The 144,179-nt window shown below is 41.4% G+C and overlaps 2 protein-coding genes across 3 annotated transcripts; one reads left to right on the forward strand and one right to left on the reverse strand.

The window, feature by feature from the left end:
- Nucleotides 1-5,685: 5,685 nt before the first annotated feature.
- Nucleotides 5,686-22,597, reverse strand: MTERF3 (mitochondrial transcription termination factor 3; the record flags this gene model as incomplete). Of its 2 annotated transcripts, XM_080909496.1 has the most annotated exons (10): nucleotides 22,364-22,597; nucleotides 22,019-22,132; nucleotides 21,340-21,463; nucleotides 19,505-19,879; nucleotides 17,799-17,951; nucleotides 15,081-15,270; nucleotides 11,311-11,458; nucleotides 10,901-10,972; nucleotides 9,385-9,546; nucleotides 5,686-5,880 (listed from the first exon to the last, which is right to left on the reverse strand). In XM_080909496.1, exons 4-10 carry the CDS (start codon nucleotides 19,821-19,823, stop codon nucleotides 5,686-5,688), a joined length of 1,239 nt encoding a protein of 412 aa, XP_080765622.1. In that variant the 5' UTR covers nucleotides 19,824-19,879; nucleotides 21,340-21,463; nucleotides 22,019-22,132; nucleotides 22,364-22,597. The 2 variants fall into 2 exon arrangements, with proteins under 2 accessions (XP_080765622.1, XP_080765623.1); XM_080909497.1 differs by lacking the exon at nucleotides 22,019-22,132.
- A 332-nt stretch (nucleotides 22,598-22,929) lies between these two features.
- Nucleotides 22,930-90,288, forward strand: PTDSS1 (phosphatidylserine synthase 1). Its single transcript, XM_080909363.1, has 13 exons — nucleotides 22,930-23,213; nucleotides 32,560-32,651; nucleotides 40,471-40,515; nucleotides 43,120-43,244; nucleotides 49,391-49,549; nucleotides 52,586-52,737; nucleotides 61,533-61,674; nucleotides 63,791-63,903; nucleotides 67,334-67,399; nucleotides 81,962-82,061; nucleotides 86,919-86,987; nucleotides 87,666-87,732; nucleotides 89,269-90,288. The coding sequence occupies exons 1-13, from the start codon at nucleotides 23,035-23,037 to the stop codon at nucleotides 89,376-89,378; spliced, it is 1,419 nt and encodes a 472-aa protein (XP_080765489.1). The 5' UTR covers nucleotides 22,930-23,034; the 3' UTR covers nucleotides 89,379-90,288.
- The last annotated feature ends 53,891 nt before the right edge of the window (nucleotides 90,289-144,179 follow it).

The raw sequence follows: 144,179 nt of genomic DNA on the forward strand, positions 1-144,179 counted from the left end.
GTAAAGACATAGGAGCCATGTCACTTACCCTGGTTAACAAATAAATGGTAGTTATGGGAAATGTACCAGCTCATGCTATAAAACTTGCTGGTGCTAAGTCCAAGGTTTCTTAAGATCTTCCTGATTACCAGGAGCCAACTGTGGACAACTTCAAATACTCATGCTCAGGAGAAATAACACTATGCCTAAACCCAAATGGCTTGTTTTGAGTAGAGTGGTAGACAATTGAATGAAGTGATACTTTAAATAAAACCGTCTTGTGACAAAACTATTTTCAAAGACCAGTGAATGAAAATGAGAAAATCTTCCACTATTGCCAAAGCTTCATAAGAATGACACATTGTTAGTCTGTGGTAAAGTTGCTTCTTTTTTCCCAAGCTTGTTGTATTTTATTTCTTTCTAAGAAAGATATGATTAAATCAAACAGAACCTAAGTTACTGGAAATTTGTAAGAAAGCCCTACTAGAGTGTATCTCTACTAATATACACCAAGAAGTAATTTCTGTGTTTGGAGAAATGGCTCTATGGTTTAAAGCATTGGTTTCTCTTCTAGAGGTCTTGAGGTCTTACCACCCACGAGGCAGCTCACAAGTGTTCATGATTGTAGTTCCATTGGATCCAGTGTCCTCTTCTGGTGTGCATGCATGCAGACAAATCACTCATACATATAATATACATAAATCATTTAAAAGAAATAAGTTTCAGTGAAATGACCACCTTGTGCCGTTAACTTACAGTAATACAAAACTTAAATGAGCAAGGAAGATAGCTTAGCTTAAGGGTTTGTAGCACAAGCATGAGGAACTAAATTCAAATCCCCAGAACCCATATAAAAAGCTACCCATGATTCAAGTTGATAACCCTTGATAGCTCTGGAAAACAGAAAAAAGGTCCTTGGGGCCTGCTGGCCAGATAGTTTTGTGGGATTGGTAAGTTCCAGGTACAATGAGAGACCCTGTCTTAAATAATTAGGTGGACATAAAAGTTTTCTGATTTAAACACTGGCATTCACACACACACACACACACACACACACACACACACACACACACACACACTACCGTATTCTACTACACATATTTACTAGTCATGTTCATTGCCTATTTGCTTAGTCATTGTCTGCGTATTTGCTCATTGTCTAATCACACGCTAGGGAATGGAGACAATGTCATTGTCCTTCAACTGATCGTGAAAACCTATATAATCACAAGGAAATTATATTCAGTGGTAAAGCACAATGAAATCATAAAACTTGCTGGTCTGATGGTTTGTATATGTTAGGCCCAGGGACTGGCCCTATGAGGTGTGGCAGTGTTGGAGTAGGTGTGTCACAGTGGGTGTGAGCCTTAGACTCATCCTAGCTGCCTGGAAGTCAGCATTCTGCTAGCAGCCTTCAGATGATGTAGAACTCTCAGGTCCTCCTGCACCATGCCTGCCTGGATGCTGCCATGTTCCTGCCTTGATGATAACAGACTGAACCTCTGAATCTGTAAGACAGCCCCAATTAAATGTTGTCTTTATAAAAGTTGTCTTGGCCATGGTGTCTGTTCACAGCAGTAAAACCCTAAGACAGCAAGTAAGTAGACAGAACTGGAATATGAGGTACTAATTGAGTTGAGGAACTGGAAAACATATACTAATTAAGGTGACTCTGACCCAGAAGACAGATTTTTTTCTGTTACTTGTGGATCCTAACTTTGAATTTTTAAATTTGAATGTATATCCTGGAGTAAAAGCAGAAGCCAGGAAAACAGAGATTTTGGAGGAAAGCAGACAGAAAGGAGCTCTCCCCAGGGGTAGTAGGACAGAGGTACATGGAATGGGAAGTGAGGAGCTTTAACTAGGCAGGGAAGAGGAAGAGCTGGGGTGGTGGAAAGATATCACTTAAGGTTGTTTGAAAAAGCCACAGGGAAACATGTAAAAAGCTTTCTTTAAAATACACATATATGCTATATACTCACTATATATAATGTATAACACACACACATACACACACACACACACACACACACACACACACACACACACACACACATACACACACACTCACATATGGGCTTATGCTACCTGGGGTGGTAATGCTTTCACAAAAAATATTTAGTACCAGCCATGGAAAACCTCTCTTCAAGTTCAGGAGAGTTCAAGAGACTTCTGTCAAAAGGCTATTGCTGTTGTCCAGGGTTGCCTCTCAGAACTTGAAAAAATTAATTGCCAAAGACACCACATACTCTTTGAATACAGATCTTCCAGACATGGAGTTGACACTCATCTGGAAGCTTCCTCCCTAAGGATTAGTTCTTAGCATAATGGAAGATGCTATGAGACCTGTCAAGGGAGAGAAGCAATCAGTAGTCCTAGCCAGCTATAAAACCTATGAACCACAAAATGATGAGCCTAGCAAGATATCCACAGCTGTGCAATAGTAAGGGTATCATGGGGAGTAACCAAGTTTTCTAATTGGACTTACTTATCTAACAGACCTCCTCAGTAAGAGTTCATACCTGCTACTATAAACTGGTCAACTACCTGTAGGTAGTTCTAGGTCTGAGAACCTAGAGATACTGTCATTTTCCAAAACCAATATACTTTCTAACTGCATTTTAAATATTTATCCAGAATCTACTACCGCTGTTTTACTAGACCAGCAATAATTACATAACTACATTCTAAATTTTATCCCTATACCTACAGATAAAGTGTAGCTACTACCTCTCATTGAAGAAACCTCTCTTTACAGTAAATGGAGACCATCACAGAAAACCACAACTTTATACAATATAGGTCAATGGGTTGTAAGGCTTTCAGCTCTAATGGATACAACTAACTACCTCAGAGCTCCTGCATATATGGCTCAGAGAACTCAGAGGAAGATGGGGCACAAATATTTAGGAGCAACACCAAGAAGCTGCTGTGAAAGTCTCTTCAAAATGGCCGCATAAACAAGACAACATTAATAGCAACATTAATGGGCCGTGCCAATGTGGAGGAGGGAATTTTTTGAAGGGTTCTATAACCTAGAGAAAAAAACTATAGGCAGCTAATGACTGCTGGTAGAATTTGCTTCTCCCTGGGATGAGCTGCCATATTGGATGGTGTGGTGGTTTAAAAATGGCCTGGCCTGCACCAGCTCATCTATGTGACTACTTGGTCACCGGGTAGTGTCAGTATGTGAGAAAGAATAAGTAGCATGGACTTGTTGGAGGTAGTATGTCATTTGGGGTGGGCTTTGAGACATCAAAAGCCCATGTCAGGGCCAGTCTCTTCCTCTTTGCCTAAGAGTCAGGATGTAGAACTCTCAGCTACGGATATAGCACTATATCTGTAGGCATGCAGCCATGTTCCCTACCGTGATGATATGGACTAACCTCTGAAATTGGAAACAAACCCCCAACCAAATGCTTTGTTTTATAAGAGGTACCTTTGCTGGGTACAGCATACCATGACAGGGACTGCCAGCAGTTGCCGTGATGGAGACGTCTCAGAAGCCTGCAGAGGCTCCTTGTGAAAAAGGGTGTCTAGGACCCTGAGAAGCAGGAGACTCATCCCTCCAGGGGACCTGCCATTTGAAATAAGGGACTGCCTGCAGCAGGCCAGGATGGAGACATCTCAGTAGCCCATGGCTGCTCTTCGTAAAAAAACAGTTGTTCCCATTTCTCCTGACCTTAGCCCCGAACAAAGTCTGTATAGCTTTCATCTGTGTGACTGCTTTCCAGTTGGCCTTGGTGTGCATAATTATTCTACTATATCTGCCTTTCCTACTTCTTTCTCCTTCTGCTCTGGTGAATTCTGTGAAATTAGATGTTCCTTGATGTAATGATTCTTTAACAATTGGAAATTGAGGCACAGGGGCTCAGCACAGCAGTCCTAATGACCAGGTGCATGCTGTGTGTTCTCATCTTGGAAACAATGTAATAATTGCACAATGGTAGTTGCAGATTAATGTAGACTTGCAAAGAAAGTTTGAAGAGGCTATTAGAAAATTAATTAGTGCCAACATTGGGATCCCAAGAAAGGAAAACGTTATTGAATAGTTTGGCCCCCCATAGAATTTCATGTTTGAACACTTGGCCCATAGGAAGTGGCACTATAAGGAAGTGTGGCCTTATTGGAGGAGGTATAGCCTTGTTAGAAAAAGTGTGTCACTGTGGAGGTGGGGCTTTGAGGTAATACATATGCTCAGTCTCTGCTCTGTATGAAATGCAAGTTTCTTCCTGCTGCATTTGGATCAAGATATAGACCTCTTAGCTACTCCAGCACCAGATTTGCCTATATGGTGCCATACTTCATACAGTGATGGACTAAATCTTTGAAAAAAAAAAAAAGTCAAAATACTGGGATTCTTCGTCGAAGAGTCATTGTGTGCAATGTACAGGAACAGAAAGCTAGAGGAACTACTGAGTTAAGGGTGAACTTGATTCTCTGGCCACTGTCTGTCAGATTTGCCCATGTCATTCATCATTAGAGCTTCACAGAAAAAAAAAATGCAAGTAACTGACCTTGCTCAGAGCTCTGAAGTATAGTGAGTTAAAGTTTAAATAATGATATATTTGTAATTATTATTATTATTTTGGCCACAGGCTGGGAAATAGGGGAAACTTGAAACTGGGCAACAAGTGTAATTCTTAATTCTTTGTGGAATATGGTTGTTCTTTTAAGTTTGATTTGGCAATGATTATGTAGTGTCTTTTGTTTTTCCGACTTGCTTTTGAAGTATCAATAAATGACTAGGGTAAGAGAAAGGCCAGTGAATGACTGAGCGAGTGAGCGGGCGAGCGAGCGATTGAATTCGAGAGCATGTGTACATGTGTGGGGGGGGGGGAAGGAGGGAGGGAGGGAGATCGAAAGAGAGGGAGAATTTGAAAGCCTTGAAAACTTACCTGTCAGCTTGCACCCCAAAGGAAGTCTATGTTTATTTAGTATGTATCTTCCAGATATCCTGCTTCCAGTTGAGAATTCTGATCCTGTGTCGAGGTTGGACCCCAACAATAAGTGGCCCCTAGGTCATGGGACTCAGAATTGAAAAGAAGTCACACCCAAAGGAAATCTATACAGCTGTTGTCCAGGACTAAGGTTAGGAGAAATAGGAACAACTGTGTTTTACAAAGAGCTGCTGTGAGCTATTGTCTCCATCTCTGCCTACATTTTAGATGGCAGGTCCCCTGGAGGGATGCATCTCCTGCTTTTTAGGGTCCCAGACATCATTCTTTTTTTACAAGGAGCTGCTGCAGGCTTCTGAGATATCTCCATCCCAGCCTACTTCAGGCAGTCCCTGTCATGGTATGCTGTCTCCAGCAACCTTGGTCATGGTGTTTCTTCACAGCAACTGAAAAATGACTAAGACAGTTGGCTAATGCAGAATGGTGAGCCCTGGAACCAAATACACAGAGCGACAAAAAGAATCGGAAGACCGTATTTATATATTTGTGTGTGCACATTTATAAATGTATTTATGCACTTAACTACTGTAATAAAAAGAAGCTATCATCTTTAGGGAGGAAAGGGGGAAAATGATATCATTTTTTCTATTACAACAAATGCCAAAGCCAAACCAAAAAGTTACCCTAAAAAGGAAATTATGAGAAAAAAATGATAGTAATATTGAAAGCAGAGGCATTTATTTTAAAAATACATTTATTTCATGTACATATTTACTTTACAAGAATATATTTAAATATTTATAAAAAATTAAAGAGTTTTTAAGAATTTCTCAAAATCGTTTACTGAAGCTTTGGCGATCTCTTTACAAAATACTTCATCAGGAAGAGATACGAACTTGTCCAAAGAGACATAGTTATCTTTTGCTGGATCATACTGTGCTTTTCCCAAGTAGGCAAGAAACAAGTGTCTTTCTTTAATTTTAAATATTCTTGTATTAAACACCTGGAAAAAAAAGGAATTTACAATAAGAAGCCAAAATACTAACCAACTTACTTGGTTAACTATTTTAATAAGTTAGTGACAATGACTATATGTTTGATTTCCAGCACACACATTTCTAAATAAGAAATGATGAGTCAGACATGGTGCTGCCCACCTGCAATCATAGAGCTTGATGAACACAAAGTAGGACTATTAAGTTTAAAGTCAGCCTGGGCTACATTTTAAGTTCCAATGACCTGAGCTATTGGGCAGAAATTGTGGGCTATAGGGCAGTAGCCCATCTTTTAAAACATAAAGGTAAATTCCTATTTAAAAGGGACTAAAAACTAATGCAGAATAATTATAGGCGGCCTTCATGGAGGGTAGTCAACATGATGACTTCTGAGATACAGGAGCATGTTAGAAGAGCAAGGCTTTGGGGTCACCCAAGAAGTAACCTCATCTTGCTGGGGACAGCATACCATGACAGGGACTGCCAGCAGCAGCTCCATGTGAAAAAGGATGACATCTGGGACCCTGAGAAGCAGGAGACTCATCCCTCCAGGGGACCTGCCATTTGAAATAAGGGACTGCCTGCAGCAGGCCAGGATGGAGACATCTCAGTAGCCCATGGCGGCTCTTCGTAAAAAACAGTTGTTCCCATTTGTCCTGACTTTAACCCTGAACAATGTCTGTATAGCTTTCATTTGTGTGTGACTGCTTTCCAGTTGGCCTTGGTGTGCATGATTATTCTACTATATCTGCCTTTCCTACTTCTTTCTCCTTCTGCTCTGGTGAATTCTGTGAAATTAGATGTTCCTTGATGTAATGATTCTTTAACAATTGGAAATTGAGGCACAGGGGCTCAGCACAGCGTAGGTCTAATGACCAGGTGCATGCTGTGTGTTCTCAACTTGGAAACAATGTAATAATTGCACAATGGTAGTTGCAGATTAATGTAGACTTGCAAAGAAAGTTTGGAAAAGTTATTTGATAGTGGCTCCTGTATAAGAAAGTATAGAATACAGTGAATTATATATTAGTAAAACTAGGTAAAAAGACTGGGATTCTTAGAAGAGTTATTGTGTGCAATGTACAGGAACAGAAAGCTAGAGGAACTACTGAGTTAAGGGTGAACTTGATTCTTTATGGCCACTGCCTGACAGATTTGCCCATGTCACTTATCATTAGAGCTTCACAGGAAAATGCAAGTAGCTAACTTTGGAGCGCTGAGCTCTGAAGTATAATAAATCAAAAGTTAAAATTTAAATGATAACTTTGCAATTATTATTATTTTGGCTACAGGCCTGGGAATAGGGAAAAGCTTGAAACTTTAGAGGAACAACTGTAATTCTTAATTCTTTGTGGGATGTGGTTATTCTTTTGAATTTAATTTGGTAATGATTATACAATGTCTTTTTTTTTTCTACTTGCTTTTGGGGTATCAATAAAAGACTGGGGCAAGAAAAAGGCTAGAGAGCATGCGTGAGCATGTGAGAACATGTGTGAGCATGTGAGGACATGTGTGAGCATGTGTGAGCATGTGAAGAGCAAGTGGAGAGTGAGATGTGCATAAGGTGTGTGTTTGTATTTGTGTGTGTGTGTGTGTGTGTGTGTGTGTATGGGGGGGAACTTTAAGCCTTGAAAAATTGCCTGTCAGCTTGTATCTGAAAAGTAGTTTGCGTTTATTTATTATGCGCCTTCCAGATATCCCTGCTTCCAGTTGAGAACTCCGATCCTATGTGGAGACTGGAAACCGACAGAATCTGAAACTTGAGAATGAGAACCAGACATTTTATTTAACAAGCTATTTAGAGTTTAGATTATCTGTCAGGTTTGAGAACCTACATTAGAGACTAAGATGTTTCTGCAAAAAGGATTTTATCATCTGTGAAGTATTAAAGTGTCTCTGTTTTGATTTTTAAGTTCTGGTACCCATTGAAAATCAAAATAAAATAAGGCTGACTCCTCTGGGGGTGAATAGGAAAAGCATGCTTTTTAATGTTAAAACCCCCAAGGACTAAGGAGAGCACAGTCATTTGACAGAGGAATCGTGAGCTGGCTAGGTGCCTAGAGCCTGCTGTTGTACAGATGAAGGGACAAGAGGGGAAGGGCCCACACTGGAATGACAGGCTGCACATGGGGATCTAGGGCTGCTGAAGAGGTGGACCAGAGCACTTCTCTTGGCTATATTTCAGACACTGTGAAGCACTCCAAAGGGCAAATACTTCTAGGCCTCTTTCCCAGTGTCCAAAAGAGGATATAAAGTGCTAACTGTACGCGTGGAAAGACATCAATAAAAACAAGTGGGGAAAGCTAACAGCCTTGAGAACAGTGAGCAAAGCAAACAATGCTGCTAACTTGCTGGTGCCTCTGAGACAAAACATCCCTCTGTGTCCCTGCACTGATTGTCATGAGGCCCACAGAAAACAGAACATGAGATGGAATAACATGGAGAAGGACCTGTATGGACTGGCACAAGCCAATTAGTGCTGATCTTCCAGACAAGATGCTGGCCTAGAACCCTTCTTGGGACCTTATGGAAAAAAGTGTCAGCATAAGAAAAAAAATATACTTGACTGCAGAGAAACTGAGAGGAAGACTTTCAGAAATTAACAACTATCAAGACAGGCAGACTCCAATCCTCATGACATGCCCACAGCCTCGCACAATCTTAAAACTAACTGAAGGTTTTGGTGAGATGATTCCTGGGCCAGTGGCAGACAGGAATCCCATTTTGTCCCTTTGTTTTCTTCATTTGTCAAATAGGGATAATTGTTGGAAGGAAAACTATAATGAGTCCATATTTGCAAAGAACTAAGCAATCAACAGTTGTTCATTTTTCTATGATTTTTCCCTCTTCTGCACTGAATTAATTGCCCCAGATTCTACTACCATGTAAACTTATTTTCAACCTTTCTCTCTCACACTAGATTATAAGGCTCATGTGACTGAGTTCTGTAACCTTAGTGCTCATACACGTTTTAGCCCAAGGCAGAAGATCCATTCCTAGTGTGAATGACTGGACCCCACCGAACAGGACGAAGTCAGATCTCATGTAACTCAATCTCAATTATTCAACAACCTACGAGACAACAATCTCTTAATGCTCCTTCATGGAAGATTATTTAGACTTATTCCATAAGGTTACACAATTCTCAGCTTGCTATACTCTCTCTAATGTGGCTGCAGCAACCTGTAATAAGGGCCACTCAGAATATGTTGGGCAAATAAACATTACTCCATGGGAAGGAAGTAGACTGAATGCAATGTAATTCTGAGAGTGTGCTAAGGTCAAGGTATCTTTTCACATCTCTATACCATGGACAAAGGAAACAGTATTTTCTAATTTAATGGAGAAAAACCCAAGAGACTATGTTTGTAGGCAAAAGCTATAGGGGCAAATTCACTTAAGTCTCTTCAGGAGACTTGCAGCTGTCAACTTTCTACACATAGAAGCATCACATCCGGCAGCCTAAGTCCAAGACAAGGGCAGCTTCTGAGACAGCTCGGAGATAATGTTACCTGTGGAAACTTGACAATGATGTGGTGGGGAATATTCATCACATTGTGTACATAATCAAAAGTCTCCGTAAGTTTTCTTTTGTTTGCAGTTAGCATCTTAGGGATTTTGGTGACCATATGTTGAATTTCATTATGTTTAAAACCAAGTTCAAGGTGATAAACCTACAAAAAAGAAAATTTCCTGAGAGTCGTGAGTAGAAATGGCCTTTTGGTACTATGCTGGTACCATCCTTCCAAATTTTAAAGTAATGAACTTTTAAAATGTGGGCACATTTATACCAGTATCCCTGAAAGGATTGTGGCTCACACTGGTTCGAATCACCCAAATTTCATACTCCTTAACCCACGGAAGGGTGTCTCTGCATTGATTGTCATGAGGTCCAAAACAACAAACCAAACAAACACCCTGAGATGGAATAACTTATGGAGAATGGAGGCCTGTATGGACTGGCACAACCAATCAGTGCTGGACTTCCAGACAAGATGCTGGACTAGAAGCTCCCATTGGACCTTAGGGAGAAGGGTCAGAATAAGGAATTCCATTTTGTCCATCTGCACGGCAGTATACAGAGACTCTGTGCCATCTTGAGAGATAATATATTGTTTGATTCTGAGCTCCAGTGGAGGCCTGTGGGCTTGAATCCAGTCTACAGTACCCTCAGGAGAAAGGGAGACAGAAGGTGCATAGTGCAGGTGGCAGGACATCTACGCTGTGAAACACACAAGGGAAAGTAACCCTGCCCTTGGCTGCCAGGAACAGGCTGGCTCTGGAGACCCATCTCCCAATCACGGCTGGAGAGCCTGGAACTGAAGGTCCAGTGGTTCGCATCTCTCCAGCCAGCAGATTAAAGCTTAGGGGAGCTTGAGCGTTATGACAACTGCCTGAACAGATCCCAGCGGTGTGACTGTGTCCCACAATTCCAGTGATTATCAGCTTGGGAGTCTCGGTCAGTTATGCAGCTGCATAGTTGTAGTTAAGTGAGGGCAGTCACTGTGGAGTCTGCAAACAAGCCAAGTCAGAACCACTATAGGAAAGTCAAAAATGTTTTCACAGAACGGGAACATGGCCAAGAAGCAGACATTGCCTATTATACCAGGTGACAAAAAAAGCAGTTTCCAGGTCCCATTTATTCCTTACTTAATGTCTGCAGGTGCCCGATTTAGGTACACTAGGTAGCATGTGCAAAAAAAAAAAAAAAAAAAAAACACTGGCTGAAATAAAATGTCATTTGTGACTTTTAGAAATAACTTCTGCTAAAAATTTTTGTGTTTTATGAAGTATCTACAAAGACTCTAAAAAACATTTCTCTAGCTTTTAAGAGCATGTGACAACTTGAGCAAGAAACTTTGCTTCCTTAAGACACAGGTTTCTTTCACAGAAACACAAAACACATTTCTGCTAAAATTTTTGGATTTTGCATGATGACAACAGCAGTATTTATTCGTCAAAAAACAAACAAACAAAAAAACAAAACAAAACTTAATCAAGTATAGTAATAGCTTCAAGATATGTTACCTTCATGTTTTCCTTCACAGGCTCCAGACTTCCTGTTAGTAGCCTTGGAAGACGAACAACCAGATCTCTAGTCTATAGTTAAAACATAATTACCATCACTATACCAACATATTTAACCAGTTAGGAAAACTAAGGCATTATAAGGAATGCTAAGCCAAACTTCAAAATATGACCCCCAGTCAAATAAATGACAGGAATCTTCAAAATAAACATCGACACCATGGTTTGATAAAAAACCCGACACAGAAACAAAACTTTAGGAAGCAATTCGATAGAGCCTCCTCAGGCTAAGTCACCTTTGTACACAAGTATCATGAGTAATACGATCTGTGTCGGCCAGGGCTTGGAAACATGACATTTAAAGATACCTAACAGAAGAAAGGCATTTCCTTACACTTGCTTTTTCTTACCTTCTTCACATTTAGTTCAAGTTCCTTCTGAAGAAACCCCAGCCTGTTATCCAGTCTTTCCACAGAGAAGCTCAACAGAAACGGTGCCTTCCTGACCATCTGTGTGATATCTGTCTTACTGAATTTCTTTGACTGTAGATAAGCTACTCTAGAGAAATGATAAAATACATGCATATGCATTATAAACATTTCCTAGAGAAATAAAGCAGGATATATATATATGTGTGTGTGTACAAATATGTATTAATGTTACTCCAGAAAGTGGGAGTACTGTATTTACATAATTTCCAGCCCCACTCTTCTCATTTCCACGCCCATCTATTGTCAATTATATTTACATGTGTATCCATGAACACACACACACACACACACACACACACACACACACACACACACACATGTGAACTTCTGAGTCTACTCAGTGCTAAAGTAGTGTTTTTTAACATAAGTATCCTATAATTCCCTCACAAGGTCAATAAGAATACTCTATAATAGCTCAAATATAGGCACTTTTGCAGGAGAAACACCAAACAAAATTTGATCAGTGTTCATTTACTTTAAATCAGAAAATGATTCTAATATACCTCTGGGTGTATCTTTAAATTAAAATATAGTATAGTGTATGATGGAAGGGGCATGAACATGTCTTGGTGCACATGTGGGAGTCAGAGGGCAGTATCAGGAGGAGGTTCCAGCCTTCCACCTTGTTTTGAGACAAGGTCTCTCTGTTCACAGCCACAAAAGCCAGGTTAGCTGTGGTCTCAGCTCCAGGAGATTCTAGTCTCTGCCTCCCATACTGCCAACGTGTGCCATGGCATTAGGCTTTATATGGCTTCTAAGGATCCATACTCTGGTTCTTACACTTGGATGGCAAGCACTTTATCCAATGAGTCATCTGTTTCCAGACAGAATTTGTGGTTTTGAGACAGGGTCTTATGACCTAGCCCAGGCTGGCCTTGATCTTTTCATGTTCTGAGCTTAGTTTCCCAAGTGCTGGGATTACAAGTCTGCACCACCATGTCTATAACTAATACGCAGTTTATTCATTTTGGAAATTCTACAAAGAACTCATTAAATTATTTTCATTGAAAATAAAATAATTCTGGATTATGGATATTGTAGAAAATGAGACTGCTATATCTAGCCAAGTCAAAATCCAAGTTTAACTACATATTGTATCTTGTTTACCATATATTCTTGTGAGTCTATACATGAAGTTTCTACAAAGACTCTAATACACATTTCTCTGGCTACTAAAAGTATGTGACAACTTGAATAAGAAACTTTGCCTCCTTAATACAGATTTCTTTCACAGAATTAATTATAGAAAGATACTACATTATATTAGTAAGTACAGTAAGTAGTCAGGACTTTGGAGTTTGGCAGACTTGGTTAGAGTCATAGTTTTGCCATTTATGCTATACTGTGTGTCTAACCTTGGGTAAATTACCCAAACTTTCTACGCTTTATGTAATAATTATGACAAAACCTCTCAATTGATCCCTACTGTCTGATATTCATGCTTTCCTGGAAGAATGTGGAGCAATGTGGCCCACTGGCCTTTGAATGGTAAAGGAATCTGTACCTGAAGCCAGGATACTGGGTGTGAAGTTTTTAGAATCACTCCTTTCTGTGTCATGATCATTTCTATCACAGGAGTCTGAGTCCAGTGCCTTAACTATGTAAGATGTTCAATGTAAGAAATACGGATTTTTTGAACCATTTTCCCCCCCTACTTCACAGCATTAATTATTAGCTCAAAAAACTGCCTAGGCCTCTGTAGCTCTCAATACCAGTGTAGAGGACAATCTAGAGGAGTGATTTTCAACATATGGGTACAACCCTTGGCAGAGGACTATATGACCCTTTCACAGCAGGGGTCACATGTCAAATAACCTGTGTATTAAATATTTACATTACAATTCATAACAGTAGCAAAGTTATAGTTATGAAGTAGCAACAAAATTACTTTATGATTGGGTATCACGGCAACACAAGGAACTGTATTAAAGAGTCACAGCTTTAGGAATGTTGAAAACCACTGTAGAGGGATTGTGACTGGGCATCAGGAGAGGAATACTGCTGTTATCTTGGCAGGACAAGAGGCAAAGTAGCCCAGGTGAAGATTGAGATAATGTCTGATATGAGAGATGTTAAAGATAGAACTGAGAGGTATTGGTGTTTCACTGGAGGTGGATGCCAATAGTCATGAGTGGTAATTGTGATTGGGGGGTAACAAGGTAAACTGAGTAGTAGTGGAAACTCAATGTGCCTGAGGTGGTGAAGTTTTCATTAACATGACAACAGGGCCAGGTCTTGTTCTGGGTTAATATCATCTTACAGTGTCTTTAGACTGTTAACTGTTGACTGAGATGAAAAGATTATTTACCAGTCAAAGAAAGTGTGTGATACCTAATCATGGTTGTCAATTTGAGTCAACTAAACCAAGTTTCTGGGTGCTCACTTGTATGGAGATTTTCTTAATCAGATTATTTGAGGGAGAAAGACCCACCTTAAATCTAGGCCACACTTCCTAGTAGCAGCCTACATAAAGACCTAGAAGGAAACTTTTGGTTTTGATGTCCATTACCTTTACTCTAGATGACAAGAAGTACATTTATCCTGTTGCTTTGGCATTCTTTCCATGGTATCAGTGCCAAATTCTTTAGGAGTCTAACATATACTTAAGACCACCAACTCTCCAGGATTCTGCAAGATTCCAGCAACAGGCTAAGACTGCTGAGACGTCCAGCCTCATGGATCAAACAACTAAAGCATTTTTGGCTTTTTGGTCACATTACAGTCATTGTTGGACTATCTATATCACAGCCTATAATCCATTCTAATACATATATATTAAAAGGCTACCAGTTTTCTTCTTGAGAGAATCATGATTACTACAAAGGGAATTTCAATTTATCAGATAACATAATTAAAGTATGTTATTATCATTATTAAACAATTTGCTCAAAGAATGCTAAATATTTGCCATCAAAAATTAGAAATACTGGGCATGGTGACACACACCTCTAATTCCAGCACTTAGAAGGCCAAAGCAGGAGGGTTGTAAATTCAAGGCTAGTCAGGATAATATAGTTCGACCCTGTTTCCAAGCAGAAAAAAGGAAAGAAAAAACAGTAATGACCATGCTTTCATAATCTGCCCAACTTGTAAGTGTACGCTTAATTATTTGTTAATAGAAACAGTGAGAAAAAAAATTTATGGTTTCTGAAGAAAAATGTTTCAATAAAACTCATCAGTAAGTTGAAAAGTGAAAATAATTTATGGTTGACAAAACAACTATTTTAAATACTCTTTATATCAGAAATTCATAACTAAATAGACCATTGATACTCACTGTTTTAGTTAGGGTTTTACTGCCGTGAACAGATACCATGACCAAGGCAACTCTTATAAGCACAACATTTAATTAGGGCTGGTTTACAGGTTCAGAGGTTCAGTCCATTATTATCAAGGAAGGAACATGGCAACATCCAGGGAGGCAGAGTGAAGGAGGAGCTAAGAGTTAAAACAGAATGCTGGCTTCCAGGCAGCTAGGATGAGTGTATAAAAGCCCACACCCACAGTGACACACCTACTCCAATAGGGCCACACCTTCTAATAGTGCCACTCCCTGGGCTAAGCATATGCAAATCATCATACTCACCCAGTATATCCTTGAATAGCAGACTAGAAAGTTTCCCACACATATATAAATAATTCTTCCATAAATACTTCCTAGGTTATGTGGGAAACATTTCAAACTTTACCTGGTCTTAAGATTTTCAAGGTCTTCAGAGAAAATAGCATAATTTTTTGTCAGAAATGGTCCCAGTTGGTTATCTTCTAAACCCAAATCTTTAAGAAACAGCAGTATTTGCTTAATGTCTTTTTCAAAATCCAGCCTTAGAAGGAGGTTGGCTACATCTGGATGCTTTTCTATCTTAGACAAATCCACGCCTATAACAAATGAAACAAATTTGTTTGAAAATAATTTCTTATTCAGTCATTAGTTTCATATAGAAAAAATTACTGATGAATAATCTTTTAAAGACAGAACTAATGTAGACAAATGGAAGTTTAAAGTACTTTTAAATGAACTGGTTACAGAAATGAATTAAAATTAATTATAGCATCTATATGTTAAGGTTAGTGTAGAGGGGAAGACAAAAACATGTGCTTAAATTTTCCCCAAAGACAAAGTCACTAAATCATGTCGATAGCTACTCAGAAGGCTGAGTCAGGAGGACTATAAGGTTTGGGGCCTGCCTGAGTTATATGGTGAGTTCATGGTCAATGGTGAAATTTGAAGAAAGTGTTTTAAAATACAAAGATAAAAGAAAACAAAAAAGGTAGAGAGGTAGTTCATTGGTAGTGTTTGTTAGTATACATAACCCCACAAGTTCAATACACAGTCCCACAAAACCCACTTTTTAAAATTCTTTCTAGAGGCACCTTAATAGATGTCTCATAAAAGTAATGAAATAATAACTGTATCCACAATCAAAAAATCATATCCATTCACCAATTTTAGAAACAAATATAATTAAAAATCTAAATTTTTGACACTATGAGTATGTGTACACTCACGCACATCACACTACCAGATGGAATAGAGACAAGAAAGTAAACTCAGAATGAACTAAAACAATTTACCACACACTAGTGATGATATTTTAATTCAATAATTTAACAGTAGTTAATCTGATCTGCTCCTGGCAGGTCATATGCACTCACTGCACCTGCCTACGAGCTACCTGGATTCTCAAATGAAACACACACACAGCTAGCACACATTTCCCTCTGTAATCCTGGCTTAACATGTTCTAATTCTTTATTTTATCTTTGTTGCCCTGACTCCTTGGTGGCCCCCTAGTTTTAGCTGCCCAAGATGCTTCTGGGCAGCCCTTCCGGGGACCATATTCCTTCTTGCCTACATTTCAGATGATTTTCTTTCTGCAGCTTTAAATCTATCTGTCTCCCACTGAATCATGGTGAGTGTCCTCTCTAGTTCCTAGCATGAACAAATCCAAAGGTACTGTCTCAGTCTAACTGCCCAGCCACTGGTGGTCTTTAGTGATCAATCAAAATCAAATTTGGTACAAGGATGTTTAGAGTTTGAACATGCAGATAATTGATTTTTGGGGCTGGATTAATTCAAAGCATTAGAACCAATGCCAAACATCTCACCTTTTCTGTCCAATAAAAAATGGTTCTTCTCTCAGACATAAATTGAGTATAACCATAACAATTATGTAAATTACAAAGTATGATGTACAATTAACATCCAGTTTATCATATTTGTCAATTAGATACTCTACTACCTTTCCTAACCAAAGAGCTTCTAATTCTATACCTGTATTATGTTTTGATTTTAGCCTATATCACCATCTGAAACGCATCCTTTCAGCAGTTCAATTATATGTAATTCTTTTCTTTTTTTCTGATTAAAAAACCAAACATAACAAAACCAGCTTTCCAAGATATGGGGAATGAGAAATGTAAAATTGGTTTTATCAGTTAGGCCCACAGATAAGAACTCAAATGGACACCACCAGAATGTGAAACACTCAAAGTTTTAGAATTTGATTTTTTTTTTTTAGGTTTTGGATGATCAACTGGTAAAGTCTATGAAAATAGTTCAAAAAACACAAGAAAGTGTCAAATCTCAAACACTTCTACCTCCAGGTATTTTGAGGAAGAAATATTTCTGATGGTTTGAATGAAAATGGCTCCCACAGAACCACAGAAAGTGGTACTATTAGGAGGTGTGGCCTTGCTGGAGGAGTCACACTGGAGGTTGGCTTTGAGGTTTTAAATGCTCAAGCCAGGCCTAATGTGACTTTCTCATCCTCCTGCCTGCAGTTCCAGATGTAGCACCATGTCCCCCTGCATGCATGCCATGCCCCATCTAAACCTCCAAACTGTAAGACAGTCCTAACTAAAGTGCTTCCACGATCATAGTGTCACAGCAATAGAAACCCTAACTATGAAAATACTCAATACCCATTAAGCAACAATAATAACCTCACAGGCTCAGAAATTGGAGTCCTTAGAGATTAAGATGTCGAAGCTGAGGATACCAGCTAAAAATGGGGAACTATGTATGGCTGTATGTGGGAAACTTGGATTCTTCAATCTCTTACCCATATAATTCCTGTCCACCCCCTAAGATCATTCCCAAGAAAATCAAGTAAAACTGCCAACCCAGACTCAAAAAAGACACAGGTTAAACAAAGCGCTAGATTACAGACAGGACCAAATGGAAGTGTGCAATAAAAGGCTCTGGCTGCCTTTCATTACCTAGACTCAAGGATATCTGCTAGCCAGCATACAGCAGTCATGATACAGATTGAGAGAATAATCCAGATGAGGGCGGTGGGCTCCGGGAAGCAGGTCAGGGGATAGAACATGGCAAACCAAGAACACCACGGGTCAACAGACTAACTCATCGTGTGAGAGGGTTGACAGCTGGGTTAGAAACTTACCAAGTTGCACTAGCTTCTGCAGAGTCTTGGAATGGTCTATGTAATCTGCAAGTGTGAAGGAGGAAAGGGGCAGCAGAGAGGATGCAGGAATCTGAATAGCCTCCTCCTCTGAAACTGGCTGTAACGGAGACAATGGAGGCGAGTCATCCAGTTCTTTGCAGAAGTCATGAAGAAAGAGAGAACTGAGTCAGCAGTGTCATGGACATGCAGAAAATCATTTCCACAAAGGGGCTGCATAAATGACTCAGCAGTCAAGTACTGCCCTTGCAGTTCAGATCACAACACCTACAACAGGCAGTTCATATCCTTTAACTCCAAGTCCAGGGCCTCCAATACCAGCCTGTAGGCTTCATAGGCACCTGCATTCACCTGCACACACCCATACACATATATATAATAAAGATAAATCTTAAAGAAGGAAACAGCCCAAAATCTATTTTCATAAATATTCTATCATCCCTACTTTGTGTCTTTCATTGCTTAAATACTGAAATTATTCCAGGAGTAGGTGTTTATGAAGTCTAAGCCTAGCATGATATAGCACACACCCGTAATCCCAGCATTCCACTGTGCAGGCTGAGACAAGAGGAGTACAGCAAGTATGAAGCCAGCATGGCCTAACAGTGGTGACCTCACACCACAGAGGTCCACAAATAACCCAAGATCTAAATGTTCTAGAGAGAATAACTACTGTTCCTCTAAGATAAGAAGCTTGTTGGGGAGGTTCAAGGTATTCAATCTATTTTTGAAACAATGAACAAAACCCAGGTAATCCTTCGCCTGAATGCTGGGATTACAAGTTTCAATCACCTTGTCTGGGTAAGGCACAAAACTATTTCTCTTTATTTTTCATCCACAGGTAAGAATGTTAAAGATCTACTGATCTTCAACCACACTGTGAGACACAGGGTTCACCATGGTTCGTAAACGTGGCTGAAAAAATGATTTTAAAAATACACATTTTTAAAATGACCCCAAATACACATTTTAAAGTTATGATATTCTGAATTTATTCATTCTGATCCAATGCCATTACCTCCAGATTACTCTTTTTAAGAGAATGTCTATGTTCCTATCACTTGCAATCCTTTGCTAGTCTGCCCCAATATGGAGTTCTCTGTTGTTGTTTTAATATAATTTTGTATGGAAGACATTTGAAATTGTCACTTTAAGGAACCCAGGCTACTGTATTAATTTTACTCTATTAATTATCCTTTTCCATTCATAGTCAGTTTCTCTTCCCTGCCTCCCCTATAGCAGAATTCCTATAGCAGTAGGCATGGAAAGTGGGTTGACTTTAAAGCAATTCAAGGGAAATCTGAGGTGTAACATACCTGTTCCCACTTAATCACTCTTACACAGTTAAGCATGTATGTCAAAACTGTATACGCCAAAGATGAATATAACAATTAAACCCTGATAATTCTACTTCCTGCCAAAAGGACACTTTTCAAAGGAAGCTACAAGACAGAACATTTAGAAAACAAACATCTTACACACTCAGCTATAAAATATTCTGACACAAATTAATTAGCCTAGGAATTTATTTAAGATAACAATTTAATAGAACTAAATGAATGGAACCAACACTGTTCCTCCTCATGCCTGGTACAAAACAGGATGCAAAATGGGGGAGTCTTGTGTAAACATGCAGCATGGTCAAAACTATCTGTGTAAAGGGGGCTTTTCTCTGTGCCCAGAATTACCTTCCAGAGGCAGCTCAGATTCAAGACTAGGCATCTTCTCTTGCTCACTCACTGAAGGAAGCAGAGTGCTCTCGGCAGAACTCTCTTTCCTACTTGGGTTGGCAGACTGGAAACCATTCCAGGAGAACAAAGTCCTGTGAGTCTTACTTCCCCACCGGTGAAGGCAAGTGTCGGAGGACATCAGAGCCCGAGCTGAGAAACCAGTTAACAGTGTTTTGCCCATTCTTGCAGAGTGCTTTGTGACTTGTGTGGCTTTAATGAAGCTGCTCAGTTTAACTGAGTTGAACCATCTGGGTAACTGTTGGGCTAACAGGGCCATTTTTTTTTTCCTTTCCTTTTCTTTTTTTTTCTTTTTTTTTTTTTGGAGATTTTAGTCTACAAAGGAAAAACACAACCATAAAAGGAAGGAAAGATTAATTTACTCACATCTTTAAAAACAGTTTTCAAACAGAAAAACCAAAAATAGGTAATAAATTACTTCCAAAAAATAAAGGACATAAGTAAATATGTCTGGGGTAGTCAAATATTTCCTATACATCAAAAGCCAGAAAAACAGGTGGTCTCAGCTATCAACCAAAACAGGAAGTTCCAAACTGGAAAAGTAAAGACATGCCTTACAATTTAAAAACAAAGAATCATATTAAACAACAACAACAACAACAACAACAAAAAACCAACAAAAAAATACCCAATCATTTGTAAATGCTCAAATTACAACAGAACCAGATCAGCTGTTAGTCCATTAAAAAAAAAAAAAAAAAAAAAAAAAAAAACCAACAAAACTGTGGTTTGAAGTGTGTTTAGGAAATATGTTGCAGAATTCTGTAATACTGAGTTATTAAAATGTATTTTATACATATAAATTAGTAAATAAAAAGACACCCACTGTCTTAAATGAGTTATACTGCTAAATAGAACAGTGAAACTGTTGACTGAGTCTGAGACCCAGTTCTTCAAAAGAGACTTGAACAAAACTGGTTTGGTAAAATCCTGCTTGGGGAAAATAAAAAAAGCTTTCAAACAGAAAGGGTCAAAACAGGGAGCATCTGGGCATGGGAGTGAATGTCTCCTGTAATTCTACTCTTGGGACACAGATGAAGCAATGTATTTAGACTGTCTAAAAGAAAAGAAAAAGAACAAAACCCAAACAAGTAACCAACTCCAAAACCAAGACAGCAGAAAGAAATGAGTGATTAAAATAATCCACATAAAAGAGCATGGAGGGCTGGAGGGCTGGAGAAATGGTTCAGTGGTTAGAGCACTGACTGCTCTTCCAGAGATCCTTAGTTCAAATCCCAGCATCGACGTGGTGGCTCACAACCATCTGTAATGGGATCTGATGCCCTCTTCTGGTGTGTCTGCAGACAGCTACAGTGTACTTATATATAATAAATAAAAAAAAGGGAATCTTAAAAAAAATAAAAAGGAGTGTCATGACTGTAATCCCAGAACTAAGTAGCCTGATGCAGGGCTGCTCAAAGTTCAAGGCTTGCAGGAGAGCTCCAAGTGTGAGACAGGCTCAAATAAAGAAACGACTAAGAGAATGCTCAGGAAATGTTATAAATTATTGACTAAACAGACAAAAAAAAAATAACTGTTAATTAACTCTTACTTATGCCCCTGCGTTTTGTTTCTCTAGCCAATGTATTCAGCTAGTTTTATGCCTTGAATAGGAACAAATACTTAATCTGGAATTTTATAGTTTTTGAATGCTTATTAAGAATATTACAAAGGCAAATCTTTCCTCCTAAAGTAACAAAGGAAGGGCCATGTTGTCAATAACATGTGAAATAGGCAACTTTTGCTAAATTTTAGTTGGAAAGGGGGTTCCAAACCTGTCAGTTTTCCCCCCAAACTTCCTCTGGTTTCCAAAATAGCTGCATTAAAGTGGTATCAAGTTATGCCGCCTAGACAAGACCAAACGTCTAAAGAATCTTCAGCACAGCCAGGCAGTTCAACCTACAAGTGGCAAAGACAGTTATGAACACTGTGGTTCAACACAAAAAGTAAGCTTTCTTAAAACACATACCCCCATGGAGGTCATAGCGTGACTCTCAAGACTGAACATGCCATTGTAGCCCATGATGATGGAGGCTCAAACACCATTCTCCACATAATGATTTTATTCTATGCTGTGCTAGAACACACACACACACACACACACACACACACACACACACACAGACGTACAGTCTAGCCTGGGGTTCAATCTCAGCACCAAAGTATTTTTTATAATGTTGGGGATTACAATGAAACGGTTTGTTTAAGAGCTCTAGGGTGCTTACAACTCCCAATTTCATTCTGGAGTCTGTCCAGAATTAAAATCGATACCCTTTCCATGCTTAGTAGACTCTGTTAAATTCCACTTGCATTCAAAGATCTGAGTGCAAAAGACTAATGTTTACCCTCCGCTTTTACTTGCCAGTGAATCCCTTCAGAACTTCACCGTCTTAGCAATGCCAGTGACCTTAGACGGTGCAGAACAGCTCAGCTCCGCCCCCTCTCCAGACCCACCTTCCCAGGGTCTTTTCCAGGGCTCCAGTTTGTTGAGTCCAGAACAAATACAGGCACACGGGACTCAGAAATGAGTGAAGATGTGCATTCGTGTATAACGCCTTGCGGGATGTACTTTAAGAGGACAAAAGAAAAAGATCCTTAAGAATCTTTCAAGTTCATAGTAGGGTACTCTAGTTCTCGGCTGTACCGGACATTTTGTTAGGAACGGGAACAACAGCCGAAACAGGCTTTTCCAGGTTCAAGATCTTTACAACTAATCCTGAGCTCCGGGGATCAAAGGCGCACTTCGTAATAAAGGGCCTCTCAGCAGCGCAGCAGCCGTCCCTAGACCCCTGAACCCACCGGCTTTATCCGAGCAGGACTTCCGCAGGAAGCCGGGGCATCCTCCAGGCCCGGCGGCGCTCCACCACAAGGTTCAGGGACGCACCGCTCGAACCCGAACCTCCTCTCCGGGTCACCGATACGGGACGCTGCTGGGTACAGGTAGGCCGGACCCTAACCCAGCCGGGCGGCGGCTTCGCGCTCCTGCTTCACAACCCACGCCGGGGTACAGCGCACCATCGCCCCGCAAGCTACCATTCGCCACGCTCGGCCGGCGCCGCCGCCCACGTGGGCTGCGCTCGGATGGGCGAGACCATCCGCCGCGGCGCGGAGGGGACGCCACCGGGCGGGGAGGGCGCACACAGAGCCCGCCGGGATCTTGCAGGCCCTGAGGCTGGTCGCCGCCGGCTTGGATCCGTGTGACCTCGGTTAAGTGGGGAGGGTGAGAACTCCGCGATGTCGCCCTGCTAGGGCGGGCCGCCTGAGGCTGCTCTCTCCCCCTTCCCGGGGCCGCGGTGGTTGCGCCGCGACCCCGCCCTCGCGCGCGGGTCCTTCCCTGTGCTAGCACCTTCTCAGGGTGCAAGACCCGGCCCCAGCGCCAGGCAGCTTCGTCGCTGCGGTCCGTCAGTGCCGGGGTCCCAGCCTTCTTGGGCCGGGGCCTCGGGCGCCGCGGCACGACGGGGAGAAGAACTATGGCGTCCTGCGTGGGGAGCAGGACTCTGAGCAAGGATGATGTGAACTACAGGATGCATTTCCGCATGATCAACGAGCAGCAAGTGGAGGACATCACCATAGACTTCTTCTACCGGCCACACACCATCACCCTGCTCAGCTTCACCATCATCAGCCTCATGTACTTCGCCTTCACCAGGTGAGTCTGGCCTAGGGTCGCGCGGAGCACCGAAGGGCCAGAGGGGACAGGAGGGGAGGGGAGGGTGGCCCGGTGTGGCTGGTAATGAGGAAGTGAGTAGCTGTTACACGCGTGCAAGCCCACGGACACAAGGGCCACGCAGCTTCCCCGCCTACCGCGTGGCTTACAGTCCACCTGCCACCCCTCATGTCCAAATCCCATCTTTCTAATTCACTAGGTCGTGCCACACCAGGAGCTCATGCAGGTCACCTAGCTGGGTCACCCACACCCCTGGCTCTGCATCGTTCCCTGTCACTACTAGGAGGCTCTGCTCCATAACCACTTCATCTGTGGTCGGTTCCTCGCAAAATCATTTCATAATTGAATCTCCTTCAACTCACACCACACACATAAAACACACACCATACATAGGCCTGGTATATAGGAAAATCATCTGGTATTCAGTATCACCAGACACACATACACACACACACACACACACACACACCAATGCACATGTGAGGTGCTTCACATGTTTTTTCAATGCAGTACCTTTTACATACATTTTCCACAGTCATCTAGCATAACTCGTCCCCCAGTCTCAAACACCACCTCTGCCACAGCACCAGCAGTGGCTGTTGACACACATCCCAGTAGACACCTCCCATCAAGCACAGGCCAATGCCCATCAGCTCCAAAGCACCCTACTCTATAGGCTGAGCACACATCACAAGGGGCACACCCTACCCTCTCATGCATCTCTAATGCACTGGCTGAAAGAAGATAGTGTCTAGTAATTGTGTGCTCTCTAGAGACTAGAGAATGCTAGCCATATTAAACAAAACACACAAAACGCATGAAACATAACCTAAAACATACACACATGACTTCTGAGAGCTGTGTATATTTGTACCTTACAAAGGTACTGTATCTGTGACCCTTTGACCTCAGCTAAGGAGCCAATGGCCCCTACAGCATACACAGCCCTATTTCCATTTATAATTTATAGCATCTGAATTACATTTTCTAAAGAGAGGGGAGTCATATTGTACCCACCACACCATTGTGGCCTCCAAGAAAGACAGTTGGTTTCAAAACTGGCTGTGATTTTAGGGAAGTTATTTAACTTCGTTCTCAGTGTGAGGGTCCATGCCTGCAGAATGAATAAAAAGTTTGTATTCACTTCAGGATTAGGAATGAGCCTGTGCACTGTTGAGTAGGATGCATGGCTTATGCTGCCTTCAGTGTCTACCCCTTGTGTTGGTGATAGGATTAGACTGGATAGCCCAAACTGCCCTTGAGCCCTCTCCCCCGCCTTAGCTCAATGTTGTGAGTATAATCGTGGACCACCACACACAGTTTTTCCTGGTATTTACATCCAATAATCAAAGTCACTTCAAACATAAAAACAGTAGGTAGCAGTTGTTCTCACTTTGGGGTGCCACTACCATTACCATAAAGTATGCTATTATCTTGCAGACCAGACCTTTCCTATCGCATCCAGCCAGTCAGATTTCTAGCTTTGGAGAGAACTCACTCTAGAGCCTCATTACGGTTACCATCCATTACTCATCTTGCCAACAGATTTGACCATATAGAAATTGTATAGCCACCTAATTTGTGTACAGTCTGCTCTTCTGTGCACAAAGTGAAAATATCCATATTATCGCCTCGTAGGATTGTCACGAGAATTGATTTTGGGATAGTTGTATCTTGGCTAATCTCATGGCACTGGACTAAGAGGTTAAGAAGCATCCTTTCATTGTCTGATAATCCTTCCTAAACTATATCTGTGGCTGAGAAGATAGAGTATGTTCTGGAATTGAGAAAGAAGGTAGAGGTATTAGAAAACAAGCCTTGTGCAACAGACCTGCTTGTTTCACATTAACTTCAATTTAACTTCATTTAATAGGTGTGATGTGACAAGAGTGGTGAGGGGGTTCTTTTAAAATGACAAAAACCCTATACTATTATATATCATTTAGTTTATATATTTTTGTATTGCACTATTTTCTTTTAGATGACGAAAAGCAGAATTCATAATTTGTTTGTAACAGTGTGTCTTTAAAATTATTGTAGGCCCTTTTCAAAATATAGTTAACTGTCTTTCTCTTTTCTAATGCAGAAAGTAATGTTCTGGAATTCCCTGTTTGGGTCATATTCTGTCTAGTTGATGCATTGTGGCAGGGAAGTATAAAAAATGAGTACAGATATAGCAGCTTTTGAAAAGTAATTTTTTAATAAACATCACCTGAACTTTGAGCTATGGACCGTTCTAAAAGTTATAACAATTTTATTTTTTATGCTAATTTCATAAAAAATTACATACTAAAGAATTAGTTGCACATTTACTTTACATAAAATCAGATGCATAATTAATAGAATTAAGAATTACTAGTATCTGTATTTTCTGATAGTTTATGATCCATGTAAGTGGAATATTATAATAATAGCTCATTTTTTCCTCCATGTAGACTGAAAGTAATGGTTTCTTAAATAAAAATGTTTCACACACACTGTGCTGTTTTTGTAATGACTGTCTATATTACCTTATATAAACTTAAGTTTGTTAGACAATATTCAGTGCAATGCCTTCAATCAAACTTTTAAAATAAGGCTTAATTTTTCCTCCCCAAAGATTACTTATCTAAGAGAATAGAATACTTTGAGGGTGTTGTATTACCAGAATGTAAGAACAGTGCTGGATGAGATCATGCACTATGAATACCCCGCAAGAGTTTAGATTGAGAAGGATTTGATACCTCAAACAAAAGTCTGAAGTAAGGTTGGATTTCTCCAGGAGTTCTGTTAGATAGTTCTTCAGTTTGAGTATCACTCAAGGGTACTTACTGAAGGGAGGTTCAAGACAAGATGTTGCTATTGGAAGATGGCAGAACCATTCAGAGATAGTACCTATTGAGAAGTTCTTATGATCACTGAGTGCATGCTATATCACCCCTGAATCTTACTAGGAGGGTCTTATAATGAAGGAAACTTGTTTTCTCTTTCCCTGTTTTAAATGCAGTCATTTAACATATCGAGTTTCAAGCCAGCCAAGTAAGACTGTCTCAAAAACAAAACAAAATGAACCCAAGATTTCAATCACACATGCTCCTGCCATTGTTATCCATGACTGGAAGGGTTGCAGTGAATTGTCAGCCCCATGTGCTAACAGAAACTGTTCCCTGTGTCGGTGAGATTGTCTTAGTGCAAATGGCTGAACCTATATGATTATTAATTCATTTGCCCCTGTTTTCTCCAGATATGGAACTAAGAGGATAGACAAGGGGCAGGGTGGACAGATGTTTGCTTTGTTTTTGAGTAGTGATTTTTACTTAATTTCCTTTACCAGCTTTGGAAATTCCAGTTTTTCATTTTTCCTTGTGCCTTATTTCTGACCCTCTCTATGGTTCTCTGGGGGTTTCTGCCAGCTTTTCTAATTTTTCCTTTACTAGCATATAAAGGTCCAATAGAAAATGCCTCCCTACACTACTAATGAGGCTGTCTTGGTCCTGCTTTCTTATAGAGATGTTTTATTCTCTCTGTAATTGAAACCTTGATGTCTCTGGCATCAGCAATATTAATTAATGGTTTGTAGTAATGGCTCAAGAAACATACAGCCAACACTAGACCAACCCTAGACACAGAATGCTGTTAGGCTGCATTGTGTTAGGTTGCATTTGAAGAACGGTTAACACTGGTCCTCACCATTTTTGTTTCCCAGTTACTTGAATCATTTTAAAATTAGGATTAAATAAGCATCTTTTAAATATTTTTCTTAAATATATGTTTTCCCTCCTAATATGATTATAAACCTATTAGATGGTAGAGCTGTATGTTTCTTTGAGGTCATCTGTAATGAATAGACACTTGGATGACTCAGATATTTCTATTTCAATGGTACCTTACCCTGATAGATTATATATTCAGGCCTCTCTGTAAATGGTGCTAATTCACACTGGTCCTTTCAAATACTTGTTTATTGTTCCAGACATAGCACAGTCTATCTTAGGATATAATCCTCATAGCTCTCCATTTGTGTACAGGAGTTAGCTGTTTTTGGATTTCAGCTAGTCTAGAAACCAGGACTGGTCCAGCTCACTTGGTCTGCTTCCTTGGTCCTGGCTTTGTGCTCAGTACTGCTCAACAGCTAAGCTGTGCCTATTCCATTCAGTCTAACTCTTCGACATCCTTGAGCTCACCTGGGTTATCTTTATAGGTTTAAGAAAGAGAGAAGAGGGCTTTGCCTCCTCAAGCTCATGTGTTAGTGCCTGAGACCTCAACCAGCATTCTGAAGTTCCCCACCGTAGCACTAATTAGATGAAGAGAAATGAGAACAAGACTGCCCAGGCATGTGAACTAATGAAGGCGGACCCTTTTGTGCCAGGCACTCCTCTAAGTAGTCACTAAGTCATGTCATCCTCATAAGGATCCCATGAAGTAGAGCTGTGACTTGTCTTTATTAACTGAGGAGAAAACAGTCACAGAAAAGCTAAATGATCTGCCTAAGGTCACACAGCTGGCATATTTCATCTAGAGACTGTGTCCCTCAACACAGCACCATGCAGCTCCTACACAGGGCAGAGCTTGTACCTAGGACCAGGACTCATCAATAAGATGTATCTATGATCACCTTCCACTTTAAAGTGTTATGAACACTGAGTAGGTGGTTTATGCACAGAGCAGGTAGGTTGCTCAGTGAGGGACAGAACACAGTTGATGACTATAGATTGAGTCTAGTTCACTAAGAATGGCCCTTTTTGCAAAGTTCTTTGTTAAGAATAACTGGAAACTGTCAATACATCTTAATCCAAGGCTAAATTTCTCCATGACTTGGAATTTAGTGAAGACAGACTCTTGAAGTGTGGCCTTGTGTGCTCAGGTTGCCCTGAGGCTGGCTGGGCAGCCCTGCTGTGTGTTTTGGTTCCCTTTATAAACTCCTGGAAGCTGCCGTAGGTGTAGGAGACACATCTCGCTGTTCCAGAAAGGCACGCCAGAGTACGAAGGTGGGGCTGTGGTCTGGCAGGGCTCAAATGACTAATTTCACCTGTCCTCTCATCTTTCACCTGAGCTTGATCTGCTTTGATATTCCTGTTCAGGATTTTTCCAGTTTATTAAAGTCCTCATTGTCTTCTTACAGCTTTGTTTCCTAAGTAGGCAAATACAAAGCTGCCATTTTAGTGTCATCTCACAACCTTTTCCCATTAAGAGAGCACATGTGGTTCTGCTCAGTAATGTTTCCCAAAAGTTAGAGGTTATAGGTTTGTTTTTATTAATTGTTGTTGCTGTTGTTGTTGTTATTACTATTATTGCTCTTTTTAAAAAGACAGTGCCTTCCTTTGTAGCCTAGGCTAGCCTGAAACTGCCATGTTTCCCAAGCTGGTCTCCTGCATTAGTTTCTTAAGTGCTCAGATCACCGGCATGTTTTACTACATCCGGCTTTAATTTTATATCCTTAGTATTGATCCCAAGTGTGTGTGTCTGTGTGTGTGTGTGTGTGTGTGTGTGTGTGTGTGTCTGTGTGTGTGTGTGTGTTTTGGGAGGAGGGATGCACATATGCTGAGGTGAGTATGTGGGGGTCAGAATACATCTTTGGGAAGTCAGTTCTGCCCTTCTGTGAGTTGTGGGGATTGAATTCAGGGTTGCAGTGCTACACAGAAACTGTTATCCACTGAGCCATCCCATTTTCCAGTAACTTGAAATGAGATTGATTTGATGATTTACGCAGACATTTATTCACATTGTTTGAAGTTGAAGTTATACCAAAGGTTTGTTTAGAGAAAAGTCTCTCCCAGTACCTCTCTTCCTGACCCTAACTGAATAAAGTTTTTTTTCTCTGTTTCTTGGGTGCAGACACATTTTAGGTGGCTGTAGATACAAATTATAGCTTAGATTCCTGAATATTAATCCTTATTTGTACAAATAATTGCTTATCATACTCACCATTCTACTGTTCCTTTACTTCATGATGTTTCTTTACTTCAGGAACAGTTAACTTATAGAAACTTTCATTCCTTTTTATGGCTGCCTAGTTTTCTGCTGTGAGACTAGACTAATTTAATCAGGTTTCTTTGGTTAATGTCAAATTGTATCCAGTCTTTTGGGAATATATATATATATATATATATATATATATATATATATATATATATATATATAAAATTTTGCAGTGAACAGCCTTGTATACATGCCTCTTAACAAGAGAATGTTTGAAGCAGAGGTTCTCAGAGTAGAATGACTGAACTACAGGTTAACATGGTTGTAAATTCATATGACTAACTAATGCTTAGGGTGCCTGCTTACCTGTTTCTTCATAGTCTCTTCCGCTTAGTGAGATAAAAGTGGTCTCTTATTGTTTCCTTTGCTTAAGACACTCAGTACTTCATATAAGCCACAGGTCCTTTCCTCAAATGTGGATCTTCTTGGATCTCATTACTCCTTCAGTTTCCTTCACTTTATTTCTGCGCTGATTTATTATTTGTGGTTTCTGTATGTTGTACTATACCTCAGGACAATGTTCTCATTCTGAGGTGGTTGACTTACTTTTAATTAATCAGATTTTCTGGCATAAATCACCACCCCCTCCTGAGTTCCTAATCATATACACTATTTTGAGACAAAGTGTGGATTATATGATTTCCCCCTTTCTCCACACAACAGTGATTGATTTAACCCTTGATTTAAACTTGTAGCATGTATATAAATGTAGCTGTCAAACTCTTACCTTCCAACCCTTTGCCTCTGTCATAGTTCATACTGACCTCCCAGAAGCTGGCCATAGTGGAGCATCATCTTTGGGATCTAACAGCCCTGATTCCAGTACCAACTCTGTAGCTTCTTAACCTGTACACTGTAGACAATGTACCTTTTTTGGCTGTTGTTGTCATTTTGAAATCCTGGTTGATAATATCTTTTTTTTTTTTTTTTTTTTTTTGCATTTGGCTGTGAAAATTAGTGATAAATGCTAATGTCAGTCAAGTGCCTGATGCACAAAGAGGAGGTGTTTGTGTCACCAGCTCACAGCAAGGGCACTGGGATGTTGGTTTGAAGGAAGATGTTATTCTTCAGTGAGACCTAGTGGCCTGTCAAAGGAATATGGAGCCTCCTTTAGCTTCAGCCAAAGGGACCAGGCTAGGATTTTTAGGACAATGTAGTAGACAGTAAATCATAGGGGTGTCTATTGAAATAAAATTACATTGTTCTGGCCTATGAGATTCGTTGGCTTCTGAGGTTTGGCTTTGGAGTGAGCCCTATAATTGGGTACATGGATGGTCTAGGAAATGCTGTGTGATCTCATTTCAGAACTGTGCTCAGCCCTGTCCTAACTCTAGAAGCTGATTAATTGGTGGCAGAAACCTAGCTGCCAGCTTCTGTTTCGAACTCAGTACCTTCGGACAGTCCTGACCAAGGCATTTCTTTGTATCTATTATTCCATGTCTCTTCATGTTGTGATGACCCACACTTAGTTTGTAGGATACCTTTTTTTGCCTTTTGTGTTTGTGTGTGTGAGAGGGCAATGTAATGTGTGGGCTTGCGTGGAGACTAGAGAACAAGTTTTGTTCTCTTCCGTCTTTCTATGGGTTCTGGGGAATCAAAGGCTTACATAGCAAGAGCCTTAATCCACACAGCTTCTGTTTTTTTTTGTTTTTTTTTTTTTTTTTGTTGTTGTTGTTGTTGTGGTTTGGGGTTTTTTGTTTGGTTTGGTTTGGGTTGTGTTGGGATGTTCAAAACAAGGTTTCTCTGCATAGCCCTGGCTGTCTTAGAACTTGCTCTATAGACCAGGCTAGCCTCAAACTCAAGAAGCCTTTGCTTCCCAAGTGCTGGGATTAGCCTCCACTGCCCACCATCAATTCAGCTTCTTTTTGCTTGCTTCTTGTCTCCTTCCATTCTGTTTCATGTCATACTTTCTGCCTACTCATTTTACATTGTAAACACTGCAGTACTGAACTTTCTTCTCCCAAGCTTCTCAGAAATTACCAGTAATTCAGGAAATCCTCTTCTTGTCTTAACATTTCCATTTCCCACGTTGCATTTGCTTTTCGTGAGTTCCACATACATTACCACTTAGAGTTTATCAGTCTATCAGTCTGTCTGTCTCACTTCTTCAACATAAATGGTCTAACATGGTGTCTCCGCAGTAGCTCAGTATTATCACCAGTAGTTAGTCCACAGTCTGTTAAATGTGTAGCATGTGTCAGGTTCCAAGAACAGAAGGGAATAAGTCCCTGTTTCAGAAGTGATTGTAGCAAGGAGGACAGGGAACACTTACCAACCCCAAATGGGACCAGTCCCATCACTGGGGTGGTGGATCAAGAAACAAGTGATGTTACAAAGCCAGACATGAGAAGAAGGTGATCATTTTCGTCTTTTATCATTCTGCTTCTGCTCTGATTTTAAATCTTGTGATTTTTTTTCTCTCTCAATTTTCTTTGCTTACTGCTGCTGCTTTCTTGGTTTCCACCATTTTCAAACCTTTTCCTTCATCCCGTAGGTCCGTTTTCAAGAATAGTTGATATAATCTTGTCACATTGCTGCGTTCCTGGTGATTTTTTTATCCCATTCTGAGTTTTGAAAATGTCCCTTGCCATTTTCTATATCACATAAGGGTGCCTTTTGTACTTTTTAAGATCAAGACATTTCTCCAAAACAAAACATTACGTTTTCGACATCTTGGGTTTTAGTGTTTGAAGAATAGTGGGTTTCAAATGAATGTTTGAATAGAATTTATGCTGGTGTTTAAGATGACCAGCTTTCAGAAATTTGGTGACAGAGGTGTGAGAGTGTTGGTTTTAGGATGTGACACTAAACAGTGAACTGTGTGTGTGTGTGTGTGTGTGTGTGTGTGTGTGTGTGTGTGTGTGTGTGTGTATGTTAGGGACTTTGCTCAGAAAAAGAAAGAAAACCTGCAATCTCTGGTGTTTGACGGTGGAAAGCATACTAGGTTTTGGTTTCCTGTTTAAATCTGAAGGTGGATTTTCTCCTTTTTTTTACCTCAACTTTTTTTATTGGATATTCTCAACATTTACATTTCAGATGTTATCCCTTCCCCACAGTCTCGTTCCCCTCCCCCTCCCATTGCCTCCATGAAGGTGCTCCCTCTCTTACCTCAGTACCTTGGCGTTCCCCTACCCTGGGAAAAAGAGCCTTCACTGGACTAAAGGCCTCTCTTTCCATTGATGTCAGAAAATGCTATCCTCTGCTGCATATGCACCTGGGGCCATGGGTCTCTCCATGCAAACTCATTGGTTGGTGTTTTAGTCCCTGGGAGCTGTGGTGGTTTGGTTAGTTGAGCATTTTATTCTTTCCATGGGGTTGCAAACACTCAGCTCTGAAGGTGAAATCTCAATGTTGTTCTTTCCATTTTCAGGGATGACTCTGTTCCTGAAGACAACATCTGGAGAGGCATCCTTTCTGTTATTTTCTTCTTTCTCATCATCAGCGTGTTAGCATTCCCTAACGGTGAGTCATGTCTTCAGTTAATGAAGTTCCCTGCACATCATGCCCTTCTGTGTTTTGGAGATGCAAATCATTTAGAAGATGGGTTTTGCATAACTATCATGAGTTCAGACTCAGCTAGGCTGCCTGTTTCTGCCTTCTCCCAGCTCTGTGGCCCCCTTAAGTGTGTTTCAGTTTTTCTCCTGTTTTATGGGAATAACAGGAAGATGTTCTAAGAGCTAACTAAATTAATAATGCTAAATTCTTGTGTTGGCTTGTTTTTAATGGCGATAACGAAATACCCAGGACTACACATCTCATAAAGCATGGAGGTTTTGAAACTCAGAGCTTTCAAGCTGAAAGTTATTCTACATGTTACTGTTCTTTTTATTTGCTTGTTAATCTGTTTTGTGGGGACAAGATCTCCCCATGTATTCCAACTTGCCCTAAAACACAGGGAGGCCTTGACTTATTGATTCTCCTTCCTGGGTCTCCTGAGTGCTGGGATCTCAAGCAATTACAGGCATCCACGGCCAAACCCAGCTCTGATGTTTTGTTCTGCCATGTTTTTATTGTTACCAGCTAAGGTGCACAATACTCAGTATATTGTTTTGGGTTTTGTTTTTGTTTTTGTTTTTTTTGTTTTTTTTTTTTTTTTTTTTTTTTTTGGTTTTGTTTTGCCAAAGACAGAACTAGCTCCAATAAGTAATGAGTATTTATTACTTAAACAATTTCACATCTGTTATCACAGTTACCTTTGCTGATTGTGCATTTGAATTAGGCAGGAATCTGATGATTTCTATAAACCCCTTTTGCCAGCATTAGATAAACAAGGAAGTAAAACATCTCGTGCATGCTTCTAATTGACTCATACCTTCCCTCTGAAGTTCTCCTTAGAAGTTGCTCTCCTTTGTTCTTAATCTAATCCCTTTCCATCATTCTTTCTAGAATGTTCTGTAGTAGTTCTCTGTATCCATTTCTAAATGCTTATAGCTGCCTTGTATTTTTCTCACACCTCTGGGATTTTTTGCAGTCTGCCTTATGGGTTATGCTCCGTGGATCTACTCAGACTCAAAATAGCATTCTTCAAGATGTGTTCAGCATGTAGGCTCCCATGCTTCAGGAGACTGCTATGTATGGTTTATGAAGCTCATTCTAAATGGTAGTGAATGCTGCTGGATATGGTCCATGGCAAAGGCCCGTTTCCCAAGCTGGTGACAATGGAATTTTGTTTTGTAATTTTGTTTCTTCTGTGTAGCACTGTGTTTATGAAAATATGGTGGTTTTTACTGGTAGCCTGGAAAGTCAGGACAGTGGACACCCAGCTCTGTTACTTCAAAAAGGAATTCTAAGCTCCCTGTTATTTGGGAGCTGGCCCTTAACTTCCCTAACATTTTGGCCGTTGTTTTCATTTGTGTGGTGTGGTTGCATGGGTGTGCGTGTGGAATGGAGACCAGAGGTTGACACTAGGTGTTTTCTTGGGTCACTATCCATCTTACATATTGAAGCAGAGTCTATCATTTGAACCCCGAGCTTGCCAGTTCTTCCAAGAATGCTCTGACTCCACCACTTATGCTATGACGACAGGTGGACCATCATGCCCGCCAGGTAGCTATGTGGGTCCTGGGATTTTGAACTTTGGTCCTCAAATTTTGGGGGCAGTTGCTTTACCTTCTAAGTCATCTCTCAAACTCTCACCTCAGCTTTTAAATTTGCTGTTAAATGTAAATCTTTTCTTTTAGTAATATTTTTTAAAGATTTATTTATTTTATGTATGTGAGTACACTGTTGCTGTCTTCAGACATTGCAGAAGAAGACATCAGCTCCCATTACAGATGGTTGTGAGCCACCATGTGGTTGCTGGGGATTGTACTCAGGACCTCTGGAAGAGCAGTCAGTGCTCTAACCGCTGAGCCATTTATCCAGCCCTTTAATGGAAATCTTGCACTGTATGAAAACCAATAAACTGTATGCAGATATAATATTTTTTCTCAATTATTGATGTTTAATTACTAAGATTGGAGGGCAAGGTGTTCATTATTGACCTTGCTATAAAATTTGCTAACAACCCCTCAGTGTTAAATATCTTTTTTGGCTTTACCAATTTTTGTTTTCCTTTGTATCTATATCATTCAGGGTCTTCAGATTTTAAGCTTAGAAGGAGACTTTGGGCATTATTCAGCCCAGTGTTTCCTTCAAGGGTGCCATGTTGGAATGATGTCAAAGTCTGTGTTTTGCCATTTTCTACTTCAGAGGTGGCATAAAAATACAGCTTAGTTCTTAGTGGTCATGTTTTCATGACTTGAAGGTGTGTCTGTCTATTCATTCATTCATTTTCTGGTTGAGTCCAGAGCTTTCTCAAAATTTGAAGTGAGTCTTACTAGCCTTTTAATCACGCCCCCTCTCATCATGGGACCATGATTTTCTTTGGGTTTGGGAAGGTAAACCCTTGCCTATTACCTTATCCTTAGCCAAGCCATGTAGTCCAGATGAAGAGAGAAGGACCCATGTAGAGCCCACTCAGTTCATAGACAAGAAACCTGTGAGTACCAGTCATCATCTGAGGTCATCAGCCTGCCCCAGTCTGCCAAGCTTTCAGGCGTGGGTCTGCGTCTTGCCTTTCTCTAGCCATCTCTCATACTGGATCCACTATATAGGGCTTTCACCTGGCTGTATGATAATGCTTCTCCATCCTTCCGCTTGTTTTTCTTTCTCTTCCTATAGTGTGCACTTGCTTGGCCTGTGCATAGAATGCTTTGGCTTTGCTAAAGGCAGGTCAAGGATAGGCAGGATGCTGTTCTGCTACCCCCAAATAGTATATGATTAGAAGAAGCTAGAATATTGATCTGAGCCTTCTTGTGAAGAGATAAAAACAGGAGCTACAGACATCTTTATAGTAACTCCAACTCCAGATAAGTAACCTAGCCCCATGAGAGCCAGAGTTTCATAAAACCCGTGAGAATTAACATTAACCTAATTAACTACAGAGCTGCATGAATTATCCAAACACCTCTTAAGAGCCACTCTTCCCAGCACCAGCACAGCAGCAGTCAGCTAAGGAAGCAATTAGATTGCAACAGGCATTTCCAGAGCTTTCAGGGACCAACCATATTAGGAAAGCAGGCAGCAAGCCTCTCTCGAAATCGTACTTGCCCAGCAAACATGTTTACATAATCTGTTTTTCAAAGACCACTTGCTCACACTTTACGTGGGTCATAAAACTCATTTTTCCCTGTGGAAGAATGCTTCAGAAGTAGGTTCAGGGGGGTCCCAGTGGAGGTTGTGGAGGGCTTGCATTTGCAGTTTTCCTTCAGTTCCAAGCTACTGGCTTTGCTGGAGTAGAGTATACATGACATGACTCTTGTTCTGGTGTAGTCACCTTATTCTCTGTTCTCCCCACCTTTGGCACACACTTCCAAACAAAGTCATGGAAACAAATATGAGAATGGAAGTTCCAAGCTCGTGTTTTCATTCAAAGACATTTGGGGACAAGCCTTCATTGGGTGTGTGCCCTGGAACTAGTAAAGACTGCCCCCAAATGCTTGTGTATAAGTCTGTTTGTTTATGACCATGTGACTCATCTTGCATGAGTGAATCCAGATGTGACACCAGGGTGTAGAGTTGGTCTACTCTATAGACAGGGCTCTGCAATTATTTTGGGGGAGTCTGTATAACGTGAGTACTAGAAAACTGTTCAGAATAGGTTGAAGAATGAGGAAATTGTTTACTCTCTTCTGTCATGGAGTTCAGAGAGAGCATGGCTCCTGAGCTCCAATAATACAACAAGCAACATGCAGCTATGGAGACCCACATTCATTCTTCATCCCATCTCCTGTTGTCATGAACAATTCACTCTGCCCAGACAGTCTGAGGCGTGCACCCAGGCTCAGCATTGTCCAGCAGCCAGTGAGCTTCAGTGATTTTCTGTTTTACTAGGAGTAAAACAACCTGTTTCTGATTTTTAAAAATCTCTCACTGTGTGTGTGTGTGTGTGTGTGTGTGTGTAAGAGAGAGAGGGAGGGAGGGAGAGGGAGAGAGAGAGGATGTATGTATATATTTATGTATGTATGTATGTATGTATGTATGTATGTATGTATGTGTACTGGCTGGTTTTGTGTCAACTTGACACAGTTGGAGTTATCACAGAGAAGGAGCCTCAGTTGAGGAAATGCCTCCATGAGATAAAGCTGTAAGGCATCTTAATTAGTGATCAAGGGGGGAAGGGCCCAGCCCATTGTGGGTGGAGCCATCCCTGGCCCAGCCCATTGTGGGTGGAGCCATCCCTGGCCCAGCCCATGGTGGGTGGAGCCATCCCTGGGCTGGTAGACCTGGGTTCTTTTTTTTTTTTTTTTGTGAGGAAATAATCAGTTTTTAATAAAAAAGTTTGCATACTTTACATTACATTTCACCCATGAAAGACAAAACTTTATTCTCTTACAGTGTGCCACAATGTACATTTGACTTCAGATTAATCATTAATCCTGTATCACATTAAATATTTCTGTAAATAGTAATCAAGTAATCAAATATACATATTTATATTTACTATGATCCTTCAAATGTTAATCACTTAGAGAAACAAATTTACTAGAAAACAATCCCAGTTTCAATGATTAAAACTCTAAATTTGTGATTTCAGTTAGTCTGAGTCTCAGTATAAGGAATTATCATTATTGAAGTTTAAGGTCAAAGCCTCTCAACTTCAGGAGGGATATAAGCATGGTAATTAAAGCCTATATACTCAAGCTAATAAATGTTTCTACAAAGATATATTCTACCTAATATTTTCTGTATAAATGTACTTTTTCTAATTAATAAATAGTCTTACTCCAAGAATACACATACATATACTACATTGTAGTCATTATAATTCATTATAGAAATGCTTGAAAAGCAAATGCATTTATAAGAAAGCAGGCTGAGCAAGCCAGGGGAAGCAAGCCAGTAAGTGACATCCCTCCATGGCCTCTGCATCATCTCCTGCCTCCTGACCTGCTTGAGCTCCAGTCCTGACTTCCTTTGGTGATGGACAGCGATGTGGAAGTGTAAGCTGAATAAACCCTTTCCTCCCCAACTTGATTCTTGGTCGTGATGTTTTGTGCAAGAATAGAAACCCTGATTAAGACAGTATGTGTGTGTTGATATGAGTGTGTGTAGGCACACGTGTGTCATAAGTGTTGGTCTCTCTGTTGTTTGCCACTATATATGCCAGGGCATGTGGATTGTGAGCTTCTGGGGATTCTTTTGTCTTTTTCTCCCATCTCACAATTGCTGGCCGGGGATTATAAGTGTGAGCTGTTGGAGTGAGCTTTCTGGGATTTGAACTCAGGTCCTCATACTTGCATAGCAAATGGTTGCTGACTAAGCTTCCTGCCTTTGACTTTTGAGACAGATCGTCTTAGTTTGGGTTTCTATTGCTGTGAGAAGACATCATGACCAAGGTAACTCTTAAAAAGGAAAACATGGTGCTGGGGAAGGAACTGAGAGTTCTATATCTTGATCTGAACGTAGCAGAAAGAGACTGCCCCACTAGGTCTAGCTTGAGCATATGAGACTTCAAAGTCCACCCCTGCAACCACACCTTCTTCTAACGAGGCCATATGTTTCAATAGTGCCACTCCCTATAGGCCAAATATTAGAACATATAGTCTATGGTGGCCATTCCTGTTGCGTAAATATTAAATGGTGGCTTATTTTTTTATTAGTCACCATGGTATCATTCCATGGATGCAGATCTAGTGTGGAGTAGAGCAATAAGGACTCTGTCACTTGGTGTGCAAGCCACCTTCTCCACGTGGTTTCCCTTCCCTGGCAGTTTGCTCCACCCACCCTGTTGCTTCTGTCCCAGGTGGATATGACCACCCCTGCATGTTCCTTTTCTCCACCGCCTGGCACAAACATGACTTCAAAGCCATTATCAAGCAGGTTTATATATTAAATTCTCAATCCACAAACCCTCTACACAGTAAACTTACATCCAGTGGACAAAGATAAAAACTGCTCTTCTATATGAAATTAAAGACCTATAGAAGCCCTTAAAAATATTTATACCTGTTGCCAATTAAGACCACCTGGATCCAGATCCTCCTCCTCCAGCTTCATCTTTATTCCTCCTTAAATCCTCCTTTCTCTCCTCTTTCGTTTTCCTAGCCTTTTCCCCGCCTACCTCTTCACTGTCCAATCATGTATCACCTAATTATCAACCCACACATTCCTATTCAAACCACTACATAGGATCTAGTTTTGTAGCCTGGGCTTGCCTTGAGTTCCTAGTCCTCATGCTCAAGCCTCATATGCTCCTAGACTACAGGCTTATGCTGTGACACAAAGCTTGAAGAATTCTTTAGTGTACTTGTTCTCAAGTCTCTTTGGCTAGAATTGGGCCATATATTACTTCTGTCCAGTCCTGAGGACAGGACTTTATAATACCCAGTCAAGTGGACATATAGATGTCCAGTAGGTATGTAGTGACTGAAAAGTTGCAGAGGAACTAGGGTTACCTCTGGTGGTTTAGACTGTACCCAAGTTAAACAAGAGAGAGGTGGACACTCAGCAGACCCTCTTTTCCTGCCAGTGAATGTATGGCAGGATTAGGTTCTATAATAGGGCTTTCTTTTGACCACCAGCTCCCAAGTAATGACATGAAGACTTGATTTTATTTATGAATGATTAGGCATTATAGCTAAGCTTGTTTCCAGCTACTTCATAATTCAATTAACCCAATAGTACTAAATACTATAATAGTAGCTTCTGCCACGTGGGTTGTTACCCCCTTCTCAGTTTCATATGTCCACATCTGGGTGGTGAATCTCTCACACCTCTCTCTCTGAGAGCACCTCTCTCTGCCTGGAAGCCCCGTCTTCCTTCCTTGCCTTTGGTATTGGCCATCAGGTTTTTATTAAAACCATTCAGAAGGTGAGAGAAGGTATGCTTAGAACATATAATGCAGCCATATAAATAACAATGCCAAGGTCAGGTCTGCACTCAACATTCTGTTGTCAGAGAAATCAGCATTTGAATAATCTTCACACAGTTCACTATAATGTTATCCTAATAGGGTTTCTAGACCTTTCCCTAATTCTGTAGGGAAGCATCATTCTATAAAGATGTGCAGTAGAAGAGCCTTTGGGAGACCATGGAAAGAAAGGGTATAATGTCTACTTCACATTGCCTTCCATTTCCCTCTTTACTACTCTCCATTCTTCTTTGGATCTTTTAACAAGAAGGGAACCTGCCAGTGAGCTCTTCCAACTTCTGTGGGCCCTGGGTATATTCTATAATAAAGACCTTCCCTCAGACTTTGTTACCTCTCATGACTGCATCTCAGTGACTCTAGGCCTGACTGAGAAGCTTCACTTAACTATACTATATTAGCAGTTTGTAGGCAAATTATTTCACCGTTCTGGGCCAGTTTCTTCATCTGTGCTTCCTGAACATGCTCATAGAACTCGCCTGCCATGACTGTTTTGAGCGCTGGAAATAAAACCAAACGAACCAGGTTCTACACTGAACCCTACTGGAACTGTCACACCATGACCCTCAGTTCCCAAGTGAAGGAGCCTCTGAGTACTATTGTCCCTACTGACTGGAGTGGGAGACGAGCAGGTAACAGCTCTGCATCCTTCCCTGTTCATTCAGCATCTCCTGAGGTCAAGTTCAGCAGCCACTAAAAGCAAAGTCCAGGGTATAACAGCAAGAAAGCCCTATCTGGCATCTCACTCTTAGCATGTGGGGTTCATAGTTCTTCACCAAGGTTAAGAAGGATGTTTCAAAAGTTATGGGGAAAGAAAAGAGAAAACAAGACCAGTCCAGTTTATTCTAACTTCATATCTTCTCTTTGCAGGTCCATTCACTCGACCTCATCCCGCCTTATGGAGAATGGTTTTTGGTGAGTCCCATTAGTAGATAAAATGATTTTCTACTTAAAAACAAAACAAAACAAAACAAAAACCTTTTCTCTGTGTGTCACAATAGTGGCTTTACACCATACCTTAAAAAACAAACAAGCAAACAAACCACTTTCAGTGCATCTGAAACAAAAAATAAATGGTTGGTGAAGGCTTAAACTCTAATGTACAGGATCCTTTTCTGTTTCATGTGCTGGCTTCTTGTTTTGTTTCTTACTATGAACAGAGCTCGGTTTCAGCATGTTCCCCTTATTTTCTGTCTTGTTTCCCTTTCTTAGAGCTCAGCTCAAGTGCATGATGACAGCACATTTGTCTTGTTAGCATCTGTGGAAGCCCAGCACTGCAGTTTCTAGGGACTTGGAAAAGAGTGATCTCTTCTGACAGACAGCCTCATTTGGTCTGAAGTTTGTCATTAAGCATATAAATATTGGATCTAGTTTTTTTTTGATTCTGTCATCCAGAAACTCAAATTGCCTGAATGGGTGTAAAATGCATTTTTAATACTCAGAGTGTTGACTTTATTCTGCCTAAGTAAGACAAAATAAATTATTGAAGGCTAGGAGAGTATAACCATACTTGGAATTTTTAAGAGGATATCTTGCTTTTAAGTTGCCTGTCTTACTACCTCCTTCATTGTTTTAAAGGTAACTCTTCAGATTTGTTCATTTGTTTTGTTGTCTTTGAGACAGATATGTGTATCCCTGGCGATCCTGGACCTCACCATGTAGATCAAGCTGGCTTTAACCCTATAGAGATCTCCCTGAGTTCTGGGATTAAAGTTGTGTGCCACCACACCCAGCAGCAACTGTTGATCTTTTTACACCTACTCAGACATTTCCATCAGCATCTGTTTACTAATCTCTGACAGGTTTGAAGAGCTGAAGTTATCTGGGGATGTGTGACAAATAAGACTGTCCCTGTGACTCCCTCCTCTACCCAAGGGACCAGAGGGCAGCCATAATAAGCAAACTACTAAAGAATTTAATAGTAAAAAATTACAAGCTGTTACTAAGCATTGGCTAATTAAAACTGGGTGAGGTGACAGCCACTTGGCTGCTTCCACTGGAGTAGTGAGGAGAGACCTGAGGGAGCGGCACCCAGTGGAAAGTCTGTGCACAGTCAGGGGCAGGTCCTCCAGCTAAAGAGAATGGCTGCTAAGTGGCCTGTCTTGTAGCTGGAAAGTACTTGGCACATCATAGGCCCCAGTGGGTGGGGGAAGAGCAGTGAGCAAAAGACCAGAGAGCCAGCCTGTATGGAAGGATTCAGACTTGTGAGCAGGGTAAGGAGTGTGGGTGCAAAGGGCATCGAGAGCCTTCCTAGAAGGATGGCAGGATTGTATTTTCTATTTGAACAATGGTGCTGCAGAAGTAGCCCTGTTGCTTGCTTGAGAAGCATAAGGAACTGTGTTCAGTTCCCAGCACTCCAAGCACTCACACACACACACACACACACACACACACACAAGCACGATTTTTGCTGTAGTATTTCATAGTGCTTGAAGCCCAACCTGGAACTCTAGCCTAAATATTTTTATGTCATAGATCATTTCTATGATAAAAAGAATTATGTCACAAAGATTGTAATTTTAAAAGGCTATAGTAGGGGGGTCATTAAAGATGAAAATTTGTAAAACTGGAGCATAAATGCACAACCAAGATAGTTCTTATTTGTCAGAAAATGTATGTTCCTTGGCTCTGAGATGTGTGGCTCTGTTGGCCCAGCTCTGCAGGGGACCCCAGTGCAGTACTCTCCTTGGTGAGTCAGGGGGGCCTAGGAAGGCCTGGGGCTGAAGCTTTTTCTATGGATTCATTCCAGCCTTGAGCTCATTCTCTTCTCTAGGGAACCTATTTGGAGATCAAAGCCGAGCCACGTTTGTGATTCAAGGCAATCAGTATGACAGTTCCTGGATGCCCTGTATCTCTGATCTAATTCCAGCCAGCTTAAGAGAATAAATTACATCCCCACTCTGGGGTTGGGGTGGGGAATCGAATCTTTGGAACTTGATTTTTTTGCTTTTGAATGTATTAGTGGCTTTACTGTTTTAAGTGACATGACATTAGTGGTTTAGGATAGCAATTATGGTAGATGTGACAAGGGCTAAATTGAAGGATAAGTCTCACATGGAGTATGAAAGTATGACCCACCTGTCCTCTGCTCATCCAGCTTTGTAAAACATTGTTTCACTCACCAGACTTCCCCAATAACTTTGGGAGAAGACCAGAAAGCCTTACCCCCTAATCCTGTCTCTTCAGCATCCCTTAGTCCATTCCCTCTCTCCACCAGCACCCCAGCCTCATGGTGAGTTAACTCTCTCTTCAGAGACATATTTACATGGCCTTTCCCTACTTCATGTTCTGTCGAGTTTACTCTACACATTCTCTGGCTGCTGGTCCTTCAAGGCTTAGCATAAGTATCATTTTCTCAACCTGAATTAAGACAGTGTGTCAGATCCTCTCAACAGAAACATACCTGGCTGTGATAGGTTTTTGAAAAGGCCACATTGTGATATTCTTGTATCCTGTAACTCCAAGCCATTGACTGTAAAGTGTGTCTCTCCTAACCTTGACCTTGCTTGTTTTTGTCAGGCCTCAGCGTGCTGTACTTCCTCTTCTTGGTGTTCCTCCTTTTCCTGAACTTCGAGCAGGTTAAATCCCTGATGTATTGGCTTGATCCCAATCTTCGATATGCCACAAGAGAAGCGGACATCATGGTATGTACTTGTTAGTGGTCCTGTTGTTAACTTGATAGGGTCCTGGGCGTAGGAAGCGCCGGGTCCACATCTTAAATTGTTTGTGCATCCCACAAGGCCTACACAGTGCCTGCCACACATTGGTCTCTTCAGCTGCTGCTGTTAACCAGTCATGTTCAGCACCTCCTAGATGTGACTGTAGCCAGGTTTTACAGTCCTCTATCTGCTGGTTACAAAGGGCCTAACTATAATGACTTAACCTGTTTCATTTGTATTTAGAACACACCTACACATGAACCGGGTTCAACTTTACCTAAAACAACTTTTATTTTGACTTTCCTTTATTGATAAGACTATTTGGAGAAGAAACATTTTTTTTTTCTTTACATTCACAGTGGTAATTTCTGTGATGATGTATGTATCTTGGGTTTTGCACATACTAATCAGTTTTCCAGCTCTCCTGACAGGAGCAACACTGCCTGCATACACTGTTAGAGCCCAGAGCCAAGAAGTCATTGCTCAGGACTGACTGTATTTCACATGTGAGTCTCCTGAGTTTGAATGGCAGACCTCACACAGGGGTATTCCACTATCTTCATAACTTCAGCCTACAGGACTCAGGGAAGCTTTTTACACCATTTGTTTTAAAGGAAGTGATATGGGATGCAGATGAATACCCAGAGAATAAGTACTTAGCTCGAGGGCTGGTAGGGTTACCTCTTAGAGGTAAGAGGCAGAGGTCCTCTTAGAGGTAAGGTGTCCCACAGTCCCAACATTCAGTTGTGTCACTCTCCTCCAAGCTCTCCAAGCCCTATAGCTAAGGGGCTTTCATGGAGGTTTTGTCACAGAATGTAGGGTGGAACTGGAATGTTCCTACTTTGTCTTTTAGTGCTCAGCTCCCACTCGGGAGCCACAACTTATTGTTTCTTTAAAGTAAGAGATGCCAACCACAAGGCATTTCCAAGGCATTAGGAACTCTCTCTGAAACAGGTCAAAGACCATTAGTACGAAAGATGCACTCAGTACCCTTTCTCCTCAGGAAACTGCAAGGGAGCTAGGAACTAAAACCAAAGTCAATAGCACTTGTTTTTTACGTGACATTCGTGTCTACTGTTTTGAAGGCCAACTATCTATATTGCAGGTTGAAGGAAAAGCTTGTAGTGTTTTGAAGAAAGAATAAGCATTTGGGGCACAGACATTTATTTGTTCTGGCAATTAAGAAATAACAAAGGGACTAAGAAGTAATCAGCATCACAGAATGGCTAGGCCCTTCTTGAGATGATACTTCTAAATGTTTATCTTAGCTTTCCTGGGATACATAATAAAAGCTAACAATAATAAAAGCTACCAAGGGGTTATTTAGAACCTAATTAGGATTTCTCACTCTTAAGGAAAAGAACAACAAAGGGTAACTTAGTTGTTTATGATGATAATGAAGATGATGATGCTCATGTCACCATTAAGGTTAACAAAACAGCTAGGGGAGTCAGGTGTGTTAGCACACACCTTAATCACTCAGGATGCAGAGGCAGGCAGATCTCTATGTAGTCCAACCTGGACTATGGAATAAGTTCTAGGACAGCCAAGACTATGTAATGAGCCCTTTCTCAAAAAGCTAAAACATCTGAGATAATCAATGAAAAAGGGGGGGGGGGTTGTTTGTTTATTTGTTTTTTGTTTTGTTTTGTTTTGCTTTTGCTGTTTCAGAGGTTTCAGTCTGGTTAAGGCAAACCACCATGGCAGGAAAATAGCTTAACTCATTGTAACCATCAAACAATGAGGGACTGACATTCCACAGCCTCCTTGAGTACATGTCCCCGATGGCCTAAGGCCTCTTAAGAGTTTCTACCACCTCCAGAAGCACCTGGTTCTCTTGGTTAGGAACTAAGCCTTTAATGTAAGAACCTTTGGAGAAATATTCTAAATCCTTACTACAGCAAAATGTGCAAGTGATGATTGTAGTTTAGTCTGCTATACACTATACCATTGTAATCCTCTGTCTCTGTGTTTGTCTCTTGCTCTCTCTCTCTCTCACCCACACACACACACACACACACACACACACATACACACACACAAACACACACACATATACACACACAAACACACACACATATACATACACACACAAACACACACACATATACACACACACACACACACACACACACACATACATGCCACCTATTCATACCATTTTGTAGGGAAGGAATGAGAAACTTAAATGATGTTTGTTTTACTCAAAGAAAAAGCTCCTATCTCTGCTTCAGAACCTACACTTTTCACTTGACTATGCTTCAAGTTTAGCATTATCACCGTAAAGGCACTCCTGCTCGTAGCAGTTTTAGAAAATAAAGGTATTTCCTAAAACATTGGAGAAAGTTATTGTAGATGAAACATTTTCCAAAGCAGCTCTTTTGGGGCTTGAGCAAGAGTAAGCTGACTTGCAGGAGGTTGTGCTGTTAATGTTTCTGTCACAGGCCTTAGGAACTGTAAAGAGCAAGTTGAATCCAAAAGTGTTCTGCACTTAGCTTCTTTAGAAATTTGATATCATGGTGAAATATCAGTGTCGCAATCACAGCTCCATAATAATTGCAAGTCTCTTTTACAACCTAATTTCTAGTACTGGCTAATTCTTCCTAAGCCGGGCAAGGTGTGCAGCTGTTTGCAGATTCCAGGGATCTGGGTTTGTTAGCAGCCTCCTCTTTTTCACCCCCTGTCATGTTTACTTCCTCCAGCCAGCCTTTCATGGTGCTGAGGTCCCATTGATGGCCATAGAGAGACACCTTCCTCTTTATATGGACCCTTTCATTGTTTGGTATAGAGAGATGTTATTCCTATTTGTGAAATTTTTAGAAAAAGTTCATTTATAAAACTAGTTCTAGTGATAGGTATATAAACCCACCATTCAGAAGGTTGAGACAGGATCATAAGCTCAAGGCCAACGTGGGCAGCTTAGTAAGACTCCCTTTTCTAAAAGTAAAAAGAGGACTGAGTGTGGCCCAGCAGAGAATGCTCACTCAGTATCCCTCAGGCCCAGTACTGGGGGAAAGTTGTTCTTGCAGGGAAATGGAGTCTGTGAGTCACACTGGTCCTGCAGCTACTGCTCTTGCCATTCCTTCGTTGTGCCATTTCTGATCTTGATATCCTCTATGTGCTGGAATTCAGACTTACATTTTCATTTAGGATTTCTTCTATAAATTGGTGCTAGGGATGGAGTTATTAATCTTAACAGAGGCAATTTATTTTTGTTTATTTATTCATGTTTTCTTCTTTTGAGACAGGTTCTTACATAGCCTCTGCTGGCCTCCAACTCACTGTGTAACTAAGGATGGCCTTGAAGTGGTCATCTTGCCTCTGCCTCCCAAGTACCATGATGTACCATAGGCTTGTATCACTAGCTAGGCTCTACCTTGAGTCAATTTCTTATTTAAATAGTGGATAGTTTGCTGCTTTCTAATGTGATTGATTCTAGGCTGCAGGTGGAGCTCAGTGCTAGTGATGGTATGAGACCCTGGGATCAATCCCTAAAACCAAAATGAGATTTACAAAATATATATTAAAAAATGTGTCCTGAATATCAAACAAGTTTGGACAGCCAACCTCTTTTTAGAATTATTTTGCAATCATTTTAAAGTTAGTCTGTCTGAAGTATGGCGGTCTTGGTATGATTAGTTTCTGTGCTGGTGAGAGCTGGGAACAGGTGGTTAGCCTCCCCATCTTTTGGAGGCTAGAGTAACAAGTAGCTAAAGTTGAAGAAAAACTTATTGGCTGTTGCACCATAATACAATTTTAGCAAAGTTTCAAGTTTTAAGCACATATGAGAGTACAGACACTCAGATCTCCTTAGACCCATCACCTAGATTCAACAAGTATTGATTTGTGCTTGATGTTACCATTGTCCACCCTCATTCTGTTTTAAATCTGTTCTCAGATAGTAATCCAAGATGTATAAACTATTTTTGTTTCTTTCCCCACAAACACCTCACAACTCTGAGGAGTTGGTGTTCACATAATGCGTGTTTTATACCTCACTTATTCACGACATGGTACCAGTGAGGCTCTCATGTTCCTCTTTGATGTAGTCTAGTTTCCCAGTGAATGCTTTCTTATCTCTTAAAGTGTATTTGTGTATCTTGTTTTGTTTCTTGAATCTGGATTGCCTTTTGTTGTCATTTGTCCTTCTGCCCGCCCCCATCCCAAGATTTCCTGCACATTAGAAGCAGGAATAAAGGCTTGTTCTCGTTTGCTTTTTGTTCTGTGACAAATACCACAACCAAAAGTAGCTTGGGAAGGAAACAGTTTAATTGGCTTACATGTCCCAGCCCCAGTTGACCATTGAAGGAAATTAGGGCAGAAACTCAAGCAGCAGCAGATGTTGCTTACTGACTTACTTGCTCCCTTCCCTTACTCAACTTGCTTCTTAAATAGCCTAGAACCTGTCCAGGAGTAGCGTTGCTCACAGTGGACTAGGCCTCCTAATCAAGAACATATCCCACTGACCAATCTGATAAAGATATTCCTTATTTGAAGTCTCCTCACAGGTGACTCATTCTAGTTTGTGTCAAGCTGACCAAAAAACTAACCAACACAATACTGGTTTGAGAGTTGTGCTCAAACTTCCTGCTCCATTCATATTGTAGAGCTGCGTCACAGTTGGTGCCATCTCTGATGTCATCCTTTGTATTAACTAACTTCAGATCAACAATATTAGGAAGAGATAACTGCCCTGTTACCAAACATGGGCAGACTATTTTCTTGTCATTTTCTCCCAACCACACAGAGCATTTGTACTGTATTAGGTAGGACAAGTAACCTAGGAATGATAGTATGTAGGAGGATGTATGTACATTGTATACAAAACTGTTTTACATCTGGGATGTGAGCATCTGGAGTTTGGTATCCTTCAGGCATCTTGGAAGAGGGAGGAGGCAGCCAAACTGCTATGCCTATCTTGCAGCAAGGACCACCGAGGCCTCTGGTAGTGATTAATTGGGGGCTTCAAGAGATTAATTGGTGAATGCACTCTTTAAAATTCTAATGCTGGGTTATTCAGATTGGCTCTTTGTGGTTTTTAAAGCATCTTTGTTAAATGAAAGCATCCATACATTTACAAATCCAGAAGAACCACTTCTAGCCTGTGATTATGCTAAATGGCCACCAAAACCAGATACTCCCAACCTAGATCCTTATCTAGCCCTAAGCAGCCTATTTTAAAGTAATCATAGGGTGAGAGGTTAAAGAATTCTGGGCTGGTGTTACCTTGTCACTTTCCTTAAATTAACAGACAAGCAGTGTCAGCCCCAGAGTGTGTCTGTCAGCCCAGAAGAACATGCTGCAGGATCTGGGAACTTGCCTGGAGGATTCCCGAGGCGAATGAAGAGAGATTGTTAGGACTCCACACTCATGAGTGCCCTGTTCAACTTAGCCAAAGCTTTAACAGCAAGAGTCTCAGAGTAACTTGTTAATTTCCAAGTGTGTTAGTATGAGGAGAGTTTCTAATTGGTAGTTTCTAAATGACAGTTACAACACTGGGATAAAATGATTAATAAAGTAATTAGACAAAGTTTCATCATATCTTTAAAAAGTGACACCACATGTACCAGGCCACAGAGATGCATTAGAAACATAAAGAATCCAGTGAACTTGGAACTCTAAAAACACTTTCTAATACTTTTGGGCTGAAGAAGAAGTTATGGGTTGAAGAAGAACGCATGGCAGAATATTTGTAAATTCCTGATGACAGTGAAAATGTTGAGAAGATACAGGAGGCTAGTGACCTCTGAGGAAGATAAAAAACCTGAACTGATTTAAATAGAAGAGCTCCCAACCCAAAACTGTATTAATTATTAGATAAACTCGAAACTGAACCTTTCCAGGCATTTAAGAATGTTGGCTCTGGGTGTGGGACATGAAGGCCCTGTTGATCCATAGTTATGGGCTCTTCTGGGCAACCAGTATCCAGTGGGAACTGACAGGTCAGGCACTGGCAAGGAGATCACCAGGCTATGTAGTCACAGTGATGTTATGTGTAACGGGAGCTATGATTTCTTAGATGGTAGTCTAATTCTAATTTCAGCTTTAAATATATTATATATTCCTAAGTAATTTTGTTCCTGTTTGTTATGCAAGCAGTTGACATGTTTGAACTTCTTTATGTTAACCAGGAGTATGCTGTGAACTGTCACGTGATCACCTGGGAGAGAATCGTTAGTCACTTTGATATATTTGCATTTGGGCATTTCTGGGGCTGGGCCATGAAGGCCCTGTTGATCCGTAGTTACGGGCTCTGCTGGACAATCAGTATCACCTGGGAGTTGACCGAGGTAAGACATGGACAAGGGAATCACCAGGACTCCAAGATCACGGTGACAGTGTGTAAGGAGGCTATGACTCCTTAGATGGGTCATTCTCTAGCCCCTGGGGAACTGTATTGAATTTATACAATCCCGTGACAATACTCTGTACTTACATGTAAAAAGCAGAGATAAAATGTTTCTGTGTCCTTAAGAACTCATGTTCCTTTATGGTAAGTCTTAAAGAAAAACAAATGAAGTAAACGAATGAATTTGGATTCCAAAGTAAGACAAATCATTGAAAAGAGGAAATCTGTGTAGAAGCAAGTGATTCACTTGGCCCACACGCCAGCTTTCTCTTTAGACCCGTGGGACTGGGTTACAAGAACATCCACAGGTGTTTTCTCTCTGAGGGGGATTTCCCTATAGAGCCCTATGACCTGTTCCCAAAAGGTATTATCCATTAATTATGAGAGGTACACCCCAAGGAAGCTATCAACAAACTGAAAATTGGAGAACTACTTCCAATTAGTTCAGCATTTATTAATCATTCCCAGGACACAGAATTTGACTCAGTGCCAGCTATTGCTGACCTGAATGTACAAAAGCATCCCGATTAGGTGAGCTTCTGTCAGTGTGTTCCTAGCTTGGGAGGCCAGAGTCTGCAATCACGCTATGGGCAGGGTTGCTTCCTTCTCACAGTGCTGTGGACACCCAACCCAGGTCTCCCACTTAAAAGCCTTTGACAACTTGATAGTCTTTTGCATTCCTTGACTTAAAGATGCATCACCCTGATCTCTAACTTTATCATCAGGTGGCCTTCTCCCTGTGTGTATGAGTTTCCATGGACATCTTTTTATAAAGACATGAACCATAAGTGGGTCAGTCCTTACTTGGTTTCAGTGTGATCTCTGCTTAAGTTGCTACTTCTGCAATGACTACAGTTCCAAGTAAGTTTGCCCTCTAAGGAACTGGAGGCCAAGGCATGGGAATTCTTAGAGGATGAGGCTCAGCTCACACATAGCTTAGTCCCTTATATCCATTAAGAATTCTCCCAATCATCTCTGTCTATTCCCATTGTACAGAGGAAGGAAACTGAGTTCAGGCTGACATTGTAGAAGAGTCACACCTCCATCCCAGATATAAAGCCCACCTTCCTGCCATTATATCTTGTTCTACCTGGGTAAGCATCTTCCTTGCCCAGTTCCTTGTAAAGCAACTAGACTTTCTCACACTCCTTTGCTTTTTCTCACCTGGCAGGGTTATCTTCTGACCCTCTTTGCTGCTCCCCAGGATCCTCTCGTCTCTAAGTCTTGGAGTACAGTCACTGAAGTCTTCATTCCTCTGTTCTCACTCATGTCTAATCTGTGCTTCATCTGAAGTGTTTTTCTTCCCGCTGTTGTGAAAATGACCCTTTCCATTACCCCATCATATCAAGACCTCTTCCTACAGAGTCTTTAGTGGTCCATTGCTCTTTAGAGTCACCTATGAATCCCAAGAGGAACTGACTACTGCATCCCATTCTGGCCTCCCTGAGCCCATCTCAAGCTTATGGTCCATTTGTCTTCATTTTGTGTTTTTGAACCACCTGTATCAGAGCCTGGACCCAGCCCTTCCCTCTTTCTTATTCCTCATCTTCTAGACTGTTCTCTCCCTGTCTATACTCTTTTCCTACCTCTCCACTATCCATATTCCATGTTCAAACTCAGAAAGAGCTCCTCCTTTCTGTCTTAAGAGCATGTTTGCATGTCCCAGATCCAAGTACTGTCCCACATCACAAGTGTCCCACGATTCTATTATGAGTGAGTGAATGAAGGTGTTCTGGCTCTCAGACTTTATCTCTTGGGATTCTGTCTTGTCCCAGAATTTGTAACCTTCCAGGAAGCACCTAGGCTGAAGGGCATCTTTCATACCCGCTCCTGCCCATATTTTGTTTCTGTAGCTTCTTTTCGTCCTGTTCTTATGACTGGTGTTCCAGCTCTGTCTGGCAGCTTACAACTTGGAAAAGCTCCTCAGTAGTAATTCCAGCCCCAACATAGCAGCCACAGACTGAGCATTCAGTAGCTGTCCTGTGGCCTCTTAGTTTTAGGCACATTGAGAAGAAATGTTTGACTGACAGAATATGTCTTACTACTAGTGTTGACTTGGTCTCTTTGCAGTTTCACCTTAGGCTGAATCTTCTTTCAGCTGGGTATGTGTTTCAGACATAGCTGACACACCCTTTGTTTTGTACAAAACAGTTTCCAAGAGACCTTGTCTCACTCTTGATATTGCCACAGCCCTCTCTGGAATGGTCTCTTTTTCCATCTCTTGAATTCAGTAATGTCTGTTCACATTTCCACTCCAACATGGTTTCCCTCCAGACACCAGTTCCAGTTGTACTGAATCAGAGTGAGCCATCCTCGTCCCCACAGCCTATTGATGTCACTGCTGCAGAACTTGCCCCCGGCTGGTCTCTCTTTAGGTTCAGCCTCTCAGTACTTAGCCCAGTCTTCCTGTTGACTGGCCACCATACATACCATGGTGCCTATTGAAAGATGGCATCGCTGAGCACCAGTAGTGGGAGATGTCCTATTGAGCCTCTAGTTTCCTTCACTGCCATCAACAGCCAACCTTTCTGGTTCTTTTACAGTTACTCATGTTTGGCCACCATACTAGATTGTTCCCAAATACTCTTAAATTCTCAGGCTTCTCATTTGAGGATTTTGCTACACTTGGTTGTCAGCTTTGAAACTTTCTCTTTATTCTCCATGAAGATACTTCTGTGTGCCATTAGCCAGTGTGACTCCTGCAGCTGCCACTGTTCCTTAAAATCCTTTTTTTTTTCTTGTTTTGTTCTTAATAGAGAATTATTTTGGTAAATGTTGTTTGAAAGAAAATAAAAAACTCTTCAATATAAAAAGCAAGAGCCCAATTCAGACGTTGTTATTGTTGTTTTTGAATACATTGGGGAAGAAGAAAACTTATTTTCTGAAACATATTATTAAAAATAACAGGTTGAAATGTATTTCTGTGGTGTGCCCCATTGACACTGTTTGCCCAACTGTCATCTCTTGTGTTCCTCAGCTTTTCTTCATGCATCTTCTGCCCAACTTTGCTGAGTGCTGGTGGGACCAGGTCATCCTGGACATCCTGTTGTGCAATGGTGGTGGAATCTGGCTGGGCATGGTCGTTTGCCGGTTTTTGGAGATGAGGACTTACCACTGGGCAAGCTTCAAGTGAGTCCTCTTCTTTGGAACCTTGGAACTGTGGTGGTCTGGTTTGGTTTGTGCTTTACTATGGATGAGATTTAGTCCAGTCTCATAATAACGGATGAGTACACTCTGGCAAGCGAATCACTTATAATTGAAGCAATTATAAATCTGGTTTCAAACATCCATCTAGAAAATGCTGCTGAGATAGTTATTAACACATCATCTCAGCACTAGGAAGGCTGAGGCAGGAGGATTGTGCAAGTTCAAGGCCAGTCTGTGCTATGAAATGCTATTTATGGCAGCTTGGCATTATTTAGTGAGACTCTGTCTTAAAACACACACACACACACACACACACACACACACACACACATCAAATAACAAAAAAAAAGATGTAGAAAATGCTAAATCATACACCCTCCAGTCTTCTTCACCCTGTTTATTTAAAGGCTCTAAGCATGCTCTTGGTTCAAAATAATTTGCACAGCTATTTCTTTTAATTCACTCACTTCCTTAGCCTGAGTCAAAACTCCCCTCTCCAGATTAAGTGGTCTGCCCCTGGAGATAGCTTCTCTAACTTTTATCAGACCATTGTTTGAATGAGCTCTTGAGAACATTAGGTTCATCACATCACATTCTGTATTAGTTAGAGTTCTGTTGCTAAGAAGAAACACTAGGACCCCTGCAACTCTTATAGGAAGAAAACATTTACTTGGGGCTACCTTACTGGTTCAGAGGTTTAGTCCGTTGTCAGCTTGGCAGCACACAGGGCTGCATGGTGCTAGAGAAGAGCTGATAGAGATTTCTACATCTGGATCTACAGGCAGCAGGAAGAGAGTGATAGTGGGCTTTGCCTTATGCTCCTAAAACCTTAAAGCCCACCCCAATTACAAATTCCTCCAAAAATCTCACATCTACTACAACAAGGCTCCTAAGAGTGCTACTCCCCATGAGCCTATGGGGCCGTTTTCATTCAAACCACCATACACCTCTGTTTTGGCTTCTCCAGTCTTCAGTATAAAGTGTCTATGGCCTGGGAGGGAAGAACCTTTGCCAAGTCAGGCCAGGCACCCAGAGTCCCATGGCTGTCCATGCGCTCCTCTGTACCAGGGACTTAGTCTGCATTTTGGAAACTTGGCTGTTCTACTTTACTCTGCTGATTATGATTACTTGTCAATATCAGGAAGTTTATTCTGACTCTGTAAGACACACACTCGGTCAGTGGTACTTTAAGATTGCCCCCAAGTGAGACACCTAAAAGCAGATTGATGCAAAAGCAAGAGGTTTATTTTCCGGGAAATCGGAGTTGACCCTCAACCAGTCCCTTGAGGCAAGTGACTAGAAGGCAATCCCTAATGGCTTTTATAAGCAGTTTTTATACTTTTAAGGGACACAGGTTACATCAGCAAAGCTACAGTTCAAATTTATTGGCTAAGCATATTGACCTTTAAATCTGTTGGCTAGCAAGCATGCACAAATCATGACACACATTTGAACTCTACCTGGAGCTTTCCAGAGGGTCAGGTGACCATCAGTCAGTACATTCTGCAATTTTTTTTACTCAAGAATATCCCTGTGGGTGGAGAATGGAACTTGACCCAAGTTAGGAAGCTGGAACCTGGCCTAGCCTTGACCTGAGGTGGTGGGTGTAAGGCTGGTGAAAGCCCCTAGGATCCCCTTTTTCTTATACAAGCTCCAGTCTTGGAGCTATGCTCAAGGGTTTCTAGTGATTAACTCATATTCTTCAGGTCTTGTCCTCAGGGTCTCATATTGTTGGCACTGGACCATCAGCTGCACTGCACCTATTCTCTCTTATATGAAGGCTATAAGCTTGTTCAATAGGCAGGGTCCAAAGGTCAACAATAGCAGGAGAACAGTTAGGAGTCCTAACAAGGTAGATATGAGGGTGGTTCACCAAGGGAAGGAGTAAAACCAAGACTCGAACCAGCCCTGACTCTGTTCTCTTTCTCTCTCCTATTTGGCTAGCCTATCTCTCACCTAGGCCATCATCATACCCCAGTTGTACAACCTGAGTCCCCAAGCTTTTCCCTTTAGCCATCCCATTGTTTCTTTGCCTTTCTGAGTGAAGCTGATTATTATTGGGTTATAGGTGGCGTTTGCTCAGGGGGTGTCCCGATACCCTCAGTTCCCTGGGTAGCCCCCCCCCCATCAAGTCCCAAGAGGAGGAGGGGTTCCAGTGTAGTTTCACATCCCCAGGTTCAGAGGTTTAGTCCATTGTCAGCATGGCAGACAGGGTTGTGTGGTGCTAGAGAAGAGCTGATAGAGAATTCTACATCTGGATCTACAGGCTTTCTGGACCCCCACATCAGTGAGCTGACTTCTTCCATCTCAAAGGCAAATGTAAATGGGGGTCTCCTGCAGATGATACCTTTGTACAGGGAATGCACATCCTGTTTTCTTCCCCACCCTACCCTAAGCTCAGAGTCCTCTTTCTCCCATATGGGCAGTTTGCTTCCACCAGTGCTCCCTTCATGGGTGGGGATGTCCCACAAGTCAAATCCTACCTCCAGCTGGCACAGGTTGAAAGTGAGGCCAGGCCAGCTGGTGTTGAGGAGCTTGGAGGCTGTCAGGGAGGCAACCTCATCTCCAGTTCCAGTGGAAACCACAGTCCAGGTTTGACAAACGGGCACATGGGGACTGTATAGAATGGGGAAAGGAATCAAAATCTAGAGGTACTACCAGGCGGACATGATTAGGACCAAGCAATCTTGAGCCTAAGTGGATTTGTCCCTCCCTGGGGTCCCCAGGGAGCAGCATCTGCATGTTTCACAGGGGATTCCTGCACCTGGGCCACAATACCATCTACCTTGAGAGTTGTGGGAGTGGTTAACTGTACCATGAAGGGTCCCTTCCACCGAGGTTCCAGGGACTGTGCCTGATGCCTTCAGATGTAGACCCAGTCACCAGTCTGGAAACTGTGAGGGGTCTAGCATTCCTAGAGCACATAATAAGGCAGACAGTTTGGGCCAAATCTTGTGTTGTATTGATTGAAGGGCTTGGAGCCTCAAGAAGAGGTTCCCATCAGTGAGTTGGGATCCCTCCAGAGAGGGCCCAGTGGACATCAAGGGAGTTGGGGTACCAAACAGGATCTCAAAAGGGGTCAGGACCAGAGGAAGGAGCACCACCCAGTCAGCACCAGTCTCCAAGGACAATTTAATTAAGATCTCTTGTAGATTTTCTCTACCTACCCTGAGCTCTAGGGATAGTACACACAATGGAGCTTCCAAACAGTTCCTACACCCTGGGAAAATTTCTTCTAATATCTTCTTGGCTACCACGATAGCTGTTTCCTGCTTGGCAGGGAAAGTCTCAACCCACCCAGAGAAAGTATCTACAAACACCAGGAGGTATTCGTCACCATATTTTCCTGACTTCTGTGAAGTCAACCTCCCAGTATATCCCAGTTCTCCCCTAGGTCTCTAGCCCTGTTTGCTCTTGGCTGCATAAGCATACACTGACATACACTGTTCTACTGTCTGGCTGGCTAAGAACCTAAGGTCCATTATATATACCTGAGATCCCTGGACTGCTTGAATGAGCTTCTTATCTCCTAAATGAGCCTACTTGTGCATCTGGCCAAGTCAGTCTTTTGCTTGTTCTCTGGGGAGTATGTATACTTTTCCCCTCTTGAGTGCACCATGTCCTTCCTCCTCTTCTGCTGTATATTTGAAGTGAGGCCATCCTGAGTCCAGTCCCATTTCCCAGAGAGTGTCTCTTGCAGGCCCATAATTGGGATAGGCTCCTGCATAGCTACTTCTTGAGCCACTTGATCTGCCTGGCTATTGCCCCAGGCCACTGAGTCTCTTCCCTTCTGATGTCCTTGGCAATGAATAATAATCAGTTGCTGGCTTCACCAGGGCATCCAAGAGATCCAAGATTTCCTGCTTGTTTTTGTTTTTGTTTTTTTCCTCTGATGTGAGCAGTCTCCTCTCTTGGTATATTGCCCCGTGGACGTGGGCTATGGCAAAGGCATACCTGCTATCCATGCAAATGTTAATTTTCTTGTTGGCCCCAAATTCCAGGGCTTGGGTGAGGGCTTTCTGTGCCAACATGTGGGGGAGGGAGGGGGGGTTAGCAGTTCAGCCCAGATGACATTTGTGCCATCCACGGCCTGGCAGCACCTGCTTGTCTCTTACCTTCATGGAGAAAACTGCTCCTGTCTGTCAAACGGGTAGCCCTGGCACCCAGCAGGGGCCCTTTGGAGAGGTCTTTCCTCCACCCATGGGCTTCTGCTAGTATTTTTTGATGTTCATGTTGTGGTGGCTCAAGGTTGGGATTGGGCAGCAAGGTGGCCAGATTGAGCCCAGCCAGTGGAGAATCTAGTCCACATCAGCTAACCAGTGGTCCCATCATCCTCTGGGTCTTCCCACTCAGAGGCAAAGCATTCTTGACTTTAGAGTGCCAAGGGCAGGTAGAAGAAATCATCTTTCAGTCTAAGACCATGTACAAAATTTTGGAATGTGGTAAAGAACTCAATAGAGCGTAGGGGTTAAGCACAGTAGGGTGGATGTCAGCCACTTGACTGTTTACCTCTTGTAAGTCCTGAACTGGGTGATAATTGTTAGTTCCTGGCTTGATTGGCGGCTTGACTGGCCGAACGGCACTTACACAACACCCCAAACTGGAGGAGCTTGGAGATGTGTGGCTTAATCCCCAAGACGTAGGGTATTGCCTGAGAGATACTGGGGTAACCTGCACCTTGAGTTCTACCACCACGGTACGGTGGTGGTGGGGCAGGGATGGAGGGGGGATGACATTTTACTTTGCCCATCTCCTCCCTCCGCTTCTGCCTAGGCTGACAGGAATGTTTCCAACCACCAAGTCAAATCCTGGTTATACTCATCATCTATCTGGTAGTCAAAACAGATTCAGGCTCTCCTTTCAGGCCATTTAATTGAGGCCCATCGAGCAGGAAGTGTGTCTGGGCCCCCATCTTGGAGAGTAAGTTTCGCCCCAAAAGAGGGTAGGGACAGTCTGGGATGACCATAAATGAATGGGACACCCTGCCCATCCCTAGTTCCACTGCTCTTAGGGTAGTCCATGAATACATTTTGGTGGCAGTGGCTCCTTGGACCCAATTTTTTCTTGGAAACTGGGCCATCGGCTTGGAGGAGGACCAAGTGTTGAGGCCCTGTGTCCACCAAGAATTAAGTGGGTTTTCTCTTCACTCTCAGAGTTACTCTGGGTTTGGGGAAAGGGTCTGAAACCCCTTCTCCCTAGTCGCTGTCTTCCCCCAGGGCTAACAACTTTGCTGTTCTGGGGCTTTTTTCCTGAGCCCTGTGATTTCCAGCCCCCAGTTTCTGTTTGTTCTAGCACTCTTGGGCCCAGTGGCCCCTCTCCTCGAAATATGCGCACTGGTTCTTTTTGAGGGAGTTTTCTGTCTGTCTTTTGTTGGAGTTGCTTTTTCTAATTACTGTAGCTAAGATTCTCTGTAAATTCCTTTCCTATAGCTTTTCTTTTGTCATCTCCCTTTCATCTTCTTCCTTTCTCTTTTTCTGCCCCCTTTCCTCCTCTGTCTCCCTATTATGGAAGACTTTCTCAGCAACCTGCAGTAAATCTCTCAACGACTTACCCTGTAGTCCCTCTACCCAATATTGCATGGCCTGACTGCCATCCTCATCTATGAGCCCATAGGCTTGTACAGGGAGGGACACTATTGTATTGGGTGAAGTGGATCCCTTTTGCTCTGGGTCCCCATAGCCAGTCCCAGTTCTGAAGGTTCCTCCCCCTCTCCCCCCTTGCTGGGGCTAGAGGAAGGGGGGTATAAAGGGACACTGGATGAGGGCTCAAGGGAGATCCTTGAGGAGGGGCCGTGGGAACTGGGGCAATGGCGGGGGTATAAGGGGGTAGAGAATCCATCAGTAGCAGATCTGCTGTGGAAGGGTCCTGGAGGATGTTCTTTACAACTCAGTCTCTGTGGGGTTCTTCTTCATGGCCAGGACCTGCAAGAGTCTCGGAGACTTGCCTTGACCTGAGGTAGGAAGCTGGAACCAGGCCTAGCCTTGACTGGAGGTGGGTAGATGTAAGGCTGGTGAATAAGGGGTCCTTCAGCTCTAGCTTGAGTGTCACATCTCTGTGTTTGTAGGAGAGCAGTTTGTGTCATCACTATTGTTGTGTTGTGTTTAGTTCCACTTGCTGTTCAGCTTGTGGCAAGAACCATGCCTTGGGTGAGGAGAGGAGCCAAGGTGTGATAATGGAAGTAGATGCTTTTATTGCATTAGGAAATCTATGTCATGAAATCTGAGCATTTCTATAAATCAGCCAATGTTCTTCCAAAAGATGATTTTAAAGGGCTTTTCCATATATAATCTCAACTTACAGACAAACCATAAAATAGGAACTTGCTCCCTGTCCGTTTTTTGTAGTGCTGGGCTGGAGAGAGGAAAGCCCAGGCAGGTGAATACCGTGCAGGGTCTTGATCAGGTTTTTGTGCAATAAATACACACACACACACACACACACACACACACACACATACACACACACACACACACACAGGAACTACTTCAGAGAACTTGTTCAGTTTAATGGGGGTGGGTATTTATGGCCCTGGGGAGGTGGCCAGCTCTTTGGGGCAATGTTTGTGTGGTTGTGTACAGTTAGCCAAGATAGGGATGTTGGAAGACGCTTCATCTGCATATTCAGAGCTGAGGGATTGGGGCTGGGGGAGGGGGTTGAACAGTCAGTCCGATAACTGTCAAGGTAGTAAATTTTTACTAGGGTTGATGGTGGGAGGTTGGGAACGAGGAGGATAGCCAACTCCTGCCTTTCTGTCTTTGAGGTTTCCAGGGTTGAAGCTGTCTAAATCCTTCATGTCTCTGGGCCATTATGGTCCCACAGTAACTGATACATGGTCTTTTAGGTGTTCCCAGGATTTCACTGTTAACAAAAGCTACAGTGAAAATTATGGCCTATCTGTTTATCTGTCTGGTTCTTTCTCCCTTCTTAATTGGCAAGCTTCCTGTAATTAGAGTCCATTGGTTTACAGTCTCACCTATCTTGAATGTGTAGATGTATTTATTCGAAGTTTCCTCAAATCTAATTTTTAATCTTTCAGATTCATCCCACATTAAATTGAAAGGATTTCTGCCTAATTCTTCTGGAGTTTCTCTCTTCACAGCCTTTTATAGTTCAAGAATACTTGGATGTTGCCATAAATAGAACTTTAGTTTTCCATTTTGACATACCTTGCCCACACAGTAGTTGGTCTGAGCCCAGTGCCTGCATATGCTGAGCAAGTTCTGGACCACCAGTTGTACTCAGTTTTTTTCTCCTTCAATCACATTAAGTTGCAGTGACAGCATTCAACTTGTTCTGTATCCCATATAGACTTTGAATCAAGCTTTTAATAGCTGGGATTGCAGGCCTGCCCACTTTTAATTCTTGGACTGTGTGTTTCTCCCTAGAATAATATGTTTGACTATGAATACAACTGAGATTTTATACCATTTGCCATTATTTATTCCCTTACCTGCTTTGGTTTACTAATAATCCTTTCTCTGTCTATTGACGTGAGGCCTTTGTAATTATGTAAAGAGAATCTACTGTGGAACATTATTTGGGCTACACACTGTTTAAGAATTGGAGCAAAGTGCCATGTGGAGCCTTGCGTCAGTTCTGAGGGTAGACAACTGTTTGGTGACTTGCCTAAGGACACACAGTCACTAAGCAGTGGAGTGTGAATTTATATACCAGGCTGTCTCAAAAACAGCCACAACACTGCATTCACCCTCTCAAGTTCAATAGAATCATTTTGTCAAGATGCCAGATTATAAGTCTACTACTAAACACTCAGTATTTTTAAACCCATATTAAATGTATAAATGAATATAGACTATTTTAAACTAAGCTAGCCTCTTTACTACATTAAATATTATGTTTTTGGATTGTGATGTATTTCTATTTGTGTTTTGTTAAGTTTGGCACTTTGAAAATACAGGTCCTTTACCGTACTTGTTAATTTGGGCAGTCTGTCATTGCTGCTGTGACTCTAACCTTGTTAGGATGTCTTCCCAGCACATTTTTTATGTAAGACCTAACCTGCTTCTCCTCCTGTCTTCTCTTCCTCTGGAAGGAAAGGTCTGAAATGTTATTTATGTCATTGACACTAAGCACACAGTCCAAACACAAGAGTCCTCAGTGTAAATCTCTGTTGAACTAGATTCCCCACCTGGTATTTAAATGGCCTGGATTTTAGCTTAACTGCCTTAGTTGAAATGCTGGGATTATACCCAGTTCCTGTGTTGACAAAGCCGGTCTATTCCACCTGATCTTTGAGCCTAAATATCCTCACATGTAAGATACATTTTTCCCCTGTCATGAGACATTTGAATGAGTGATTCCCAGGATTTAACTCATGAAAAGTGATGTCACTCTCACCCCAGACTCTAGGGAAGTATATGGTAAATGGTAATGGTGAGCTCAGGAAAATGAAACATGAACCCAACACTCCCTTAGGAGGCACAGTGGACAGGAATAGAATCCTCACCCCACCTGCATTCTTTCTGGGTGCTTTTAGGTTATACCGTCAATGCCTGTTAACTTCCTTTGACACAGTTTCAAAACTGAGTCTTCTCTTAGCTCAGCTGCATCAAGATTTCTTATCTTGTTGACATCACTGCCCTGCCATCATCCCTGAAACCTCCACCCCCAATCCAGTATGCATCTGTGCTTGAGACTCTTCCAATAGAAAGGACCATCTCTGCTCCAAGCACTTGCTAGAATATCATCAGTGCAGTTTTTCCCTTTTCCCTCTTTCTTAACCCTCGATTTTCATGGTCTCCATTCTCTTCTCCTAGGGACATCCACACCACCACAGGGAAGATCAAGCGTGCTGTGCTACAGTTCACCCCTGCTAGCTGGACTTACGTCAGGTGGTTTGACCCCAAGTCTTCCTTTCAGAGAGTGGCTGGTATATACCTTTTCATGATCATCTGGCAGGTAATCTTATAAGTACCCCATTCTAAGTGGGGGGGGGGGAGAGAGCAAAAATCTTGAAGTCAAGAATTAATGGTAGATTGCATTTCAGATGGATACTTTGGAAGAGATTTTTGTAGCTGGCATATAAGACAATTCAAAGCTAGCTTACTCTGTCCAAGGAGCTGCTTCAATGTGGAGAAATATTAAAATATGAGTTAATTTAATTTTAATTTAAAATTAAAATAAAATTAAATATAAAATATTAAAAAATATATAAAATACATATTAGAAGCTGATTTCCTAGAAATGGTCATATTTAGCACCCAATGTGTTAGGTATTACAATGTGTTACACTATTCTGAAGAATATTTTCAAAATTAAAGAAACTATGGGATGGCTTTTTTTATTTTTAATTTTAGGTTTTGGGTATAGAATATACTGGGTATAGAATCCATGGTGTCCAAGGAATGTCCTGTAACCCATCCTCAACAGATACTGAAGGGCAGTTTATAAAAATAAGACTCTTAAATTGGTTGTTGAGCTCTGTCTTTTCCTTATTAGAAGGAAACCCATTCCAGGTCCCTGTACCTGTATTATAAGCACCCTATTACTGAGTCTTTCCTTGTATTCCTAACTCCTTGGTATAATGTCCACGGCTGTGCTATGGGAATGGAAGCATCGGTTCGTGTAGATCTTGGAGAAAACTGGGAAGAGAAGCAGAAATTCCAGATGGAAGACATCTCAATAGTCACTAGAGAAGAACTCTTAAGTCTCAGACTTTTTCCCCCTGCCCTTATCCCCAGGGGTTTGTACAGATTCTGAAGACTCACCATGGAAGCTAGATTTTCCTTAATGGCTCTTTAAGAATCATCAAGCATAAGATTTTGGGACCTTCACACATGCGCTGGGTTGCATATATGCACACACCACACATAATAAATATATAAACAAATGGGAATTTTGAACATTAAAATACAATAGAAAAGATCAGAAGGTATCACTTTTAAGAAGAAAAAAACATCTTGTTCACCCATGGAAAGCAATTTCTTTCTTGATAGATGGAGAAGTGTAAGCAAATAAATCATCATTATGGTTTAGTGATGTCACCATGCCTTTATATCTGTAATATTGATCTGAAGATTCAGCCAACTGTAAATAAAAATAATTTCCAAAAGTCCTTGCAAACAGATATCATCCCAGCTCTTGGGAGACTGACACAAGATGATGAATGAAAGTTCAGATACCAACTGTGGCTACATGGTACCAGGTCAACCAGCACCGCATAGCAACACCCTGTCCTGGAACTCCGACAACTAGAATTGCATCTGCCCTGAACACACACACACACACAAGCACACACTCACACATACACACAGACACACAGACACACACACAAGCACACACACATTCACACACACAGACACACACACACAAACACAGACACACACACAAGCACACACTCACACACACACAGACACACACACACACACACACACAGACACATACACAAGCACACACAAGCACACACACAGACACACAGACACACAAGCACACACACACACATACCATGTGCCTCTGTAGTCATCTTTCAGATGGACTTCAAGCTTCATAGGTCAGTGCTGATTTATTTAGAGTTGGACTTTCCTTAGACCTGGCCTGATGTCCATTATTTTCCATAATTTCCTGATTTCCACATACAGAAGCCCAAGGAGTTGCTTCAATGTGGAGAAATTTTGAAACATAAGCCTCTGAATTACATGCGCCTCTGATTTGTATGATTTCTTTTTTTTTCTGGGCTCAGAATTTGTCCCAGCAGATCGCACAGAGGATCCGGGTGACAAAGATACAAAATATAACACATTTTCATTAGTTGATGACCAGAGGTCATGCCCTCCCTTCCCACCACTGCAATCAACAGGTACATACACATGCACACATACATGCACACACATACCCCGACCTCCTCCCAGTTGGCCAGTGGTTAGTAATGGCTGTTCAATCCTTGGGAAAGCTCATATAGTTCCTGAAAATGCTTCAGACATACTGGTTATTTTTAGCTCTCGAATGCCTGTTTGAGGATTGGTATGCTCATGACATAGTCCTGCACACCAGGGTGACTGATCTCTCTTCTCTTCAGCTGACTGAGTTGAATACCTTCTTCTTGAAGCACATCTTTGTGTTCCAAGCCAGCCATCCCTTGAGCTGGTGCAGGATTCTCTTCATCGGCTGCATCACGGCTCCCACAGTGAGGTAATTCTGTCCCGTCCCACTGCCATTTGCTGAGAACATATACTTGCCTTATGTTCTCTTTCCTAGCATAAAGTCTGTCACATCAAGTGGATTTTCTGTGAAAATGCTGTTCTATTAAGTGTTTATCTAGATATAAAGAAAATGTTTTTATCCGAGACCTCAGTACAACAGTGGAAGTTTTTAAAAGACCATTTAGTGCCGTGCCCATACAAATGCCCTGTTTTCAACTTCTGTGCAGTCTGTCCCTGCTGGTGGTGTTAAAAAGTAGTAAAGTTGACACTGAGGTTTCCTAAAATGAGAATATTGGTAAGTAGAAAAGTTTGTACAGGGTTGAAGTCGTGAGCAACAGACGTTAATTTTAGAATGGAACTTTGCTGAGATTAAGTTAATCTCACTTCTTTTTAAGGACCCTGTAGTCCTCCAGGACAGCCATGGTGAGCTTAGCTGTCCTTGTGAATACTGTTCTGTATTCATGTAGAGCTGGAGGAAGGGCATCAATCACTGCTCTTCAGGAACACCCACGAGGGGCAGCTTAAAGCAGAACTTTTTCTCTTGTGTTAGTTTCCTATTTTAAAGTGGCATTTACATTGTATAGTTCATAAAGAGAACAGTAGCCACATCAGAGATCCGCTGAAGAAACAGCTAGAAATTTAGCAGTTAAAGGAGTTGCTACCTTTTAAAAAACCATAGGTTTATTTAGCTTACCTCCCTACCTCTTCTACACCTCCCTACCTCTTCTACACCTCCCTACCTCTTCTACACCTCCCTACCTCTTCTACACCTCCTTACCTCTTCTACACCTCCTTACCTCTTCTACACCTCCCTACCTCTTCTACACCTCCCTACCTCTTCTACACCTCCTTACCTCTTCTACACCTCCTTACCTCTTCTACACCTCCCTACCTCTTCTACACCTCCCTACCTCTTCTACACCTCCCTACCTCTTCTACACCTCCCTACCTCTTCTACACCTCCTTACCTCTTCTACACCTCCCTACCTCTTCTACACCTCCCTACCTCTTCTACACCTCCCTACCTCTTCTACACCTCCCTACCTCTTCTACACCTCCCTACCTCTTCTACACCTCCCTACCTCTTCTACACCTCCCTACCTCTTCTACACCTCCCTACCTCTTCTACACCTCCCTACCTCTTCTACACCTCCCTACCTCTTCTACACCTCCCTACCTCTTCTACACCTCCCTACCTCTTTTACACCTCCCTACCTCTTCTACACCTCCTTACCTCTTCTACACCTCCCTACCTCTTCTACACCTCCCTACCTCTTCTACACCTCCCTACCTCTTCTACACCTCCTTACCTCTTCTACACCTCCCTACCTCTTCTACACCTCCCTACCTCTTCTACACCTCCCTACCTCTTCTACACCTCCTTACCTCTTCTACACCTCCTTACCTCTTCTACACCTCCTTACCTCTTCTACACCTCCTTACCTCTTCTACACCTCCCTACCTCTTCTACACCTCCTTACCTCTTCTACATCTCCCTACCTCTTCTACACCTCCCTACCTCTTCTACACCTCCCTACCTCTTCTACACCTCCTTACCTCTTCTACACCTCCTTACCTCTTCTACACCTCCCTACCTCTTCTACACCTCCCTACCTCTTCTACACCTCCCTACCTCTTCTACACCTCCTTACCTCTTCTACACCTCCCTACCTCTTCTACACCTCCTTACCTCTTCTACACCTCCCTACCTCTTCTACACCTCCCTACCTCTTCTACACCTCCCTACCTCTTCTACACCTCCTTACCTCTTCTACACCTCCCTACCTCTTCTACACCTCCTTACCTCTTCTACACCTCCCTACCTCTTCTACACCTCCCTACCTCTTCTACACCTCCCTACCTCTTCTACACCTCCTTACCTCTTCTACACCTCCCTACCTCTTCTACACCTCCCTACCTCTTCTACACCTTCCTACCTCTTCTACACCTCCTTACCTCTTCTACACCTCCCTACCTCTTCTACACCTCCCTACCTCTTCTACACCTCCTTACCTCTTCTACACCTCCTTACCTCTTTTACACCTCCCTACCTCTTCTACACCTCCTTACCTCTTCTACACCTCCCTACCTCTTCTACACCTCCTTACCTCTTCTACACCTCCCTACCTCTTTTACACCTCCCTACCTCTTCTACACCTCCCTACCTCTTCTACACCTCCCTACCTCTTCTACACCTCCCTACCTCTTCTACACCTCCCTACCTCTTTTTCATTTTTAATGCATTTTCTTGCACTCATGCACAAGTGAGCCACAGGACTCTTGTGGAGGTCAGAGGACAAGTTTCAGGAGTCTGTTCTTTCCTTTCATCATATAGATCTCAGGAATCAAATTCTAGATTGTTAGCCATGGCAGAAAGTGTCTTTACCTGCTGAGACATCTTGCTAGCCACATTATCCTTTCAAATATCCATTTGAACCACACAAGTGGAGGGACTACCTTGCTCAGAGAGACTATATCAGCCATTGCTTCTAACCACTATTCATTATTACAATAAACCAATGCCAACAAGCAAAATTAGAAAAAAAAAATCCTATACTCTAGAGGGCAATATGTTGATCTAGTAAAGGGAAATAAGGTAATAAAAATGTGGGTAAGTGAAAGAAAACCTGTGTTCAGATATTTTCATTGGGGACTTTGGTTAATGATGTCATAGTGAGCTTCTGTTCTGGTTCACTTACTTTCTGTAGGCGTGGACAGAGCTTAGGAGTATTTGGGAGACTATAAGCAACACTGTCTTATTGCCACCCAATCCAGTCACATATAATCACACCAAATTTCCAAGTGTTAATTCAAAGGCAGTACAAAATCTTATTCTAGTATTTTGATATAACTTATGTATTGGTCACTTTATTAAAATGACTTTCATCTGTCTCCTGTATCTTCTTGTGACAGCTGGAAATATTTGAATGGCATATATAGTTGTGGGTGCTGCTCAGAGCACTTGAACACCCTTTGTCAGCAAAATTCAGAGTCCTGGTATGAAGCTATAGTGAAGTGTAGCTGGGGCCCTTCTAGTTTCGGCAAGGCAAAGACGTCTACATTTTTACCTGGTTACAGTAAACACCTGTAAACCTAAAGATGCCATAAGAGACAGTTGTAGTTAACCCTCTGGAGTGGTCTTCAACCCACAGGGAGGCTGGATTAGGCTCAGGCTGCCTTTCGCAGGACTGTGGAATTGTTGCTAGACCAAAACTGCCTTTGCCAACAGCATGATCCTGTAAGCTGAGCTGCCATCACTCCCACAGGAATGTTTGAATAGCCCTGGCTATCTATTCCATTGGGTCGAATTAGACCAGGCTGCTGGAGTATGGCAAGCAAGGCAGAGCAGGTTTCATGTTTCCTCTTTAGTGTGATGCCTTTGTGTGCAGCTCTCATGGATTCTAATTCTGCTCTTTCAGACAGTACTATGCCTACCTCACGGACACACAGTGCAAGCGTGTAGGGACACAGTGCTGGGTATTTGGGTGAGTATTTGTGATTGTAGGGGCTTCAAAGCTATTTGGGCCCCTAAGAGTCTTTCAGTGTAATTTCCCATGAAGGAAGTTGATCAAGGTAAGAAACCATTTCCAGCAGAACTCAGAGACCTGGCTTTACAAAATAAAATAGATCCAGTATGAATCTGTTAATTTCTTTGAACATATATGAGTTTGGGACATCATTCTGCCCTGGGCTGAGCTATACTTCATGTTATTTTGACCTTAGAAGGCCCTCATTAAATAGTTTACTGCATATTTAAAATGATTTTATTGCTCTAAGAATTAACACGGCCACATGGTTACATATCGTGGGTACAAGTACTATTTTCTAATATGCTGTTGACTGTTTCACATTCCTGGTTCCCCCTCCAATCCCCCTAGTGGGTGAGTCTCTGTTCTGTGTGTCAGGTGGGTTAGGTTGTTCTGCTGCTTAAACCCCAAACATCTATCATTTTATTTCACATCCAGAGTTCAAGAGGGGTCTAGGTAAACTTGTATAGGTAGAGAAGTCCCCTAGGTTCAAGACTTAGTCTAGTTTCTAATTTGAGTGTACAGTATAGGATAAATGACTACAGGCAGAGTTAGAAATCATTGCACACATAGAAACCATCATGTGAAGGTGATCCAGAGGTGACCTGCTGTAACCTTCCCTCTTATCCCTCTCCTGTGGGACTGTGTATAAACATGCACAGTGCAGATTCAGAGAGCTTCTCTCTGGTTTTAAAGAAGGAATGACACTGGGATTTATTTAGCAAGATGTGGAAGAAGAGGGGTGTCTACATTCCATACATATTGACATTTAATCTTTTGGAATTTAGGAAAGGCAGAACAAAGGTCAAACAGGGCCACCTAGCTCAGGTTCTGTTTTTCCACCTTTTCACACAGTTTTTCCTGTTTGTTTTTGTTTTCTGTTTTATATTAACATTAACTCTGAAAGTTCTTCTGAGTTACTGAATTACCCAACTACAGACTTGCTGTGTCACCTCAGTTGAACCTCAGTCTAACTTTTGTTTTGTTTTTCACGTGTATGGCGTATGTAATAGTGCACATGCAGAGGCCGGAGGTTGAGTCAGATGTCTTCCTCAGTCCCGTTCTACTTTATTCATCGAGGCATCTCTCAGGTGAATCCAGAGCTCAGTAATTGAGAAAGACTGAGTTGGTCAGCTTGCATCTGGGTGCCTCTTCTCTGCCTTCTGAAGGCTGGGCTTACAGGCCAGCCCCCCTGTGCTGGTCACTCACGGGTTTGGGGAACCTGAACTCATTTCCTCAGGCTTTCACTGTAAGCACTGTACCCTCTGAGCCACCTCCCCATGCCTGGATATGAGGTTTTTGAGAAGACTTTCTCATTATTGTGTTGACATTCTTCCCAGTTCATAGCCCCAGACTGTCTCAAGAACAGATGTAGCCTTAAAAGGGGAGGAGTATGCTATTGGTAATAGATAACTACTAGTCCTGTGGGGTTTCATCCTAACGGGTTGCCATCTTGCTGACTGACCACATTGTTTCTTACCCTTTCGATCTGCTGAGCCTCTCATCCAGCGCCCTGCCCCCCATACCTTTGTCCCAGCCCTTGGTATACTTTATACTCTCTTCACACCACCATCTGTCTCTTCACACCACCATCTGCCTCTTCACACCACCATCTGCCTCTTCACACCACCATCTGCCTCTTCACACCACCATCCTCTTACTATTGACTCAGTTTTCCAGCTTGCCACTCCCCACTCCTCAGCCTAAGAAAACTACTCTCACATCTCAAGAACTCCAGCATTAGCTTTTAAGAGATTTTGGTACCTGATGTTCTTTCCTTAGATTGCATCTTGCCTTAAATCCTAAAGGTATATATCCTGATGAAGGCTCAGAACCTCCTCTCTCCTTTCCCTTGGCTCCTGAGCTCAGGAAGTCCTAGAGCACAATAATAGCTTTCTCTCTCAGGCTCAGTGAAACTCTTACTTCTGCCAAAAAAGGTCTTGATTTTTTTTTTTTTCCAGCCAGAACTAGAAGAAGCCCACTGTGATGGTTTGCATATGCTTACTTCAGGGAGTGGCACTATTTTGAGATGTGGCCTTGCTAGAGTAGGTGTGTCATTGTGAGCATGGGCTTAAGTACCTAACAGTAGCTCTCTGGAAGTGAGTCTTCCATTAGCAGCCTTCAGAAGAGGATGTAGAACTCTCAGCTCTGCCTACACCATAGCTGCCTGGATGATGTTGCCATGGTCCCACCTTGATGATAATGGACTGAACCTCTGAACCTGTAAGCCAGCCCCAATTAAATGTTGTCCTTTGTAAGAGTTGCCTTGGTCATGCTGTCTGTTTTCACTGCAGTAAAACTATAACTAAGACACCCACTCCCAAACCTTAGCATCACTGTCTGGCTTCCTGAGTAACTGTGATGAGTTAAATTAGAAACCACTCACCAAGTTTCCAGTCTTGAGGGTGGTTCTGAGATTGTACTCTGAAGATCAGTTCCTGCAGGAATCATTTAGAGGTGCAGGAACAGGCTTGTTTCCTGCTGATTAAAGAATTAAAAGACAAGAAAAGTTTGAAAGTTAAGCCAAAGTGGAGGTCAGCCACATGGCAGACAATAGGGTTTAAAAACAGTATGAGGAATTCTTTGAAATTTGTTTTCCAGAAACAAACAAACAAATAAACAAAAACTCCTCCAAACCTAGTAGGTTTTAACTAGAATCTCAGAGAGACCAGAAATTACATGGGAAGGTCAGCAGGCCCAACAGAACTTTACAGTGGCTGGTAGTGTCTGCTAGAAATAGATTCTGGAAAAGAAAGTCCATTATTTTACTAAAGAGATTATTCCACCTACATCTCTTTAGGACAGTTAATAGTGGGTTCACCTTTCTAAGGTGTGGTTCCTTGCCCAGGTGGTTGTCTGGAATAAAACTTTTTTGAGTAGTTTGGAATGTTATGTCTGAATCCAGGCCAGGGATTTTTTTTTGTTTTGTTTTGTTTTTTTGTTTGTTTTGTTTTTGTTTTCCTCTGAGGCAGAAGAAAGGTCCCTTAATGGACTGTTACCGATGCAGATAGCCGACATGGTTGTGTTATTGATGTAATATCCTTATAATCTAGGATAGGTTTTCAAGACAAGGTAAAAGTTCCTTTCTTGCTGCCTAGGTTGGGCCTGTACACTTAGCCTCAGTTCTAGTAATAACCGCACACACCATCTGGCTTCATTAGATGAGGAATTCCACATCCCTGCCCCTGCATTAACATCGTTTTTCAACCTACCTATGGAATGGAAGACCTGCAACTGAGGCAGCAGACCTGGATTAAGGAGGCTAGCATCTCCAGTGTCTACAGAGGCCTCAGGCAACTCCAATGTTTATATGCCTTTTATCTTTGCCACGTCAAGATCGGGGTGTCGGCAGGCATCAAAGGTTCAGAAGGGGGGCACCAGCTGAGATCTGTCTAGCAATATTGTCTGGCTACCTCCTTCAGTCTGGAGAAGAATACTGATATTTACAGCTGAACTGGATAAAGAGAAATGTCCACCCCAGGGCATGTGGAGGCAGATGGGAATGTAAGGGGTATCTCAGTGAACAGGATTTCAGTGTGGCAAGCCTTTGGTTTAGCTTAAACTAGTGCCATTTGAGTTGGTAGGAAAGCTATTCTCTTAGGGTTTGTATTCCTACACAAAACATCATGTGACCAAGAATCAAGTTGGGGAGGAAAGGGTTTATTCAGCTTACACTTCCACATTGCTGTTCATCACCAAAGGAAGTCAGGACTGGAACCCAAGCAGGTCAGGAAGCAGGAGCTGATGCAGAGGCCATGGAGGGATGTTACTTACTGTCTTGCTTCCCCTGGCTTGCTCAGCCTGCTTCCCCATAGAACCCAGGTCTACCAGCCCAGGGATGGCTCCACCCACAATGGGCTGGGCCCTCCCCCCTTGATCACTAGTTGAGAAAATGCCTTACAGCTGGATCTCATGGAGGCATTTCCTCAACTGAGGTTCCTTACTTTATGATAATTCCGGCTTGTGTCAAGTTGACACAAACCCAACCAGCACAGCTATGCTAACCTTTCAGAAGGTTGCGTAAGAAACTTTTTGGGGAGTTGAAGGCTGTGGCTGGTAGTTGAATGAGTTCCTGTAATCATTAGAACATTCTTACCACTCCCCACCATCTCCTCTGGTCATCTTGCCTGGACTGCAGTGGTAGGCATCCTGTGTCCACACGCTCGTTCTTGCACAGTTTGGTTCTTGCTCCAGAATGATCTCACTATGTAAACCTTATTTGGACCATCCCTCACACCAAAAGCCAAGCCCTAAGGTAGTCCTCTAGACAAAGATTGTTCTGATCAAGCTATTACCAGTTCTTATTGTTTCTCTCACTATTGTCCTTGCCTTACCTATGCCAGGCCTCCTTTTCCTGTCCCCCACAGCTGCAGTGTCCTCTAGTCCCTTCTGTATTTACTCTATTAATCCCACCTGGCAAGAATTAAACCACTACCACAATTCTGAGTCAAATTTGAAGGAAACTTGATTTTTATTAGGGTGCATCTAAGGGCTGAGCAGAGACTGCCTCCTGGTTAAAGAGAGCAGCCTCAAGTCCATTTCTTGGGCTCCTTTTAAGGAGTAAATTCACAAGTAGTTGCTACATAGGACATTTACAGAAGAGAAAAGATGGAGCAATAAGAAATACTGAACACCACATGGTTGACTTGTGATTAGAGAAAGTAACTGGAGAGGGTTAGGGAGGGTCAGGGTGTTCTCATTAACAAGTCAAGGTCATAGGTTGGAGCAGGTCGTACTCCAGGAAACGGTTAAAAATAGCAGCTCCGCTCTTAAAGTAAGTGGAAACTTCTTTATTTAACAGTACAGCCTAGTGGTTCCTGCCTTCAAAATGGAGTCAGGAAGGTTTTTCATTCCCTCCTTGACTTATGTGTCCCTGTCCAATCTTTAGGGAAATGTCTTTAATAACATTGTTGAGTGGCAATGATTCTAAAATTGTTTACCTGACAGGTGATAAAGTTAGTAACACATTGGAAGGCACGGGGAGTAATTATGATACTAGTAGAAATAATATGAGAAGGCCAGTGAAGGGGGAGAGCCATCTTGGGTATATTGGCCTGTCAAAATTTAACAGATTTTATTTCTTCTTGATCATCAATTTAGTTGATCAATAGTAAGAAAGAAATCAGAGATATCAAAACAGCATTTTGCAGTGAATTTCTGACAACCAAGATTATGTTTAAATAGCAGGTAATCTCTAGTAGCTCTTACTTTGTACAAGTTATTTAACTCAATTCTCCCATTTCTTGATTAATTTCAGTTAATTCTTTTTGCTCTACTTTAGTAGTTTTGAAAATTAGACAAGCTATGTCTAACTAGAAACCTCTCTGTAGTCCAACAACAAGCCCTGGGACTGATAACAAAGAGAGTCACTATAGCAGGGTCCAATAGAAATAGGGAATCATTGCAATTCTCAGGAAGAGCCCTTAACATTCTAACCAATTATAAAGACTATAATAGCTGTACAGGTCCTAGTCCACATAAATCCCTGTATCCTGGATTTTCATTGGGCGGGGGGCATGTTCCATTTTGTCCCCCATTATCCTCATATAAATTTCATAGAAAAACTCTATTCTGTACAGATTTTCTTTTTAAGAGCTCAGGAACAGAGGGATCTCCTCTGATACAAAAGGAATTTTCTCATTGGCTTTTAGTGCTAGATGGAGTTGGGGATTGTGCCCGATAGTGTAAGTTACACACAAGGTTACTCTGGGTCTGTAAAGTTCAGTTAAAGTAATTAATGAATCTTCCCTTTCCATTCTTACTTTAGCAATCTGTAATTTCCAATATCAGAATCTTTTAAAGTATATTTGATTATGCTGAAATCTGTATTATGTAGAGATGGGTCAGTTAGATAAATCCATCCTAAATATCCTCCATCCATGCCTAAAGACTGTTTTTTTTTTTTCTTTCTTTTTTTGTCTAAACTATGGGCTCTGGTGGATAAAAGCAACATTTTGCATAAGAAGACAATATCAGAGTCTTGTAATAGGGGTGTCTTATTTCCCCTGTCAAGATACATTTTGGTTCTGTTTACATAGGTTAAAAATTAAACAGTGAAACTGTTTGCCATACAAAAATCATGGTGGAGATTCCAATATCAAGAACACAATGTTTAAAGTTATGTTGATAGTGAAAGTTAGAAAGTTTGACTTTTGGGCTGGAGAGATGGCTCAGTGGTTAAGAGCACTGGCTGCTCTTCTAGAGATCCTGAATTCAATTCCCAGCAACCACATGGTAGCACACAGCCATATGTAATGGGATCCGATGTCCTCTTCTGGTGTGTCTGAAGACAGCAACAGTGTACTCCACATACATAAAGTAAATAATTAAATCTTAAAAGAGAAAGTTAGTTTGACTTTTAATGGTCTCTTTTCATTCCCTTTTCACCTCTGGGGGTTGAGCTTGTCTTCCGAGGATTCATTGGGTACCTTTAGGTGCAACTGGTGAACCCAGGCAGGAGTACCAAGCAATCTTACCAGCAGTAGGCATCTGGAGAAATATGATGTAAGGGCCTGTCCATCTAGTTTCAAGCTGGTCAGCTTTGAAGCGGTGGACTAATGCAGTGTCTCCAGGCTGGAATGGGGCATCTGGTGGGCAGAACACAACTGGCTGAGCAGCCTGGACCTAAAGGAAAATCTTATCCAAAGTTAGCTGCAATCTTTGTAAGGACTCAGAGATTGGAGAGGGACAGTCCATCGTATACCCAAGAGATCACGGAGGTGGTTGTGCAAAGACTATTTCATGTGGGGTGAACTAATTTTGGAAGTGTGTACGTGGGACCCTGAGAAGGATGTGAGAGGCCAGAGTTATCACTATTCTCAAGAATATGTTTAGTTAAAATGTCCTTTAAAGTTCTGTTCATCCTCTCTACCTTTCCTGAGCTCTGTGGATGATACATACAACAAAGTTTCCAGTTTATGTTAAGAAACTTAGAGAGCAATTAAGATAATTTAGCTGTTGTCAGACCCCAGAGATATGGGGAAGCCAAATCTGAGAATAATTTTCCTTAATGATTTCTTAGCCACCACTCGGACTGTTACCACTCGGGATGAAAAGGCCTCTACCCAGCCCATGATGGTATCAACAGGGTCCTGCAGATATATTTAGCCGTGCAGTCCTGGCTTGACTCAATGAAGTCCAGTTCCCAAAGTTCCCAGGGTATAGTGCCTTGACGCCAATATCCTAGGGGAAGCATGTCCTTCTTGGCATATTCCTGAGCACTGTCAGATAGTTTCAGAAATGCTCTGAAATTTTCTTTCTGTGTGTCCACACATGAGGGATAAGTCCTGAGATTTGTTAGAGGAGTGAGGGAAGAGCCACCATCCCGAGCCCCAGTCAGAAGACGGCATGAATTCTGGATTATACTTAGGACATCTCCAGGGTAGCAGATAAGTACAGGACCACGTAGGCTTTAGGCTGTCCCAGAGCAACCTCTTTGGCAACTTGTTCTGCATGTTGTTACCCTGAGTTATGGAGCCTTTGTCTTTTTGCTGTCCTTGTGAGTTCATTTGGGAGCCACATGGCTTGGAGCAGCTGGACAATTTCATGTTTATTTTTAATAGTCTTTCCTAGGAGGTGAGTAAGCTGTTTACATATCTGTCCATGAACATGGTTGTGGTAACAGCATATGAGCTGTCTGTGTAGATATTCTCCTTCAGCCCGTCTTAAAGCCTGTGTCAGAGCAATGATTTCTGCTCTCTGGGTGAAATGGGCAGGACTTGCATTCAAATGATCCCTTCTGGCCTGTGACTACCACTGTCCTGACATACCTGGTTCCTTCTTAATGAAGCTGCCGTCATCTGATAGAGACTCACATCTTTGGTGGTAAGAGGAATGTCTGTCAGGTCCAATCAGATATCTTGGATAATATCTCACATGCCCATGCAGTCATAGATTGGTTCCTCAGGGTTGTCACTTGGTAGCAGAGTGGTGGAATTAATAGCCAAGGGTTTATCAAAGGTCAGTCTGTTTTTATCTAAAAGAAAGGTTTGCTACTCAATCAGACATTTGACATACACTGGTTGGTGGCATCCCTCACCAGGGTTTCTACAATGTATGGAGCTGTTATAGTTAGAGTCTGTCCCACTGTGAGCTTGTTTGTTTTTCAAGAATTACAGTGGCTGTGATATCTCTTAAACAATGGAGCCATCCCAAGGCTACAGGATCTAGTCTCTTTGGGATGTAAGCTACCATCTTTTTCCAGGGAACCAGATTCTGAGTCAGGGCTCCCTTGTCAGTGCCCTTTCTTTCCTGGATGTAAATATGAAAGGACTTGAAGATATCAGCGAGAGTTAAACCTGATGCCTGTACAAGAGCCTCTTTTAAGTTCTTAGAAACCAGTTCGTGTTCCCCTGTCTATTAATGGACTGTTGCCCCAGCTGAAGCAGAGTACATAGGTTTAGCAACATCAAAAAGCTCCCCGAAACTTCCTAAACATGTTTCTTATTGGTTGGAGTTGGGATTCCTGGAGTGAGCAAATTTGGGCTTTGTTTTTTGAAACTCTATATTCTAACTTAGCTAGAGTTTCCAAAGGACTGTGGTGGCCAATAATAAATAACTACATATCGAAGCAAGGTTACATCAGGGAACTTAACTAGGGAAGAGACTTCAGTACTGGTTTAGAGATTTACTGAACACGATAGGAGAGAGGGTTCTTTTTTCACATTAATATCTTTATTCACTCTGCACACAGATCACAGCTTCCACCATCCCTCCTCCTCTTCTCTTCAGAGGAGGAGAAAGTACCATGTCCCACCTCCAACCCTACCCCCAGTATCAACCCATTCTGGTACCTCAAGTCACTGCAGGACTAGAAGCATCCTCTGACAGAGTTTTTGAGCCCTTGAGGTAGTCTGGTTTAGGTTCTTTGTCTAGATACGCCCAGTTCAGGATCAGCCCATTCAAACACAAAAAATGCTACCTTAATTTTGGCAGGAAGAGAGAAGAATGTATCTTTTAAGTCCAATAAAGAACTGAGCAGAACGTAGGGATTTGGAAGAGGTGGGTGAACGATTTCTACGTGTTTGTTCAGTTCTTACAAGTCTTACAGTGGTCTATAACCTGCAACGGATGGGAAGGGGTAAGTGTGCTTACTTCAAACCATGTCCCTGGCTTCAAACGGATCGGGTTAATACTCAACTCTAATGGGCATCAATCCAGTTGTTAGTTGCACATGTTTAGCCAAGACAGAATTGTCCTCTGCCCAAACTGTAGGAATTTTTTGGATCTACAACTTTTTTCATTACCCCCCTCCCCCGCAGGGGATGGGTTGGATTTTAGAGGAGTAGATATTCCTCACTTATTAAGGAGGTTATAGTTAAAGCCTTAGCAGGGCCTCCCAGTTGCAACCTAGGAGTGTCTCCTTATAACAGTATTGTTGCCTGAACCTTGTTCAAGGGGTTTTGTACCATTGAAGGGTAGGGACATTCAGGAATAAAAATAAAACTATGAGTCGTAGTTTCTTGTCCTAGGTTAACAGTCCATTCAGTAATCCATTTATATCCTTTGATATTCCCTGTTGCCCCTTGTACTTCCATTGTTTGGTTGGTAAGGTGTCCTAAGGGCTTCTGTAATACTAAGTGGGTGGCCTCCGTGTCCACCAGAAAATACACACTTTGGCCCATGATGCTGAAAATTATTATCAGCTCCTTGGGGCCTCAGCCTCACCAATCCTCCATGCTTAGAACTGGCTTGGTTTGGGTGGGCCTGCCTGTTTCAGGCATGGGCAGTCGTATTTCCAATGATCCAATTTCCTTGTAGTAGGCACATCAGTCCTTTTGTAAAGGTCTCTTTTTTATCATGGGAAAGTAGCTGAGGCTTGTAGTACAGATGGTTGTACACTCCATCTGCCTCAAGATTTGCCAGATCCTCTAGGTCTATAGGGGTTTATAACTGATAGGCATCCAGGCAGTACTCCAAGAAAGCTGAAGGCAATTCATCTGGGCACTGCTTCGTATCTGCTATCTTACATTGGTTAGTTGGTTTTTGGGCTACCCATTTCATCCCTTCTAACAACCTTTTGGTAGTCACTGAGTGACCTCCTATTTTCTCTGTATTTTGGGGTCTCCATTTTGGTAGTTGTCTCTACCAGCTAGTTATCTGACATTGAAACTGTTCTGGAAGGACTTCAAGTGCTTTTGGGAGAATCAGTTCCCTCTTTTTCAGTAGTGGAAAGGGTATGAAAAAAAAATTGCACAGTCATCCCACATGGGAGGTGATTGAAAAATCTAAAATCATTTAAAGAAATTATGAAACTTGGATTAGTGCTTAAAGGGAGATTCTGATTCTAGTTGTAGAGGTCAGTAGTGGAGAAAGGAATATACAGGTAGCGATTGTCAGGAAACAGCCATGGGGGAGCCAAGGACCAACACAGGTGCAACCCAAAACCAGTAATGTAGGATCCCTTATGGGACCTCTGGCCAGTATGTGGAGGGGAAAAGATGGGAGATAGGGAAGAGTGTGAGTGGGGAAAGGGGTAGATGTAGTCAAGAGGACAGAGTGAGTCTGTGGTGGTAGGCACTGGGGTGGCAAATGTGGATGCTGAAGGGAGGAAGGGAGAAAAGGAGTAAAAAAGGTTATATGAAGGGAGGAGGGATTCTTCCTCCTGTGAGTCATGCAGAAGAGTTTCAGAGGGGCCTCTTGGGTCTCTGCTACAGGCCCATGAAGAGCCCATCTGCTCACAGTCAGGACTTACCCACCTTGGCCATTGTGGACCATACAGGCCTTCATCCACTGGGGCAATTTGGAAGTTGCTTCAGCCCAAGGCAAGATGTATCCAATCTGATCTGAGTGTCCAGATGACATTTACCACTTCCCAGGCTATCTGAGGATCAAAAGTACAGTGGGAGGACCAGTCAACCCCAAATGTGGGTCATTCAGTCTCACAGAATGTTTGAAGACAACTCTTAGTGACAGGATGGTCATAATGCTCCTTGACTATAGGTAAAGTTAGAATTCTTTAAAGTGTAGGTTACAGAGCTTTTAGGCTTGCTAGTCTCATTACACATACTATCTGTCTTGCTGTTGAGTAGCGCTAATTGACTGCTGCTACATATCTGTCCATCTCTTCTGTCACCCCAAGTCCAAAAGTATAAAAGTCAGAACCGAGACACTAAATATTAGGCCTAAGAGAACACAAAGGAGACATAAAATCAGACCAAGAACCTCCACTAGGTGGTACAACATCTTCTCTTTTGCCCTGAATGGGAGAGTATTCAGGTTCTGTTAGAATCTCCCCCAATCCTGCCATGTCCCAAACCAGGATCCCAACAGACTAGACTGTGGTTCACCAGGGAGACCTCTGTAGATGCTCTCTGCTTCTCTAAGTATAGCAGTTTATCCTGAAACTGAAAGCACGTCAGGAGCCTTGCAACCTCTCAAGGTGTACATGTCCCACTTTAGAATTTGGGCAGTAGGTCTGAGGGCCTCCAGAAAATGTTAATCCTACCATGCAAGAATAAGACTACTAGCATAACATTGAGCCAAATTTGAAGCAAGTTTGAATTTTACTGGGGTACATTCAAGAGCTGACCAGTGACTACCTCCTAAGCCAAGATAAAGACAATAGCCCCAGTCCATTTCTTTTTGTTAACCTTTTTTTTTTTTTTTTTTTTTTTTGGTTCTTTGTGGATTTCGCATCATGTATCCCAATTCCACTCACCTCCCCGTCCCTCCATATTCACTGTGCCCTTGCAACCTCCCACGAAGATAAAATAAAATATGATAGATTAAAAAAAAAGTTTGTCATGGAAGCTATAGCATGTCCACACATCTTTACTTTCAAATGTTAATTGCAATGAGTCATTGGTCTGTTTCAAGGCCTCTGGCTTCTGCTACACTATCAATACTGATCATCATAGGGACTCCTCTCAGGTACCCTGCTTTTGTCCTGTGTCACAAAGATAATGCAGCTTTTGATCTTCAAGACTGGTCTCTTCACACTTTTAGCAGGTCATAGATGGGATAGATGTTGGGGTGGGCCAGCTCAAAGCCCTGGATCTAGACCTGGGAGGTTGCTGTATTGGCCATCCTGCCAGCTCTCCAGTACCCATATTCTCTGGCTTGCTCACCCAGTGCCTCAGCTAGCAAGGGACAGAGTTAGCTCTCATATCCTCAGGCCAGCTCATCTGTGCCTTCACCATCAGGGCCAGCACCATCTGTGATGCCTAGGCTAGATGCAGGTCTTGAACCCCTTTTAAAAGAGTAAAATCACAAGTAGTTGCAAATCAGGTTTATAGAAGAGAGACAAGAGAACAATCTCAACAAACACCATGTAGTTAGTGAAAGTGATTGGGAAGGGTTAGGAAAGGTCAGAGTGTTCTCATAAAGGTCAAGGTTATGGGTTGGATCAGGTCACATTCTAGGAAACAGACTTAAAAACAACTTCTCTTAAACAATACAGCACAATGGCTTCTGACTTCAAAATGCATTTAGTCAAAGTTCTTCAACTAAGCTGTCACTTACTGAGATGTGTCTATGTGCAGAGAAAATGGTGTAACTGAAGCTTCTTATATCCTGGAGATGGTGATTTTGGAAAAACCTGCAGTTCTTTATGAAGCCCATTGCATAGTAGAGCCTAATCATAATTTAAAAGTAAATTAGAGGGCTAGGAAGATGGCCCAGTAGTTAAGAATATTGGCTGATCTTCCAGAGGACCTGGGTTTGACTCCTTTTTCCCCCCATTACTTTACATCCAATCTAAGCTCCTATGTCCTCTTTGTTAGGCCCTTGTTCCCTTCATTCCCCTTCATCTCTGAGAAGGGGAAGTTCCTCCTGGGTACCAACCCATCCTGGCATCTCAAGTCACTGCAGGACTAGGTACAGGATCTCCCACTGAGGCCAGACAAGACAGTCCTGTTAGTGGAACAGAATCCAGAGGCAGGCAAGAGTCAGGGTCAGCTCCTGCTCCAGTTGTTAGGACCCTCCTGAAGGCCAAGCTGCATGTCTGCTACATGCGTACAATAAGGGTTGGGAGTAAGTCTGGCTAGGTCCAGCCCTTTTATGCTCTTTGGTTAGTGTTTTAGTCTCTGGGAGCCCCCAAGGGTCCAGGTTAGGGGATAACTCATATTCAAGAGACAACTCACAACCTCCAGTCCCAGGGACTCTGATGCCCTCTTCTGGTATCCACAGGTACAGACATACATGAAGACAAAACACTTGTACAAATAAAATTAAAGTAAAACTGAAGCAGAATAGAAAACCACCAAAGTTAAGTGTCAATAGACAAATTATAATTTAGTTGAAGATCATAAGTGCTCTTGTTTTCTAGAATTGGGGAACACTTAAATTCTGTAGAATAGGACAAGTATTCCAATAAACTGAGGAGTTTCTTTTAATGGAAATTAAAGGGTGGAGAGAAAGCAAACACAAAAAATAGAAAGATAAGTTATCTCAGCATTACCAACCTTTAAGATAAAGACAGGAAACAGAATCTTAGGCAAACAATTAACTGTTGATACCCGGTTACTTCAACTTACCTTTTTATAGGGTTAGGTAGAAAGAAATTTCTATGCCTATGAAATTGACAGATTTGGCACATTCTGCTTCTTTTACTTTGGGGGGAGGGGCTGTTAAAGAGCAGTGTTTTGTAATTTCAGATGGCAATCATTTAACTTTGGGTAGAGACAGAAGGCTAGGAGACTTTCTGTTCATTTGTCTGCTTTGCTGAAATGGGCCTAATAGTCTAAGGTTGTTTAGAACCAGCCAAGCATTTGGTGGTGGCTGCTATTTGTGTCTGCCAGACAGAGGGACCACGTCACTCATTCACCAATAGTTGACTATCTGGATTCTGTTCCAAAACATAAATTAATGAAACACTATTAAATTATTCTTCTGCTATTTTTCTAGCTAACTATATAACCCTAACCTCATCCATTCTTACCTCCAACCTTTGAGCCTTAATAAAGGCCTGATACTTTTTGATAATATTTTAATTTTAAGGGAAATTATGAGATATATGTATATGTTGTTAACATTTTTTATTCTTAACAAAATGCTTAAATTAAAGAGAGGATAAAAGGCTTATATTGTTAACAAAACAAAGGGTATTTAATCTGAAACTCTTGAAAGAGTAGGAGAGAATGTGGTTGATGCAATCTTGACAGACTGCGTTAGATGGCTCTAATGTTACCTGTGTATGCCAAGAGCTATGTGAAAACAGCCATCTCTAGTCACAGCAGCCAGAAAAGTGAACTACCTCTCAAAGATAGTGGGTTCTCTGTGCTTCATAGGGTTCCTAATTTGGCATGTGAGTCTACTCTCGAATAATGCTAGGTATATATATATATATATATATATATATATATATATATATATATATATATATATATAAAGAGTGAGTTACAATTTTAGAGAAAAGGGGGGGGGGTACTTCCATCACAAGTGCAGTAGAGAGGAGAGATTTTTGTAGAGTGCCTGGAGCAGAAATCTTGACCACTTGAGACTCAGCTGTTGTGTGTATCTGGCAATGGGATGCTCTAATAAGGTGAACTGACATTGAACTTCTTGTCCTTTTCTGCTTAGGGTCATTGGTTTCCTGGAAGCTATTGTTTGCATAAAATTTGGACAAGATCTCTTCTCTAAGACCCAGATACTCTACGTGGTGCTTTGGCTTCTTTGTGTGGTAAGTTGTCACTCCCATACCCCAGAGTGTTAGCTGAGCTCCCTAGTTGTTTCTAAAGGAAATAGAAATACAAAAATAAAATTCTCTTGTGCACCAAGTTTTCCTTAGACATTCATAGGCAATTTTTAAATTGTACACTAGTCTAGAAGTTTAAGAATAAAACACAGCCATACAGCATCTGAAATGGGTCACCATAGCCATTTCCAATAATGTAGTTTGTTTTTTTGTCCAGAGAAATACTCTGCAGGATTTGGTCTGGAAGGCAAGTATTAAGTTAGAGTGTGCTGCTGGGTTCTAGTTGACAAGTGACAGGACAGTGAAGCAGAGGCATGGAGGACAAGGAACGGGCTAGTTGGGTTTGTCAGGAGATAACTGGATAGGACACTAATGCCTTGTCATTACCCAGAAGAGACTTGAAGGCAACTCTAGGATCTCTAGATTGTGCTAAAAGCAAGTCAGGGCACATGGGAGCCGCTTGTGACAACACGAGGTAATCAGTTCTGAGTTGAGATCGAATGTACAGATGAAGATATCCTGTCCCATTGCATGCCTCACTGGAATTATCTGCTCAGTAGCATTGGATAAGGCTTGCCAAGGGGGACCTGACCCAAACTGTCCCTGTGTAGAACCAGGAGATGCCATAAAATTATACAAAGAGTTAGAAGATACTTTATAGGAACTTGAGATGCTGGCCAAGGATAGGATTTCATGGAGCAATTAGATATAAGAGGCTTAGTATAGCTTACATGGCTTCTATAAGATGATCAGGAGACTCTGAAGAGAAGCAAGAGAGACATGGAGAGGACTCAGCTTGACAAAAGGCCCTTGAGCTGGTCAGCTTGCATTACTGTAAAAATTATCTGAGGTCAGTTCAAAGAGAAAGGTTTATTTTGGCTCACAGTGTTGGAGGCTTCAATCGACAATCATTTGACCCATGGTATTCTTGGCCTGATGTAAAAGAATGGGCTCTGACCTGTTCCTCTCTGTGGGAAACATTTGCCAAGTATCCTCTGACGTCGGTGTTCTCCTAAGATCCCCAAGGAAGGGAGTCTCCTTCTTTACCAAGGAGGTTGCAATGGAGGTATGGTAACAAGAAAGCATAAAAGCCAGTCCATATGCAAATTTGCAGATCTTAACATGGTGGAGTTTTAAACAGTGGGAAGGAAAGACTTATTAGTGCCCTTAAGAGAAGTCTCCTAGTGACCCAAGATCTTCCACTGGACTTTGCATGTTGCAGGTTCCTACCACCCCCCAGTTGCAACAAGCTATGAACCAGGTTAAAATGGACCTCTAGGGACATTCAAGGCCCAGAGCATAGCAAGTTCTTGCTACCATGCATATTTTATAGTCAAAGAGAATGGAAACAGAATCTCAATACCTTTCCATATCACAGCCGTTACTAAAGAGCAAGATTGGTCTCCCACTCAGAAGTGAGATGGTCATCATTCAGTAAGGGAGCAGTAAGTCATACCACAGCATGCAGAGAAACAAGCCCCTAATTATTCCCTTTACTTGACAAGGGACCAAGCACAGAACTTGAGATTAATGTGGAAGCAAGCATCTCATTTGTATCTAATCAAGTTGTCAAATAATCATCATATATTTTCATGTTCATTACCTTATTATGAAAGCTAAACTGGATTCTGCAGGGCACAGACTGCCTGGCTTTCATTCCACAGAGTTCTCTATTCTCCATTCCTTGTCCCTCTTTAAACAGAATCTGTGCAATTGCTATTTTAAATCCAGACCTTGACATTTTAAGTAGGTACTTGCCTAGATTTCCACAGGTATGATTGCAAACCCATAAATTACAAGCTTTTGTCTCTTGAACCAAGTAGAAAATGGGCCTCTTGAACCTAGGTGAAATAGTAGATTTGGCAACCACAGCAGGCTTTTGTAATGATCGTGATGATAAGCACCTTTCCTTTGCTGCCTGCCTGTGTTTGCCTGGTCCCTCTGCACAGCCAGCTCCGCTTTTTTCCTGTTGGAGGGAACCTCAGCTGCAGCCTGACAGCCTAAGCTATGGAGATGAGAACAGGACAGAGCTTGCACGCCTTCCCTCTGATGGCCAAGATCTGCAATGGCAGACTAGAGGAGGCATTGCGTTCCTCGTCCAGGCTCATTCTGTAGCCAGTGCTTGGGAAGAGGGGCCTAGCACACTCTCTCAGTATAAACCATAGGACATCCTGTTGTGCCCTTGTAAAAACCCTAATACACACAGAGGGTCACATGGTACATTTTCCTTCCATGAAAAATGGTAAATTTAATGTTACTATGTGTGAGAAAATTAGACAAATATTAGAATATGCTAGAGGTTAGAAATTGTTTAAATTTGTAACTGTAATATCTTCGTTCATTGCATATTTTTTTAATTGCGAGGGAATATGAACTTTTTTAAACCCCATATTTAAAACATCATATAGAAATATGCTTGCTTGCAATAAGAATTAGGTCTCTTGTTCTCTAGTCACCGTGCCTCTATAGCAGCCTCCTTGGTAAAGAAGCAGGCAGCTGACTGGGACACTGACATATCCTTTGGGGATTTTAGGAGGACACTGATTTCAGAGACACTTAGCAGATGTTGCTAACAGGACGGAATGGGGACACATGTAAAGACACAAACTTTGTATCTGGTTAGATTTTAAAACTAAGACTCAGCCTACCAAGGAAGCTTTGTTCTGCTCTGCTTCTCCCTCCATGCCACCTGTTTCCCTCGAGAGCATTCACCCCTCTGAGCTCTTTTCCTCTTCTTCTAACGTGGGAAGTGACTTAGGAATCAAGGCATTGGCCTTTTAAATCCAAAGCTATGATTCTCAGAAAGAATTAATATTATTCTCTCAGGATGATTTCATACCTGTCCCCATGGTTAGGTGAGGTGCTGAGTAATGACCATTGACCACAGGCAATCAAGTGAAATAAAATGGGTATTAGGGACAAACTGCTTGGCCCAAGTGTTCTGGTCTGTGGGCTTTTTTGCTTGGTAGCTTTTGTTTAGTTCACTTGAGGCTTCTCTCTCTCTGGTGCCTCCTTGTCCTTCTAATACCCCCTTTCCTCCTGGTCCAAAGAACGTTCCCACTGTTCTTTGCCTCTTAGTCTGGGCAGCCAGAGACCTTTCCTAAACTTAAGTTTTTTGACACATTTTGAAATTTTGGGTTCTCAATAGACATGAAAGATGGGTTCTGTGCTCTCCCTTTGGGATATGCAAATACACTAGCCATTGTTATGCCCAGTTGGCAGGAACCCACAGGAGACCACCAGGAATTTTGAGTCCAATGCAAGAACAAAGAGTCTTTAATATAAGAGTCTGACCCGGATCGAAAGCCTTTCCTGTTCCTAAGGTTAGGAATGTGATGCTGGTGTCCAGGGGCTTGAGATATTATATAGGAGTATGCATAAGCTGGCATCTGTAGCTTTGGTGTTACATGTTTGGGGAGGGAGTGAAGGAGTGCCTTCAAAACCTGATTGTTCAGACAGTGGGGCAGAACTGCACAGCTGGAAAGGGACCTTCCTGACCTGGGAAGTAGTAACTCGTTCCCTTATCAGAAGCTAGTGTATTTTACAAACTAGTCACAGCTGTCTGGGAACACTTAATTGCCTCTTTCCCATAGTGGACTTTTATTACTTCAAGAATATTGGCTCCTGCTTCCTCCAAGGGCAGGAGCCATATGCACTGGGGAAATGCTGGTTGTTAATCAGGGGAAGGAGTGCAAGTTTAGACTGGAGTGGGCTGCTTTTCATCTGTTCCCGAGGCTGGCATCTGCCCTGGGGAGGTGGGGTGTGGGGAGGGAGTGCTGTCATGAAAGGGATTCCAATAGGCTCTAGGCTGGGCTCCCTTTTGTCTGCCCTCTCCGAAGGCCAAGGCATCTATGCTGGGGGAAGAGGGAGAAGAAAGCGCTAACTGCTCTGGCTCTGCACAGGGGCAGGACGGTACAGGATTTGATGAACAGAGATGGGGGCGGGTTTCCCATGTCTCTTCGACATCAAGTCCTACAGTGGCTTTGTGCTCACACATGCAAAGTATATGCATGTCCTCCTGTGGCATTGAAATCATATGTAGATAAAGCACAGATACTATGAAACTTGTTTCCAGGGACTGATAATGAGAATTGGAAAATCTTCGTATTCGGTACCAATACGACTTTTCTTCCTCAAAATATTTCTGATCCACTTTGTTGACTGAGGATGGGAAAGATCTGCATGCAGAGGGCCAACTGCCTGCCCGTTTGTCTCCCTTAAGGTGTGTGCAGGCATGGTGAACAGTCCAGTCTGAGGTAGAAACACCTGGCCTCTGGGTAGCCCTCTCATCTTATTCAGGTTGTTATAAAATACTTTCAGTCTCTTTGTTTTTCTGTCTGCAAAAGCAGTGGCCACAAGGGTCAAGGTAGGGCAACTGGCACCGAAAAGCCAGGACCAGTAAGGGGAGCATTGTCCTTCCTGCTCTCGTTCCCAAGGAGGTACTCCAAGGTATTGCTATGAAGACACTAGATGAAAATTTTCTATCCAGAAGTTTTTTTCCTTAAGCTGTGTCTCTGTTCTTTGGAGATGGGTATGGGGTAGAGCCATATGTCTGGTCTTACCATAACCCTTCTTAAAAACGGAGTATATATGACCTGCCCAAGATCAGTCCATCCAACATTTTCCTGACTCTCCCATGTCTACCACACCCAAACATTAGAACCCTTGTGTTGAAAGCACATAGCAGAAACTGTCTTCTGGATTCTCACATAAACCCAATTCCTGGGAAGTAGAGTGTGTGTGTGTGTGTGTGTGTGTGTGTGTGTGTGTGTGTGTGTGTGTTCCCATGCATGCACATTCGATGTTATTTATAAAAGGGCTTTGTGTCTTTCTGTCTTGCAGGCCTTCACCACGTTCCTGTGTCTGTACGGCATGGTTTGGTATGCAGAGCATTATGGTCACCGGGAAAAGGTAGAAGAGGAAACAGAGGTGGTCTTCATTTGAAAGACCTTGCAGGGAGGCCCCCGACACACACACACACACACACACACACACACACACACACACACACACACACACACACACACGGAAGGAAGGAAGGAAATGGCAAAGGAGCCTCAGGGAATGATGTCAGTCCTGCCATATAGAAACTTACCATTTCAGGATGTGCCTCTGTTACACAGCTGTGCTAACTTGTGGCTGGCCTTGTTAATATTATCCTCCTTTTGCAAGGGGTTTAAATCTTAGTTATTTAAATAAAATTTCAAAAATTAATTGAAACAAATGTAGAACTCGGATCTCGAGGTTTCTCTTCTGGCTCTTTTGTCTTTTTAACCTATAACATGTTCTAGTCCAGGCTCCCCAGCTCTACTGTGTTAAAATAGACAGTGCTGTTTGTACCATAAGAGCATCTTGGTCTTCATGTATGCCCTAAACAACTGCAGCAGGGCTATCCCAAAAGCTGTTGCCTGTCTGTGGGATATGTTCTTTTAGCTGGGATGCTTTGTCTAGCCCCAGTAGGAGAGGATGCATTGGTTCATGTTTTATTATTATTATTATTATTATTATTATTATTATTATTATTATTATTATCAGTATTCCTTTTGGGATTGACCTAAGTTTATCCACTAAACCTTTGTCTTTTTCTAGACCTATTCAGAGTGCGAAGATGGCGTTTACAGTCAGGAGATCTGGCATCATGGGAAAGGCTCAAAAGGTAACAGTTACCTTGTTCATTGTGTAAAACCTTGTTGAGTCTCTGCATCCTCAGGCCTGCCATGGAGATTTGAGCATCAGTGATTATATGGAAGGGTCTCAAACTGCTCATCAAATCTCACCTGTCACTTCACAGAGTGTTCACAGAATAGAGACAGAAGTGTGATCTGTGAGATGAGACTATTCTGGGCTCTGCTTTTCTCAGGCAGAAAGGCACTGAGGTTTACATTGCCTCAATCCCCAGTCCCCAAGATGGGAGCACTCCACTCTCTCTTGGCTCTTGGCTTTCATAGTGAGTTAAATCCTTAGAGAGAGCTGTGCGCCCAAAGGGAAAGACTTTCAAAAGAGGTTGATGAGTCTGATAGATTTTATTCCAGAGGCAGAATAGTGTGAGCAGGCCCTCGGCCGTCCTCTCTCTGGGAAGCGTTTTGTAATAATCTAGGGCCACTGTGTGGTTTGAAATTTTTAAATTTATGAACCATTGACAGTGAAGAAGGTCTACTGGCCAGTAATTTTAAGGTCTTGTGAATACTGAAAAGCATGACTGGGGAGGGGGTGATCAGACTGTGTCTGAGAGACACTGGTTTGTGGTTAAGGAAGAGCTGTGAGCTCCATGCCTCGAGATAACTCAGGGGAGCTGGTACTGTGGCTCGATTCAGAGCCACCCTGTAGTCTGTTCACCTGGGCGGGCAAAGGGGTTCACCAGACTGACCTTATGTGGACCCATCCAGTTACATAATCAGCCCTGGGCATTCCTGGTTCTCCAACAGAAAGAATTTATGTGTGCAAGTGATGGGGGCATATGAAGAATGGAGAGGATATAGAGGGGGAGAGGGAGAGAGGGAAACTTTCAGAAAATTTGGGACTGTGACAACTGATACTTCATGAAGACAAAATGCTGCTGGGCCTCTGGGGAATGGGCTTAAGTGGCTGTTTTTGGTAAATATTTTACCCTGAACTGAACCAGAGTACTGGAGAGGGCTTAGGCTTAGCCACTCCCTTAGGGACTGGCCACATGTTCTATCAGAGCTGTCTGTCACTCAGAGCTTCAGGTACCTTGTTTGTAAAGATGTTGATGTCTCTGCTAATAGTTTTAAAGTTGTGAAGTCAAGAGTTGTTTTCAACTGAGACATTAAAAGCCTGTTTAACAGTTCAGTGTGTACAGACTAGGGGAATCGGTTCTGTAGTTATAAGCATAGACTGTGGCTGAACTTTTAACTGTCCCTTGTTTAGGCTTTCATTTGTACTCACTTCTGGTCCTCCTGACTATGATGTGACTAGTCTATCTTACATATTCCCAGACTAAAAATTCCTTAGAACAGTGTTACGGGGAAGTTGCCTGTTAATACACAAGGCAGTCAGATTCCCCTGGTTGTAATTTGTTAATGGGGCCACTAGAGGGAGAGCAAGTGTCAAGTAAGAGCTGGATTTTAGCTGATAAGCCAGGGCATACCAGAAAGGGAGAACCACAGATCCCACAAGTCAGCCACAAAGCCCAGAGGCCCCTGGTAATGGTGTTTTGCCTTTTTTGGGGCAGGTTCTGAAGACAACCTACCGAAGCATTCATACAACAATGAAAGCCATTCTTCCAGAAGAAGGAACCGCCATTCCAAGTCCAAAGTCACCAATGGGGTTGGAAAGAAATGAAGGAGGCTAGTTAATGTCGGGTGTTCCAGAGTGCCTAGACCTGAGAGAAAAACAGTGCATTTGGACCTTCCTATGTGGAGATCATAATGGACAGAAAGAACAGAGGGAGCTTTGGGGATCCTGATTTGAGAGTATAAGTCTTGTCTCCCATCCACCTGGACACACACTAGGCTGACCATGGCTGGGGTCCTTTGCCAACTGGAGGTATCTCTTAACTTCAGCACATGGCCTGCGTTCTCCGGTAGCAATACAGTGTGCTGGAAGGACAGGATAGCTGTTTGCTCCCAGCTGCCAGCAGTGGCTCTATGCTGGTGTGTCTTGTGGGTGTTGTATAAATGTCTTCATTCAGATGTTGACTTAACCAACTTGCTAATGAACTGGTCACTGGGTTTTATTTTTATGAGTCTGCCTTTTCATTTGTTTAAGTTCAGTCAATCTGCTTTTACTTTGTGTTTTCAAGTTAAAATGCTTAAAAGCTTCCAGAATCCACAGCTGAAATTGGGGGTGGGGGAGTCCTTGAGAAACAAAGGGTGGAAGGAGCTTTTGTGTCCCTGCTTAGCCTGCTCACTCCCCAGCCACATGGCAGATGACCAGCAGCCTGAGTGAAGATGCTGGTTGCTGGCACTGGAACCTAGGCTTTAGATTACAACTGTTTTGTTCCCTTCCAAATACTGTCCAGACTGAATGCCCAAGAGCAACCTTGCTAAAGGAGCTGGGACACTGGGGCTCCTGCCAGGTGCCTTTTCCATGTGCTTGGTTTTCCTTCTTTGGTGTGTTGCCTATTTTGTCTTTCTGTCTTATGTGAGGTGCTAGTGAGTATTGATTAACTTTCATCTGTGCCATGCTCCACTAGAACATTCTCCCAGTCTACCCTGGATCCTTGTTTTAAATAAATCAGTTCACATTAAAAAGCTCATCAGCGATTTGTCTTTGTTAGAACGGATGTTTCTTTGTATCTTATTGGTCTTTCAACTGTCTGGAGGCAACTTCATATTTTACAGTTGACCTTAGGGGTAACACATATGTATGTGTGTTCTGTATGGTAAAGAAAAAGAAAATACATTTGAAAAAAAGTGCTTACACATATATGTCCTATCTGAACCTTCCAAAGTGATCCACAGGGAATGGGAAGTGTAGCCATTTTCACTGTGTTCATACTTACCAGGCTGGACTTTCTTTTTCAAACAAGTATAAACTTGCTACAAACAACCCTTTTCCTCATTTGCCCAAGCACAATGATTTCTATGTCTTTGCCTCCTTGAAGGAAGTCTTTGAACTATAAAAGTTATGTTTTGTTTTTCTTTCTTTCCTTTCTTTCTTTCTTTCTCTTTCTTTCTTTCTTTCTTTCTTTCTTCCTTCCTTCCTTCCTTCCTTCCTTTCTTTCATTCTTTCTTTCTTTTTGAAAAAGAATTCCAAATGAGGGGTTTAAACCAATCATTTAAAAAAAAAAAAAAAAAAAAAAAAAAAAAAAAAGCTAGGGTCATTACTATTGCTCTGGGTGACCACTTGATTTAGAGCCACCCACAGACTTGCTTTCTCAGCCAGCCACACATGTCCTGAGAAGAGCAGCAATAGCCACTGGTCCACACCAAGAGGCTAGGCCACAGCTCTGAAGTTTCCCATAGTGTTCCGTGAGCCTGTTTAGAGGGGGACAAAGGGGAACCTGCCATTCCTCATCCCTCCTTTTACAGCTCTGGAATTGGACTCAGGGCCTCTTGTGCGCCAGACAAGAGCTCTGCCACTGAGCTTTGGCCCTCTGTTCACATTCCATCCAACAGGTTTTTATGAACGTAGTTATGGCTTTTAAACATTGCTTTGCTTTGCAGGTATGTATTTCGTTTCTGTTCAATTTTGATGAGCACAAAATTCTGTATTGCTCTTAGAGGTTGCATGAGAGTTTCCAAGTTTATTTTCTAGGATAGCAGGGAGTGGTACTGTAGGACCCACCTAGCGGATGGTGCAACCCCTTTGAAGAGGCACATGTGCAATTTCTGCAACCAGACAGAAAGTTCCAGTGGTGAATTTGTCATTGCTGTGGAGTGTGCAAGAACCAAAGCATACAAGGCATTGTTTCCTCTCTGGCTTTGTAGGGAACAGCTGGGAAGTCCTTAAATACTTTCCATGTACATTGAGTTCAAAGTTTCTTTTTCACTTTGAGTGAGTGTTTTAGCTACTATAGTGACGAAACCAACAAGCTTGTGTGACTGTGCTGCCGTTTTCCGCCACACCCCACCACTGGCCCTGGCCTAAGTTTCTGCCCATCTCTGGACATTGACCCTAGGTTGATGGTAGTACAGTATATGTTCCAGAGGTATCTATTATTGAGTGGGGACCATCTGTCTTCTCATGACCTTCTTGGCAGATGCAAAGATACTTGTTCAGGGTATAGGCAGGAGGAGATTTTTGAGTGTCTTCCTACCAAAGTCACATTATACTGAGTACCAGATCCTCTTTTGTTTTTGCTATCCTTGGCCTTACAGGCCTCTCCTTTCCTTGTGTCCCTTTCAACATTCCTAAAGAGGCCTTGCCCATCTGCACCCCCAGCCATGCTCAGATATTCAGTGCTCCACTGAGCAGTTTAATGAGACTCAGCATCTGGTGGATGCCAGGCTTTACTGCAACTGCCTCTGAAGTGAACTTGGAAGTAGAGCTCTCACCCAGGAAAATAAAGCTAGTTCTATCAGTTCTGGCTCTCTTTCCCTACTCAGAAACCACTTGCCTCAGAGCATCCTAAAAAAATTGTACCTGCTTTGCTAAGGCTTACCTTTTGGAATCTGGTTTTTCGAATGTTAGCAGGTGAATGGTGCTTTTCCAGGCCTTCACAGAGTGACTAGAAGGGAGCCTGGGCACTGAAAAAAAGAATTCTGACTGTGTGGGAAATAAGAAATTGGGCCTTTGGGGGTAGGCTGAAGTGGCACTTGCATCGATGTATTTTCTATTTCTACGATGGAAAAAGACCTTGTCTTCTGCACCCCAGCACCTAAGGGAACATCTCTTTCCTTTACGTGCATGCGTGGTTCCATGATTTAAGATTTGGTTCTTTGCAGTCGGTATTGGAATGGGTCACCGTCTTACTGTTCATCCATATTGCTAGATTTTCACATCTCCATCATTTTTAGTCTAAACCCTATGATAAGATGGCCACAGGTAAAGGTTATAATACTTTTAAGTCAGACTTTGGAATTTGGTGCAATAAATAAACACGCCTTTTAAATTTTACTGTCTTCTATGAACTTAAAGTACTTTTGTTAGCATATATTGAGTGTACAAAATCATGTGTTTCATTATAACATTTTCATACATGTATACAATGAACTTAAGTTCAACTCCCCATTATTCCCTTTTGCTTACCCTTCACCCTGATGGCCTCCTTTCTCTTTTTACAAATAATCTAAAGGAACAGTTCTGATGTCCACAAAAGAAGGGAGAAATAGCTGGGCTTGAATTGTTTAGCTTGAAGGCATGCTGGATTGTAAAAGATCTTTCTACTCTCTGATGTCCACTAAAAATGCCTTTGATGCACTTTAAAAACTCCATTTAGGACTTTGTCTACATGCTATTACTTTCTTTCACTGTGTTGGACGGAAAGAAAAAGAGACGAAAACAACAAGGAAAACCCCAAGGATTTTCTGTGTCGCTCAGGCTGGCTGTGAGTTCACAAATGTCTTCCTGTTTCAGCCCTACTAAGTGCTATGAACACAGGCATGTGCCACCTCTTTATATCTCTTTATAATCTGGTACCCCATTATTTATGCTGTAAACTGGCTTTTATGTACAGTGTACCCGACTAGAGAAGGAGATGTTAGGCTAGCTTCCTACCCTAGGAAAGAAGACTACTCTCTTAATACACAGAAGAGGACATTAGCACATCCCTTCTACCTGCTAAGGACGGGAACATTATTGAGAAAATATAATCTGCTAGAAGACTTGGCTTGCCCAGCTGGGTCAGCAAGCTTGAAGGCCTCTTTAGGTATCTGGATTTGTGCTTACATTTTGTAGTATGACTATATCTTAATTAGTGCATTTTCTTTGCTACTGGAATGTTCTGATGGCATTGAAACTGAGGGTCTGTATATTGTGTGCTCCAATGACCCTACAGTCAGACATTCATGTTCCAGGGTAGAGAGCCCTCTCCTCTTTCCACATGCTGAAGAGGACTGTCCGTGGTTCAACAAACCACAACAAATAAGGTTTGTCTGTCATTAAAAAAAAAAAAAAAAGTGATTTCTCAAAATCTCATATAAAAGAACCAAAAGGTTGCATCATTATATGTAAATTACACATAATACCCTTAATGACAGGGTCAAATTGCAGGCAGGATGACAGAATTCTCCCTTACTAGAAGTGTGTGTAGTACCTCTGACTTGGCCTAACTGTTATAACCAAGGACTACTTGGATTTGCTCTCACTGGTGTGATTGTATATCACATGCTGAAGAGGTTAATTTGAGACATGTACAACCAGGAAAGAGTGGGGTCTATGCTTTGCCTGGTTGTTTAGGATCTGCACCTTCTTTTAGAGTGGAGATACCGAGATCAGCTGCACAAAGAACAAGTTTTCAAGACAACGGCACTTGGAACCTCCGAAACAACTCTGCACGTCGCTCACAGGGGCCCTATATTCCCAACAGCTTCCAAACACAGGGCTTCACTTGTGCGCCAAGTGCCAGAATAATATCTGAATTCCAGAGGAAAAGCTGTCCTAGATGCTCAAATGTATGAGTGTTCTGTGTGTCCTGTCAACTTGCTGGCTTTTTTCTTGTATAAGATGGCATGGAACATGAAAATTCTTAGGCAAATGGATGGAACTAGAAAATATCCTGAGTGAGGTAACCCACTCACTGATAAGTGGATATAAGCCCAAAAGCTTGGAATACCCAAGATACAGTCCATAGACTACCTGAAGCTCAAGAAGGAAGACCAAAGTGTGTATGCTTCAGTCCTTAAAGGGGGAAACAAAGTATTCACAGGAAATGTGGAGAAGCGTGGAGCAGAGACTGAGGGAAAGGCAAGATTGCAAATGCCAATAAATGCTTGCTGACAGGAGCCTAATATAGCTCTCTCCCGAGAGGCTCTGCCAGAGCCTGACAAACATAGAGGCAGATGTTCACAGCCAACCATTGAACTGAGATTGGGGTCCCCAATGGAGGAGTTAGGGAAAGGACTGAAAGAGGTGACAGGGTTTGCAGCCCCATAGGACAAACAATACCAACCAACCAGATTCCCAGAGCTCCCAGAGACTAAACCACCAACCAAAGAGTACACTTGGCACGACCCATGGCTCCAGCTGCATATGTAGCAGAGAATGGCATTGTCTGGCATCAGCAGGAGAGATCTTTGGTCCTGTGAAAGCTAGATGCCCCAGTGTAGGGGAATGCCAAGGTAGGGAGGTGTGTGGGGGAGCACTCTCATAGAGGCAGGAGGAGGGAGAATGAGATAGGGGGAGTCCAGAGGGGAAACCTGGAGAGGGGATAACATTTGAAATGTAAATAAAATATCAAAAAAGAGGAGGGGAAGGGCAGGAACAGTTAAACACTTGCTCCTAGGCACTTGGCTAAGAAGACTCTGTTAGGTCAATCCAAAGCTCTTCTTCGAGATGTCTGGATATAATGCTTATGTTCCTGTCCGGTTCTCCATCACCTGACAGAGCCTCTGTGCCTCCACCCACGACCCTCCTATCCAACTTCAGCAGCTAGCAGATGGCTGGTGGACAACCAGATTTTGGGCAATCGCTGCTTTATGTACACCTTCTCTTCAAAGAGACTCAGATCTCTGGGCCTCATTCAAGATGACCAAACTGCCAACCCACTCTCCATATGTCAGCTACAAGAGAAATGACTAGTGCTAGCAATTAGGGTCTGCCTTACAACTCTCTACCTATTTGTGTACGTGGTCTGAAACAGGCTAAGATTCCATTCCTAGAAACAAGACTGTACTTTTCTGTGGGAATCCTGTCCACCTGCAAGGCAATTTGTTCCTGCTAGTAGCTCCCTCTGCCTACAGGCATGTGATTTGCAATCTGGAGAGGCCATGGAGTTCTTCTGAAGAACAGCAACTATGAGAAAGAATGTAAATTATATATAACAAATTTCTATAGTCAGCAGTAATGGGGTGGCTTGGGTAGGTTATTTTGCTTTTTAAATAAGGAATGCATATGGCTTTAATTTCTAAGGCCCTACCATATTTCTAGGAAGAACAGATAACAGTGAAATGTCCTGCTGAGATAGTGTTTCTTCAGAATGAAAAATAGCACTTCTTCATGATCCTCTAAATAGTTTGAAGTGACCATTCAACACTGATGAAGATGGGACAGTAGGTGGCAGTAACATTCTAATATTTGTAGAATTAGCCTGTGTTAGTTCACCCCAATCTCTGGTGTTTATACTTAGCCACCTCCCAAATTTCACTTCACAGGAGTTTGGGCTGGAATGGTTTTTAGTTTTCTTTTTACCTCTCTTGGTGGAAACTCTGTTCAGGGATCACACTGTTACTACAAGCAGGAAAACAGCTACAAGGTCATCTTGGGTCATTGTGGGTTAGCTCTGGCTTATTACGAAAGCTGGACAGCAGTGGCCCTTGACCAGCCAAGGGGGGAGGAAGCCACTGATTGCCACATGGATTCCTGCTTCTAGGATCCTCAGACCACAGAAGCTGAGCTGGTGTTGCTTTACTGGCATTGAGCATTTTTCCATTCGACCCAGCCTCATCCCAGTTCAAAGCAGAGGGTGAAAGCTGACAAAACATGCAGAGCTCAAACTTTCCCAGGCTACTGTTGTAACAGCCTGTCTCTGCCAAAGTACCTATTAAAGGCAACATGCTTCTGTTTTTCTTGGTGTGGGCAGTCACTGTGCTCACAGCAGAGCAGTGTGGTATGAAAATGTAGCTTAAAATCACAAACATCTTCACCCACAGAATACCCCCACAAATGCCCGTTCACTTACATAGCCTTTTTGACTATCATTTTCTTTGATTCATAAAATGCCAGGCTCAGCTGGAGTATGGGGTAGCCAGACTCACATAAGGCATGGTGGAGAAGGACCATCATGGTTCCCCAAAAATGTCAGAGTAGGTGTGAATGGGTTCACCACGCACATCACCTCAGCTGAGGATCCCTTATTTAATTCTGTGTCTCTGCTAGAAATTTCTTCTGGTTTGCATCTGAATTTTCAGCAGAAGTAGGAGATGAGCCCACCAGTGGTAACAACGGAGAATGTGTATGACAGCCTCGTAATTGGTTTGTTAGTTGAACTTAAAGGGGGAAATGGCAGAAAGTCATGGAGGTGATAGTTCAGCAGTAACAAACACTGGTTACACTAAAAGAGGATCCGTATTCACCTAGCATGCACATGATCACAATCATACGCAACTCTAGCTACAGGAGATCAGGCACATTCTTCTGACCGTTGTGACTACCAGGAGCATATGTAGTATGCAGACATGCATGCAGTAAATCCAGTTGCACACATAAAAATGTTTCATAATCAAAGGTCTGGGACTAGGCAGAAAGTTGGAATGCTTTGCTTCAGTAAGGTACATGAAGACTTGGGTTAAATAAAAGTCAGGTGTGGTGATGGATGGGTTGTATAACCCCATCACTGCAGGGATGGAAACAGAGCTCACTATCCAGTCAGCCTGATTGAATTGGTAAGCACCAGATCAGTAAGAGACCTTGTCTCAAAAAAAAAAAAAAAAAAAAAAAAGGTGCAGAGGAACACATTTGATGTTGCTCCCTGGCTTCCTCTTGCAGGCAACAAAAATAGGGACTAATATGGTCTGGGATCTGTAGGCCAGAGTCCTTTCTGCTTGGGGAGGCAGAATGCAGGGGAACTGTGCCTACCCCAAAGCAGCCACTGGGCTATAGGGAAGCACAGAGGCACCCCTCTGAGGATGGGAAAGTGTAGTCTGAGAGGTGGGAAAACTGGAGCTGGTTTGGGGGTTCCCAGATCTGTGATGAGGCTGGTGCATGGGTTCTCTGACTCTTGGACATCTAGGTGCTACTGGGAGTCTCAGAAGAGCAGAGAACAAAGTGGGGACCTGAGGGCTGGGGACAGTGTCTAGTCTGGGACCAAGGAAAAGGGGGAGCTCCATCTTCCTGTCCAGGGGGAGGGGTAATTTTCCTTGTCTTAGTGGTGGCAGGCTTGATGGCAGTTGTGGTTGGGAGCGCAGAGAGGCATGTGGCTCTGTAAGTCAAATGCCTTCATAGCTCCCCACAGCGGTTCTTAACGAAAAGAGATGGTCTATTGTTTTAAACAGTTTATTGTCATGACAGAAAATGGATACATAAAACCATACCCCACTTTTCAGGGTGGGCCTGAGATTAAGTACCTTTTGCAGGGAGGAATGTCTGGGAAGGAAAGCTTATTGGCTAAGCCTTCCAGGCCTCATTAGCACATAGAACTCTGTTTTGAGCCTGTGTGACCACAGTACATGCTTATTTTATGTGAAAAGCATGTCATGTATTCCAAGTCAGGAGTCTGGCAGTAAGCTACGAGTCACCTAAGCCTCAGGTCTGTGCCCACAGGGTTGATGGATCTCTACTTGCTCTCCCTTACCAAACTTCCTGGCCTGGTCTCTTTCCCTTTGATTCTGCAGAAGTCCTTGGACCTCTGGCCTAAGCACATCTGGCCAGCATCTGCACTGAGTCATGGTTTCACTTCCTCAGCTGTCACATTTAATGTATCCTGGAGCCCCACATCCTATATTTTGGAGGGTCATTTTGCTCACTTCATTTTCCTGCTACAGTTCAAGCATCCATTGAACTTGATAGCCCTTATTTTACTAAGTGATAATTAGAAAATACCTTAAGCTGGGTATAGTGGCAAATGCCTTTAATTCCAGTACCCAAGAAGCTGAGGCAGATCCCTTGCAAGTTCCAAGCCTGCCATGCCAATATAAGACCCTGTTTTAAAAAGCAACCAAAAGAATCAAAAATACCACAAAGTATCTCATTTTTGAAAATAACTGAAGACTCCTGGTCAATCTTCAGGATTTGGAGCATTCCCTCTTCCCCCATACCTGTTTGGATATTTTTACCAGGCTATGAGTTTCTCCTTTAAATACTGATTCATTTTATCCAAAAATCCAGGCTTTGTGCAGCCCCTACTTGGGCTTTATAAGCTTGAGATCTTGTCTATGAAAAATAATTTTAAAAGCTCTTAGGCATACTGTTTCACAAAAAGTAATGCCATGTTACATGATTTGTTAGGCTACCCCTGAGAGCTCTGGAAAAGCCCCATGCCAAAGGAAGTGTCTTAAAGCATTGGTTTCCTTAATTTCATAGGAAACTGCCCTCTACCAACATAATAACTTGCTTTGCCTGCTTAGAAATCAATCAAACTATATGGTCCCCCCTCCCCCTAAATTGTGCAGATTCCAGGATACCATTGTTCCCAGGAAGTGTAGCATTCTGCTTCCTTCTGAGCCTTCTAGCCTACCCAAATTTCCTAAAGAAATGGATATGGCTGGGATTTTCTGTTCCCTAAAGCCAGCAAACTGGCTTGTCTTATCAACATAGTTCCACTCTGAGAGGCCCCCATACTTGCTGGCACAGCAAGAGGAATTCACAAATTGTCTGCTCTTCCCCATGGACCAGACCCAGCCCTTAAAGCTGGAGAGCCAACTCTGCCATTCAAACACCCTTTCTCCTTGAGGACCTTCCTTAGGATCTTAGTATCTACCCATCATTGCCAGAATTTACTCAATCCAAGAAAGTCCTATAAGGGCTGCTTCCAAAAGCAAAAGGCAGGACCTTCAGCCCCGTTTCTTCCTATTGGTCGGCCTGCAGATCTATCACCTTCTTGTTGGCTTGTAAATAAGTTCCCAGGTTCCCGGAAGCAGAACTGAAAGATATTGCTGCTGTAGGCTCTAGTTCCCAATTTTACTATTTCTTCCCCTTGAGCTGGCAGGACCCAAGTCATCAGACCTGACAGTTTATACAGGCATCTCCACTTCCATAGAAGTCTCTTCCCTCCTGATGGGACCAATAAGCACTCTGGTTTTCAAATGGGAATCATGGCGGGGGGGGGGGGGTCCTGAACTTAGCAGAGCTGCAAGATCTGTTAAAGCCAGGGGATGCATCTGCTGTGTATCTAAGGAAGATGTTCTTAATCTTGCAAGGCTGCTTGTTGTTTTAATGAGAACAGAACTCACAAGAAAAGGCACTTCCACTGGTGGTTGTCCCCAAACTGAACTAATTATCTTCCATCTTTGTAACTCTCCTGCTGGGACCAGTTTAGTTTAAGGAACTTTTTTTTTCTTTTGCATACGTTTACCAGACAAGCAATAATGACCCACTCAGCTAAAAGTTTTCCTATGGGAAAAAAAAAAGTAGTTTTTTGTTTGTTTGGCTGTTGTTTTTTGTTTTTTTTTTTTTTTTTTTCAATGTGTTTCTCAGAGGAAGTCACTCTTGTGTGCAACATCCATTTATAAAAAAGCATCTATATTATTCTGACTTCTCTCTTGGGTAATGGAGCAAGGACAAATCACTCATCTGGTCTCGGAGAGAGACCATTCCTCCTCAGTTCCTTGTGCTGATAGGAACCAGGGGGTTAGGTTGTAAAAGAAGGCTGAGGAAATGAAACAGAATCACACATTTTTACTCCCTTTCCCACCCAAGGGAAGTCGTCCCCAAATACCCTGCTGGTTGTACAACTTCTGGTTCCAAATGTTCAAGGAAGAGGAGGAATCTGCCTGGCTGGTGCAAAGCACTGCAGAAAAGAGTCCATCGGAACGAAAGTAAACGGAGCCAATGGAAAAGTCTGGGAGAGGAGGGGACTCAGGGCAGGCCTATGAGTGAAATCCAGCATTTTCAAGATTTGAAGGCTTAGAATCACTAAAACAATTGGCCAGAGCTGGCTATGCCAGAGACAGGGTTTGCTCCTACCCCTACTACTTGGGCGCCTAGCCTGTGTGTGGTGTTCATCTACAGTTGCCAAAGATGATCTTCTGTTGTTTGGGCATTTGGAGTCACTGTCTTCTCAACCAGACGCCTTGCTCTCTTTCTCATCCTGCACAGTTCTCATCTCTAGGACCCAGATCTGTTCTCTTAGGGCTTCTGTAATCAGGGGTCCCAAACTTTAACGTGCAGAAACAAGTGTATACAGATGAGGATACTCTTAGTGACTTTGTTCTTGCTGTGACCAAAATCCTGATAAGCATCGTAAGGGATGAAGGTTATTTGCGCTCAGTAGTCGAGGATAGAGTACACCATGACAAAGGCACAGTGGCTAGCCATATTGTGCCCTCAGTCAAGAAGCAGAGAGAAATTAATGCTGGTACTCAAGTAGCTTCCTCCTTTATATTCAGTCTTGGACCTTGCCTGTTTAATGGTACTACCCAAATTTAAGATGAAGCTTCTTTTCTCAGTTAAACCTTTCTGGAAACACACTCAGAGACATATCCAGAGGTGTGTTTCCCTGATTCTAAGTCTGCTCAGATAGACAAGGAACAGTCACAGTCGAAAGAGTAAAGCATTGTGATTAGTCATAGATGAGGTGTCCTGTAGCATTTAGAAAGTGCAAAGAAGGTCCAGCAAGATGGCCCAGCAGGTAAAGGCATCCACCACCAAGCCCAAAGTACCTGAGTTCAGTCCCCAGGACACACATGGTAGAAAGAATGAACTAATTTCCACGGTTGTTATCTGCCTCTGTCCTGTTATTAACACCTCATGACACTGTATTAGAACCTCCCTCACTATGTCATTTTATTTTCATCAAAATTATTCAAGTTGTCACCTTAGAGGATCTACCCTCCATGAACAGCAGTGAGTCTTGGGAAGGAACAGTTGGCATCTGCCTAGTCTACACAAGATCTTATTTTTAAAAATAAGCAATAAAAAACTCTTAAAAGCTAGCATTGTTATCAGGTACTGAGGTTGAGGTCAAGGGAACATGGCAAATGACCAAACCAAAGTAGAAATACCTGAGTACTCCAAACCCCCTAACACTCTACCACAAACTTGAGAAGCAGCAAGCTCACATTGTCTTTGCAATGGTGAGTGCTAGTTATCAACTGAACAGAAACTAAAATTCCCTGGAAAATGGGCCTCTGGGCAAGTCTGGAAGGTTCTCTTGATTTGTTAATTGTAGACCCACCTGAACCTGGGATCCTGGATTGTGTAAAGTCAAAAAAAAAAAAAAAAAAAGTAAACTGAACAACTGGATGTATTCATTATTCTATGTGTTCTGACTATAGATGTGACAAGCTGTGTCAAGTTCCTGCCACCTTCCCTTCCCTACCAGAAACTAGGAACTAAAACAACCCTTTCTCCAGGCCAGTGAGAGACCCTGCCTCAAAAACCTAGACGTCCAAGAACAAATCCCAAGATTGACCTATGGCCTCCAGAAACATGTGCACACCTGTACATGCACTTAAGACTGCCATTACAACGTAGTCCATCACCGCCAAGTCTCCAGCTGCTTTTCTATTGAGGTGAAAAGACACCATGACCAAAGCAATTTATTGAAGAAACTTGATTAGACTTTCAGTTTCAGAGGGTAAGCCCAATGTCATCACAACAGGGAACATGGTAGCAGGTAGGCAGGTGTGGTCCTGGAGCAGGAGCTGAGAGTTTACTTCCTTACTTGCAAACTGGAGGCGCAACTGATAGGGAACAGCATGGGCTTCTCTGCCAACAGGCCAGACCTCTAATTTTTTTTTTTAGACAGCGCCATAAACTGTGGACCAAATGTTCAAGTATTTGAGCCTCTAGGGGCCATTTTCATTCAAACCACCACAGCCAGTATATATGGATATAAGCATGTTAATTGTTTTTCTTTTGCAATTAGAGAACTTCAGTGTATACCTCCAGTAAATTTTAAGTATATGTATCAATACTGTTAACTGTGGTTATTGTGTGGTACAGCAGATTTCTAGAACTTACCTATCTTGCATAACAGAACCTTACCCTGATCAGTACCTTCTCATTTCTCCTTCCAATGTCTTGACTATCACTTTCCTATACTCTGCTATACACTATGAATTTGACCAATCATTCCTCTTAAAATGGGACCATATGGTATTTTTTCAGCTTCTTAGCTTAGGTTTCCTTGCATAATCTCTTCTAGATCTAGCCATGTGGTTGAAAACGATATGAATTCCTTTCATTTTTTAGGGTGGAATATTATATAAACACCCTATGTTTTGTTTATTCAGCAATAGGTTTTTAGATTGTTTTATTGTCTTAGCTAATATGATAGGCATCTGAATACACTTATGTCTGGGATTCTGACTTCAGCTTCTTTGGGTATATATACATCCATAGATGGAATTGTTGAATTATATGGTAGTTCTGTGTTTGATATTTTTAAAGGGAACTTCGTATTATTTTCATAGTACACACCATACCATTTATATTCCGTTTGTACTAACTGCACAATTGATCCATTTACCTGTTAATATCCTTAAATATCCTAACCTATATGTTTGTCTTCTTCACTATCCTGAGAATTAAACACGGTGAGCACCTTTTACATATGTAATAGGCATTTGTATGTCATCTTTGGAGAAGAATAATATTCATCACATCCTCTGCGCACATTTAAATCACAGCACTTGTTTTTTGTAGTTGTTTATTTTAGAACCTTACATTTTCTTATATCTTTTGAATATATGGTTTATATCTTTTTTTTTTCCTACTCCACAGGATGCTTTTTGTCCTCTGTCATTGGTTTTCTTGCTGAGTTTCTACTTTTGTGATTTCAGCTGAAATCCCACTGGTTTTACTCTTGCTATCTGTGCATATTCAGGAAGCCATAGTCAAACCCAATGGCTGGAAACCCCCCCCACTTCCTGTTTTTTGTTAGTTTTTTTAAAAGGCTTTACATTTAATATTTTCTCTGGTTTTGGTTTGTTCTGTCTCTAAGCCAGAGTTTCTCTGATAGCTCTTTGTGCCTAAGGACAAACGGCAGCCCTTTGGCTCGCTTTTTGTCCCACCCAGCTCTATCACCCACATGGTAGGAATCTAATTCTGTTTATCCCCTCTAGACAGAGGTCCATTTGCCCACATGGTGAATGCTTGGATTCAGGGAATCAGGGCTGTCTAGCCCTACAGCCTAGTATGGCTGTACAGGGTGAGCTGTTCTGATCCTCAGATGCAAGAAAAGCTTGCTTATAGATACTACATTTAATGCGCACCTTCTATTACTATTATTATCTTAATCTATTTTTAAAGCCCAGTCAGTATCTCCCTCCCAGTGTGCCCTCAGGCGGCTCCTCATCCCATCCCTCCTCCACCTTCCCCAAGAGGACATTCCCACCCCATCCCCCAACCCCAACAGACCTCCTCCCCAATTCCTGGGGCCTCAAGTGTCCCAAGGGTTGGTGTATGTTTTCTCACTGACCTGTAGTTCTTCAGCTAGGAGTAAGATCTCGTGAGATTCTCCTGTTTATGTTGACATGGCAACTGCTGTTGTTATTGTGCAGACATTGTTCAGAATCTAAGAGAGCAGCTTTCCTACCATGTCTAGAAGATACTATTTGTCAGTAGGAATCCTGGGCCTCTAATCCTTATAATGTTTCTGCTTTCCCTTCCCTAATTTTTCCTGAGCCTCAGGTTTAGAGGATGCCCTAAAGATGTATCAGTTGGGGCTGGGCTCCCCACAGTCACTTAATCTTTGCATTTGACCAGTGCATATCTCTAATCCTCCCAGATGGTTGTTTGTGAACACCACTTTCAAAACAGTCTGCTAGGAAAAGCATCTGCTACAAAACTTTATGTGGTCCCTAAGCCTTGATACTGTGGGTGCTCTGAATGCAATAGTCCTACTGTGGTATCTGACATTACTCTATATAGAGAGTAAAGAGGTCCCAGAGGTTGACAGTGAGAAATAAAATACAAAGAAAACCCATGGTCTTTAACTTAATCAGTATGCGTAGAGTAGGCAGAATGCAAATATAAACCACATTTCCTCAAAATACTTCCTCTTAATTCTCCAATCCATGTGTATTATATAAAAAAAATCTAATCCGTATGTTTCTTACTCATTTACACTTACCTCATCAAAGCATTTCCTCTGTAGAATTATTTAATGTCCAAGGAGACTTTAAAGACTCTTTTTCTTTTAATGAGCCTTTGTTCTTAGAAATAAAGAAGCTGCCTCAGTTGTATAGACAAAGACTAAACGAACTTGAGGTCCAGAAAGGTCAAATGTTCCAAGTAAGGTCTATATTTGGAAGAAATAACTTTGAGACTGTGCTCTATTTCCACTGAGAGATTTTTTTTTTTTTTTTACTTTTTAAAAAGAGGGGTAATGGATACCTGGATTTTCATGCCAAAACATTTTCTCTCTAGCTTATTGTAGAGATTTCTAGGTAAATCAAATTCATTTCTACAGTGCTCTAAAGTGATACTTGGCCTTAAATAGAAGAGATGGGCATCTAATTTTGGCTTTTGAGAGCTGGTGGCTAAATCTTCCTTGAGGAAGTTGTCTCCTTCTAAGACCCCAACCTATCAGTGCTGAAAAGACCAGAGTTCTTGGATAAAAAGTGTCATGAATCCATAAACTGGATCACATCTCCCACCCTTATCAGTTCTGAATTCTGCTCTCTATTGGCTGTCATTTCTGTCTTTGACTCATGTCTGAGCAGAACTCTGCCCTGGTGCTTTGGGGGAATAGGAAGAAAGTGGTGGCAGAGGCTGCTTGTGCTCTCCAAAGATTAGTGATTTTATTGAGAGACAAAACAATCAGTGTGTGTTCTGGTCTGTCAGTATTCAGAACTTCCATGAAGGGAAGGCTGCAGCACCTATCAGAACATGGAAGGCTTCTCAGAGCAGTTTGCCTGAGGACCATGGAACAGAATCCTGGACATTAACACAGCATTCTTGGACACAGGTCCTTGGGATGCCTGCCATCCACTGGATGCTCCTTGAGATAGTTGAGGTTAACATTTTTGTTTGGTGTTGTTGTGCAGGAAAGACTGAGAGCTCATGTGTGGAGAGCATGTAGGACCAAGGATGGTGGGGTTCAAAGTCTCTGATGATCAAATCATTGTGTACTCCTCACCCAGGGAAAACCAAGCTGTGTCAGTCAGTCGGTTGTGAGGACTATATTGGGACCATAAACTTCTACTTGTCAAACAACTTGGGAGTATTACAACCCACCCAAAATGCTTAAAAGCATTAGAGACAAAGGTGGAAGGAGTGTGAGAGGACATACTGGTCCAGAGAAAACATTGGAGACAATGAAATCTATATGTCAAGGAAGAGCACATGTTTGAAAGGAAAAACCTGAGGGAGGATCTGTAGTCCAGGTTTCTGGATCATGCTAGACCAGACTTCTGTCCTCCTGCTGAATTGCTGCAGGCCAAGATGGGACCTATGGATAGATGGGACTGTTAAGAAAGTGGAACAGCACACACACCAAACACTGACTATTGGAATCACCAGACTGTGCCCTAACCCTTTACATACATAACTGCTGCTTGTCAGGAAGGGCGCTGCTGCATTGGGCACTGCATAATCTTAAGTAACAGAGACAGGAATGTCATGACCTTCAATAAATTGGCAGGTGCATGATGATCTTTAGGGTGATTCTTACAATGAAACATTACTCTAGGATCAATTTATTTCTAGTTATTCTAATCAGGCATTTATTTAGGTTAAAAAAATCTACTTGAAAGTCTTTGAGCCTAGAGTCTAGTTATAATTTTTATACATTTTATATTTTATTACATTTATATTTATACTAATTTTCATAATAATATAAGCATATACATAGAAAACTGAGGTGTTATATTTTAGAAAATCACATCTCTTATAGAAATAATATTGCTAGCATCTGAGGTATCTGCTATCTAATTAGTGGTGATTCCCTGTATCGATTCAAACATCTGACTATTTGGCCTTCAAACACCAAATACCAAAAAGTTATGTTTAAACATAACTCTGAAATGCATTTTCCTTACAAAGTCCTTACCTTTATTCTTCAGGTTACAGGAAGGATATTATAATCTTTGTAAAAAGCAAGAAAATTACTTGTTACTTACTTAAGTAGATAAGTGATATGATTTATGAAATTCACTTCAGGAGGACAAGGGAGTAGTTAAAAATGAATTCTTATAAAGAAGGGTTGGGATTGATAGGGTTGATAATCAGAAATATTAGGCTTTTACCACTTAATAGGAATGTAATATGAGACAAAAATTTAAATTTTATGCCATTTTGAAACAATACAAAAATTGAGTAGAATTTATTTTAAACGGGAAGTAAGCTCTGTTCCGTGCTCTAGCACAGATTACTACTGAAGACACCGCATTAAGTAAAAGAAGCCAGTCACAAAAATACAAACACTGTGATTCTCTTTCTCTGAGGTATCTGCTTAAGCAGTCAAGTTTGTAGAAACAGAAAGTGAAGTTGTGGTTGCCAGGATCCAGAGAAAAGAAAGTGAGAAGCTTCTGTTTAATGTGAACAGAGATACAAATCTGAAGGACAAATTTCAGTGTTCTCTACAACAATGCAACTATATTCAACTTAATAATAATGATAATAGCCAACATGATAAATCTTGTATTCTGTGCTGTTTTTCATTCACAATAAAATGATTCAACGGAGTGAGTGAAATTAATTTTTATGTTACAACAAATTTCTATAACTTAATAAGCTCAAAATGCTTTCATTTTAATGTGTAATCAATCAGACGATGGAAAATTGTCAATGAGAAAATTTATATTTCTTCTCCTGTACAAAGCCTGGAATTTTTATGCATCTTGTTGTGCACATCAACCATTACAGTAACCTGTGGCCAGTAGCTTCAGTATTAGATGGTGAAGCTAGTTAGTATTAACAGATGACCTTTCTAGAGTAGAACTCCGGCTAAGCACTTCTGACAGTCAGTCCATTACGAAGATTGACTATTTTCATAAGGGCCCTTTGAGGTAGATGCCAGGATGATGAACCTCAGAGAATTCAAAGAACATGCCTGAGGTCAATAACCTGCAGCCAAGTGAAGGGCTGGACCCATGTATTCTGGATCCAGAGCTTAGCTTTAGCTACTGTGCTGTGGACACCTTTGTCACATGCTTTCCTAAAATGCCTTTGTGACACACTGGAATCTGAACTTCTTCATAGGAAATAGACAGAAGTTTCTTTGGTAGGCCCAGAGAAGCAGAGCCCCAGCTGGGCAGGCTTTAGGTGATTGTGTACGTATCTTGTAAGCTTATTATTTCCTGTTTTCCTGTGTGAGGTTGGCAGAGACACTTAGTGCTGTTTCTGAGCAACAGAAAGAAATCTACTTCCTAAACACACACACACACACACACACACACACACACACACACACACACACACACACGTTGCAGTAAATATTAAATGGTTAGCTTACCTTTTATCGGCCCCCACGGTCTCACTCCCTGGATTGGAGTTGAGCACAGGACTCTGTCACTCTCCAGGCAGCTCCCTTCCAGGCGGTTCACTCTGCCCGCCCTGTTGCTTCTGTCCTGGGTGGGTACGACTGCCCCCGGGTGTTCCTCTCCTCCACCGCCTGGCACAAACATGACTCCAAGGCTTGGTAACTTCTCAATCAGGTTTATATATTAAATTCTCAATTCACAAACCCTCTACACAATAAGCTTACACCCAGTGGACAAAGATACAAACTTCCCTTTTATATGAGATAAAAAAGACCCATAGAAACCCTTAAAAATATTCATTTCTACCTATCGCCAATTAGGACCACCTAGATTTAGATCCTCCTTCTCCAGCTTCATCTTGATTTCTCTCCAAATCCCTTTCTCTCCGCCTCTTCCGGTTTCCTAGTCTTTACCCGCCTACCTCTCCACCGTCCAATCACGTATCACCTTAACATCTACCTTCCCCCCCCACACACAGATGTGTACATGCACAAGAGGTGGGGGTGTATTGTTCTCTGTACCTTGTTTTCACTAAGGAGGTAGAAGGACTGGTGAATTAAAACACAACCGTCACAAAGACTGTCCTGACATACACATTTAATAAAGACTTGCTATCAGAACTTGGCTGGTGATTTGCCTACATTCCAATAACTTTTTCTCCTGAGTGTTCCTTACTCATGAAAGATTTCTTCATTTCCTGGGGCTCCCTCAAGATTATTCTGACAATTTCGCCATTAATTATGAAATTATGCCCTGTTGCAAAATGATTACATTTGCTTTCTACCAAAACACATCTCCTTATTTTTGAAAAGTCTCATTTAAAGTAATATGCTTTTAACTTGCTTAATTTTAACACCTCCTTGGAGACTCCTAATGAACTGTTCCTTGCTTGACTGGTTTCTCAGCCCTTCCTTTGTGTTCCCTGTTCCAAGACCACTCTTGATTCTGCAGCCCAGAAAAGAATAGGGCATGTCCCTGGAGTGCAGTGCTTGCTTGGAGCTATTTGGAGTGGTGGGTATATATAAATAGGTGACATTGAGTCCAAACCTCCCCCAAAAGTTAAACTGCATTCTTTGTTCTTAGAAATGTGAAGATTGCTTGAGAATGGGATTACAATCTTAAACATTCCCCCAGTTTTGACTGAGCGGCTTAATGACTCAGATAATTATACTCAGATTCTTTTTACAGGGGCATCTTAATTATTATTTAATACAGAGATGATTCCAGGCTATGACCTACAAGGCTACCAATAATATAATCTCAGAGCTAGAGATATGCTTCCTCCCAGATATTATCTTCCCTTGGCAGGGAGAATAAGACACTTGATGACCTCTGAGTCCTGCCTTATGGAGAAGAGCCAGAAAGAGCTCCTCTTCCTGGCACCGTCTTCTTCAAAGTGTCAGCTGGGTCTCTTTGCTAGGGTGTTGGGAATCAGGTCAGTCTGTTACTCTGATTAACCCTGATCTCATTCTCTTGGCAGAGTCAGTAGCTAGAGTCCCTGCTGCTTTCCAAAGGCTGCCCACTTGTGCCAGTACCTGTGGGAGGAGAAAGGGTGATCAGTGCCCTGAGCTTGCTAGAGTCCTAGGAGCTCACAATAGTCTCCTGAAGTTTTATGTTGGTATCATTATACTCTCGTCCATTTTATCGATCAGGAAACCAAGGTTCATGAGCCAGTGACATTTCTAAGGCCATGTACCTAATCTCTGAAAGAGCTGACTCATGCTGGACCAGAGGTCTGTCTCCAGAGCCTAAGGGCTTGACTATTTTGCTGTATTAGCAAGGGTAAAGGTGGGGAAAGAAATACTGGGCTATTTTTGTATGTCTAAGACTTTAATAGTTTATATGTGGTCATCCATTGTAACCAGTGTTGATGATACATGACACTCTGGCTCTTCTCTATGAGCATATGCAGTCAGCCACGGTGACCTCACTCTACCCATAAGCCTTAGACATGAGTCCATTATCCCTGCCAGACCAAAAGGTCTTTCCTGAGAGTTTTAAAATTTGAACTGAATAAAAAAAAAATAGATGGATGAAACTGGATAAATTTTAACCTTAATCTTCCCCAGGGCATGCTATAGGCTGATGGAGCAAAACAATAAAACCATGGGGGGGGGGAGGGAGAGAGAGAGAAAGGGAGAGGGACTTTAATAGCATTTGAACCCCTCCTTCATTAACACTTTTAAATAAACTAAAATCCTACAATGCAGATTTACAAGTCAATGATGCCCCCTTAGCTAGTTTCTGTTATTTATGATTAAAAGAGTTCTGATGTATCTTGCTGTGAACTTTGGTCAACTAGCAGATAAAGCGAAGTCATTATGGAGTTTTACTCTGTGCTTTGGAAAGGCCAAGGTGGTATTATTGGCAACAGGGGTAGAAGTGGAGTAGAGTTGCTTCTTGCAGTGTTGACCATGACACTGGCACAAAGAACAGCTGGAGATGGTCAGACCTGAGGCACATGAATGTGGACCAGCAGAATAAACATCAAAAGATGTCATTGGTAAAAAGTCTTAGACTCAGAGATTAATTACAATTAAAATGATGTCCAGGGATTGTGGCTGTGCTAGTTAGTCTTGGTCTACTTGACACAGATCTAGATATGCCTTCAGAAAGGAAATCTCATTTGAGGAATTGCCCATAGTGTCTGTGAAGCATATTATTAATCGTTAATTGATGTAAGAGGATGGCAAGCAGTGCTGTCCCAAATAAGCCTGGACTGTATGAGAAAGGCAGCTGAGCAAGCCAGAGACAGAGAGCCAGTAAGCATGACAGTCTTTGCTTCAGTTCTTGCCTCCAGCTTCCTGTTCTAAACTCCTGCCCCAGCTTCTCTTGATGATTGGTGGTAACCTATAACCCAAATAAACTCTTTCAATCTCTAACTAACTTGTGGTCAGTGTTCTGCCTTTGCAGCAGGGATGTAAACTATGATAGTTGCATATACCTGAAATCCTGGAACTTGGCAAGGGGCAGGGGGCAAGAGTTTGTTCCCAGTAGAAGAGGTGAAAGAGTTCAAGGTCGTTCTTGGCTATATAGCTAGTGTGAGGCCAGCCTGGGCTATGTGAAACCTGTCTCAAAAAATAAAAAAAAAATAAAAAAATAAAAGAAATAAAATCAGGGAAATGATGGTTTCAGCAGCTGAACTGGGAACAGGTGGCAGAGCAGACTCAGGATGCACATGGTAACAGTAGGTGATGAGCTTGATTGTAGACAGCTCTGGTCCATCTGGGAGCAGTTCCATTAAGCTAGCACAGTATGTTCTAACACTGTGACTAAGGGTGTATTATGCAGTCACTCTCTGCTCACAGCCTTGGTTGTGACCTGCCCTGTGCCTCATACCTGGTCCCTCCTACGTCCAGTACTGTCTAACTACTTTTTCTTTTGTATTGTAATTACCCTGCAAATTTGTCAGGAATAGGTACTGACTTCTTGGGAGGACATGGGCACTTTCCCACAGAATCTCCTTTTTCCTGCTGCTTCCTGAATCGGCTCCCTTGGCTCACTCCCTCCTGGAATGGGAGAGAAGGATGGCTAGCACTGTTAAAAACAAACACAGGACCATGCTGAGGAAAACAGGCTCCTGCCAATTTGGCTGCATCTACTCGGTAAATTCTTTTGCAAGATATCCAGAGTCTATCATAGTTAAAAGAAGATACAGGTCTGAGATCCCCTCTTCTTCCTACCCCACCCAAAGTGTTTTGAATTTTGTTACATTTACAGCTACCAGTAAGCAACAAGTATGATTTTCCATTTAAGCCCAAAACCTTACCTCGATATCGGTGATACACTTTGGATGATAAGAAAATATTCTAGGTAAGGAATTTAGAAGATCTATTGATCAGAAATGGGCAACAGGACAGGGAAAGCCAAGTTGTATTTCCAGGCATCTGTACAGTTTACCTACACAATTCAACAGAAACTAATTCTAAACTCACCATACACACGAACAAGCCATCTATTGTCGACAGGAGATGCTGATGGGAACCACTGAGGCTCTTGCAGTGTGGGCTTCCAATTAGAGGCTTTATAACTAATGAAACATTATGAAGGCCGTGTTCCTGATTGGGGTATTTCACACACTAATGAATTGCTCTTATGGTGTTTATCAAAGCTAAAACACATTCCTTGGTCCAGGCTGAAGTTTAAAAAATGAATGACATATAATATTATTCACAATCAGAAATTTTTCATGCAATTATTCCCTTCTCATGCATTTGCCTGAAAAACTCATACCAATTCAGAACTGAGAATGGGATCACTTCTCACAGGAAGACTCCTTGATCTGTCCGTAATCAGAGTAAAGTCAAAGTATTACTTTAGTATCTCCTCATAGGCTTAGCTTCTTATTTGTGAGAGTCAACTGGCTTGCCTCTTTCATGCGATTTTCCTACTCTTAGTTTTTGTATCTTTGGTGCCATTTGCTCATGAAATTTTTTTTTTTTTTTTTTGAGATAGGGTCTTGCTATGAAGTTTCAGCTGACCTGACTGAGTAGACCAATCTAGCCTCGAACTTGATGTAATCATTTTGCCGCTGCCTCCTAAGTGCTGGGATTTCAGTTATCAACCACTATGCATGTTTTAAAAATTGAGTTGTTTAAAAGAGACAGATATTTTTCTTCATTCCTATGTATTAAAAGACTGTTGTTGCATGTGGTCAACTGAAGATAAACTGTTTACTGTGAGGCAGATTGCTAAGACTATAGGTATGCCACAGTTTCAGAATAATTTGGAAACGAGAAGACACAGAAACCTTCATCTGCCATTTCTTTAAATGCCCCAGGCTTTCCTGAATTTGTTTCCTGGGTAAATAAACTCTGGAGTGAAGTCTGTGGCAAGCATCTCTCCTATGAGCTGGTCTTTTGATTTTTATCCTGAAGAGAAGAAAGCAGCCAGAAGTCTCATTTAGTCAGTGCTACCCTGTGAGTTGTGTGATTGCTGTGGAGCAAATGGGGGGCAAGGTGCTGTCAGTCAGACAGCAGGCCCACCAGGAGACTGCTGACCTCATTTTGTCCAGCACGGTCTGAACGCACAGACTCCGACTTGACGTTTGCCAGACTGCAGTAGAACAAATGGTGGAAAAACGGTGTTTCACCTCTTCAGTGTCTGTGTCTTGGCAGAAATAATGAGATGTCTTCTTCCCTTGCAACTCAAAATCAATTGCTTAAAGTAAAACAAAAACTAGTAATAATAATAATAAAGTAAAAACAAGCTTGTATTTCACCCAACTCTGTTTCATTTAAATAAGCCACAGAGAGAGTAAGAATGATGTGGTCTTCAAGCACTCAAAATATATAAAACTTGCATGTTGGAATCATGTAGGAAGTGCCGTGAGCTGCTTCCTGGAGTTCCAGCAGAGGAACTAGAGGAACCACTATTCCCAGTTTCTCTTCTGTTCCTGGGTTCCCAGCCCTTCTGATCTTTAGTCCAAGCTTATAGGTGATGCCACATCAGAACAGACATTCTGGGGCAAGGACACCATTTAGGAGAGCTAGACAAGACAGGGTTGAAATCATAGTGCAAAGACACAAGACTGGACAGTGACCCCCTAAGCATCCCTGGCCTGCCTTCAACCACAGCTGGACAGGTCCAGACAACCTTTTCCTGATTGGTGAGGAAGCCATCCTGAGATATGTTTTGGTTCTTCATATGAAGTTACTCAGTGACTGAAACGCTAGCTCAGTAGGTTGTGTACCTTGCTCTTGAAATTAATTAATATGATCAGGAGAATCATAAGAGATATCTAAAATCCTCTGACTTTCAGCACCATCTTGATTTCAGAATGTTTTGATTCATGATCTTGGATCTGTAATCATGTTTTCCAGAGAAGCTGTGGCCCAGCTTAGGGTTTTGGGGGGGAAGAGACTAATTCCAAATTCCCCTTTCACTTAGGGAGCTCTTACCCCACTTGCCAGTTTATAGGAAATGGAAAGAGCCTCTGCCTCTTGCCACCATTTCTTCTCAGGGTTGTTCTGGCTCTGAGGTTTTATGTGGTGGTTTCAATAGGAATGGACCCCATAGACTCATGTGTTTGAATACTCGGGCCATATGAGCAGCATTATTACTAGGTGTGTCCTAGTTGGAGGAGGTGTAGCTTTGTTAGTAGAAATGTGTCACTAGAGGGTGGGCCTTGACGTCTCAGAGGCCAGGTCTAGTTCACTTACTGCATCCAGCAGATTCAGATGTAGAACTCTCAGCTGCTTCTCCAGCATCATGTCTGCCTGCATGCTGCCCTGCTTCCTGACATTACAGTAATGGACTAAACTTCTGAAACAGTAAGCAAGCCTCAATTAAATGTTTTTTTATTATTATAAAAGTTTCCATTGTAATGATGTCCCTTCACAGTAATAAAAACCAAACTAAGGCAGTGTGTTTTTATCTTCCTTCCTTTCTGCATTCTGCTTAAGGCAGTGTGGGCTTGCTCACCCCTGCTGATCCCCAAGACACTGAAACAGAGATAATAACAACAGCTAAGGGCTGACCCTGTGCTGAGAAGTCAAAACCCACCACTGGCACTGTTCAGCTGTTTATTGGCTTCCTGTAGCTAGTTAACCACTGAGTTCAACTCCAACCCCTCCTGTGATTAAAACAAGAATATAAAATTGCTGACATTCATGGAATGCTTTCTCTGTACAGAGTACTGGGTTAAGAGTTTGTCATGGAGGAATGTTTGATCAAACATACTGCTTCTATTTTTGTAGGTGAGGAAACTGGGGCTCAACAAGTCTTGCTACAGGAGCCATATTGTTACTTGAAGCCAACTTCAACAGTAACTTGCCTAAATCTGTTGTCAAGACTCATTAGGGAGGGTGAAATATTTTGTAGGTTCAGTGACAGAGTTTGGGAACTGTGATGTCATAGAGTGTTGGCAGTGATGATAAAGAAGGATTAAGTATACAACAAACATCTAGAATCTGAAGGAAATTCACTCCTTGGATACTGTTATTGTCAATGATCATCAGTATTGTGCTCTCTATTTTTCAACGTAAGAACAACATCCACAGCTCTCTCAATGTCTTTTAAAGTTGGGTCTCATGTATAATCAGCATCTAGACTTTTTTTTTAATGTTTCCAGTCTCTCTTCAGTGCTTTCTAGCATTGATACAATGGCAATGTTCTTCTAGGCCTGAGTCTTGAAAACAGATGTATAGGCTGACATTTCTGATGAGAGAGTTCATTGAAAGTGTTCTGGCTGACCAATAGTAGGACCCAAAGGCAGCTGGCTTGGGCAGAAGAGAAATACATTGCAATACTGTTCCCACAGAAACCTCTGACTACTCCATAGGCTGAAGTGAAGTTAGTCCTTGGGACCTTCTATAATGCCACTCTCTGATACATATACTTAAACATTATATTTTTGTACATCTGAGAATTTTCTTCTTTCTAATGATACTAATGAAAATGTTAGAAACCCTTTTCCTATTCTCAGCCTTGTACTTAAAAGGTCAAGATCCCTGGTATATTCTGACTGTGGAGGACTCCTTAGGTACTAAGTCTTGGTGGTCCTCCCAGGCTGTAGGGCACATTTTAGCCTAGACTCTGATAGCCTTAGGACTACTATTAAAGCTGCCTTTGGTTACTTTTAAAAGGATAAGCAGACATCACACCCCAATTCTTGTCCATCTAGGGGTAAAGAAGTATTTACTCAGTACATGGGTGTTAATATTTGGGTAGCTATGCATCCCTAAGGATGTCTTACCAATATCATAAAGAAATAGGTCAGCCCTTAGGTTCTCTGATCTGTCTTCCTCCGCCTCAACCTCCACCCTTCAGTGCCAAAGATTGGGTTCTTTACAGGCCTACTCCCCAAGCACAGCTTAGCTGTACATTCTCAGTATTGTCTTATTGTTTCTTTTCATAGTCTCGGGTTCTCTGTACAAACTCAATTTATCTCTGTAACAGCTTTTAGGAGATTCCATCTAGTCATAAGCCTGTCTGCTCTTCCCGCTCACGTCATTACCATGGTGGCTTCTCTGCCTGATTTGTCATAAACAATTCTTTGGTATCAAAGATAGGAAAACTAACTTTGAGGAGTGACCTTAAGGTGGTCCTGGGGAGTTTCAGCAAAGTGCGGCGAATGTTTAATTGATGAACAAGAGGTATTCAGAACAAAGATTTCTTTTTTTATTGGATATTTTCTTCATTTACATTTAAAATGTTACTCTTTCCCAATTTCCCATCCAGAAACATCCTATTCCATCTCTTTTTCCCCTGCCTCTATGAGGGTGCTCCCCAACCCACACACCCACCCACTCCTTCCTGCCTCCCTGCCATGACATTCCTCTACACTGGGGCATCTAGCCTTCACAGAACCAAGGGCCTGACCTCCTTATCAGATGCCTGATAAGGCCATCTTCTGCTCCATATGCGGTTGGAGACAAGTAGCTCATGAGTACTCTTTGGTTGGTGGTTTAGTTCCTGGGAGCTCTGGGGGGTCTGGTTAGTTGATATTGTTTTTCTTTCTATGGGGTTGCAAACCACTTCAGCTCTGTCAGTCTTTTAACTCTTCCATTGGGGATACCTGTTCTCAGTCCAGTGATTGTCTGTGAGCATCCGCCTCTGTATTTGTCAGACTCTGGCAGAGCCTCTCAGGAGACAGCTATATCAGGTTCCTGTCAGCATTCACTTATTGGCATCTGCAATATTGTCTGGGTTTGGTGATTGTATATAGGAGGAATTCCTAGGTGGGACAGTCTCTGGATGGTCTTTCCTTCAGTCTCTGTTCCACACTTTTTCTCCACATTTCCTCCTGTGAGTATTTTGTTCCTCCTTCTAAGAAGGACTGAAGCATACACACTTTGGTCTTTCTTCTTCTTGAGCTTCATGTGGTCTATGAATTGCATCTTGGGTATTCTGAGCTTTTAAATGAATACCCACTTATCAGTGAGTGTGTACCATGTGTGGCCTTTTGTTATTGGGTTGCCCCACTCAGGATGACATTTTCTAGTTCCATCTATTTGCCTAAGAATTTCATGAAGTTTTTGCTTTTAATAGCTGAGCAGTACTCCATTGTGTAAATATAACACATTTTTTGTATCCATTTCTCTGTTGAAGGGCATCTGGGCTCTTTCTAGCTTCTGGCTATTATAAATAAGGCTGCTCTAAAAATAGTAGAGCATGTGTCCTTGTTACTTGTTGGAGCGTCTTTTGGATATATGCTAAGGAATAGTATAGCTGGGTCCTCAGGCAGTACTATGTTCAATTTTCTGAGGAACTGCCAGACTGATTTCCAGAGAGGTTGTACCAACTTGCAATACCACCAATGGATTGCAATGAAGGAGTGTTCTTTCTCCATATCCTCTCCAGCATCTGCTGTCACCTGAGTTTTTGATTTTAGCCATTCTGACTGGTGTGAGGTAGAATCTCAGGGTCATTTTGATTTGCATTTTCCTGATGACTAGGGATGCTGAACATTTCTTTAGGTTCTTCTTGACTATTCGATAATCCTCAGTTGAGAATTCTTTGTTTAGCTCTGTACCCCAATTTTTAATAGGGTTATTTGATATGACTGTAAAGAACAGACTACAACTGGAGTGGAAAAGACTGAGTAGTGTACATTTATTTTCATACCAAGAGATAAACATATTTAAATCTCCATGGATAAATGCATAGGTGATAAAATGGCCCAAGATTACTCATCCTATGCCCCAAGTAATCCCACTGATGCCTGAAACAGAACGACAGGTTTTTACTTTCTATTAACCCAAAGATGAAAAGAGCAGCATATGGTAACCAGGGTAGCCATGCAATTTGTGACCCGAACTGGGACCATTTGCCAGGGGAAAGTAATGCTGATCATAGTTACTCCAGGATAAGACTCAAACAGAGATACATGGACCCTCTAATAGTAAAGGAAATACTGTACATTCTGATGCCAAGTACAGATTTCAATTCCAGCCCTGTGTGCTTTCTCACTGTGAGAGAAAGAACATGCTGCTAGATGCATCATCATCAAAGTCTCTCTCTGTCCCCTGAAAAAAAGATGTTAATACCTACTTGGCAATACTATGAAGATCACGTAGCACAAGACTGGTAGCCTATTCATATTCATATTCCTTATTTTATATGTACATGCGAGTGTTAGTGAATTGGCTTATTTATACACTTATTCATGTGCCCGTGTGTGACTAAAACTAGTGTTGAATGAGGAAAGTTGAGAATATATAAGCAAATATTCTAATACTTTGTTATTGGATCCCACAGGACAGATATTCCACATGAAAGACCAGTGGCATGTCCTTAGCAGGTTCTAAAGAAACAAAGTGTTTCTCTTAGCTGTATCTTTGTGACTGTGGATAAGCTGAAGAACATTCCAGATTAGAAAAGTTGCCAAAGCACATATGCAGTGAGAATTGTCTCAGGAATGTTGAGAGATGGTGAATAAACCTTGGGGGTGGAAAGTAACCCAACTTCTGAGCCTCATCCCTAGGGCCAAGGAGAAGAGTAAAGGTGGCCAGGGGAGGAAGCTTCCCTGGGGAAAGGACATTTAACAAAGCACAAACAGAGGCCATCCACATGGAGCTGACATTCAAAGCAAGCAAATTACAGATGGGAGTTGTGTTTAAAGCTGGTGTGAACAAAAAACAACAAAAGGAGATTGTCACAGGTCCCACATCAGGGCAGTTTTGTAACCCAAGCGAGGCATGATCCTGGCCAGAGAGACAGAGTCATGTTCTCTCTGTCCAAAGTGTCAGGATGCTTGGAATTTCTCTTTTGGAAATTAATCCCTCACAGGTAAAAGACAGACAGCCCAATGAAGATGTATTGACCTCTCAGTAGATTTTACAGATGCCTTTGTTCTTGACCAGGGGAGATGAAAGCATTATGTAAATATAGTGAAGAGAGCTGGGGTCGGGGGTAGCCTGCCATGTAATTCCTGAACTGGGGATAGGGGTAGAAGCAGAAATATGATGAGCTCAGTGTCATCCCCAGCAGTATATCAACTTTAACTCCAGGCAAGTAACATAAGACCCCATCTCTCAAACACAAATACATATTAGGAAGGCTAGATGTAAGGATGGACCCAAGAGAAGAACCATTGCCCTAAGTTACTAGGGTCTCCCCAAGGGGTCTCTACATTCATAGCTCCAGAGAGGATCCAGGTTCCTTTTTCACTGAATTCTTCCTCCATAAAACTTTTTCTATCCATGCCTTTCTGGCTTTACTCACAAGGTGGTTTCTAAAAGGAGAAAAATAAGATAGCTTAGACTTTTTCTTTTTCTTTTTTTCTTTTTTTTCTTTCTTTCTTTTTTTTTTTTTTTTTTTTTTTTTTTTTTTTTTTTTTTTTGCATTTTTCTTTTGGAGACAGGGTCATGTTCAGGCCCAAGTTGCCCTGAACACACTCTGTACCAATTCACCAGAGCATAAAGTTTAAAAACAAAAGAAGAAACCATAAAAGGAAAAAAAAATGAATAGAACTGAATGTATATCTCCCCACTAATCCATGGATGCCTGACACCATTCGTAGTACCAAGTCCAATACTTGTAAACACTATGTTTTTCCCCTGAGGTAAAGTTTATTTTCTAAGTGATATACAATAAGAGATTAACAACTATGACTACAATCAAAGACAACAAGTATAGGAGCAAATATAGCATATACTAGACACAAAAGTTTTTCTTTAACTTAATGAATTGTTTACTTCTAGAATTTTCTAATTAATACATTCATATCAGAACTGATCACAAGAAGCTAAAACCAAAGAAAATGCAACTTACAATGAAAATAAATCATTGTAGACAACAGGCTGGTCAAGAACGTGAAGAAGAGGGTGGCCTTAAACTCACAATGATGCTCCTTTTAAGTGTTGGGATTATAGATAATTTTTAAATTCTGTAAAAAAAGGGAAGTGTCTCCAAAATAAAGATTCTAAGAGGAACTCAAGATTCGGTCTTTTGATTCAGTCCCAAAGTAAATAAAGCAAAGCTGCCATCATTGCTATATAGAAAGCCCAAAGGACTCAGAGAGAGAAAGTCCAAAGACCTGTGCAAACATAAGCAAAGACAGCTGTAAAATGGCACTGTCACTGGTGTGACATTCTAGTGAGAGCACAGTGACTGTGGTTAGCCCTCACTACTGGGTCAGGACCCGGGACTCCTCTGTTTTAGATACTTTTTGTGGGATTGATTAAAGTCATTAATTAATAGAAAGAGAAGACAATGTTAAGGCATTTAAAACAATAAAAATTAATTACAAAATTTAATTACATTTTTATTTAATTATTTTGTTGTAGGTGGGAGGAGGCTCACTTATGCCATTATGCATGTGAAGGTCATAGGTGTGAGTTTTTTTATTCTACTGTGTAGATATTGGGGACTGGACTCAGGTTGTCAGATTTGGTGGCAGGCACCATTACCAACTGAGCCATCTTGCTTTTCCCCAAATTAAATATTTTTTGCCCAACATTTTAACAGACTTTAAAAAGAACAATGTCTGATGAGTTTTGTAAGTATAAAGGGTAAACTGTCAATTACCGATTGAACTGCTGTGACACAATAGGAAAGTAATTGGTAGGTAACATCAACCTCGATGTGATGAAGTCTTTTGTGTTGGCCTATGGGACCAGGAGAGAGAAGTAATCTAAAAAATTAATTTCGCCTAATAAAGACGTATACCTCTGTTTTATAAGCTACTGTAATATTACTATTAATTGTTACTTTAGTACTCTAGTCCATTCTGATTATTGAACTTATTTAATAGTTTTAGCGAATAGCCACTGAGCTAAGCACCTACTACAAAGCAGGCTCAAGAATTCTGTTTACAAGCAGGAAGAAAATAATCGGAACCACAGAAAAGATATTTATAGACAATTCTGCCTGTGATAAGATTATTTTAAGCCAGCACTGCCATAAGAAGACAGGCATCTGCAGAAAAGCATGCCATCTGTACTTCCTAGATGCTTAGAAAGCAAGTGTAATAACAACATGGGAGAAGATCTGTGGTTGTCATTAGCCTGACGCAATACGAACACAGAACACCAACAGTGCTAAACGGTTGTGTGGGCTATGTTTTTGTGTTTACTTGTTTTCACCTTAGATTTTTCTAAATATTTAAACATAAATTGGTATTAATTTCCATAGGGAAAACAATGCTTCTCTCTCAAGTATCAAGACTTTAAAACTTTCTAACAGTTGTTTTCATTATCTCCTTGGTTCTTCTTAATTCTAGATACAGCTTTTCCTTATTTTTATCCAAAGTCTGGATGGCAGATTATATATACAGTTTACATTGTTTCTGCTTCTGTGGACATGGGTTTGTAGAAAAATATGAATCTTAAAGAATTTTAAATTGTAGACAGTGTGGGTATATTTAAATGGAGCGCCTTTGACTTTGAACAAGGTCCTCCTTCCTCGGTCCATGATCCTTGAGTCATGGAACCTCCGGCAGAACCATCCCTAGTTGATGAGTTGAAGAGAATAAGTTAACACTTCCATGTCTGACATGCCATTCAGCTGTTCAGTAAACAATCAGCTCACTTGTCTTTGTGAGTCGGTAACAATGGAAATAGTTTACTCAGGGTAAGTAATCCTTTATGGACTTCCTTTTGCACAGTCTTCACTAGTCAGGACAGCTTCTTGTGCTATGTACCAAACGATATGCATGCATGCCCTTATAGTGCTCATGCAAAATTGTCCTGATGTGCCAAGACCCTCGGCAAGAGCTTGAGAAGATTCCGTAAGACCATGAGTGAGACTCGGTGCTCAATGCATACCATGTCCACATCCTCATGAAACGGAAAAGAAAGATTGATACACGCAGCAGGATCTTCCTTAAACCTGGGAGAGTTTCACTCAATGATTCAAGAGAAAGCTGCTTGTTACCTAGCTGGCTTTCCCTCCTTTCCAAATCTGAACTTCTGCACACAGAAAATGAGGATCCCTGACTGCATGACATAGAATGTCTCATAAAGCTATGGGAATACAGTTAAGCTGGCGGTCCTTCTTTCTTTATTTATTTTATCACATGAGATCCTTCAGTGCTGATTTGAAAACAAGCATTTTTACACCCGAGGAACTCCTATGCCTTGACCTTATTATATAAGCAAAACTATGGTCCCCAAAGAGCAACTATCTGTACCCCGTCTAGCCTCCTTGTTGACCATTGCATGGGCTCAGTGTGACCCATAACACATCTGAAGGACAAACACTGACTCACGTACCACACTGCTGGAAGAGCACCAGTTCAGGTGACAAACAGCAAAGGGTTCAGGGCTGCAAATTCTGGCAGCCCTGTGCTTCTTGGATGTCAGAACTCAAATCAATAGAGTTTGTGATGATGGGGAACCCTGAGCTCTCATTCCTATGACCATAGAGGAAAATTAACACGCTTTCACAAGTTCAAGTTTGAAAATACACAGAGAAAAACACTGATTTGAAAGATTAGTTCATAGGCCCTTGATCCAGTTCCTATGCCCAGGAGGAAAAGATAATAAACTATGTCTATTGACATATAGCCTTGTTGTCAAGATTTGAGTCTAATTGCACAAAGAGCAGAAGGAGGGTGCTGGGCAGAGAGAGAAAAGCACTGGCGTACTGGATATCTGTGGCTATGTAGGAATCTGCACAAACTTGGCATATGCTCTGTTTGTCTATTTGTTAATAGTGCTGTGGGGTGGTTGGATTCTGTTCAAGACTTCACAAGGTATTGGTAGGGTTATATCCTCACCAGGGCTTGGAATCACCTGTCAAGCTCATGGGGTTGTGGAAGCATTCAGCCCTTTTCATTGCTGGCTGACAGCATGAGGTACTCTCAGCTTCTACAACTATCTCACACTCTTCATCACACTGTCTCCTCCATCTTCAGAGCTAGCTGCAGAGACCCCTCCACCCATATACTAGTCCAGAGTCAAATCTATCACATACTTGAATCTCTTACCAGCAAGATTCCAATCCTTTCTAAAATCTCCCTGACTAGATTAGCAGCTACCTAGACCTCAAGCCCAGTATAAGCTCCATTGCTTGAAATCAATTGATTTGACACTTTAAAGATGTCTGAAAAAAATCTCATGTCAGGAATAGTTAGCTTAGTGTTTGAGTACCTGGGAGAATATGGTCATTGGGGAAGCCACCAGCAAGAATATTGGAGGAAACTTTGGAATTCCCTTCCACACTTCCAATAGGAAACTTACATCGGTGGGTTGAAAGTATAGCTAGGATTGTAGAGTGCTTTTCCAGCATGTGCAAAGCCCTGAGCTTGATCCCTAGCACTGAATAAAACTGGGGGTGGTAGTGTGCCCTGTAACCCCAGTACTACAGAGTGGGAGACAAAAGAATCCGAAATTCAAAGCCATCCTCAGCTACCAGAGAATGCGAGGCTAGCCTGCACTTTTTAAGAAGCCGAGCATGCTATCCTATCCCCATGATTCCAGCGCTTAAGGTTAAGGCAGGAGGATCACCATGAAATTGGGGACAGAATAGGCTACAGAATGAGACCCTAACCTAAAAACCAAAACAAAGCAAGCAAGCAAGTAAGCAAACAAACAACAACAACAAAAACAAAAACCAAAGGGAGAAGTAAGGGGGGGTTCTGATATTAAGGTCTAGTTCCCTAATTGGTTTTTGATTTGTCAATAAAGAAGGCTGGGGGTAAATTGCTGGGAGGAAGGTACACATGAGACTATTGGGTCCCAGGAGGAAAAAGAAAGGGGCTTTTCGCCCCCTTGCTTTAGAATGGGAATAAAGCAGCAGTGGGGCAGCAAGGGCCTGCAGCCTCCACTATGGGTGGGTGCTAAGGATATTGGTGGGAGGCTAGTTGATGCAAGCCACTGGGTTTAGGACAGAGGGAGAGACAGAGATGATAAATTGATAAGGACTTGAATTTCCCGGCAGGAGGTATCTGCACCCAGTAATTGTGCTACAAAAGGTGAGCTGTAACGTGACAAGCTAAGTGTATATCCTTTATCTGTGGATTCAAGGGTCTTGGCTAGGACTGGTACCATAACCCCTTACAGAACAAGGGTCTTGGGAGTGGGCTGGTGGAGTGGTCAGATCCTGGAGCCTAAAATGGGTAGAGAGAGGTGGGACTGGGGGATGGCAGCACCGGTCCCAGAGTCAAGCCAGAGCAAAGGCAGCTAGAAAAGAAGCTAGTTTGGGGCTGATTGAGATCTATCCTGGAGCTAAGCCTGGTGAGACAAAGGGGAGCTGGGAGGGAACAGAGTATAGGCAGAAGCTTCAGGGCAAAGGCAGAGCTTGTTTTTAAAACTACACACAGTAGAAAAAAAAGAAAGAAAAAGAAAGGAAGAAAGGAGGGAGGGAATGGAAAGGAAAAAAAGGGAAGAAAGAAAGAAAGAAAGAAAGAAAGAAAGAAAGAAAGAAAGAGGGAGGGAGGAAAGAAGGAAGGAAGGAGGAAAAAATTAGTGGAAAAAGTTTAAGTCAGTCTTGAAACATACTTCAAAGGGTGATTCATCTGGGCCAGATATGATAGTGCATTCCTGCAATTCCTATACTTGGGAGGCTGAGGGAAGTTTGCCAATTGAAGGCAAGGCAGGCTACAAAGAGAAATTGTAAAATAGTGGCCATCATTAATAAGGCAGTCAGGGAGCACTAGCAGGAACTGAATTTATCAGCACCTTTATCTTGGGCTTAGAAGTAAATACCTTGTGCTTAAGGTGCTTCTCTATGGCACTTTTTATAGAAGACTGACACAGGTATCAAATCAACAACAAAACCACATACAGATAAACACACAAATGCAGTTTATTTATCTAAAGACTGCATCTACCTAGATCTGGGGGATTTGTTAATTTATCAAACTAGTTGCCTGAGTTGATATAATCTGATGAAGACATTTTTTGTTATTTTACTTATTTTCTTAGTTTTAGGAAGATAAACTGAAAATATGCATTGCTTAATAAAAAGTGTGTCTTAAGCACATTATGCCCATTCCTCCCAGATTAAAGAGCATTTGCTACCAAAAACATCAAATGTGTCCCCTTGATGTGAATATTCACGGAACTCTTCCTTTCACTTTTGACCATTGTAATCTCTCTCTCTCTCTCTCTCTCTCTCTCTCTCTCTCTCTCTCTCTCTCTCTCTCTCTCTGTCTGTCTGTCTCTGGAGGTAAAATACTAATTTAATGTACTTATTCATCATCATTCCTGTGGGATTGTATATTGATAACTTCAAGTCCCTCTTAGTCAGGGTCTCTATTCCTGCACAAATATCATGACCAAGAAGCAAGTTGGGGAGGAAAGGGTTTATTCAGCTTACACTTCCACATTGCTGTTCATCACCAAAGGAAGTCAGGACTGGAACCCAAGCAGGTCAGGAAGCAGGAGCTGATGCAGAGGGCACGGAGGGATGTTACTAACTGGCTTGCTTCCCCTGGCTTGCTCAGCGTGCTTTCTTATAGAACCCAGGTCTACCAGCCCAGGGATGGCACTACCCACAATGGTCTGGGCCCTCCTCCTTTGATCACTAGTTGAGAAAATGCCTTACAGCTGAATTTCATGGAGGCATTTCCTCAACCGAGGCTCCTTCTCTGGGATAACTCCAGCTATTGTCAAGTTGACACAAAACCAGCCAGTACAAAGTCTGTGTTTCCTTTTGATTCATTGTTACAAGTCATGGCACAGAGCCTGGCACATATAATGCATATTTGTACGATGAGCAATGTAACAGAGTCTGTAGTTATCCATGAACAAAGTGTCCTCATACGAGGGTTGGCATAGTGTATACCCAGGAGTGTTTATCTGGCTTGGTTTCCTACCAAATGATTGGCTGTAAAAAGTTCTTCACTCGTTCACTTCAGGTCTCTGCACAGATGGAAGGGTTGTTACTCTCTATGTTGAACAAATATGGTCTTTCCCAGGGTAGTTCCTTGGTGTTGACAGGCCAGATGTCAACTGTAACTCTAACACCCCAAGACTGACTTTAGAAAAGATTTCCACCATATCTGAGTGGGTGGCAGCACTGGTATACATTAATGATCTTACTGGTCCAGGAGATCTAACATTGGAAGAGGGTCAGCTGTGCAAAAGAATTATTAACTCTCGCTCACCCAAAGTCACACAGTCCAGGCATCTTATTTACAAACTGTGAGCTTAGATTGGGCAGATTTGGGAGCTATTCTGACTTACATCCTGGCCATATGTCCCTTCTTACTTGCTGATTCTCCTCTTCAGAGTCCATCTTCTCTCCTCCCTGTGTTTCTTTTCTTCTTCTCCTCTGTCTCTCCCTGTGAACCCCATTCCCCACCAGGTAACTAAAAACTTGCCTCCCTCTTTCTACAGCCCAATCACAGGTGTTAGCCTTTTCTTGACCAATTAATGTGGGGAGCAAGGTTATTACAACAAAAGTTGGTGTATGTGAGAAGTTAATTCTCTTGGAGCAATCAGGTCTTAGGGTACAGAATTTAGCCTTTGAATATTTTTTAACACATTTTTTTCTTTATTTTAAAAAACAAAGATAAATGTACAGATTTTTAAGCATTTTTGCATAAAAGTATACAAATACATTTTTATAAGGTTGTAATTAAGTATTTGTGGGTACATATACATACACATATGTATATATGTAACAATAATATAGGAAAAGAGGTTATTAATTTGAGGAGATAGTAGAGAAACTGGGAGGGGCTGTAGGAAGGAAAGGGGGATGTGATACAGTAGCCTTTGAGTATTTATATAGTAACACCAGACCAATCTCCAACACACAGAGAGAAAGAGGGTCAAAGAAGACTGATAAAAGGTTGAATAGAGTATATTAAAAATGCTGGCAAAGTCTAAGTAGATATGAATATTTTCAAGGGTTTCTATAGGTCAATTTGTTCTATCTAGGTGGGCAGTTTATATCTTTGTCAACTGGTTGTAAGCTTATTGTGTGGATAGATTGTGGATTGAGAATTTAACATATAAGCCTGATTGATAAATTTTAAAAATGCTGGTAAAAATTTATAAAGCAGGCTAGAAATATAATTCAGTGATAGAGCACTTATCTGGCATGCACAATGCCTCGGATTCAGTCCCCAGAACCTTGGCCCAAGGATGAAATGGGAGTAGATTTGCATTCATTTTCTTAGTCTTCCGGGCTTCTCTCTTGCACCCCAATACCTAATCCTGCTCCCCCTCCCCCTTCTTTCAATGAGGTTCCTCTCTCCCTCTACCTCTCATGATTATTTCCTCCCCATTTCTCATGATCATGTCCTCACTTGGACATTTCTACTTGTTACACTTCTTATGGTCTGTAGGTTGTATCCTAGATATTCAGTACTTTGTGACTAATATTCACTAATCAATGAGTACAATGTATGTCCTTTTGGGTCTGAATTACCTCACTCAGAATGACATTTTCTAGTTCTATCCATCTGCCTGCAAAATTTATGATGCCCTTGTTTTTAATAGCCAAATAGCAATCCATTGTGTAAATGAACCATATTTTCTCTATTCATTCTTCAGTTGAGGGACATCTGAGTTGTTTTCAGCTTCTAGCTATTACAAATAAAACTGATATGAACATGGTAGAGCATGTTTCCTTGGGGTATGGGGTATGGTGAGGGATTTTTTTTTTCGGGGGAGGGCAAGAGTGGTATAGATCTTCAGGTAGATCTATTTCCAATTTTTTTTTGAGGAACCTCCAGATTGATTTACAGAGTGGTTGTACCAGTTTGCAATCCTACCAACAGTGGAGGAGTGTTTCTTTTTCTCCACATTTTCACCAAAATGTACTGTCACCTGAGTTTTTGGTCTTAGCCATTCTGATTGGTGTAAGTTGGAATCTTAGGGTCATTTTGATTTGCATTTCTCTGATGACTAAGGACTTTGAACGTTTGTATAAGTGCTTCTCTGCCATTCAAGATTTTTCTGTTGTGAATTCTTTGTTTAGCTGTGTACCCTGTTTTTAAATTGGGTTATTTGTTTTTTGGGGGTTAACTACTTGAGTTATTTATATATTTTGGATATTAGCCCTATGTCAGATGTAGGATTAGTGAAGATTTTTTCCCCCAATCAGTTGCCGATTTGTTCTATTGATGGTGTCTTTTGCCTTGTGGAAGCTTTTCAGTTTCATGAGGTACCATTTATTAATTGTTGATCTTAGAGCCTGAGCCCTTGATGTTCTGTTCTGGAAATTTCCCGCAGGTCAATGAGTGAAAGGCTCTTTCCCACCTTTGCTTCTATTAGATGCAGCGTATCTGATTTTATGTTGAGGTCCTTGATCGACTTGGACTTGAGTTTTGTACAGGGTGATAAGGACAGGGATGCTTATTTCTTTTATTATTGAGAATTGTTTTGGCTGTTTTTGTTCTTCCATATGAAGTTGAGAATTGCTCTTTCCATGTCTGAAGAATTATGTTGGAATTTTGATGGGGATTGCATTTAATCTGCAGATTGCTTTTGGTAAAATGGTTATTTTTACTATGTTAGTCCTACCAATCCATGAGAATGGGAGATCTTTCCATTTTCTGAGCTCTTCTTCAATTTCTTTCTTCAGGAATTTGAATTGTTTGTCATATAGAGCTTTCACTTGCTTGGTAAGAGTTACACCAAGGTATTTTATACTATTTGTAGCTATTGTGAAGGGTGTTATTTTGCTAATTTCTTTTTCAGCCTGTTTACCATTTGTGTAAAAGAAAGCTACTGATTCATTTGAGTTAATTTTATTTCCTGCCACTTTACTGAAGCTATTTTTCAGCTGTAGGAAGGAGTTCTATTGTGGAATATTGCCAGTTGCTTATGTATACTACTATATCGTCTGCAAATAATGATACTTTGACTTCTTCCTTTACAATTTGTGTTCTCTTGATATCCTTTTGTTGTCTAATTGCTCTGGCTAAAATCTTTGAGTACAATATTGGATAGATAGGGAGAGAGTGAGCAACCTTGTCTTTTCTCAGATTGTAGTGAGATTGCTTCTAGTTTCTCTCCATTTAATTTAATGTTGGCTGGTGGTTTGCTATATATTATTCTTATTATGTTTAGGTATGTGTCATGAGTTTGTTTATATAGGGTATTATGTTGATAGATTTTTCATATATTGAACCATTCTTTGAATGAAGCTCAATCGATCCTGGTAAATGGTGGTTTTGATGTGTTCTTGGATTCAGTTTTCAAGAATTTTATTGAGTATTTTTGCATCAATGTTCATAAGTGAGAGTGATCTAAAAGTCTCTTTCTTTGTTGGGTCTTTGTATGGTTTAGGCATCAGAGTGATTGTGGCTTCATAAAATGAATTAAGTAGTCTTTCTTCTGTTTCAGTTTCATGGAATAGTTTGAAGAATATTGGTATTAGCTCTTCTTTAAAGGTCTGGTAGAATTCTCCATAAAAACCAACTGGCCCTGGGCTCCTTTTGGTTGGGAGATTTTTGATGGTAATTTTATTTCCTTGGGATTTATTGGACTATTTTGATAGTTTACTTGATCTGGATTTAACTTTGAAACATGGTATCTGTCAAGAAAATCATCTATTTCATTTAGATGTTCCAGTTTTATAGAGTATAGGCTTTTGCAGTAGGCTCTGATGATTTTTTAAATTTCCTCAGTTTCTGTTGTTATGTCTCCCTTTTCATTTCTGATTTTGTTAACTTGGATACTTTCTCTGGGTCCTTTAGTTGGTTTGGCTAGGGGTTTGTCTATCTTGTTAATTTTCTCAAAAAACAGCTCTTGGTTTCGTTGATTCTTTGTGTCATTCTTTTTTCCTACCTTGTTGATTTCAGGTTCAAGTTTGACTATTTCATGCTCTCTGCTCCTCTTGGATGTGTTTGCTTCTTTCTTTTTTAGAACTTTCAGGTATGCCGTTAATTTGCTCCTATGGGATCTCTCTAATTTTTTATAACGCACTTAGTGCTACGAGTTTTTCTCTTAACATTGGTTTCATTGTGTCCTATAAGTTTTGGTATGATACGTCTTCCTTGTCATTGAATTCTAGAAAGTCCTTGACTTCCTTCTTTCTTTCTTCCATGACCAAGTTATCATTGAGCAGTGAGTTGCTTGTTTTTCACGAGTATGTGGGCTTACTGTTGTTTTTCTTTTTCTTCTTGTTCTTACTAAAGTCTAGCCTTAGTCTGTGGTGATCTGATAAGATGCCTGAAATTATCTCAATCTTCTTGTATCTGTTGAGACTTTTTTTATGTCCAATTATATGGTCAATTTTGGAGACAGTTATATGAGGTGCTGATAGGAAGGTATATTCTCTTGTTTTGGGGTGAAATATTCTATACATATCTGTTAAATCCACTTTGTTTATGATTTCTATTAGTGTGTTTCACTATGTCTCTTTTTAGTTTCTGTTTCACTGACCTGTCTATTGGTGAAAGTGGGGTGTTGAAGTATCCCACTATTATTGTCTGAGGTTCAATGTGTGTTTTGTGCATTAGTAACATTTCTTTTATGAATGCAGGGCCCTTGCATTTGGAGCATAGATGTTCAGAATTGAGACTTCCTCTTGGTAAAATTTTTTTTGATTCATGAAGTGTGTGTCCCTATCTCGTTTGATAACTTCAGGTTGAAAGTCTAATTTTTGGTTATTAGAATGGCAACTCGTGCTATTTCTTGGGATAATTTGCTTGGAAAACTTTTTTCCATTTTTTAATTTGAGGTAGTATATTTCTATGTCACTGAGGTGTGTTTCTTGTATTTTTGGATCCTATTTACATATTTAGTCTGTTATCCTGTGGCTTGTTGTTGGAGTTTGAGAATATTTGATGTTGAAATATACTAAAGACAGATAATTGTTAGTTCCTGTTATTTTTATTGCTGGGAGGTGGTATTATAGTATTATGGAGGTGAATTCTCTTCTTTTGAGTTAGTTATGAAATGTTTTCTTGGGTGTAGTCACCTTCCTTGTATTGGAGCTTTTGTCCCAGTATCTTCTTTAAGGATGGATTAGATAATATTTAAAATTGGTTTTGCCATGAAATATCTTGGTTTTTTTTATCTATGGTGATTTAGACTTTTGCTGGGTATAATAATCTGGCCTGGAATTTGTGTTCTTTTAATGTCTGGATGACATCTGTTCAGGATCTTCTGGCTTTAGAGCCTCTGTTGAGAAGTCTGGTGTAATTCTGATAGGTCTGTCTTTATGTATTTCTTGGCCTTTTTCCTTTACAGCGTTTAATATTCTCTCTTTGTCCTGTGCATTTAGTGTTTTGATTATTATGTGATGAGAGGATTTTCTTTTTTGGTCCTATCTATTTGGAGTCTTGTAGGCTTCTGATATATTTTTCACCATCTCTTTCTTTAGGTTAGGGAAGTTTTCTTCTATGATTTTATTGTTGATGTTTTCTGGCTCTTTGAACTGAGATTCTTCACATTTATCTACTTCTATTATTCTTAGGTTTGATCTTTTCACTGTGTCTTGAGTTTCCTACATATTTTGGGTTAAGAGCTTTTTACATTTTTTATTTTCTTTAACTGATGTGTCAATATTTTCTATGGTCTTTTTGATGCCTGAGATTCTCTCTTCTATCTCTTATATTTTACTGGTGATGCTTGCATCTGTAGCTACTGATCTCTTTCCTAAGTAGCCCATCTCCAGGGTTGCTTCCCTTTGTGTTTTTTTTTTTATCCCTTCTATTTCTGTTTTTAGTTCTTGGACCATTTTGTTCAATTCATTAACCTTCTTGATAATATTTTCTGGTATTTCTTTAAGAAATTATTTGTTTCTTCTTTAAGAACTTCTACATGTTACCCTGTATTTCTTTAAGGGAGTTCTTTATATCCTTTTTAAGTGCCTCCATCATATTCACGATATGGGATTTTAGGTCATTATCTTGATTTTCAGGCATTTTGGAATAACCAGGCTTGTTGTGGTGGGAGAACTGGCTTCTCGTAGTGCTGGATTGCACTAGTTTCTATTTCTTATGATCTTGCACTTACCTCTAGCTGTCTGGTTATCTCTGGTATTAACTGTTCTGGATATCTCTGACTACAGCTGGCCTCCTTAGAGACAGATAGAGCTAATCTCCTTGGAGGCAGGCACTGCTGTCTCTGCTTAGGGTGGTCCTCTCGTGTCTCTGGTTAGAGCAGGCCTCCTGTGTCCCTGGTTACTTCAGGAACCTCATGGGAGACACATAATCTGTGGGGTATGAGAGGATATCTGGATTCAGATCTGGCCTGGGTAGAAAGTTGTGGGAAGAAAGGGGTGTGGGTGGGGCTAGGGAAAATAGGTCTTGAAAAGACAAAAGACAGCCCACTCAAGGAGCCACTCTATGTGTTAGCACTTTGGTAACAAAAAAGGCAGCCAGCCCTTACCTGTGTCTGGTACTTCCTTCCATGTTCATCCCAGGTCTGAGTTAAACAGCCAGCATTTCTCCCTTGGTGCAGATGTCTCCTGTCTTTGAAGGAGGCAGAAAATTAATGTCCTTGAAGTGATAAGGGCTCTACTCTTGAGCTCTGGGAAAGAGACAACCAATTGTTCTCAGACAGCTGTGGATGGCTTGTAAAAATGCACTAGTCTCTGATAAAGGAATGAGTTATTTCTTCCCAGATCAAAATGGTCTTTTTCCAGATGCAGGGTCTTGCCTTGCTGTCTGAACAAATGTTTTGAAGGAAAGCATTTCTTTACCCCATACCTAATCATGTAATACCAAGGCTCAAAAGACCCATATTATGCACCTCTCATTTATAAACCCCAAACCCCTAGACCTGGAATTGCATCTCTAACGTACAAAACAGGGAAGGTTGTGCCCAGAGTCTGGACTGGAATTAAAAACTCTTGTGTGCTTGCATTGGTGTCGTGATTTCTGGCAGCCTCCTGGGTTCCTCTGAATTGAACATTTTCACCCACTGAAAACTCATATGTATACGTGCTGCTCTCAACATGATAGTACAGAGTAAGATCTAGAATTAGTTGCAGTCTTGAGGGCGGTTGTCTCATGATAGACTTACTACAACTTTCACTCCAGCAAGGAAAGGTCAAGTGAAGATGGAGGACAGTATCTGTCACTGGGAAGCCAGTCAGAGAGCCCTCGCTGGGTACTAGATCTATCAGCATCTTCAGCTTGGGCTTAGAAGTAAGTATCTGTTACTTAAGTTATAGGACACTGGCATTTAAAAAAAAATAAGAGCCAAAAGAGATTGACACATGTATCATTGCATTTAATTTTTTTGTATGATGATGAAATTCCTCACTTAGACTATAGCTCTGAAGCCTACAGCTCTGCAGACTATAGCCTCCCATTCATTCTTGCCCCTCACTATTAATCACGGAGACTTGAATACAAAACCAGTTATTAGATGCTTGTTAAACCTTCAGCTTTCTCCCAAGGAGTTTGGACTTCATCATTTATGCAATGGAAGTCACTGGACCTGACTTCGAACCTAGTAGATGGGGCTCAGGTTGGCCTTAAATTCCCAGTGATTCCTGCCTCAGCCACCTAAGTACTGGGATTATAAATATGTGTCAGAGCTTATATTTTAGAAGGCTTTTTTTTCTAATTAAAGGATTCTATTTACAGAAAGTCAAAAGATGGGTAATTATTTGACCCATGAGTCTCTGAAGAAATCCCTAGGATTTCTCTCTGTTAAAAAATAAGTCTGAACTACTGACTTTTTCCCATTTATTCAAGATGCATTCACCTTGTGACTGAGTCACTTATTCTAGGTAGACAAAATGTTCAAATGTGCAAGGCTTTTGAATTCTTTCATTATGGGAAAAATGTCCCATCATGACTTTTAACTTTCCTTCTAGGCAACCGAATGAAGATTCCTTTCTAAATTATTAAGCTTCAGTTTGCCATCCAAGAACTACCAAGGGCTCAAACCTGGACTTGGAACTTGCCAAGTAACAATTGTGCAGCTCTAAAAGTCAAGCTCGAGCATGCATGCGTGCACGCGCGCGCGCGCGCGCGCACACACACACACACACACACACACACACACACTTAGGCTGCTTCCAGTTTGTCCTAGGGATGGCCTACCTTAGAAACAATACACTAGACATTTTTTAAATGTATCCCAGCTATGTGATAATGATTTCCATATATAAGGAGTGTGACTAAGGACAGAGAGAAAAATATGGTGGTGACAGCTGGTTATAAATCTTCGATAATTCCCTGAGAATAGGGAAAACAAGAAGCAGGGATAACAAAACAGGGCCACAGGAAGTTCTTGGCTAGCATAATAGAGAAGACATTCATGTGGGAAATGCACAGGCTGACAGGCACAGGCTTCTAGCAAATGATGACATCCAATTGTTCTCTTCTCATTGCTCTCCTTTCAAATGCCCTAGAGTTTCTGAAGAGTAGATTTGAAAGGGACAGGGGATCTTCTGTCCAGGAAGCCAGGACATTTTGAACTTCCTTTATCTCAGGGTTAGCTGTATGTTCTTTGAAACTGCTAAATCCTTCAACCTTGAAAATTGGTTCTGAAGTCATACATTTCACTTCATGATTCTTGCTTTCTAGAAGCCAAGCCAGTCTGCTCCCTTTGTGAACAACAGTAAGAAAGCAACTTAAATGTTAAAGTTAAAGAGAAATATAACTTGCCTTGTCTCTTAAGTTTATATAAAGGTATGCTCTGTCTGCCAGATGTGTGTATTTGACACAAAATTAAAGTTACTTAATCTTTAACATTGCATCGACCTTTCTAGTCTAAAAATAGTTCAGTGGGTTAGAATGTAAGGCTTGGTGAACAAATGTAAATTGGAAGATATGGAATGTAATATCCCTAGATTACTTTTAAAAAGCCCACCTTACACTGCATTTGAGAGTTGTGTGCATGTAAGGCAGTGGGTTCTTGTTTGTCTCCATTGTACCATCTGTAGCCACCACCCTCAGCCTCCCCACCCTCTGGGATCATGTATGTCAGTTATTTTTTTCCATCACTGTTACTAAAATACTTGACAAACATTTTATGGGAAGAAAGTTTGTGTTGGGCTCTTGCTTTTGAGGCAGGAAAGCATAGTAGACAGTGTACCCTGGAACCCCTTCCTAGGTTTGATTGTACATTTTACCATCTTGTTATTCACATGGAAAGCTAGTTCCTTCACACTATGTACAGATACTTGACTCCAAACATTGTACCTCACAACCTCTGAACTCTGCTGATACCTATCTGCATAAGGCTGCATTTACCCCATATCTTAATAATACTATAAATTTCCCTGCCTCTGATAATGATCAAATTTAGTTCTGATTAAAATGCATTCTGACAGGTTGTGATTAAGGAATAGAAGGGCTGATCTGGCCTGAACTGGTTTTAAGTACATATTCAGTAAAACAAAACTGTGTTCTCTTAGGAATGTTTTATGGAAAACTCCCTGTTTACCATCATTATCTATGTATAACTGAGCATGCACATGACTAGATCACATGCAGTGTGGGAATATACATATGCAATAGTAAGAATGAACATGTTGTCTAATTTGTCAATCAAAATAGGGCACCACCCAAACCATGCCTTTTATTAACTAACTCCTCTAGAACCCTGTAAAAGCCCTGAACACTAGCACCCTTGAACCCTCCCACTCATGTGCCTGCTGTCAATCTTGGCAGTTTTCCTCATTAATCTGCACTATCATTTTATCCATAATAAGGTTATCTCTTTGCCTTTGAAAACTTGTATGAGTACCAAATTTCCAGTCTTTCAGTAAGAGGCAACACTTGGCAATACTTAGTCCAGACCCCCATCATTAACAATAGCTTCAGAAAGTGCTGATCATTGTGCCAGGGGCAGCATCACTGGGTTCATGCTAACAGGGACATGTTGTGGAGACTCCTTACATTGTGAAAGACTAGGAAGCAGAGAAAGATATGGGGGAGGAGGGAGAAAAAAAAAAGAGGGAGAGAGAGAATGCTCACATATTAGAACCAGAAGTAAGGTTGATATCTTTAATAGCCTACCTTTAACAGTCTATTTATGACAACCAAGACCCACCTTCACAAGGCTGAAGAGTTCCCCTAATCAGTGTTGTCAGCTTGACTATGGAACAGGCACTAAAAATATGAGACTTTGGGGGACATTTGAACTTCAAGCTGTAATTATACAATGGTATCAGCATACTGCTTACATTGCAGCTCGGCCTATCCTTTACCCAGGGTTGTGGTTTGCTCAAGGAGTTTCTTTACTGGGCCTGAGTTTAAGATTACAGGAAAACTTTCTCAAAGGCAGGCTAGGACCAGATGAGATGACAGGTATGAAACACTTGCCGTTGTGCCTTAAGATCCTATTCAATAAGATCCCCTTGTCATTAGGGATGTTCTTTTGTATCTAGGTGCTGTTTTAGAGGAAAAAATTGACCACTGGACTCAACTCAGCTTGTATGATTTTTGATACAGCCCAGTTCTGTAAAGGCCATTGGATGTTAATTGGAGGCCTTGAACCCTCCCACTCATGTGCCTGATGTCAATCTTTTTACTTTTCAAATCCTATATTTAATATGGGTTCTTAAATGATTTAACCTCCCTTCCAACCCACCATCCAATAGAGGTAGTGGGAAAGAAAGCTTATTAGGATACGGAGAATAGACCTGTTTAGAAATTGTTCTTTGGAGCAATTGCTTTGTCAGGAAATCGGCGGTTCAGTTCACAGGAGTTGGTAGCAGAAGCTGCATCCACTCACAGACACTTCACAGATATACCAGCAGTCCAGGTCACTACTGTCAGGATAGCAGCAGTGGCATCACCTAACAGGAACAGCCAGGCCTCAGTCGAATCAGCATGAATTAGCAAGAGGAATAAAGACCAGGAGGAACACTAGATGCACTCTGCCGTGACTTTGTCAACGAAGTGAAGATCAGCAAAGATTAAGACATGAGGGGAAAGCAGCTGCCTGCTTGCATTTGATGATTGCAGCAGTAGGTCCCTGCTGCTATTAGAATCCAGTTTTCTTGGACTTTCAATGTGCTCTTCAGATCTCCAGAGGTCTTTCTGGTATTCAGCAGCAGACCAGAATTGCTGAAGTAACAAGCTTTATGGGTTGTATACGTAATGGGTTCTCAGCTTATGCAGTGTGCAAATGGCTACTGTTGAATTACCCAGGCCCTATTGTATAAACCAGTCCCCTTTTATTACACACACACACACACACACACACACACACACACACACACACACCTTCTATTGTCTCTGTTTCTTTAGAGAATTCTACCTAATACAAATGGAGTATAGTCACCATTTGTCCTCTTGAAATCTGCTTGTTTGGATGTGAACTCCCATATCCCATCCATCTCAGCCACCTCATTTAAAGCAGGGTGATTGTGAAAGTAACTCATGGCTTTGAGTCTTTTGTTATACTGGTGATGGTGATGCAATGTTCACACTAACACTTCTGTGAGCTTTCCTCTTCAAAGTCTATGACTGAGTTGAAATTTCTGTTACTCAAATACTGAACCTCTGTGTGCCTCAGTGTGATAGTTTGTATATGTTTGGTACAGAAAGTGGCACTAGTAGGGGTGTAGGCTTGATGGGGTAGGTATATCACCATGGGCATGTCTTCCATTAGCAGCCTTCAGATGAAGATGTGGAACTCTTAGCTCCTCCTGTACCACACCTGCCTGGATGCTTCCATATTCATGCCTTGATGATAATGGACTGAACCTCTGGACCTGTAAGCCAGCCCTAATTAAGTGTTATCTTTTATAAAACTTGCCTTGGTCATGGTGTCTGTTCACAGCAGTAAAACCCTAACTAAAACATCCAGTTTCTCCAAATGTAGCATAACTCTGAACAGGAAAATATTCACTTCCTGACAGCATTATTTATGTTGTTCTCGAGGTCATTTGGTAATCAAAACAAGCTGAGATCTGACCTGGATTCAAACATCAGTTTATCCTTTTCCGAGCCTTGTGAATAAAGACAGTGATATTGATTGATTGATGTCTCATGACTTGTTTTTCCATTTTTCACACAGGACAACCTCTGCGTCTTTTACCTTATATCCATTTTGTCTGTGTGTATACCAATGAAATCCTAATTTTGTTTGGACCTGAAATGTACTGAAATTAAAAAAAAAACTTAGAGTTCAAATTCTCATTTGATGAACTTTGTCTAGTGAGATATAATTAAAACATATGAGGAACAGGAAATCAGTGTTTCTTCAAACAAGGATGCTGTGAATGTCTTTGTCTTCTCCTGTTCCCACCTGAAGCATGGATGTGATGGCCCATGGGCCAGTAGCTATACCAGCATCATGACATGGGGAGTATGTAGACCAAGGCCAGGGAGGATGGAGGAGCAGAGAGATGGAAAGATTCTGGTCTCTTACACTCTGTGGCTTCTGAAAAAAAAAATCAATCCACCTTCTGATTTGGCCAGACAAATATATCTCTATCTTTTAAATCTTCCATAGAAACACAGCAGATTCCAGGAAATACAGCAATTTCTGTAGTGCCTTGGGGCCTAAAAATGGCCAATCAAGTCACTGTTTTGGGCAGGACACATCAGCTTTAGTTATTCTGACGTTCTGGCTGGGAGGAACTACAGATATTCAGCTTCACAGCAGATATTTAGTGAACTATTAAAGATTTACGTAGTAAGCCCTAGAAAAATCCATTTCAAACCCTCTACCTAAGTTACAATTTACTACATAAAGTTGGGGATCTCTTAAGCTTATCTGAAATCCGTGTTTACCTTTGTTTCTCTCATGAGCTTTCTGGAAATATTCAGAAAAGACCATATGGAAGAAGAAAGAGCTGCCTTAGTCCAAATCCAGATGCAGCATGCTACCCACCTAGAATTCCTAAGACCTAAGTGTCTAGTTTATAGAAACTTATTTTTATGAACATCTTATTTTATTTCAACTGAGTTAATATCACACATATTGGCATCTCCTTGAAGAAGGTTATCCATTGACCAGAAACACATGAAATGAAGCTGAGCTCTAGCAATGGCAATGCTGGCTGTTCTTGAGGTTATGAAATCTTGAACACATGGAAAAGAAAATGTTATAATACTACCAGCAGAGAAGAGAAAGCACACAGGCAGCATGTTGAGAAATGAAGCAAGGGGGACCTTTTCATTGCCTTTACTAGCTTTATCTTCTAGGGAAAAGGATAAGCTTCTTGGCTGGTTTTATGTGCACCTACTAGATAACTATCTAAAATTTAACCAAAATGCTTTGATTTCTAGCCAGCAAGCAACTGTGGCAGTAAAAGAAAAAACAAAGAAACAGTAACAAAAAAAAACATGAAATATTCCTGCTTTGGACTTGGTAAATGTTTTTCTTCAAATTCAGGTTGGAAAGAAAGGATTCTGAGATGGAGACAAAGGAGCTGACTTTCTCAGTTTGCATTTTTTACTTTCTTAGATGATACACCTATTTACTGATGGCTCCTAGGATTCTGTCTCAAAATGCAAGGTATTGGAACTCATTTTTGTTGTAGTACTAGAGAGAAAGGAGCCTATTTCTTTACTTATTTTTCCTCATTATCAATAAAAGTCAGCTGAAACTTTCCTCATCATTTCTCACTCCCATATCCTACCTCTACTTTACCTTTTGGTTCAATTCTGTCAAATTCCAAGCAAAAAAATCTTTAACTGTAAGAAACTTTGAAATCTGAATTCAAGCCATCTGATTTCAGCAATGAGAGCAAGGATACAGTAAACTTGTATATTTTGAGTGTAATTTATTATAACACCACAAAATTTCACTTTTATGAACAATTTTTTAAAAATATTAGGAAGCAGGCAAGGCACATTGGGGAGAAAGTTGAAAGAGATGAAATTGAAAATGAATTAATTCTTCAACTCTCCAGTGAGGATTCTAATGACCTAGCTGAGTCTATGGGCTAAGTTTCCTCAGCTTGATAAACTGCAGTTGGGCATGGTACAGAGGCCCCTAATCTAAGTTTTAAGGAAGGTAAGGAGGGAGAGTGTGAGGCCATCTTGAGCTATATAGTCATATTTCAGCAGAAATAACAGAATACAATAGATAAGAGACAGACCTGAAATAACTGCTTACAATTTATAGAGAACCCAGAGGAATAGCTAGGTAGAATACATAGGAGATCTTAGAGCCTGCAATCAGTCAGTTTCACAAAATTTGGCCAATGGTGGTGAGGTAGTCTTCAAAGACCCAGGCATGCTTGACAGAAATAATAGCCTATGTTTATAGAGGTACCTGAAGTACCATAGGAGGAAACAGGATGGCTGAGTTCAGGGGATAAAAGTGGCTTACAGAATGAAGGAACATGAGGAAAGGTTAACTCAGGTTACATAAACCAACACTGTTGTGGTTTCGATGACAATGACTCCATACACATACGTATTTGAGTACTTGGTTCCAAGTTGGTAGAACTGTTTAAAAGGGATTAGGATGTGTGGCCTTGCTGGAAAAGGTATGGCATTGTTGGAGGAGGAGTGTCACTGGGAGGGGTGGGCTTTGAGGTTTCTACTTTAACAAGACCTATACATGCTTTAGCCCAGCACACTAGGCATTTCACTCTTCCTCACAGAAAGTCTAAATTTCTTAAGGATCTTCTCACTGATGTACCTATAGCTAGCTTAAATCTGTCACTAAATGGGTGCCCAGTGAGTATATGTTGAGTAAGCATACAACTTTGTAGTGGACATTTTCATTTTAGGTTTCTATGTTACAGATTTACTCCAATGTCTTTATTTGGAATCAGATAATCTCATGCCTTCTTTTAAGGTTCTTCTCTCTTTTGTGAACATCTTGATACTTTAGATGAGCCTTTCAGTGAATAATCAAAGAGATATAGAACAGGGACTTCAAATTGAGCTATTGAAGTTTTCACATTGTAATTATCTCTACTGCACAGTTATGAGGTGGGCAACTTAAGCAAATTAATGAACACTTCATTTCTCCACTGTAAAAAGTCCTGGAAGCACATGAACCAAGTTCCGGGAGCAAAGCTGAGATAGGAAGATCTCAAGTTTGAGACCAGTGTAGGCAACATTGAAAGTTCAGGATCAGGTAGGATAGTGAGACTTAGCAACAAACAATAACAAAATACATTTCTTTAGGAATTGGGCATGTGGCATAAACCCAGGGTTTTCTTAGTTCTTCAATGTGTCCTCCTTCAGCCATTCCTTCTAAATATTCTCATTAGTGACTCTACACTACCAGCATAACCACTAACTCCCAAATACCTCTAGAGCCACCTCGTTTGGCTGAAAGTTAGGTAGGATTTTTGTTTGTCTGTTTTATTGGATATATTTTATTTACATTTCAAATGTTATCCCTCTTTCTGGATTCACCTCCACACTCCCATCCCTTCAGCAACTTCATTTCTTTCCCTAACTCCTCAATTGGGGTCCCTGTGCTCAGTTTGATGGATAACTGCAAGCATCTTAATCTGTATCAATAAGGTCTTGGCAGACCCTCTTCGGAGACATTCATATCAGGCTCTTGCCAGCATGCACATCTTGACATCCTCAATAGTGAATGGGTGCGGTGGCTACATATGGAAAGGATCCCCAGGTGGGACAGTCTCTAGGTAGCCTTTCCTTCAGTCTCTGCTCCACTCTGTCCTTGTATTTCCTCCAGTGAGTATTTTGTTCCCCCCTTTAAGAAGGACTTATGCATCCACATTTTGGTGTTCCTTCTTCTTGATCTTCATATGGTCTATGAATTGTATCTTGTGTATTCAGACGTTTTGGGTTTATACCCATTTATCAGTGAGTGCATGCCATGTGTGTTCTTTGTAACAGGGTTACCTCACTCAGGATGATATTTTCTACTTCCATTCTTTTGCCTAAGAATTTCATGAAGGCATTGTTTTTAATGGCAGAGTAGTACTCACATTTTCTGTATCCATTCCTCCCTTGAAGGATATATAGGTTCTTTCTACCTTATGGCTATTATACATAAGGCTGCTTTGAACATAGTGGAGCATGGAGCATCATTTGGGTATATATCTGCGTCCTCAGGTAGCAATATGTCCAATTTTCTGAGGAACTGTCAGACTGATTTCCTGAGTGGTTGTAACAGCTTGCAATCTCAACAAAAATGGAGGAGTGTTCCTCTTTCTCCATATCCTGGCCAGCATCTGCTGTAACCTGAATTTTTTTTCTTAGCCATTCTGACTTGTGTGAGGTGGAATATCAGAGTTGTTTTGATTTCCATTTTCCCTGATGACTAAGGATGTTATTTCTTTAGGTGCTTCTCAGTTCTTTGGTATTTTTCAGTTGAGAATTCTTTGTTTAGCTCTGTATCCCAATATTTAGTAGGATTATTTGATTCTCTGGAGTCTAACTTCTTAAGTTTTTTGTATATATTGCATATTAGCCTTATATCTGATGCAAAATTGGTAAAGATATTCTCTTAATTCGTTGGTTGTTGTTTTGTCCTACTGACAGTTTCCTTTGCCTTACTGAAGCTCTGCAATTTCATGAGGTCCCATTTGTCGATTCTTGATCTTAAAGCACAAGCCATTGGTGTTCTGTTCAGGAAATTTCCCCTGTGCCTATGTATTTTAAGCACTTCCCAATTTTCCCTTCTATTAGTTTCAGTGTACCTGGAGGTCTTTGATCCACTTGGACTTGAGCTCTGTACAAGGAGATAAGAATGGATTGATTTACATTCTTCTGCATGCTGACTGCAAGTCGAACCAACACTTGTTAAAGAGGCTTCTTTTTTCCACTAAATTATTTTAGCTCCTTTGTCAAAGATCAAGTGACCATAGGTGTGTGACTTCATTTCTGCATATTCAATTATATTCTATTTATCTACCTAACTATCTCTGTACCAATACCATGCAGTTTTTTTTTTTTTTTTTTTTTTTTTTTTTTTTTTTTTTTTTAAGTAGGATTGATCTGTAATACAGCTTGAGGTTAGGGAATGGTGATTTTCCTAGTAGTTCTTTTATTGTTGAGAATAGTTCACTATCCTATTTTTTTGTTATTCTAAATTAATTTGAAGATTGCTCTTTTTAACTCTGTAAGGAACTGAGTTGGAATTTTGATGGGAATTGCATTGAATCTGCAGACTGTTTTTGGCAAGATGGCCAGTTCTACTATATTAATCCTGCCAATCCATGAGTATGAAAGATCTTTCTGTTTTTAGACATCTTCTTCAATTTCCTTCTTCAGAGACTTGAAATTCTTGTCATACACATCTTTCACTTGCTTGGTTAGGGTCACACCAAAGTATTTTATATTATTTATGACTATTTGGAAGGGTATCGTTTCTCTAATTTCTTTCTAGCTTGTTTATCCATTGAGTAGAGAAGGACTGCTGATTTGAGTTAATTTTATATCCAGCCACTTTGCTGAAGTTGTTTATCAAGATTAGTAGTTCCCTGGTGGAATTTTTGGGGTCACTTACGAATACTATCATATTGTCTTCAAATAGTTATATTTTGACTTCTTCCTTTCCAATGAGTATCTGTTTGTTATCCTTTTGCTGTCTAATTGCTCTTGCTAGGACTTGAAGTACTATATTGAACAGATAGGGAGAGAGTATGCAACCTTGTGTACTCCCTGATTTTAGTGGGATTGCTTCAAGTTTCTCACTAGTTTGATGTTGGCTTCTGATTTGCTTTATGTTACTTTTACTATGTTTACTTATGGGCCTTGAATTCCTGATCTTTCCAAGACTTTTATCACAAAGGGGTGTTGAATTTTGTCAAATGCTTTATCGGCATCTAATAAGATGATCATGTGTTTTATTTCCTTTGAGTTTGTTCATATAGTGGATTATGTTGTTGGATTTCTGTATACCATTCTGGAACCATCCCTGTATTCCTTGGATGAAGTCTACTTGATCATAGTGAATAATTGTTTTGATATGTCTTGGATTCGGTTTTTAAGAATTTTATTGCATTGATGTTCTTGAGGGAAATTGGTCTGAAGTTCTCTTCTTTGTGGGGGTCTTTGTGTGGTTTAGGTATAAGCATTAATTGTGGCATCAAAGAATAAATTGGGTAGCGTTGCTTCTGTTTCTATTTTGTGAAATAGTTTGGACAGTAGAGGTACTAGGTCTTCTATGAAGGTCTGATAGAATTCTGCACTAAATCCATCTGGTTCTGGGCTTTGTTTTCTTTTTGTTGGAAGACTTTAATCACTGCTTCTATATTTTAGGGGTTATGGGTCTATTTAAGATGGTTTTATCTGATCCTCCTTTAACGTTGGTACCTGGTATCTGTCTCGAAAATAGTTCATTTTATCCAGATTTTCCAGTTTTGTTGAATATATTCTTTTGTAGTAGGATATAATATTTTTTTTGAGTTTTCTTAGTTTCTTTTGCTATGTTTCCCTTTAGTATCTGTGCTTTGTAATGGTCTTAGGAGACCCCTGTGAAAGGGTTGTTTGACTCTCATAGAGGTTGCAACACCCACATTGAGAATTGCTGCTCTAGAAAAACAAGAAAAAAAAAAACACTCAAAAGAGTAGATTATATATGTCTTTAATTGGGAGGCAGAGACAGGCATATTTCTGAATTCAAGGCCAGCCTAGTGTTGAGAGCAATTTCCAGATGCCCGGGGGTACACAAAGAAACCCTGTCTTAAATAAAAAAGTAAACAAAAAATGGGTAGATTTGGCAGAAGTAATAATACTGAGAACTGAAATTAATAAGATACACAAACAACAGCGACAGTATAACATTATAAAACAATCAATAAAACA

The sequence above is a fragment of the Micromys minutus genome, assembly GCF_963924665.1.
Source record: "Micromys minutus genome assembly, chromosome: 33".
NCBI classification, from domain to species: domain Eukaryota; kingdom Metazoa; phylum Chordata; class Mammalia; order Rodentia; family Muridae; genus Micromys; species Micromys minutus.

Coding starts and splice junctions, on each gene's coding strand:
- PTDSS1 (XM_080909363.1), top strand. CDS start 23,035: ATGGCGTCCTGCGTGGGGAGCAGGACTCTGAGCAAGGATGATGTGAAC. Junction 43,245..49,390: donor CAAGAGAAGCGGACATCATG/GTATGTACTTGT, acceptor TATGTTAACCAG/GAGTATGCTGTGAACTGTCA. Junction 86,988..87,665: donor ATTATGGTCACCGGGAAAAG/GTAGAAGAGGAA, acceptor GTCTTTTTCTAG/ACCTATTCAGAGTGCGAAGA.